This window comes from Phymastichus coffea, unplaced genomic scaffold (genome assembly GCF_024137745.1).
Source record: "Phymastichus coffea isolate CEN01 unplaced genomic scaffold, Cenicafe_Pcof_1.1 PCOF00125, whole genome shotgun sequence".
In the NCBI taxonomy this organism is placed as follows: Eukaryota; Metazoa; Arthropoda; class Insecta; order Hymenoptera; family Eulophidae; genus Phymastichus; species Phymastichus coffea.
In genome coordinates, this window is record NW_026706936.1 from 277,275 (window position 1) to 390,995 (window position 113,721).

The 113,721-nt window shown below is 41.4% G+C and overlaps 13 protein-coding genes and 1 long non-coding RNA gene across 16 annotated transcripts; 7 read left to right on the forward strand and 7 right to left on the reverse strand.

The window, feature by feature from the left end:
* Positions 1-34,083: 34,083 nt before the first annotated feature.
* Positions 34,084-48,616, reverse strand: LOC131671400 (SEC23-interacting protein-like). Of its 2 annotated transcripts, none has more exons than XM_058947787.1 (11): positions 48,308-48,616; positions 39,529-39,915; positions 37,931-39,174; positions 37,492-37,797; positions 37,219-37,424; positions 36,860-37,139; positions 36,320-36,470; positions 35,818-36,257; positions 35,222-35,585; positions 34,752-35,085; positions 34,084-34,675 (listed from the first exon to the last, which is right to left on the reverse strand). In XM_058947787.1, exons 1-11 carry the CDS (start codon positions 48,474-48,476, stop codon positions 34,435-34,437), a joined length of 4,122 nt encoding a protein of 1,373 aa, XP_058803770.1. In that variant the 5' UTR covers positions 48,477-48,616; the 3' UTR covers positions 34,084-34,434. The 2 variants fall into 2 exon arrangements, with proteins under 2 accessions (XP_058803770.1, XP_058803769.1); XM_058947786.1 differs by having other exon boundaries at positions 36,320-36,497.
* On the forward strand, positions 41,265-47,602 carry LOC131671401 (uncharacterized). The gene is made up of 13 exons (XM_058947788.1): positions 41,265-41,490; positions 41,569-41,651; positions 42,541-42,635; positions 42,721-42,870; positions 42,968-43,097; positions 44,263-44,508; positions 45,382-45,419; positions 45,585-45,716; positions 45,780-46,117; positions 46,186-46,345; positions 46,460-46,586; positions 47,069-47,242; positions 47,320-47,602. The coding sequence occupies exons 1-13, from the start codon at positions 41,288-41,290 to the stop codon at positions 47,496-47,498; spliced, it is 2,055 nt and encodes a 684-aa protein (XP_058803771.1). The 5' UTR covers positions 41,265-41,287; the 3' UTR covers positions 47,499-47,602.
* Positions 43,772-45,096, reverse strand: LOC131671402 (uncharacterized). The gene is made up of 3 exons (XR_009302536.1): positions 44,904-45,096; positions 44,269-44,466; positions 43,772-44,201 (listed from the first exon to the last, which is right to left on the reverse strand). It is a non-coding gene; the product is annotated as an uncharacterized LOC131671402 (long non-coding RNA).
* A 451-nt stretch (positions 48,617-49,067) lies between the features above and the next one.
* LOC131671436 (phosphoglycerate mutase 1) lies at positions 49,068-50,609 on the reverse strand. Its single transcript, XM_058947833.1, has 3 exons — positions 50,374-50,609; positions 49,482-49,979; positions 49,068-49,409 (listed from the first exon to the last, which is right to left on the reverse strand). Exons 1-3 carry the CDS (start codon positions 50,471-50,473, stop codon positions 49,243-49,245), a joined length of 765 nt encoding a protein of 254 aa, XP_058803816.1. The 5' UTR covers positions 50,474-50,609; the 3' UTR covers positions 49,068-49,242.
* A 318-nt stretch (positions 50,610-50,927) lies between these two features.
* On the forward strand, positions 50,928-66,767 carry LOC131671437 (RING-box protein 2). Its single transcript, XM_058947834.1, has 2 exons — positions 50,928-51,272; positions 66,457-66,767. Exons 1-2 carry the CDS (start codon positions 51,119-51,121, stop codon positions 66,636-66,638), a joined length of 336 nt encoding a protein of 111 aa, XP_058803817.1. The 5' UTR covers positions 50,928-51,118; the 3' UTR covers positions 66,639-66,767.
* Positions 52,905-61,466, reverse strand: LOC131671435 (facilitated trehalose transporter Tret1-like). Its single transcript, XM_058947832.1, has 7 exons — positions 60,999-61,466; positions 57,417-57,848; positions 55,184-55,309; positions 54,414-54,537; positions 54,169-54,342; positions 53,722-54,101; positions 52,905-53,639 (listed from the first exon to the last, which is right to left on the reverse strand). Exons 1-7 carry the CDS (start codon positions 61,113-61,115, stop codon positions 53,052-53,054), a joined length of 1,941 nt encoding a protein of 646 aa, XP_058803815.1. The 5' UTR covers positions 61,116-61,466; the 3' UTR covers positions 52,905-53,051.
* A 3,196-nt stretch (positions 66,768-69,963) lies between the features above and the next one.
* Positions 69,964-74,618, reverse strand: LOC131671387 (serine/threonine-protein kinase PAK mbt-like). The gene is given in 10 exon segments (XM_058947762.1): positions 69,964-71,325; positions 71,415-71,568; positions 71,787-71,860; positions 71,862-72,278; positions 72,280-72,321; positions 72,401-72,556; positions 72,558-72,748; positions 72,751-73,354; positions 73,356-73,632; positions 74,030-74,618. Coding segments are annotated over 9 exon segments (2,031 nt in total). The 5' UTR covers positions 73,587-73,632; positions 74,030-74,618; the 3' UTR covers positions 69,964-71,163.
* A 1,956-nt stretch (positions 74,619-76,574) lies between these two features.
* On the reverse strand, positions 76,575-78,875 carry LOC131671399 (gastrulation defective protein 1 homolog). Its single transcript, XM_058947785.1, has 2 exons — positions 78,786-78,875; positions 76,575-78,700 (listed from the first exon to the last, which is right to left on the reverse strand). Exon 2 carries the CDS (start codon positions 78,683-78,685, stop codon positions 76,610-76,612), a length of 2,076 nt encoding a protein of 691 aa, XP_058803768.1. The 5' UTR covers positions 78,686-78,700; positions 78,786-78,875; the 3' UTR covers positions 76,575-76,609.
* A 384-nt stretch (positions 78,876-79,259) lies between these two features.
* On the forward strand, positions 79,260-83,341 carry LOC131671385 (gamma-tubulin complex component 3). Its single transcript, XM_058947760.1, has 11 exons — positions 79,260-79,309; positions 79,383-79,478; positions 79,579-79,745; positions 79,801-79,933; positions 80,021-80,941; positions 81,008-81,200; positions 81,276-81,480; positions 81,550-81,771; positions 81,833-81,964; positions 82,031-82,291; positions 82,365-83,341. Exons 1-11 carry the CDS (start codon positions 79,300-79,302, stop codon positions 82,539-82,541), a joined length of 2,517 nt encoding a protein of 838 aa, XP_058803743.1. The 5' UTR covers positions 79,260-79,299; the 3' UTR covers positions 82,542-83,341.
* A 191-nt stretch (positions 83,342-83,532) lies between these two features.
* LOC131671386 (probable prefoldin subunit 4) lies at positions 83,533-84,520 on the reverse strand. Its single transcript, XM_058947761.1, has 4 exons — positions 84,345-84,520; positions 84,181-84,285; positions 83,932-84,048; positions 83,533-83,852 (listed from the first exon to the last, which is right to left on the reverse strand). The coding sequence occupies exons 1-4, from the start codon at positions 84,381-84,383 to the stop codon at positions 83,700-83,702; spliced, it is 414 nt and encodes a 137-aa protein (XP_058803744.1). The 5' UTR covers positions 84,384-84,520; the 3' UTR covers positions 83,533-83,699.
* Positions 84,521-85,425: 905 nt separating this feature from the next.
* LOC131671411 (mucin-4) lies at positions 85,426-95,891 on the forward strand. 2 transcript variants are annotated; one of them, XR_009302540.1, is made up of 19 exons: positions 85,426-86,181; positions 86,346-86,515; positions 86,617-86,820; positions 86,899-87,038; positions 87,113-87,300; positions 87,374-87,504; positions 87,582-87,755; positions 87,827-88,127; positions 88,202-88,277; positions 88,375-88,554; positions 88,795-88,959; positions 89,171-89,307; positions 89,383-89,817; positions 89,896-90,954; positions 91,041-91,644; positions 91,717-92,099; positions 92,182-92,587; positions 93,822-94,767; positions 94,841-95,891. XR_009302540.1 is itself a non-coding variant. In XM_058947797.1 (18 exons), exons 1-18 carry the CDS (start codon positions 85,924-85,926, stop codon positions 94,025-94,027), a joined length of 5,217 nt encoding a protein of 1,738 aa, XP_058803780.1. In that variant the 5' UTR covers positions 85,426-85,923; the 3' UTR covers positions 94,028-95,891. The 2 variants fall into 2 exon arrangements, 1 of the variants encoding a protein (XP_058803780.1); XM_058947797.1 differs by having other exon boundaries at positions 93,822-95,891.
* An 838-nt stretch (positions 95,892-96,729) lies between these two features.
* Positions 96,730-97,835, forward strand: LOC131671425 (E3 ubiquitin-protein ligase MARCHF3-like). The gene is made up of 3 exons (XM_058947815.1): positions 96,730-96,744; positions 96,827-97,414; positions 97,479-97,835. The coding sequence occupies exons 1-3, from the start codon at positions 96,730-96,732 to the stop codon at positions 97,833-97,835; spliced, it is 960 nt and encodes a 319-aa protein (XP_058803798.1).
* Positions 97,836-100,680: 2,845 nt separating this feature from the next.
* Positions 100,681-108,095, forward strand: LOC131671405 (fibroblast growth factor receptor homolog 1-like). The gene is made up of 9 exons (XM_058947791.1): positions 100,681-100,992; positions 102,324-102,424; positions 103,411-103,803; positions 103,867-104,268; positions 104,346-104,533; positions 104,589-105,748; positions 105,827-105,967; positions 106,038-106,143; positions 106,225-108,095. The coding sequence occupies exons 2-9, from the start codon at positions 102,352-102,354 to the stop codon at positions 106,339-106,341; spliced, it is 2,580 nt and encodes an 859-aa protein (XP_058803774.1). The 5' UTR covers positions 100,681-100,992; positions 102,324-102,351; the 3' UTR covers positions 106,342-108,095.
* A 3,125-nt stretch (positions 108,096-111,220) lies between these two features.
* LOC131671384 (polycomb group RING finger protein 3) lies at positions 111,221-112,828 on the forward strand. Its single transcript, XM_058947759.1, has 5 exons — positions 111,221-111,279; positions 111,583-112,077; positions 112,153-112,295; positions 112,475-112,618; positions 112,691-112,828. The coding sequence occupies exons 2-5, from the start codon at positions 111,819-111,821 to the stop codon at positions 112,814-112,816; spliced, it is 672 nt and encodes a 223-aa protein (XP_058803742.1). The 5' UTR covers positions 111,221-111,279; positions 111,583-111,818; the 3' UTR covers positions 112,817-112,828.
* Positions 112,829-113,721: the final 893 nt, after the last annotated feature.

Sequence of the window (113,721 nt, forward strand, 5' to 3'; positions counted from 1 at the left end):
CCGACGACACCATGCATTTTAGCGTATATACTCTTGACGCAACCTGAAGACCGCAAACAACATTGTCGTTTTCATTTGCATGCTATAAGCATCGTTGTTTTCCTTCGGATTAACGTAGTAGTTGTTAAATTTCTACGAATGATTATAAACATTTGCAGGTGCGGTGACAAGTTACGCAGCAGAAAACAGCGTCGGTCAGATTACAATGTCTCTTATCGTTGAAAGTTGATTATTTTGTTTACAAGAGGATTGCTTTTAATTAATTAACAAATTATCAAACGAATTATAAAATCGCTTATGTTTATAGAAGTTGAAATGAGTTATCGAACAGGCGGTTAAGTATTTGAATGAATGTTTGAATAAAAAATAAGTGAAAATATCAGCAGAAAATTAAAGCTTTGAAATTATGAAACATAATCTAGCTTTAAAATACAAATGTTATTAAAAGTGGTTAAAAGATATAGAAATTTGGAAAAATGGCGGATCGGAAAGACAATAAAAAGAAAAAGAAAAACGAGCTAGTAGTGAAAAACCGAAATATTCGATGAACTGATTAAAAAGTTTGACGATTGGAAACAACAGCTAGACTTAAAAACTCAGTTTTTCAAGATGATTAATTTATGAAATAAAAAAATTTCTACACACGAATGCTCCTGTTGGTAATTCAGTATGAATAGTATGAGCTCATATCGAATAAATGAAAACCTAATCATTTTAAATAACCAAGATATGAAAAAAGTCAAGATAAACGAAAATGTCCGTTCGCCTCAGAGGCGATCGTGAATACTTTTCCCGAACCTTCCGGAATTTCAAAGCTTTGAAGAACATTGAAATGTGCTAAATGACCTACTTTTTCAGCCTCGTCTCGAGTCGATTATAAAAGCAGCTACTTAAGGAAAAGCAGAAGCGCGCCGCCGCGAGAGAAAGAAAAGAGACGTTTGAATGTCATTTGATTCCAAAGCGAGTCGGAAGCATTCCGCACACGTGGACCACTTTCACGTGTAGGTTATAATACGCCCGAGGGGCTCACGACCCACATGACTATAACGACACGGCCCAAATATCTGCGATGATGTTTCTCTCTCGCTCTCTCCCTCTCTCACTTTTGAAATCTCATTCGGTGATGAATCAAGTGAGAGTTTCAGAGTTTCATAGCTAAAAGAAGAAAAAATATCTGATTCTATAGTCATGCGGACAAAAAGTAAACTGCTAGGGATGATTAATTTTACTAATGATATATGCCTATTAACTGCGATTCAATGTATATTAAACGTTAACAAGAACACTTGTCGAAAATTCCCTTTTTAAGAAGCTTTAATCTTTTTCTCCCCTCTTGACGTGTGACACATAAGCGACGTGGGCTAATTTTTATCTCGATTTGTCTTTATATCGCAACGTGCAATATCCGTAATATAGTACGTCGCATACAAAAGATCAGTAAGAAAAAATTGAAATAAAAAATTCTTTGTATTTATTCTATTTCAGTTTCAAATTCTCAAATACTCCACGTGTAAAGTTATTTTATATGCGATCCTGCGAATAAGAGTTTGATACTCTACCGAAAAACAAATAAAGATTATTTTAAGACAATTTGCCATACAATTATTCAGAAAACCCATAAACTTGTGAGCATGTCACATTTCTCTGAAATAAATGGCAACCGTGTAAACCGGAAGCTCATTGTCGCATGACGAACGTGAGAAGATCCGTGCAGTGTCGTACTGTAGATTAGTCAGATAATTGTGCAATGAGAGATGATCTGACAATGATTACGCAACGCGGTAATTGTTGACGGAGAAAAACAGAGGTGAGTTTTCGGAGAACGTGCATATTTTATCGAGTGGAGAACTTACAAAATTCTATTATCCTTAAGTATTCGGTGAATTTTCGGACTTGCTATGTTCATTCATTCACTTATTATTCGTTGACATTTATAAATACATATCAATTTTATCTTCGTTCTAGAAGAATTATCGTTGAGTAAAGTCAATTTGGGCTGAGCCTGAGAATGTTTTCGTATAATTGCTCAATATTCTCAAAATAAGTATTGAATTGATAATTGAAACGAAGCCGTTTGGCTAAGCATCTAAAACCGTTAATCCGTTATTAAAAAGAAATTCGCATTTCGCAGCTCATTAATTTGAATTATTTAGCTTTACTATCAAACAAGTAGCTGGGAAGAGAAGTGATGTAAAAACTTTCCAATTTATTCAAAACCGCTTTTCGGATTTCACTCGATCAAGTCGCTCGCTATATACGGAGTCACATCATCATCTCTTGCTAATTAAGCTTGCTTCGTGTAAGATCAATCCTCGAGTGCATATAAATCAAGGCATACAGAGAACGTCCTCGCGGGAGTACGCGAGATCACAAGAGAGAACGAATCGATGTAGATGGACGCACACGCGTCGCGAGCATTGATCTCCCTTGGTGTAGCGCGTAGAGGCCTTACTGTAGGCATTATACGACACACCGACGAATCCGATTTCACGCTCCGTATGACCTGCCGAGTGACCCACACGCACAGCTTCAGTCGGTTTAGAGAGTATACCTACTGCCATGTGGCATGAGAAATGTACAATGACTGTTATATCGAGATTGATAAGAATTTCGTCCACATCATTAAATTCATTATTCTACGATCCTCCAAACTAGAAATGACAAACCCATGCCTTGCAATAAGATTTCAGACGATTGATTCTAGTTTTATTCAGATACCTGCAAGAAGAACTGATAGAAGAAATTTGATAACCCGCCAGCTTGTAAGTAAACTGGATTGTTGAACGTTTCTGGCTATCAATCATTCTGACTGCACAACCATAAATAAATCCCTTGTTCACTTTCAGCATAAGTCCGTACGTAATGCTGGGTCATGTTAAAATATATTCATAAGACAAATAAATGTTTTAAATGAGTTCACGCCATTAGAAATTCCATTCCACTTTTCTCTTTGAAAATTCACTTCTCTCATATTAATCAAACATGTCTACCCTTTTTCAAAAATCAAGAGTCAAAAGATCAGAATTCTGAATAATCGATTTTTCTGAAATCTGTAGCAATTATTTGTGGAGGCTCCTAACTTATAAAAAAAGTGTTGGTTCCGTCTCACATAAGCATTTTACATCTTCGCCAATGTTACAATACGACAATTACAACCACTAATAAAGACGGAGCTTGCACAACTTTACAGTTTAAATTAGAATGATCTATTTGTAATAGTTTTTAAAAGTTTCAAGTTTCGAAAAGTCAATTTAAAATAGCAACCAAATTTTAGCTTATTCATAAAGTATGCTATGATATCCTACTTTTACAATGATTGTGTTGACGTCGTCGATATCGCATTGAAGCTCGTCATTTCTGTAACCAACGTTCATCGCTTTAAACCTACTGTAAAGAGGGTTAGTTTGAAATGTCAACTCAAAAAACATTTGAAATAAAATATCACTGGAAATATAAGTCGTCTATGAAAAATTGAATTAGGACTTTATATTGGGTGTCAAAGAAATTTCTCCGAATTTCGATGAAATCGGTAATCAGAAGCCTGAATCGCTCCTTTTTATAGTCTGCATATCATTTTCATATATACAGACGACTTACTAAAATGTACGAACTGAATATTTTTCTCTTACATATAAAATAAAAATATATTCTCTTGCAATTTTCTTCCCGTTCCGTTCATTCCATTTTCATTCTCATGGATCTTCATAAAATTGAACGAAGTATAAAGCAATTCAATCAGAATTTATATTTTTGGCTTCCGCAAAAATTCCACCAAAATATTTACCTTTTAAGAAAATTGCATTGGTTTTTTCCAAGTGAAACGTATATATATCGCAGTTCACTTGAACGTAAAATACTTGCAACTATGTATAAATCGCCATGCCCCCGTCAATGTTATGACTATCGCGGAGTGGAGGATGTATCGCTGAAATATCTCCGTCGCGAAAATCTTTGGAATTGTTTCTTTATTTTTCAGCTGTCTCCAAATTTTTGTTTTCGATTTTATACGTGACAATCACATAGGTGTACGAAGAGTGTTATATGAGGCCAGGAAAGTATTGGTAAGTCCATAATACGTGAGAATTGACGACCGAGGCGAAGCCAGACTTACCAATACTTTTTCGGCCTAGCTCCATCATCTACTATTCAAAGCGTATTACACAAACGACAGTTCACTTGCGCGCGCATGTGTTGCATCCTCAGCTGCATCACGTGATTCTGGAGCGCTAGCGCGTTGTAGGTAAATCAGCTGATGATTTCAAACAGTGTGGAAACCAAATGCGCTGAGTGTGTATGTGAGTCAGATCTTGTAACTATAATCTTTCGGTCGATCTAGATTCAATTTGCGCGCACTACAAATTCTATGTAGAAGGGTTGCCAATCAACCGAAATGGAAAGTATACATACGCGTTTTGTTTGCGATTTTGCACGATCCCTTATGAAATCGATTGGGATTTCTCAAGTTAGTCCTATATACCGTACTAGATTGTCTGTCAATCACAAGTATTTTTTCAGGTCTAAAAGTCTTCTCTTTATCTTAGAGGTCATCAATAATCATCGAAAATAATGCCAAATGTTCACGAAAAAAGATTTGGATCAAAGGATCGCGAAATTGTTATAACTATGCAATCATCTTACTTGCAATCGTTGGCTTCTTGATTACCAGATCAAGGTTGATATTACATTACTACTCAACTTTCCAACAAAAGATCACCTTCTCAAATATGACAAAGAAACCAGGAAAATTGGTAGGGCATTCATCTATCTCTCACAACTTACCCATCAAACCTTCAACGATATTGTCCAATTAACGATACGGACCATTACCGTGCGACTTCCTCATTGTACATAAAAAAAATAACACTCGCACAGACACACACAAGGAAAGATGTTTCGCGCTTGCATCAATCACGTTTCTCTTTCTTTGAATCGCGCGAGAAAAAAAAATCAACATCCTCCTTTCTATCGCGAGTTGTTGCAGAGATCCAGTTTATTACAGATAAAAGTGGCGTATAGATGAGATTGTGACCTTGTCGGTGTATGTGTGCAAGCTTTCGGTGTTAAAATTCCGCACCTATAAGCACGCGAGTGTAATTTGTCTGGCGCGCGCGAGTTTAAGCTTGTGCAACTATGTGGCTCGTTATGTGCTTGACGAGTTCAATAGAGGGATCTCTTACGAAGCTGCTGGTGTTGCACGTTCGATTTTTATTGATGAAAAATTCGTTGTTTTTTCCTCTTGCAACACTACAGTAGGAGAATGTAAAGCGCGACGCGGCGCGACGGTTTGTCTCTACACTACGGATTTTCAAGTTTATATAAAAATCGTTTTACTGCTGTAAGCAATTTTCTGCTATTCTTGCAGCCTACGATAATATTTTCATAAAATACCGGCGTGTTTATGTGATGACGATGTAATGGTAAGTTGAAAGAATTAAAGAGAGGCTCACAAATTTATTACTTCTGTAGCATTCTCAATTAACGATGTTCTTAATTTGAGAAATAAAATAATAAATATTCGTTGTTTTGAAGAGAATTATTTCTTGGAATAATTGTTTAAATTCCATATAGTAATTAAAATGAAGAAACTGTTTTTTCAATAACGCTGGATCTGCACCTTTATTATCAACGCATAGTTTTTATTCATGTTGCTGCCTATTTACATAACACATTCTTTCTCATTTGAAGCTTTATTTGCTGCATACTCAATATAAAAATTGCTAATTTTATCCTATAGTCTGCAATAATATTTATTGTTGCTGTTGTTGAACATGCATTATATAAAAATACAATCTAATTAAATCATTATTAGTATCGATATGTAAGCCTTTTTCATTGCACTAATCGGGAAAAATTATCCTCTCACAATTCTACATCACTACGTAAGTATTGACCCAAAAACAATTCCAACAAATCGCAGGATACATAGCGGATAAAATAACTTTTTCAATTTTTATTTTTCGTCTCTTCTAGTGGGTTCTTTCTTTGTGCCAAGAGTCGAATCAAGGCAAGCTTTAGATCTCGCAGCCGCTCACGTCCGCGAAGAATGAAACGAGCGGCTCTCTCTCTCTCTCTCTCTCTCTCTCTCTCTCTCTCTCTCTCTCTCTCTCTCTCTCTCTCTCTCTCTCTCTACTTTCGGCGTCGGAATTCCATTCACGGAGCTTCTTCTTCCCTGGAAATTGATTCGTCGCGTCGTGTTATTTATCGCCGGTAGCCGTTCTACCACTCTTTTTCGCACAGCACGCCATATATACTCTTATATGTACTCCAACTGATTCAAGAAAAGAAGGGCGGTTGACAAATTTATCAAAGTGTACATGACGCGATTTTCGATAAGCGCCGTTTCACTTACTACACGTTCCTTGCAGGAGATGAGAAAGTTATACCTCGGCTCTATCGAATATATCAAAATAAGAAACTTTTTCTTGAAATTTCCAAAAATAATCTACTGCTATGCTGATATCAATAACACGAAAATGTTCATTCATAGATTATATATTCTTACGTTCGAGATTTATCAATTAAACAGTAAATTCAGAAAATTCCTTTTCTCTTTTCGATCAATATAGTACTATATCAGGGTATGTGATTTTTCATCGTTAAATGCAGAAAATTTTAAATATTTTTTAATGTACACGAGAAGAAAGAGAATCTCTATTCTACATCCATCATCGCGTGGCGTAGGCCTCTTATAAATGGCATTTGATGACCACGACAATAAGACGCAAATATGATTTGTAGATCCTCATTTCTTTTCCACATTTCCAGAGTAAAATCTCAAGCCACCACTGCGGTAAGTATAACAGTTTTCACCTTTTATTCGATTATATAGTCTTCCTATTAGATTAAATTCTTTAGATACCGGACAGCACGTGATTAATCGTAGGCATAAAGGAACAAAAGTGTATTACTATCAACTTTGGAAAAAACAAAACACGTCTTACAAGACACTTTCGAGGTTCGAGGTGGTTTTGAAAGGACAAATTAGCTGTATCGAGAGGAATGATGACATACTGCATAATATTCATATCAAATATTGCCATACCTATTCAGTTAACGCTAACTTTTTCAATTATTTTAAATTATCGGTACATCACTATCAAAATTGTGTTGATAACACGACCAACCCTTGTTTGTCTATCGAGGACAAGCCATTGCTGCATAATCATGGAAAATGTTTACGTACTCTTAACATCATTTTTGTAATACACTACGAATTTTATGATTTTATACACTGAATTCGAAACCGTATAATACCTTCAGAATTGAAGATTTGATCAATCAAGTTGATGATGTACTAAAAAAATGTGAATTGTCCGAGCGTGGAAAAAAACCAACAACTCAGTCACTTTAAAAATATTACAGCAAGCTGCACTAACTATCCATTACAAAATACTTCTCCGAAGATGAAAAGTTAGCAGTTTAAAAAGTCCTCGTTAACTCAAGTTTGGTCTTAACTCGATGTCCATACGTGCAGTAGCTACGTAGATCAACACTTTAATGCTTTATGTACATAAGCAGCGATAAATGAAAAATATTTGTACATATCTATATCATCATAAATGTTTAATTTTTTTTTCTTTTCACATGCACGCGTCTTAAATGAGCATAAAACGCAGGCGTTAAATCTGTTCGCGCACGAGGCACGCGTCGTATTTGCACTAATGACCGCGTTTCGGTTGCGCAACGTATATACGCGATAGAGTTTCGGACCTGCGTGCGCGCACTGAAAGTAAATTACACGCTCGGATGGACGAACCGTGCATTCTCTCTATGTACTGTTTGCGCGAATCTCGACTGTATACGTATACATGCCGTTTGATGTTTGAGTTCTGTTAAACATCGTGCAGATTCAGTCGACTATTTGAGCGCGTCGATATTAAATATTTCGCAATGGCAAAACACGACGATTACGTGTTGCTTACTTAATACTTGGTCTTTTCGAAAATGAACTGCATATAAAAGCAAAAAGAATAAGTTGGCTGTGCCAAAATTGAAAAAAAAGTGATAGAAACCAATTTTAAAAAATTATTCAAAAATTGCAGTGAATGTCAAATTTCATCGCAACATCGAGTAAACACTACGACTGCTGTATTGTAGAATCACACAAGTGATAGAATCAGCTAAAAACCGACCTTGTAAATATAGGTAGCGCTCATTGAAATTCTACACTCAATTATCGAGCATCTTTACGAGATATCGCAATCTTTCGATACCCAAAAAAAAACGAGCTATTTGAAAGCCACTGACGTTCTCTACCACGCGTAAAAGAAATACTCGTGTAGCGTTCGTATAGCGTTTCACAAATCGCGCCGTGAATTCTTTTTGTCTTCTTTCGTACTACGAGTAGAGCATTAGCAGACGAGCCACTTGTTTACACTTTCTCTTTGCTGCTCATTTATTCTTCTTCATTTTACGCGAAAAAATAAATAGAAAGGGGAAAATTATGCTTTGGTAGCCAAACACATTTGGATGAAAGACAGACACTTTCTTTCGCGCAGTTGTCTTTTTAATGTGCAGGCCTATTACTTTTATATAAGTGTATATAATAGCCATATTTAGCACTGTACTAACTGCTGCTAAATATTTCTTTAGGTTTTGAGACATACTCATATAGATTATTCGAAAAATGTTAAGTTGTATAAAAACGTTTTGGTTATTTGTCATTCTACTGTTATTTTATTCGCGTTAGTGGCCGTTTGTTCCGATACAATAATGGACGAAAAGAGAAGTTGCATTACATTATAACGTTATTGATTTTGCCAAAATTAGATGCACCAGGCCAGGCTTTTCTTCAAGCAATTTCGAGCAGTCGTAACCGAAAGATGGTTCTTAATTGATATGTGCTCGTTGTCGTATCAAGTTACACCAAGAACAACGACAATGAACATTTCAATAACGTCGTTCTATCGAATCAAACCGTTTATTCTTCAAAGTTTTTTGATCGACTGAATCTTTGCCAATTACAAGAATGACTCGTTTATATCAATTCACAAGACTAAGTGGTGACTTTTACGAAATATTACACAAGAAGAACACAACGACTGCGAAGTTTCGATCGAGATAATGATAGACCGTAGATATAACTGTATAATAATTAAAGTATATAAAAAGTATATCTGTGTCATCTCGACTAGTAATCTATACCATGAAATCAAAAAAGAAAGAAAGAAACCCGTTGGTATATCTAAAAAGTGAAAGGAAAGGAAAGAGAAACGGTCAATTGCCGCAGAGCGACGATCGACCCTCCCATAGGGTATAACCCTCAATTATCGCAGATAAAAAAACGAAACGTAGGCTCAGTTGTAGTAGCAGCATCATTCGCTCCACTATATAAGGTGAAAGTGAACCTAAATCGTTTCTCTTGAAACTTGCGGTTCTCTTCAAACTTGCATTCAGTCTCAAGTCTAGAGGTTTTTCCGGATGTTCATCTTTGACGCATGCACTACCGTGGTTTTATGCTAATTAACTCGCATGATTAATATACCATTAGTTATATGATTGGTATTTTAATTCGATTATATAAAGCCTTTATAAATAAAAGCACGCGTTAGTGAATGTTGGGGTAGTTTATTTGTAGGACAAACTCGTACGTTTCATATCAATCATTCTCTCATTGTTTTTTAGTAAACAATTTTGTAGTTGATTGGAACAAGTAAATATAAAAAGATGAGCTAGTAACTATTTATTTATTTATTTTTTCAATTATTCACTTGTCTATGTTCTTGACAAATTATCACATCAAAATAATTTAAGATTAAAAATTACTTAATGTGGTTTGATATGAATCAAATAATTGTACATTCGAATATTTTCTAGATAAAATTATTAAAAATTATTATATCTTGTGAATGCAAAATAATAGCAAAATAATTTTTGAAGAATATTACTTTTTCTCTTATGAGAAAATATATATCAACAACATTTTTCTATGTATAAAAATATTATTATTTTTCACAATTTGATTGATTGTCAAATGAAACAAAATTTGACATTTTTTGCCATGTTAATAAAAGTCATAGAGCAGTCGCGTGAAAGATAATTATTTCCAAACTAATTCCATTGGTTCACGGCAGTCTTTGGGAAAATACCTATTTTCCGCCTGTGTTACAGTCTTTCAATTCAGCTGCTGGCCGTTTACACGTTTATCGCACTGGATTTTGCAGGGAGGAGGTACGTTCGGTGGTGCTGTCTTATCTCGCGTGCGCAAGCTATCCGTCGGATAAGATTACGTCAACGCCGAAAACTCGTCGGCAAGCCTCGTGCCTTTCCCTCTCTCGCTCTTTCGCTCTCTCGCGCTCTCTCGCGCTCTCTCGTATCGGGTTGAAATCTCTTTGCTGGACGATATTAGATTTTCGGACTTTAAACGTCTAGAGAGAAAGAGAGAGCAATAGGTATGTCGACGTGACGAGTTACGAGCGAGCTATGCTTGGAATTCTTTACTGCTGACTGCTTTGAGCCTTTTTCCTATTGGTTTTTGCGAGTTCTTTTCTTCTCTTTTTTTACGAAGCTGGTGAGAAATATGATACAACTGATATGACAAGAGAATTTTTTCCTAGTAATTAAACTTTACCAGTTGGTTAACAGTTTGGTTGGTACACGAATCACGCAACACATGACAAATTCTCGAGTTTTCTATAAAAAGACAGCTTATGACAACGCTTTTCGACTTTTCGTTTTTCAAGGATAAAAAAAGTAAAACTTAAATGATATATTGACGATACATCTTTAATGAGCCGTCAGGCTAAAAAGAGACAATTCTATTAAAAGCAAGGACACACGAGATCTGTGGTTTTTCGGAGAAAGAAGAAAGTGACATAGGCGATGTTGCTGTTGGAATACCTGTCGGCTGAATATTTGCATCCAAGCAATTGAATATCCAGATTTTTGCATGCATATGTATATCTTCACTTCGCACATTTCAAGCTGATTGCCAATAAACGACTCCTGTGTGAGAATGTAAAATGCATAGTGACATTAGCGCAGAAACTTTTCCTTCTGCACTGTCGACGTTAAAGGTTTTCTAATGGATGGGTGACGGAATTTTTCTACCTATTTCTATTCATTTTCATTTTTTTATCGTGATTTATTTTAGAAATATTAGATGGTTTCTTTTTTGGTTGATGCAATAACAAATACGTTTTATAATTCATTACCTCAATTTACCTAAACCATTGTATCATTATACTTAATAATCTATGCATAAGTATTTTAGAAACGTTTCTGCATTCAGTATTGCATAACTCAAAGTCAAATTTCGTTTTTACCAGGAAAAATTGAACCAATTTTCTTCAATGAAAAAATGAGCAATAACGTACCGCTACCAGCACGACACTCTAGTTAATTTAAAGACATTAAATTTGAAGAATAGACTAATAATATAATAGATGGATCATTATGAGAGAGATTGGCGTGAATTAGAAACGTGCACGTCGTATATTGGTATTTATGTAAGAAGCTGTCGCGGAACATCGGGTGGTTGCAGAAAATGTCATAATTACACCATTCAATCGTGTCAGTCTGAGATTTGATTCGCTTTTATACGAAGCACGTTGTCAAAACAAACAATAAAATAACTTTTCATTCATTGTTGCAATGAATTGCCATTTTCGATCACTTCAAACAAATTTGCTATCAATTCACTTGAATTTTCGGATTTTATTGCAATGGACAAAGGGATTAATTCATCAGAACTTTTTTCCATTCAAGATATGATCATCGTCTTTGACTAAAATATCAGCTCCTCAAGATAATATCAGCACCTTGGCTATAATGTAACTTCCAGCTTCCACAGCAAAATGCAATGGGTTCCAGTCCCTATATTTAGCTAAATAACTATGAAGATAATTATCTATGTCGCAACTCTTATCTTCAGCAATAGCCACATTGACATTCTCTTCAAGCCTAATCAAGTCCTTCACTGCATACCAGTTTTTGATCATACAAGCACCATCCAAATAACTAAAATTAACTGCTGGGAGCAAGCAGTTTTTCAAGTCTGATGAATTCAAAAGTTTAGTACTGATCTCTAAAAGTTTATAAAGAGTAGCAATAAGAATAGGAGTACAGTATCCCCAATGCAACTTGTTAACATCAGCTCCACTTTTCCGCAAAATTTTGGTAATTTCAATATTGTTATTAACTATAGCAATATGCAATGGAATGTTACCGAATTTCATGTATAAAAAATAGTCAAAGGTTGTTGTGCCACTGTAAGCAATGTTGACGTTCTCGCTGTTAACAAGCCGTCCTACTACTTCTATATCATTAGCTACACAGGTAATAAGCAAGTGGGATAAATCGTCACCACTAAGAGGATTCATAGCTGTGTAATAAGATTATAGCATCATTTTAACAATTTGCACCTTCTCTGGTTTGAAAGGAAGATGAAATGAAGTTGAGAGTTAAGAGAAATAAAGTTGAGCTATGAGAGTTATAAGTATTGTAACGTCTGCACCTCTGTTTAAATATTCTGCAATCAATGAGTACCACTATACGTTTTCTTCTTCTGTTTTTCATTTTTGATGGCAGTTTCTACTTTGTATTACTAAACTTTTTGGAAAAACAATCGGCTAAATGCAACAGTGTATAATATGGCTACAACATTTCCATCAGAAATTTGCTAAATTCGTTTGATTTTTGCATGACAGCATGTAAATTTATTAATTTTATACAGGTATACAAGAAATGAACGTTTTTCCACTGTGATTTGTATCATAATATATTATTATATAAAAAATAAAAAATACAAATAGAAGTGTTATTTACTTTGTAAAAGATTGAAAACTTCATAAATTATATTTTTTTCAAGAAGTTTTTTGTAACTCATACATAAATAAATAGAACATATTCTACTCCATAATATTAATCTCACAATTTTTTATTATTTCTGTACCTTGTAAGTACTCTGAGTTACAAACTTTTGTAGTCAACATAGTCGGTGAATCCTTCACGTTGAAAAGAGGCGTTTTTTATTGGCACAACAAAAATATCTTTCCGATTGATATATATTGATATATAATTGATATATAATATATAAAATATTGATTATATATATATATATATATATATATATATATATATATATATATATATATATATATATATATATATAATATTGATATAATATAGAATTGATATATAATTGATTGATATATATAATTCAAAGCCAATTTATATTTATTCTATTTGTTCACGTTTTGAACGTTGCTTAATCCAACGGTGCTTCACGCTCACAAGATGGTTTTTCAAGAGTTGAGTTCGAATTATTACCAAAAATTAATTGGAACGGAAAAAATTCAGAAATCACTATTTCCTATATTTTCGAGGGTGCTCTTTCCAATGATATTGGTTAAAAATCTCGGAAAAAAATTTTTGTCATCGAAAAATCAAAAATAAATAAAAAAACTTAATCTTTCTATTAAATTTTTCTTTCAAATAGACTTTTCGATTCCTTAACATTTTTTGATATGCCTAAAACCTCTGTATATCGCGGTCTCGATATCTAAAATAAATATTAGCAAATTTTCCCGAACATGAAAATTTATTATTTAAACATAATGGTGACCTATATGAAAATTTTTGTTTTAGAATTTTTACGAATTTTTTCCTTGAAAACTATAGATTTTGTAGAAATTTCCTAGAAAAAAAATTATCTTGAAATTGATCAAAGAATACCTTCAAATTTTTTAGAATCGTTCAAAAATCAAAAATTCACGGATTGGAAAATTCTAAAATAATGTTAGGATACTTTTTGACTATTTCTGAGACATTTTTATTCTTAGAAAATTAGTTGTAAAATATAGTTTTCATGCAAAAAATTCTTGAGGTTTACTTAACATGAATTTTTTGAATGAAAATGATATTATTTGACAAATTTTAAGTTCAGGTTAATTATGCTGCATTACAAGAAAAGGTTTTGAAAGATTTTTAAAGTTTCGCTTTGAACAAAATGTTTTTTAATAACAAATTTCAAAAGTTTTGGGGATTTACTGATATAATGTGCAATATTTCCTCAAATTTTTTAATATATTACAGCATCATTTGACAATTAATAATTATTATCGCCTTCTTTTGTAAAATAATTTTGTTATCCGATTCACGACTGTTCAAACATCGATATATTTGAGCCAATTTTAAAATGTTCACTCGATCTTGTACAGATTGCATATATGACAAAATTTCTGATTCCTAATAGGTACTAATAACAAACGATTCTTTCAATACATAAGATGAAATAAAAGACAATATTTCTTACATTGAACATTTTCATTTATAAAAAGATTTTCGGTATTTGAGTAGAAAGTAGAGATATGATATAGTCAATAATAAACGCATGTAACAAAGCATTGATTGATATATTATTTGATGAAACCTTGAGTTAACATATACAATTCTCTACTCATACGCAGCTTGCAAATATATTCCATATTTTTAGCGTATCAATCAATATATTTAGAGTATATTGATTCCTTGGATTGGAAACGCTGGATTATGTAAAATCATAAAGTCATACAGTCATTATTTTAAAAATCTTGGTAAATATTAAAATGAAATAAAGTAATATAAACTAAATGCCTATTTCAATTTTCAGTATTTGAAGATTTGTCAGATGTACAATCTTGACTATTATATGAATATTCAATCAATAACTATTGATTATAAATATCAATCTAATAGTGAACTCCCATACCTATAAGGAACTTATTTATAACTTCCGTGTGTTCGAGATGAAAACGCGAGCGTAACGGTAAAAATTTCGCAAACAAGAATGCGCGAAATTTTGCCGATAGCTGTAGTGGCAGCAGCTCAAAAAAGTAACTTTCATCCTCGCCTCCTCTCAAAAGTCGAACACGCCTCTCGCGCGCAGCTTGCGTTGTTTTAGGCCATCGTCGTCGTTCAAGGTCAGACGAGTACATTACACCTGGCGAAAATCCAAGTCGAGGCCAGTCAACGACGAAAGTTTTAAACTCTTGTCCAAAATGAGAACTGTGTCCTCTTTTTCATCTTTCGGCGCATCGGTCGCGTTTGGTAGATCGTCAAAATTTATCGTTATTGTTTGATAATGGCACCGAAGCCACATGATTTTATTTTTTTAGGTCGTCACAACCAGGCAAACAATTCTGCTTATATCTGCATATTTTACCGCACCTATCGTATATTGTGAGTTTATAGTGATTGATTTCATGCGGTATGTTACATCTGCGCTAAAATTGAAGTGATCGAATAATGTAGCTTCGCCATTTCATACTTTAAACAATAAATTATCGTGCTGTTTACAACTAACATAAGAAATATTAGTCGGCGAAATATTTACTTACATCCAAAGTAAAAATCAATTAAAACCGTTTTTACGGTCACTAATTATTTTTTCAAATATGGTATAGCCAATCAGTAATTATAACATCAAAAGAAAGAAAAACATGACAATGATCATAATTAATCATAATCGATAAACGTCTTGAAAGGCATGAGCCAAGAAAGCTGTGGCCGTTTATACTCGTGGGTATATCAATTAGTCTGCTTCTTCTCAAGTGAGGAGTCTCTCATAATGGTTCCTTTCCTTTTCACAAAAATCTTTTGCTTTCCTCTTTTTCTACATTCACCTGAATTTCTGCACATAAATGCGCGTATTCCTCGCACAGAAAGAACGATTAATGCAAATTTTTTTCCAACGGTCGTAACTCAAGTGACCGTTGGCGAAAAAAAATTTTTTTTACTAAAGGTGCGTACGCTGGCTCTGTTGTTGCAGATAAAAAAACAAATGAATATTTATGCACGCTCGCGTATGAAAGAAAGGTGTGTAATATACTTTTAGAAAATATTAAAGTTGCGGTGAAAACGAAAGATAAATAAATTCATTGCACGTACGTGTTGAAAAAAATTCGGGAGTAAGGTAACTTTTTTTTCAGTGCTCTTGGTTGATAAAAAGCCGTATGCAAATTGTGTGTCGACAGAAAGAAGTAAAAATAAACATATATATACACGTGTGTGCGAGCGTGTGTGCCGTGTTTGTTGGAGGATACTACATTTTTTAGATTAAATTTCTTCGCATGTAACAAATTCCGATGACCTAAATCAATTTATATGTCATAATTTGAAGGAACTTATTTGATACAAGTTGAAAATATTTAACGAGTTTTTAAGATATCAATGTAATTTATAGAATTTTCAAAGTCAAAAAAAGACCGCGACAGAAATGATTTTGAAAATTATATTATTATTTCGATCTACTACATGAATAGCATAAAAATTTTCCAAATCACATAAATTGGCAGTTAAACGTATATCCATTATGATTATTATTTTTGTAAGGACTCAAAACACATGTGTTGTAGCTTTGAATGTACAGATAAAGTTCATTGTCAAGTTCTCAAGTCCAACCTCTCGCTAATTCTAATGTCTTTCGTATGTACGAGTATGCATGCATATTATACACGTGGGCCGAAATACATCGACAAGTTTAAAATACTTGAATTTTACGATTTTGTATAGAAAAGCGATTTCTCTGTGCGTTGTTGCGTTTTCTCTCGAAGAGAGAAATAATAACAATGAAAGCTTCATCTCCGAGAGATGCCTATAATGGCTATAATTCATCCGCGACTCAAGTCTATACACTGTTAATAAATCACAAAAATTTAACCATTCAAATGGTCCTTTCTAATTAAGTATAGATATTGACCGATGTACATAAATCTATAAGCCTTTACTCATTCGCGCGCGCGTTGACAACGATCGGCAAGATAACGGGTGTCTATATTTTATCGTATCGTAAGCACTATTTTACAGGAAATAACGAGGTCTTGACTAATGCAAAGAATAGACAAAGATGAGTAGAATTTATTCAACGAAGGCTGAGGTTGCGTTGTTCATGTACGAGTTGTCATTGTTGCATTTGTTGAGAATTGAAATCTTTCAAATCACACAATACGCAAATAAAAATTAATGATCTTCTCAACGTTTTGACAATGAAATCGAAGCAAAAACTTGCATCGTTCTTTCATAATTGAAGCTTGCTCTTTTCCTCTTCCTCGACAGTCAGCTAAACTTTCATTCGGTCGCACTTGATGAAGAAACAATGACAACAATGTATCCCGTCAGTAATGACAAGTCAAAACAAAGAAGGAGTTTCTAACAGAAAAGAACGACAAAAACACGGTCTACATTGTCGCGCGCACTGCAAACTAAATCTTTTTGACGTATTCGCTCCAACGAATCGTAACTAATGTATCCTCGTGTGCGCAAAAATCATAAATATCACAATGAAGCTTTCTCAGGCGCGCGGCCTCGTGAAAAGAGAGAAAGAGTGCGCAGCGTACATCAAAAGACGCCCGACAAAGAAGCTGGTGTCTTCTGTGTGCTCGTTCGCCGCGAGATAAGGAACCAAAAAAAGGAAAATAAGAAGGAACTATGTGGCGTGAAAGGACCACGACGTTTATTTATGAAGTATTTGCGGTGGCACGATTTAAGAGGCGAATCGGAAAGCCATAAGTAGCCTGCCAAAGAGGGAGAGGGAAAGGGACGCCAAGAAAAAGTATACGGCAGCTTGCGCGACACACGCACACGCATTCACTTTTGCGCCGATAAGCTTTGGCTTTAATTTCAGATAATACAACGGCTTCTGACTTTCCTTTCTTCCATATTTGATAAGCATGAACATGCTTTTCTTTCTTTTGTTGGCCAATTATTTCATCTATTCAGTACAATTTACTTCAGTCTTACATTTGCTCATTTTCTAACTCCACATTTCACATGAAATTGTAAGCTCTTCATTTTATTGGAAAGATTGTGTTGAACGTATGCTAAACCTCATTGATTGATTGTTTTAATGTCGTAATGTGTTACCGGCAATAGAACCATAGTCTGCAGATTTTATGATTAGGATGACTTATTTTTATCTATTTAAAAGAATTCGTAGCTGCGTTCTTTTTATTTATTTATTAATTTTTTTACCGAACAACAAAAATCAGTTTTTAACACGTCACTTATTCAAAATTGTGCGCGAAATAATGCAAAGATTATCCCGCGTACATGAAAAAACTGAATAAATTAGTGATAGCATTAAAAGTTTTGACGATACGACAAAAGAAAACTTTCAATTGTAGTGCTCAGAACTTCTGAGTCACTTAAAATTAATCAAAATTATATACTAATTGATATTCTAAGTATAGAAAACAACGTGGCTCTTTCTCACTAACTAAGCTCCAAGAACTACCACTGTAAAGCAAGCTTTTTCTATATTTCACTGAGAAGCCTTCATTTTTCCATTCGCATGATTTACCGTTTTATCGTCCCGTAACGACGCGAGCGTAAACCGGCTGCCGCCAATAAAAGCCCTTGCAAGGCACATGAAAAGCTTTTAGGGCGGTGAATTTCATGAGAGAGAGAGAGAGAGAAAGTTTAACATAAAAATCCTATTAGCCGACGCGCTTCCGTGGAAATTAACGAAGCGTCACGACGCGAATATATGAGCAAAGAGAGGAGATCGTATGAGAGTGGATGCTGACGTTTTATAGGGATATTATGTGCGAGATGTAACCATTATTATTTTCTTGCTTTTCATGCGGTTAGTGATTAGTGTAGATTGAGGGCGAAGCAATCTTTAGAACGTTTTATACGTTTAAATGAATATTATTCGTACATAAGATGCACTTTTATCAACATAATTGACAAAATAAAATCCCTCGTATATTGATTTCAAGAATTGAAATAAACTTGAATGAACTGTAAACAGTAAGATTTTTCATGGTATAAAGTAATAAATTAAAAACCTCACTGTCACATTTGATACGAGCTAGACGATTTGAATGATGCGTATCACTAAAATAACTGAATGAGTAGCTTAATAGACTTCCATTCATAATCAGGAGCATAAATTCGCGAGCCCGTAAGCCTATCTTAAGTATTTAACGAACTTTCGTCCCGCTAGTTTCCTCTGTTATTACGTAATCTGTATACCGAAGTTTTGAGTCTCCCTAAAGAAGAATAATTAAGCTTCATAAATTCATAAACTTCTATACGAGTCGCTGTGTATACTCAACTGTCGGTGCTTATCTACACGGTATTAAGTATCTTCATAACATCAATTTTCAAGTTTCGTTTTTATTCGCTATCGTACTATGTTTTTAAACCCTATCTTACGGTAATGACTCAAATTTTCTTTAAATAACATTTTGCGGATACCACATTTTGACAACGCTGACATATGGTTTAACGAAGTTGTTTTTAAGCGGCGATTTGAAAAATAAAATTTTGTTCCTGATGCTCGACAATTGGAAAGTAGATTTTCTTACTTGTAGTGTTGTTGTAGATTTATCCAGAACAAGATGGATCTTACGTAGATGATGACCCGAAGAAGAAAAGATTGATGGAACGATATTTTGTTTATTTGTTACATCTTTTACATATTTCAAAAATTTTGATACAAATATGTCTATCTTATAAAATTAGTAAACATCATTGACATGAGTTTAGTACTGTAAGTCTGAAGATTAACAAAATCTAAGTTCTAGATGCATCGATCAAGATAAAGTAAAGCAAGAAAAATTCTTGAAATAAATATGTTGTTTTCTTGAAATGAAAAATTATGGCTATTAAAATAATAGATGTTGAAGAGTTTTCCGAAAAGTTGAAAAAAATGACAAATACATTTTATTTTGAAACAAGTCGTTGTCGTTTCAAGATCATTAGTTAAAGTAAGAACAATGGTTCGTTAATCCTCAAAACTGAAATGAAGACATTGGTTGTCACAGAATATGTGGTTATTATAGAAAGATCGTCAGATGAGATAGATAAGACACAGCGCTTATTTATTTGTCATTGGCGACTAAGATAAAGAAAACAGCACAAGTGGAAAAATGTGGCTACGAGGAAAAGTCAACTGGCTAATTAGAAACAAGCGTCCGCTGGCAAAGCGTCCAATGAAATCTGATCGGGGCAGCCGATGCTAGCGCGCACCGAGCTGTATCGCAATTTCGCATTGGGCCCAGTGTAATGCGACATGCATCATCCGGGGAAATAGCTGGAATAGCCCCGCCAGCCACGCTGTGTGTATGCCTGTGTATAGGTAGCTCGTATATCTTTGTAATAAACTCTCTGGCTCTTGCAGAGCCTTCAGGGCTTGGAGGATGGCGGCCGGCCGCGTGCCGACATTAATTTCAGAACAATTGTCCCGAGAGCGAAAATCCCTGGCATCGCCCTATCCCCTCTGCACGTATACGTATGTGTATGCGGCCTCATTATGCGGTCGAAGATAACGATGTGCAGCGGGGGATTCCCCGCATTGCTGCTGCTGCTGCTGCTGCTGCTGCTGCTGCTGCTGCTGCTGCTCTTTGCTGCCGCGAGATATATTGCCCTTTACTACTGCACCTGTCTCTACTTCGCTTTGCCTCTTTCGCGCTGCTTGCTACTCGCTATCTACTTTGTTAGAGTGTGTTCGTCTGAATGCATTTCGCGCTTTTGCCGCTGCTCTTTTCAGTGCAATTTGCCATTGCTTTTCCGGCTCCAGCTACTTTGTGTTTTCTATTAAGTTTTCCGTGTCGCTCGTGGATTTATATATTTGGCTCTTGGATTCACGAATCTCCTCTACGCATGCGCTTCATATCAACAATAATGTCGATTAATATACTTTTCACGATATATCGACCTACAAAGATGTTTTATGGATAAATGACTTGACGGCAACTATAAATAAACCAAATTTTTTATCTGAAAAGTATATATTTACTGGTAGATTCTTCAAATAATTGTATCAGTTATGAATACATACTATATTTACCAAGTGATCGCGGGTCTAACAACTATATTCACATAGAGCTTGAAATGAACTTGTCAACTGCGCTTGATATTCTTTTTAATAAACGAGGCCTTATTATATTATATTTTAGCACGTTAAGAGAACTTTGATTTTGGTATGTTACTTTTATGATTATGAAATAGAATAAAATAAAATATATGAACATCGGATTCCACGGCATTCTTGGCAAGCGTGTGCACCTTCTACACGAATGTTTTCCAGTATAGAAACTTGCATATATCGCACGTCAAATCCTACCATGACAATAAAAATCGCGCGCGCTTTCACGTGTAATCTTGATTTTGATTTAGCGACGCTTTCCGTTTTGTATCTTGTCCGACAAAAGCTGCCATATACGCGGAAAATCGAAAAAACGCTGTCTTCCAAGGCATCGGTAAAGGAGATCCACACAGCGACATAACGCGCTTGCGGTTTCTCTTTGTCTCACTTTCACTCGGGTGCACCTTACGCGTGATTCTGGCCACGATCCAAACTCGTCAAAACGTCGCCGCAGCCGTCGTTACGATTATCATCTTTTCTTGCTACTGTTTTGTCCATTGTCTTAAAGTTTGCAGCTTTCGAAGTTGACTTAATTTTCTACAGACGCAATGCGTGACGCTAACATTAACAGATGTTATTTTTCTTTCGTTGCACCTACTTTCCTTTTGTTTTTGCAAAAGCTTTGATTGGCTCACAACTTTTTCAGATTTATATAGCTTGCGGAATGAGATTTATTTCGTTTGTACTTTATTTTACGGTTGCACAGTCACTTGCGATCTTTTATGCTTCCAATTCAGTTGCGAATACTAAACTCCTACGTAAATCTGTAAGCTTTAGGCAATGCGAATTTACTTGTACACAAGATTTTTGGAATTTCTGTCAGTCATATTCGTTTTCGTATTTATAAATTTATTAGAAAAATGCGTTAACAAAACGACTAGCGCACGTTTTCGAAACTAAAAGTTCAAACTAATCATACAAAAATATTTAAAACATTAATTAATGAATGATTATTAAAAATAATATGAAATAAATCTTGAAAAAATTGAAGTAAAAACGTTCATGTTCCTATTTCTTTTCCTTTTTATGATAGAAAGCGCACTTTCCTACTAAAAAAATTATAAATCTTATAGATGGTTCAAACAATCGTTAAAATCTGCGCATTGCAGTCTTCGATAATCAAATCTGACGTGAGCCGACGTCTTCAAATGTTTCGAAATAATAGAGTGAATCATGAGTTGTCAACAAATGAAAGTTATAATACATAGTGGAAACCACCGTGATTTATAATATTCATTTGGCATTCCAATATGTATACTTGATTGCATGAGAATTACTCCAAGTTTCAACAAATTTATAATTGACAGTTTTCATTTAATTTTTTGTGTAATTTTTTTCTATAATGGAAGCTTACAGTTTGCTAACTTTTAATCAATTTTATAATCGCTCTATTAAAGCTTACAGCCAAGCTCCCGGCGTAACCAAATAAAACGCATAAAAAAAATCAATTATAAACATAAATTCACGTCAGCGTCATTCTGAAATATTCATACACTGCTTGTAGGTCACTTTACTTTACATCGTGATAAAGTCATCGAGCGTTTTAGTCAGTTTTTGGTTTAATTCGTCGTGCGGGCGTGTAATGTATAGAGGGGCACAACTGGTCGTTGCCGCATTGTCCGTCCAGTTTTCCACTTAAAATTCTATTTCATCAACGTAAAGATCAGAGTTGCCTGGGTGCGGGTATATCACAAGTAGAACTCAATTTAATTTACATGTTGCAGCTGAATATAGAAAATTTGAATTACTAATTGCTTTTGAAAATTGTTAATATAGTCTCTACACGTGAACTCCCGCAAAAATATTTTATAAAGTACACTAGTGGTAGGGTTTCCCGTAATATTTATAAATAACAAGTTTAAAAAAAATTACTTTAATATTTGTAAAAATCCACAGCATTCAATGTTTTTACAAGTTTTCATTAATATTCGCATAATATTTTCTCAACAGCAAACATTAAAATAATTATATAGCGAAATCAATGTAGGATCGAAATGCATTATACATACAATCATCAAGCCTTCAGAGAAATTTTCACACTATGCGGCAACATGTGCGTCCTCTTGGAAAGAAATCCTTGAAAATTAAGGATTTTACTTTTGCTAACTAAGTACGATCATCTCACTTTAAAGAGACAAAAACATAACTACTAGTGAATTACTTCCTCGTTGAAGCTATAAACTCTGACGAGTTTACGTGTATAAAATTAAAAAATAATCAATTTCTTTTAAAAAGGCAAGTGATGAATTTGCAATCCATTTTATGTTTCCAAATAGAACAGAAAATGGCGACAAAAAAAGTAAATATTTCGGTATTCGCTAAAGTATTCTTGTTTTACATCGTGTCGTAGGTTTCTCTAAGTATTTTTAAGTGGAAGCGTTTTTACCTACTTTCAATTGAGCCAGGAATGCAACCCGAAAGCTTACACTGCACTTTTGATAAGATTAAGAAGGTAGTGATCGAGTACTATAATTACTGTTATCGTATAATCATATATATAAAACTTTTTACTGATTTTCAAGTAAGATATACTTGTTATCGAGTAAATCTCACCAGAAATAATCGAAATAATACGCGCAACGTTTTCAGAATGTTGTGCCAAAAATTAGATTGCCAATAATAAAATTTGAAGAAGAAATGATCATTTGTTCTTTATTTTTAGCTTAATAAATTGAAACAAAACTCGTAATGCTTGAAAGCAAGAAACCATCATTCTCATGGTAGCCGTAAATCCGTCTTACTTTGCAGGCAAGAGCCGCGCGCGTCGGGTGTTTTATAGCTAATAAACGCAAGTGTCACGCACCCCGCGCAGTAGCTAGGTTACTTGCGTCACTTTCTGACTCGAAGAGGAAGGATGAGAAGCTTTTCTAAATGGACCCTCTTAAAATCTCAAAATATGGCGATTTATTGCGTTCTCGTGTAACTTATAAAAAGATATCAGAATACTGGTAGAATGTTGAGTAGGGCTTCATCTTTACGCTGAGTTATAATTGTTTTCGTAGGACACGAAAACATGATAATTTAATGTAAGACTAGCCGTGCATTTTTAAGAACGCACAATACGATATTCCTGAACGGACAGTCTAAAAATTTTGTCTTAGGATCAATCGAAAACTAAATTTTTTATCGGCAAACTATCTTACTTAAGACCTCAAAATGCAGATTCTCCAAGTCAAAAAATATCAAATTTGTCTATAAGTTAATGGAATTCGAAAAAATATAATGAGATAATATTTGACATTTAGTTTAATTTTTTTATTAGAACATTTGAATTATTCGTAAGCAATTTATGAAAGAAATCGTTTAATGTTAGTAGCCATTTTCTTTAAGTGATTTGTAGAAAAAAAATCAGAAATATTATTTTTTTGCGACATGACACTTTTATTTTGTTGCAATTGTCATGAAAGAAAGACATATTTCAAAATGAAAATCACAAGCGTTGCATTGTACATTACAATTCATTATTTCTCTTTGACTAAACACTTTACTAGATTAATCACCTGCGTATGTAAAAACTAAGAAGAACTAATAAGAAGAAAAGTAATCGTCTGCACACAATAAACAAATGGTGAATCATAGAAATCAATGATTTATAAGAATCGGGATTTTCTCGCTCTCGAGTTTCCCATCGATAGAAGTGTATGAGGTTCTATTACGACGATTGATTAATGTATTAATAACGATAATACGGAAAAATACATAAATCCCAAATGATTAAAAACAAATGATAATAAATACTCTGTTTGCTTAGAGTTGCGATTTTTATGAAAGATAGCTATAATTGATCAAATGAAATTAATTATTTTTATTATTTATTTAATTTTAATTAAGTAGATTATTTGTTTAATAAAAATTATAATAGAATTAATTACTTATTTTTGTTTTCGTTGAATGGATTTTTTAAATCATATATGAGCTAATTAAATATTATTATAATATAAACTTTAATTTGAATAAAAATGAAAAAAAATTGCATTTCAATTTTTAGTTTCAAATTCTAATAATAAATATAAATAATCTGTATTGATAAATGCGCTCACATTATAATTATAAAAGAAATTAATTAAATGACAATTTATTATAATTTTAATATTATAATTCATATAATTATTATTGTTATTACATTTGTTTATTTGTTTTAAATTTTCATATTATTAAATGTGAAAGTACACAGATTAGTTTTAATCAAATTATTTTAGTATTATTAATTAAATATAATAGTTTCAGTAAAGAAGAAATTTTAATTGTATCTAAATAAATAAAGCTTAAATTTATTAAAAATTGTACTTATTTATTTTTATCTTTATAGTCATAACACAGTTAACGAAATTCATTTTTTACTGATAATTGTTAAGTTTTGACAGCGGATTTTCGTATTATTTATTAATTAATATATGCTTTTAAATATTTTCAAATAAATGACTATTTCTTTGATTTTCGATCGTGACGTATAAATTTAAATAGTCATTGTAAAAGCAATTCCTTATTCAGTAGTAGAAAATCAATCATCCAAACGTTCCAAATCATTAACATTCATTAAAAAAATTCGTATTCCCGCATCTCTAAATTCAATCAGGTAACTTTGCAAATTGGCCACTGCAAGAGGCGGCAAAGTCACGAGTACTGCAACATCCCTAGCGGGAATGGTATATGTAAAGACGCCGATGTATATATGTATATATAGTCACGATTTCACTAACTCACCACCGAGTGAAAATATTTATCGAGAGATTGTGATCGGGTTTGGCATTTTTGCACCTGATTTTACGCGAATATGCCTGTGCGAGATCGCAACTGGATCATGCTTATCGAAATGCGAGAATTAATACTTTTACGCAAATGATATGATGCAATGATAGAGCTTATCTGTAAATATGACTTAAGATTACTGTAATGATTGAAGATATTTGAGTTTATGAATTTTTCAGCCAATGGTTAATTTTCAATGAATTTGTAAGCAATATGAATGATATAGCCGAACGTTTTTGCTTAACATTTTAAAAAAATAAACACTGGGAAGGAAGCTCAACACATGCATTCTACGGTAGGCCGTGCCATACAATTATTTTAATTTCATTTTACAAGGAATGCCAAGGCCGAAAAACTTGACTCATCTCGCAACGAAAGTAATTTCGAGAGAAGCCAAAGACAGTAAAGTCGCTCATCGACGCTCGTAAATTCCCGTGGCAAACACCTTCTCTTAATCGTGCGCAGGTCGGACCTCGCTCACCTGTACACTGTATACCGCTGCCACATATAACAACCTACTTTTTACTTTCATCCACAAGCGGCTCTCTCGCTCGGCTGCTGTTGCCGTTTAAAATAAGAGTTGCTTGCGTCGTTATTTATTACCTATAATAAAGCCCGCGCGCATCGCCACATTTACGACAAAAAATAAAGAGAGTGAAATTTATTTAGCGAGGGTGGAGAGATTGCATGTGCCGGTGGTGAACACGCGCAAGATAGAAGAAACGCTATACGTGTTTTCTTGCGAAAAGTAATCTGTGTGAAAATGTAATGTTGTTGCGATACTCTACCGAATTATTGAGTCGTTTTCACTTTCGCAGCAAATGCAAATGGCGTTTTAAAGCTTCATGATTTATGTAATTTTTTCGTTACTCAAGTAATGTGCGCCTAGAGCTAATTGGTACTGTAGCATTTTAGGAATAAATGACTTCTTAATCGTTTGCCACTACTGTTCTATTACGCTATAAAATTTACACGTACTCTGTACAACTATTATCGAATTTCTAAGCTTTTTGAAGTATCAATTAAATGCAACTAATCGCAATGGAATTTGGAATACTTTCATTATTTTATGTGCAGCCATTACGCTGGTAAGCAATGAAAATAATCCGCTGCTCGAGTTTCCTAATGACATATATGTTTCAGCGAGTTAGAGTAATTGATCACAAACACAATGTAGACCTTTGAAGTAAATGTTTATACGATTTTTATAACGAACAAATACAATTGGATAAGCATTTAATGGTCTTGATTGATCATCTTTTATAGGTAGTTATGCATGTTTAATTTTGCCATCCTTCAATTTCATTATTTCATATCAAATCAGTATTATTGTGGTGAAAAAAAGATAGTATTGAAAACTATAGTATTGGCGATTGGCTGTAATACGCTACAGGATTTGTGTGCGTGCATAAATGTAACGTTTATTCTAATATTAGAATTGTTGGAATATCTGGCTTCTAGAAATCAGATCATCAATACCAATAAATGAAAAAATTGCATATTCAAACATTTTACGTGTTTTCACGCTCAGTGTTGAAAAAATAGCGATTTTACAAGAAAATATTATTTTGAAGATAAATTATTGTTTTGTCAATCCTAAATATTGTACAATCTAGGCGTTTATTTAATTATCAATAATTAAATTTAAGAATACAACTTCTGAAGCATCTGGATTCACTTGGCTCAGTGCCATTAATTATGCGAAATCTTCAATAATAAGCTACAATTACTTACTAACTGCAGCGTTACTAACCAAGCATACAATCACAGCTATAAAGAGCGAAAGATATAAACGTAGTAGACGTATTTTTATTGAGATTTCAAGGCGAGAGATACGATACGTTTCTTCTTGCGTAATTAACAGATAAGAACTGGGATCTACCGGTGTTTATCGATACTCATTTTAAAACACAGATTTGTATGAGCTTTGTATGAGATCGGTTACTCGTGATGAACGTATCGCGAACGTACGTGAAAAATCGAAAATGTAGGAATCGAAAATGATTCTTAATGAATTTCTCTGCAGCACTATATGTTACTGATAAAGTACGGACTCTGCTTTCTCTAGCCAGCAATTTGGGGTAACATCAATCCACACAGCCAAGACAAGACCTAGAGCTAGTATTATCTAAGAATAACGCAAATGACAAATCAGTAAAATTAATTGTTTTAAATTACAGAACTATTTTTACAGTATCAATCTTATATTTGTTTATTACTTCAGATAGGATTTGCATAAGAGAACATTGAGATAAGTCAATAAATCAAATTAGATTTAATAAATTCATTGTGAGTTCAATCCAAAGCCATTTCTTTCCACATTTAACTTCTTTCATCATCTTTCACGGGAACAATAAGCTTCTGAACTTCTCCGATTAAACAACCAACAGATGTGCAAAACTATTAAACTATTTAACACTGGACAACTTTTGCAGGACTTCCTTGAAATTGGGTTTCGTTCGAGCAACTTCTAGCATCTCAACGGTTTAGAGCCTATTAATAGATAAGGAGTGTGCGACAACTACTCGTACTATTAATGAGTAGGTAATGATTATAAGCAGATAATGGTAGCTGCAGGAGCTTGGCTATAGCTAGCCCTAATCGGCTAAAGCCAAGCAATAGCGATTTGGGCCAGTTTGATCTAAGCGTTTTGGTTAGCTAGCCCAAGCCAAAATACTCATTTTCTGTTTAAGAAAAATCAAATCTAGACGATTACGATTCTGTGATCGAATTCGATATCATAAACAAATGCATATTGGATGGAATGACAGTTTGAGTAAAAGCTGCACGTTATCAATCAATGTAAATTTCATTCACTTGATCAATTGCAGTTTTGTCCCTGTCACCAGCGATTGACTTGATAACGGAAGATAAAAAAAGCATCACCGAGTTGTTCTCAATCGTCGCTCATAGTTTATTATGTGTGTTCTATGAACAAGTATTTGTAATAATGTTATTATAGCTCAACATGAATTTGAATCAATTGATCGATTCACTTAATCGCCGTCCCCACATTACGTTAACATCAGCAGAAGTAAAATACACACTTGATTAGGTGATAAGTGCCAGTAGCAAAGGGTTAATTATCCGCGCCAATATCGTGCGTAATTCTCGTAGCAGAACCCACGCGATTTACGAGACAAGCATTTTCAGCTCTTAATTTGAATTTAGCTTGGAAGGAAACGATAAAAGCGCGCGCCGCACTTAAAACCGAAATACCTTCGCGCACCTTATTTGACACGCGGCGCTATTGAAAAAATGGGTTAACACCGCCTGATTAACATCTACCGTGCGCGCGAATAATATATAGCATTCAAAACGTATCTCTTTTGTCGGAGAAATAGCGCCTGCATTCGATTGAGAGACCTCGATGAACTATAAATCCTGGCTGAACGCTCGTTATAACCATAATTGATGTTTATGGATAGTTTTTAATCAGCTCGCTTTGCTTGCGCGCTTTGCCGGCTTCCATTAATTCATTAGCGTTATATATGCACGCGTCTCATAATTTATATGGCGCTGAAAACGCTAACGATGTCACAGATTTTCATATGTAAAAGCAATTGCATACTAATACATTTCCTTCTGGCGTGACTCGCTGTTGTAAACGAATTTATTCTTTTCCGGAAATACCTTCGCTATTTTTCACGCCAATGAGAACATTTTTTCATTTGTCAATATTATTTTCAATTCAGTTTGTACGTGATTTTATGGGTCGTTTTACACTTCAAAGTCTTAAAGCTACTTTTTTATCCTTTCATTTCGCTCGTCTAATTATATATTTGTTTATCTTAACAAACTATGATTTTCAACATCTGTAAATCGTATAAGTTGTATAAAATAACGTATCAAAAAATCAGATGTATTAACTATAAATATAATTATTTACATGATTGCACAATTATTTTTAATCATTATCGTACTTTTCGTATAATTATATGTATTTTGTTTAAAACATTTGTTAATGTTTTGCAAAAACTTCTTGACTTATTGTAAATATATTAAACTTGTTACTATTATGCGATAAATCGCTATATGTATTTGTTTACAATGAATAATTTAATTGTTAATTTTTGTTTGCTAAATTACGGTATAAAAATAGTTGACTAATTGCTTACAATGATAAATTCATATTCTAGAATAACACAATTCTTATATTAACGTGTTCGCATATCTTAGAAACTGGTGAATTTATTAATTTACACGTAGGCATAATTGGCATATATATCTATGTGTGAAGCTGATTATGAGGTCACGCTCGTTGTTTAATAATGAATTGTATGACCAGCAATGACAAACATAGGTATACTATTGCAATTAATGCTATCCACACTAAATCAATTGTAATCGTTGATTGCTCTGAAGAATCTTACGCATGACAGATTGCGCTACGTGACGCAGGCACTTTAAAGATACGCAACCGATACAATAGATGGGAAAAAGAAAGAACGATGAGTGCAAAATGTTTAAAAGAAAAGTTTTCGAGAGAAAGAGAGAGAGAGAGAGAGAGAGAGAGAGAGAGAGAGAGAGAGAGAGAGAGAGAGAGAGAGAGAGCGTCAGTCCGTGCGAGAATTAGAGGGTGGCAAGCGAGAACAACGAAACGAGGCGTGAAGCGCGGCAATGGACGCCAGCCAAACTCGGGCACTTCCGTCCCTGCGAATCAGAGCGGAAAGCGGCAGAAATCCAAATTTCCGACATGGCTATGTAGCTATATATTGTCCTCTCTCTCACTCTAACGTTCGAGCCTGTCTGCAGACAGGCTCTAACTTTGAACTCTCATTGAAATATCGCTGTAGATAATCGATTAGCCAAATTCTAATTTGGCTAATAGATTTCTATTTCAGCCACGTCGATTGTTTCGGAGCTTATTAAAGGCTGTATTATCCTTTGGTTATTTATTGTTTACTGCAAATAGCAATAAACAGTCTACCAGCGCGCGATATTCTCGGAAAATCAAACTCGAACTAAAGTACAATTCTTAGTTATTATCCACCTATCGCATCAGATGTGCTTCTTAGTACTGAAACTATAACAATCATTCACGCCGCGTCTGAAATGATGCTTACATTTATCACTAATATACAAAGATTTCAGCCTACCAAAACAAAATTTATTTGAAACAATTGAAAATTAAATTATTGCTGTAGTACATTTTGTTGGTCAACATCTAAGAAAATCTGATTTTTTCGAATTAGTCGTCAATAGCAACGATTTGCCAACAACACATTTATTATTGCGTTCGATTCACTTCTTCGGACAAGTGGTTCCCCTATCGTTATCAAAATCACCTTATACCACTTGACGCATTTATCGATTCGTTAAAAATGATAAAAATAATTGTTCGTTATAATTTCCTCATAGCTATGAGTATAAAAGACGTTGTTCCATTTAGATTAATCAAATTGACAAAGACCAGCTTCTTGTTTAGTACTTCAAGTGTTGAAATAAACCACATCTCTTTCAATATGAGCCAATTATTGAACTTCCTTTTGCTTTTGGTTGTGCTTATTATCTGCATGACCAGCAGTGCCATTTTTGCAGGCAAGTTATTTGAAATCCCAATTTGTTCTCCATAACTTTGTAAAAAATACAACACATTGCATATTATCCTTAGTTAGTCAGTAGTATCTTTCTATCATTCATTCTAATTGATAACCATTATATAACAAATAATTCTTATTGAAGCTATTATTGCTTATACAATAAATTTCTTGATTTAATCAATATTTCTTAAAAAGAGAAAACATTGTTTCATTGCCGAAAATAGTACATTATGATACAAGTGCGGAAAAGTAGATTTTCGTTTTGTGCGGTGTTTACGCCCGAGCGAAGCGAGGGTGGAAAGATACCTAGACGAGAATCTCTTTCCAGAACATATATCGCATAGTATTTTTTACATGTTATTTAACATTAAATAAATAAACGTTAATTTATTCTCCGTCGCAAAGCAAGATTACATATATGCGTACCCTCATAATAAAATGAAAAATACAAGTTAAAAAATAATTGTATACTTAACATTTACAGAGGCCAGATGTAGGAGCAACGCTGACTGCGGTACCTGCACATGTATGGCCGGCAGTTGCGTTTGCCCCGATGGCAAATAGATTCGTCTAACTTGGTTACCATGTTAATTAATTACCTTTCATTTATTTCGGAAGATGTATTTTTATTGTATATACGGAATCGTATTTCAAAATAAATTATTTTTATGACTATATATATTCGTTTTAATAAATTAATGCGCTGAAAAAAACTGTTCGTGTGTTATTTTCATATTTCTATAAGTTAGTTTTTAGAACTTGTCGTTTATCATAATCACTTATCTTATCAATTCAGCGAACATGGATAACATAATCAGCAAACATGTATGATTAATCATTCAAAGTTTGATAGAATTAAATGTAAATGGAACGTTAACAAGCTATAAATTGATTGATAAGCCGACCACAAAAACAAGAAAAGTGTGTAACATCGGGCAAAGAGGAAATTTTCCGACAATAAAGTTCACATTACAATGAACGACCAACAACAAAAAGAGCCAGCTGATAAGCAGCCATTCATAAAAAATAATGTGTACAAAAGGTGCGCGTTATACAGCACTGGAAAAGCTATAATATATGCGCGCGCGTACTCTCTCTCATCGAAAATGGAATTGTATAAAAATAGCAAGATTTACGAGCAATTTATAGAGTGGGGTGTAGCTTCGTTGCTGTAAATAATTCGCGCACCTGGGCAAGCATACTAGTGCCGTAAAGTCGGCTATTTTCCTTAGCACGTACTCTCACTTCAGCTTTTTCTTGTGGCTTTTCAGCTTCTCCTTCATCGTCGTTCTCGCGAGAGTTCACCTTTAACAAGCCTCAATGAGGCATCATTTGAACAAATATCATCTGCATATATCTCAAATTGTGTAAACCTTTAAAGTCTATATAAGCATGAAAAATTCGTAGTACGAAGATGATGGCAACGTGGACAAATGATTGATCGCTGTAACGTTACTGTCTAATGCAATGATATAACAAAGCTAACCAATATACTTTTCGCTAGCACAAATGTAACTGGATCTGTGTTGCAAAGTGGAAACACAGTTTTCGTGAATCAGGATGGAGTCATATAACTTTTCATTCTGCTATGCTATTGACGAGATTTCAAAATGTGACAATATTGATACAACGATTAGGGCTGTGCCTGACAGATACCGTGCTATTGTATATAAATTAATTAATTAATTATTTACACAATCTATATCTTTCATACGCTATGTCTGTTTTAATGTACAAATCTTTTTCAATCAATATTTTCATATCTGTTTCGTGAGCTAATTAGTTACGCTATAAATATGATTATTTTTTTGTATTAAGCGAATTATCAATCTCGTGGATACGATTATCATACTATGTTTAGCAGCAAGCATTATATATATATGTAAATTTTATTATAGTTTCATGATTGTTGAAAATGAATAAATATTTATGTATTCAATACTCTGTGTGTAAAAACGTATGCTCTATTGCTTATTACGCGGTTATACAATAAATAAGTCAAAAGTTCAATAAAATCCTTATTTTGTCTTAACTTTCGACATTGCAGAATCTCTTTTATATTAAATTGTATATGATTACAAAAGCATAAAAATAATAAAAATTCATGCACTTTTCTCTTTCCTATCCTCTCACATATAATCTTTTATAAGTTTTACCCTTTGAGATGAGTTTTTACTAAAATACACATAATAAAACTATTAAAAGTATAAAAAGAACACAACAGATAAAAACTTTTACCGAGTTGTAAGTAACAAATCGTCTCAGGATAATTTTACAAGAAACCCCTCGTAGATCTTTAATTAACAGTGGTACCGAAAATTCATTCCTCATCTCACAAAGTTATGTAGAATAATGAATAATTTGGTGATTATGTCAGTTTTTGTTAAATGAAAACTTTCTTTAGAAGAATACACTATTTTATTAAATTTTCATTCGTCTAGCAAAGTTTTATAGACATTGAGTTGCCAATCAAGGACATATACAACATTTGATAAATACAATCCTGATCAGCTATTTATCTCGCAGTCTTTATACACATACATACACACTAACACGCATACACATATATGTATGTATGAATGTATATATATGTATATATATATGTGTGTGTGGTTGTTCTTATTCTTTATTCACAATAATCACAGTGATTTATTTATTTTTTAAAATCAATCTACTGAAATAAAAATAAAAAACACATTCAAAGTAAGTTTAACTAAAGATGTAATACGAAAAATTGGAATATAATGAAATCAATTATTAATTTACAAAACCATTAAATATACATCATACATCAACATTAAACACTCTTCAAATTTAAAATAAACTAGTGCTAACACGAAGAAAAATATACTTTTTCTCGCAGTTAAAAATTCTAACAAATCTCTATCCAATCTTCGGCAATTTATACAAACTTGTGGAATTACTTTTTGATTTTCAATAGATTTTAGTATTTCTTAGGGCCTGAACGAGCATTAGCAAATGGTCTATCATTTCAAACTTAACAATTTTAAATACAATTTAATGTAAATCTGCAATCGATTTCATACTCATACTTATTTGCTTTGATTAGTTTGGCAATTTGATATAAAAATGAATAATGTAAGTGGAGCAAATATGTTTAACATTAGCATTCGAGTTATAGTCCTTATTAAACTTAGTTTTATGTTTGCCATTGTTTTTAATAATTTGGATACTGACTCATGCGTCATAACTAATAACTCAAACTTTTGATTTTAATGTCAACTACAAATAGTTGTTTATAGGTCATTGATAATGCGATTTCATGTTAGATCAAGATTTTCTAACGAAACCTGTCATCGGAGGTGGACCAACATTTTTTAATGATATAGGCACTGTTGGATCCATACCATAAGGCGCTGTAGGTGAAGTAACATTGCTGGGACTAGTTGAAACCGACGGTATCGAAACACGTTCGATGGATAAACTTTGCTGCGGTAATTGTGCATCAGTCTGAATACCCATAGAGCCATAGATTTCTTTAAGAATTAAAAGCATCGTATCTTCTGATTCCCTATACAAATTTATGCAATGAATTCCTCTATTCATTAATTTAATTCATATTCACAATAAAAACATTGATTACTTACCAATAGCAAACGTGACTGGTTAATGCGAATAAGTACTCATTAATATACTCAAAAGGAGCCTCTTGGAGTACATAATCGATTCTTCGGCCACCGTTCAGTTTGCCAACTTTCAAATCGGTACCAGCATCGTCGGCAGTCGTCGATTGCATCGCTTCCGTTGGAGGTTTGTTCATCTGTTCTTCAACTACTTTTTCAATCTCTTGCTCTAAAGTCTGCTGGTTATCTTGTTTATGAAACATAGCTAACTGATACACAGAATTCCATGTACTTCTCACAGATTCTAGTAGTCGTTGTTTTAAATCAGCACCAACTCGTGCCATTGTTTCTTTCAGTTCTGAAAAATATTAAATGTAATAAAATTTTTACTCGATACTATATTTAAGTATACACTGAATTTACAACATTTTAATTTACTTTAAATATTACGTTAATTAGGTATGTGAATTAATTAAGTATAAGAATAATATTACCTAAATGCATTCGTTTCCTGCCTTTGTGATGAGGAATAAGCATAGGCCTGTACTTATGTGCTTCAGAATTAATAAGTGACTCGACCCTGTAGGCAACAGGATCGAAGGGATGGAATATATTGAAGAAAGCTGGGCATGTTGGTAACTGGAAGTCTTCGCCAAGAGTGTCGATACCACGTACTGTCACGAACATACCAATGGGACTGCCGAGTGCGAAGAAAGCTCGTGGCTCGAACGCTAGTTGTGGGTAGTTGATGAACGGCTGTCCAGTGCCAGCTGTGCCCATTACATAGCTCACTTTTTTGCTGAGCTTGCGTTTTAGTACTGGGGCTGCTAGAGCTTTGCTGAATGATACGTCTTCCGTCTGAAATGACAAATGTTTTCATCATCGATTTCAGTATAATGCTCAAAGTATAATATAAGTGTAATACTAAAATATGGTGCTTCTGTTAGAATATTTTTCTTCTCCAAATTCAATTCTTATACTTTAAGAAGATTAAGACGAAGATTTTTTCTAACGTAAGAAATCATAATAATGAGTTATAATTTAAAAACTACTCCATAATCACAACTAATCACAACGTTGTTAAACTTACAGTCGTATCTTTAGTAATCTCTGCTTCATCATTAGTTTCCTTTTCCTCCTTAGTAGAAGGTTTTTGATGGCACAGCAAATCGAACATAATCAAACTTCCCAACGAGTGTCCACCCAAATATACACTACCTTCGAACTCAGGGTTTCGTTGTCTGAATAAAGAGTATAATCGATTTAGTTCGTTTCCAACGGTTTGCATGATTGTTTCACAGTAAATAGGACTCGTGTAGAAAAGTATGTCGAGGAGTGTATCGTTGGTAAAGTGGCGCAATTTTGGAATGCTCTCTAAAGTGATAACTTGAAGTTTCTTGTCAATGCCTGAATGCAATGTTGCGTGCCATGAAATTGGTAGAACCTCAATACGATTTACGATGCCTTGTTCACTAGAGTTTTTATAGTGAGATTGTACCAGCTGTAGTGATATACTACGAAACTCATCAACTAAAAAAATTGTTTTTAATTATTCTAAATTCTGAAAAAGTTTGTAGAAAATTCAAACTTACCAACTTCTTCAACAGTGCGAAATTTTAGATCGCAAACACTTCCAATTCCATGAACCAAAAACAACAAATGGTCTACTCTTTCAGGCTCGCCATCATCAATGTTGAACTCATCAAGGCCTCGTTTAACGACCTTAGGTCGACTAGTGTTTCCCTGCAAATACGCATTGTCTTCTGAACCCTGTGTTTCATCAGGATTCCAAAAGAACCATGCGTTTCGATCATGAGAGTGCAAGTGAAAAAAAAATCAAAAACAAAATTTAGTTAGCGCTATGTTTGCAATGAATGAAAATGATGAGATTATCGTGTGCCCTGTTAATTGTTATGTGTCAAAATTGTAACATGACATGCTTTCTATTTCAAATATATAAATTTCAACATAACAAAAATATTAAATATATTTTCTTGAAATATAAATGAAAAAAGTACGTTACAAATAAACATTGAAACTTTATTATCCACACTATGAATGACAACTTCATGTGATGTCAAAAAGCCTTCAAGCCAGCATAAAAAAACTTGGATTCTTATCCGTATTATTACCGTATTATTTCCCCACGACGCAGCTAATTCTGGAGTGGTTGCTTGTAGATAATGCGCCTGGACTGTTGAACTATGGAAAATAATGTACTCGCCATTGTTAAGATCTACTCGCCTGTTCCAAACATTAGTGGTACAAGCTTGCTTAAATTCTTCTTCTAATCTAGCAGCAACGCTTTCTTCATATGGTATATAACGCGACTCAGTTGAGCCTTTGTAGAACCACGAACAACGACGTACTTCGGCTACAGGGCCTGTCCAGTATACTGGAGAACGCTGGCGTCTGTGGTAATTGATAGAATAGTTAAACAAGATTATGGACTGTATGCAATGTCAAGACTAAGTTTGTTTTATTGATATACCTCAAAATTTCGACATCGTATCTGCCTCCATCGGTTGCAACTTTAGTTTCCGGACTAATTTCGTTGGAGTTGTGAATATCTTCGAGGTTCAAACTGTCGTGCATAGAAAATGGAATCCATAGTGTTTTGGCTTCTACCTCACGGCGGTAAAACCAGTGATGATATACCGGCCGGTACTGCATTTGTCTTTCTGGAAGACCTGATGCCTAAAATAATCTCACACTCTTTAATAGTTCACTAAACAAAATTGAACAGAAGTATATATAAACTTACTAAATTTTGTAAACTTGGAGGAACAGTGTCTTGTGGCGAGCGACTCGTCAGAGGACTAACGGACATCTGTACAGGGCTGAGCGTTGCTGATCCCGTAGGCTCTGGTACTGCATGAAAGTTATTTGATGAAATTGACGACAGTTGCACACTTGAACTGCTATTGATTCTCGTAGGTGATGGTGCATATGTGTTCGCGGATGTTGGTGAGAATGAATGCGAAGTATTTTCAAATTGCGAGGAATTGAAGAAAGCTGGTGCTTGCTGTTGCGACGCACCGTAAATTGGATTTAATACCGACGGATAATTCTGAAAAAATGATTGAATTACTATTAATGATGCTCATTTTTTCTATGAATATGATAAAATTATTCTTCAAAGTTTTATAAAAATTCTTTTTCAATTCTAACATGCCATATAAACGAATAAGAAAATAACCAACCAAAGTCTCATTAGAACCCCATATATATTGTGGCATCAAGTCTACTAGATCGCCATCGTTTTTTTGTTGTTCGATTTGCGAACTACTCGAATCGATGTTTGGCGGTCCCGATAAATTCGGTATATTATTAGTAAATCTTGACGTAGACGATGTCTGAACGAGCGCAAAGGGATCGGAAACTGATTGCGATTGCTGCGGCTGTTGTTGTTGCGGCAGCGGCGGCGGCGGTGGCGGTGGCTGCTGCTGCTGCTGTTGCTGTTGCTGAAATGAGAAAGGATCCGTAGCAGACTGCTGCTGCTGTCGTTTTTGGAACGAGGAAAGATCGGTATTAGCTTGCTGTTGCTGCTCCGAAAAAGGATTAGTAAGTGATTGTTGTTGTTGCTGCGACTGTTGAAATGAAAAATTTGGTACACTAGTATCTGCCTCGAAAAGTCCAATCGCCGAAGGTACAGCTAGTGATTCCAAGCTCTGCTCTTGTTCTACAATCAACGACTGTTGCGTCTCATTCTCGCTAAGCAATACTTCTGAACTACTAGTCGCATTCAAATCAATCTCCGTCAACTCCTCTATAATTTGTTTCTGTTTCTCCTGTGCGACAATACCAGCTGTAATCGTAGCTACTTCTGCCGATAATTCCGACTTGACTGATAAAGTATCATCATTCTGCTCAGCAATGAAATTTTCGAGTTTTTCAGTAACTTTTGCCGCGGAAATTGGTGTGAATGTTTTATCCTCCGAGCTTGTAATACCCTCTTTAATCGAAGATAAAGTAGCAGTTTGCGCTACTATACTCTTAGATGGTTCAGCAAATGGGTTTAACACTTCTACCTGCTGCTGTCTGTAAGCACTAAATCCTGAGAATGCAAAATCGGCAGGTGTATTCTGTGGAGTCGCCGGTTCAGGTAATCTCAAAGGTATGGACTGCGGAGCTGTCGATGATTGAAAACTAGGTACACTACTGTGAGACGTACCGACTGGGCTATTTCTGAATGAATTGTGCAAAGAACTGCCTTGGCTCGATTGTGCACTCAGTGGTGGTGCTGAAGGACTGTAAGTATCTAAAAGTGGAGTCTGACCAGAAGCTGGATTGAAGAACGTCGGTGGTGCTGTGTTTGGCGCTGATGGAAACGATATGATTGGTGATGATAGTGGCTGACAGTGATGTTGCTGAGGCGAGGTTGTTAGATCTGGCGGTGGTGCATACTTCAAACGACGTTGGTTGCCCAAACGGTATGATCCGGCACCTATGAATGATTTTCTTAAGTAACGAGGTGCAATCAGAATGTGAATGCACGGCAAAGATATCGATATCTTTGATTTTTCTTTTAATATCGTTGTTCGATATAATAAAAAATATATTTTATAATTTGTGAGTTTTGAGGTTTATATATTTACGAACGGGTCGTTCTTAAAAAGATTCCTGAATTTGCATATGAAACATTTGACGCACTAAAAGTTAGAGGAACAATATGACGCATGAAGCGTTCCATAAAGCAGATAATATTGAACAGGAAGTATGACTCTTACGACGAGTGTGACAAACAAAAAATCTCAAAGCTCAAAGTAATGTAGTCGATGTTTAAAATTGAAAAATTCACCTCCGCTAGGTGGAAAGCCAGAAGGAGGAGGTTTTGGTGTTGATTGCTGTTGCTGCTGTTGTTGCGATAATGTAGGCGGACCAGCGTTAAAATCACCCTGACTCGGTGGATGATTAGCTCCTGTTGGATATAAATATTGACTCGTACGTGAATTATGATGCTGCGGTTGTTGCTGTAGTGGTTGAAGTCTTGAATCTTCACTGGTGATCGTAGACAATGAGAGGTTTGGCAATGAAGAAAGTATCGACGAAAAGTAACCTTGCTTTTGAGGTTCTTGTTGTTGATGTGGTTGCTGTTGAGGCGGTGAAGGATCTTGTAAAACTGGTGTTGGTGGTTTTGGCGGCCCTTGGCTAATAAAATTATCGAGCTCGACAGGTGGATCAAGTTCTGAAACAATTTAATATGATTAGGTTAAAAAATACATTAATTACATACGTTTATTGATATAAATATAAATAGTAATAATAATAATAATAATAATAATAATAATAATAATAATAAAGAAAATTCGAAATAATTAAAATGCGAAACCGCGAAGGTCTTATGTTCTTATTATTATATAAATATTATTATTGTCATTGTTAATTCTAAAACTATGGTCACAATAAACGCTGCAGAAGTACATTAAGTATCTATATGTATTAATAGCACTTCCGTATAGTCACGAAAAGCATGCAATCAACCTTCCCATCACCTTTTTACAAATAACATTTTTTCGGCTTATTACGCAAAAGGAAATCATGCTCCACTTTCGTTTTCCAATGAGGTTCAATACACCAGTTCCTTGACTTTATGTCTGGTGTTTCCAACTTGCGCGCATGGATGACGAGTTTTCCGCAGAAATGTAATAACTTATTGGTAATTCCTCGCAAGACTAATATTTGACAGGATATACCGTGTAATCATCCACAAGATAATTTTACCCTGATAAAAGCTTCTTAAGGTGTGGATTCTTCTACAACCTTATTGATGCCTATTAACAAGTATTTCAAGAAAAATTGCTATCTTGACAATGAAAATTGCTTACACGGCTATTTTTCAATAGCTTTCCAAATATTTTTTAACCGTCATCAATTTTCTTTCATAGTAATTTTATTCCGTTCAACAATATCATTCAACTCTAAATGTATTGTAAATATTTGATTAATAAAACTATTATAGTTTTTATATATAAAAACTTGCTTTGCAAATATGAATATCAGAAATGAATTCCACATGAATTCTTAATCTTTCAAGTAAAATTCTTGTTACAAATTTTAATTTAACTGAAGAAAATTAATTTTGTAAATACTAATATAATATTAAAAGTTTTTGTAAATGAAAGTATACCTTTAAAATATGGATATCAAATAATAAATTTTAATATGAGCTTTTACATCTTCTATTTTTCAAAACTGTAAATGTTTGATTATAGATATAATAGAACAATAGCCAGAATATCTTATAAAAAAATATACATCCGAAAGAAAGCAAGTGTACAATCATAACAAGACACAATCATATCGATGTTAGCCCACAAAGTACGTGCTTTTAAATGGGACCTCGAGAGTCAAAAAAAAATCCTTCATTGTGCAATGTGGCACCTGCCTTAGAGCGTCTCTGCGCCCAAGTTTACTCTTACGCGGCTCGCAGTGTAAATGACGTCTCTTCCTTTTTTTTGTTGGAGGCTCGCGACAAGCTTATAAGTAAACGACTTGAGTGGTGATTGCCGACAGTCGAGATTTTTTTTTGAGCCGAGGATAAGAGCACTATTATCACGATGGCGACAATGAGGTTTTTTCCTATGGTTTTCGGAATTGTTATTTTATTTGTGAATGCCAATTGTGTTAAAAGCTTGAGTGATGATGTTATAGTCGAGCCCACAAAACTGTGGAGATTTTTAGGGAATAATGAGGAAGCTGTGCAACAAAGGTTTCGCGAGAATATTGAAGAGTTTAGTGTTGGAGATATTGAGTGCCTGAGGTGGGTTTTAATTATCCGGGTTTGTCGTGTTTTATCATGAAAAATGAAAAATGTGAAAAATGCAATTTTTATGTGCAGATATTGCATTGAGAGTAAAACGTCCGACGATGCTTCGCATATTTTACACTTGACTTGGAAATTAAGAAGCAAACAGGAAGCAGGTAATTTCTATTATTAATTTTTATACTCCTGATGATTGATTTCACATTGAGGAATGAACTAATTTCAATTGATATGTATCGTTTAACAACAATAAACAAATTCGTACTCTTGTGGTTTGGAACAGTTTTAGTTTTCGCGATATTTATCATTTCCAGTTCAGCAAAATATATGCTAAAAGTAAATATTGACTTTTGCTTTTTCGGGGATTCATTAACATTTATAAGTATTTCTAAAAGAGGAAGTTAAATGATTAGTCATACGCAAATTCGCGAAATGACTGAGGGCAAGCGGAAAATTGTGCACGGTTTTATTATACACACAAGCTATTGTGCACAGTAACATAGCTAATAATTGATTCACAGCATATTACTGGGCATAATAAAACCATGTACGATTGTCCGCGTGCTTGATTAAGGACGCGCAAAGTCTGGCATAGTGCAAATACGTAAATAAAATGACATTTCGATTTCGAATTGTAGCAAGGTTAGATTCATGCAGATATCGATTTTACAACAATTCGATTAGACGCGAATTTTTTAGTGCCTTTTACTTTATGTAATAATATTTTTCTTTTAATTAAACAAAAAATAAAATATTGTTAAGCACGACTTCCTGCAGAAGAAACAACTGAAAATTTATTTTAATACTAGAAAGAATTATATGTTTAAGGCTCTTAAAAACTAATTAAATTAATAATATTCAGAGTTTGTTGACCAGAAATCAACTTTGAGAAAGTCCAAGATAAAAAAAAAATGTATTACTGAGTTAGTTATTGCTAAACGCGAGCAAACAAATTATATCATTGTATCTACGATAGAATTAAAAAGAATTTATTGAGCGATGTAAAACATCGAACGCGCGCGCCAATCGAATATTTATTATTTATAGAGATGGGGTCAACAGCAATTGTAGATAAAGACATCACGTCTCAAATAATGCACGAAAAGTCAATGATGCCGAGCCATTCTCGGAATCAATGCACGGTAATTAATGCGATAATGATAAATGCTGATCGTAACATAATTCTATGAATTCTGGTAATAGCAATCGAATTTCAAAATATTTCAGTTTTCCATCGTCATCGCATGTGAGATTCCGCAAAAAATCGGAGACAATTTCACTTACATAGAAAAGAAATTCATAAAAAGTTTAAAGCCTAATCTCGAGGTTCTCGAATACTCCATTGATAATACTTCTCCAACGCTAAACTTTGTTAACGTAAGTGCTGGCTTTTTGTATGCTCGAGTGATAAGAGTGAAGATCAAACACTTGTAAGATATTTGAAAGAGAAAAAAGTGTAACTTTTATGCCACAGGAAAGGATCGTTGATAAAAGCAATCTCATGAACAAAACTGAAGTGGACTTTTATGTAGAACCTAACCAGGCGGAAGTGAGCGCTATTGTTTTGGGAAACATCTCACAAATAGATCTAAAAATACCGATTCGTAAGTTCAAACTTAAAATTTCAAACTATTACTTTAATTTTGATTTGTACAAATTATTCGTTTATTGGCATTCGTTTATTGGAGAAATCCGAAAACGAAAATTTTCTGACAGCAAAACGAAGGCTACCACCATGACACAGAGTTTATCTATATAATAATGCAAAGCTCGATTATTTGACGTTTCACAGTATATAGTTATCGACCTGCACTTGTAATCCGGTGTCAATAAGACACACGTTTAAACGCAATATTAGGCTATTTAGTCCACTGTTACTTATAACATTTGCACCTTACTAAATGATTTTGAAAATAATTATCTGTTAAAAGGTTTCACATAGCCTAATATAATATTTTAGCGAGCTATTTAAAATGACAACGTAATTAGTTAAAGCGGGATTGTTCCAAAAATCAAAGTTGCATTCGGTGTTACAACTCATAAATTCATACGAAAGCTTTTAATAAGTACACCCTGTATGTATATATGAAGGATGCTACACCACGTGGACATGACGTCACTCCAAGAACGTTTTATTCCTAGGTTATTAAATAATTCACTTTACTTTTGAGAATTGCTAGGTGGCAAAGTAAATTTTATGAATTAGAAGAAAAACAATTAGCTGAGCGATATTATTTTATTAGGTGAAATGAAATATTACAATTAACTGTAGCTTAAAAACAACTTGACAATTGATGTATTGATTTTTATCCCCAATCGCAAAATAAAGAAAAATAAAAAAAAACATTGAGTACGGTATTAGAAAAAAATGAAAAAGTATGCTGAGTCGCGCAAGCGTCTGACTAGACAAGTTTGTTCGATGAGAATAGTTTAATGCCTTTGTTCGTATAAATAAAAACGTCAAGGACATTTGAAAATATCGTGGTAAACATCGGGGAAGTTTATTCGATGACATTCGCTGGTTTCTATATATGCAAATTCAATCGAATATATCTTTACTGACAATGATGTATTCAAATAAATTATACTTTAAAGAATTAATCTTTATAATTGAACAAATATCACTTGGCGAGAAGCAAATCCCCGTACTGTTGCATTAGCGCACAAAGTGGTATAATAAAGTCGTTGAACGTGAAAAGTCGCTCGATCTGTGAATAAAGGCTGTACGTATGAATCTTACCAAAATTAAAAATTTGTAAATTTTGCAAGACGGACCACCAGTCGGCGTCAGCACGACGGAAAAGTCAGCAGTAGCAGCACCACGACTGACAGTTGCATTGTCACGCATGCGCGACAATAGGACGGCGCTTAGATTGAACGTTCTCAACCCTCCGCCAGGTGGCTGGAGAATCGGACTCGAAGGGATGGATATGAAACGCTTTGTTGTGACGTCGTCCGTTATACCAGAATTCACTAGTAGCGAGGTTAAATATTTGAATGTTTTGCCGGCAAACGGTGAGTAAAAAATAAAATAATGACGAAAATTTAAAGAAACGAGCAGTTTCATTGGAAATAAATAAAGGAAAAGACTAAATACAGCCGGATGAAAATACATTTTGCAAAATAGATCAGAGTCGGTCGAAGCTATACAGCGCATTGAAATAGTTATAAAGACGAATATAGACAGGCATCGCTTACTGTCGATAGTCAATACATTTGGAAATTATGAAACTTGAAATGAGCATAATTCCCCAGAACAAGTATCGATAAGAGTGAATGTTTGCAATGTTAAGTAAAGCTCGAATTAAATAAAAGAAATAAATAAAGAATGAAGAGTATTATAGTCACAATAAAATGTTGTGCAGTACAGGATTTATCAAGCACGTGCTTATCTGTATGTAGGCACTCACTCAAACGAAATGCTTGCTACTTGAACTATTAAACCGTGCCTCACAAAGAGCGAGCAGCGACTGCCATGTATCCAAAGACTGAGTGGCTCTGGCCTGCGTCCAGAGAGCGCGAGTTGTGCAAGCGTTTTGCCCTTTAACCGAGCTTCTGAGTTTTTAGCGCACTGTCTAGTGACGTTAACGCCAACGCGCATTCGAAAATAATTTTTGCCGATTGATGATAAGCACTGTTTTCTTGGTGCAATTCTTTGATCGAATAAAGAACTGATGACTTCATAGAGAAGCACGTATCTGATGGAGTGCCTATATTTTTTCTTTGATAAGCAAAACTCATACATTTTCGGCTGTTTAGACGTTGACTCATATCATATTTATTGTGACATTGTTTTTTACAATTTTGTTTTTTGTGATAATCATTACGTGCGCGTGTGCGTGCGAGTGCAGCGAAAGCTTCCGATTAATTTTTATCGTCTATCAACAGGTGGTCAATTATCTGCTTTGGAGCATGACGATTCACAGGTGATATATTAAATTGAAATTGAAAACTTTCACTGTGTAACTAAATGTTTTCCAAAACCTTGATTTTCTCGAATAAGTTTTGGGACATTTCATCAAGAATACAACGCGGTTAAAGTAGTTTTTTTACTCTCACGTTGCTAGTTTCTAAATTAACCAAATTTTTAGCTGTCCAAGAAAATTGGAATATCTTCACGCCAGATTCAGGTTGAGGATAAATTAGAAGAAAGGAGCGCGCGATCGACTCGAGCCGATGACATTTCAGCCAGAATGATTTATAATCAAATGCCGGAAAATCAAGTAAATAGTCTGTATAATTTTCGAATTTGAGAACAATAAAAATTTGATTGTCAAAATACTTAGGAACGTCAACGTCCATTCAGATTCCCTAAAAACGACATGAGTGTATTAGATCCAAGAAACATAAGCATACGATTAAACACAGATCAAATAGAAGATCGAATGATCGATCGTGAAGCAATCGAATTAGACGATTTCACCAGATACCTAAACGACGAGTTACCTATAAAAAAATATCTGATTGTCGAACTAAGTCCATCAACGAGTCTTATAGCCAATCCAAATACGATTCATCGTGTTACCTTCGACATCACCAACAACCACGTAATAACCCTGCCACATTACATCGAAGCACGAAGTACTACTTTTAGGATACTTGGAATCCGACCAGTTTTTGGCTTGTAAGTGTATATATGTATAATGTCTGAAAGCGCTTGTTCTCAAAATAGTAAAAGAAAAATTTTAACAGTGTTGAGATAGCGCCGGGACAAACAGTTACAGTTGCAGTAGATGTTCAAATGCCACCGGTAATTAGTGCTCCGATCGTCGATACCATCACCCTGAGAGTTCAGGGTACCGAAAGTGTGGAAAAAACTGCTAATATCTACGTCAGAGCACTTGGTAGTAGGGTTAGTATACAAAATACATCGATAGATAAAAGTAATCTTGTGATTTTATTTTTGCAAGCGAATTTTCTAATAAAAATCGCTTCGGTGATGTAATGATATTTTTTTTGCTCTCAGGTTTACGATGACGCCAGGCCGGACATTTATTTCTATTTCAATAACAATTGTGCCGGAAGAACTAGCGCAGACAAGTGTTTGAAGAGCTATTGGAGTGTCGATATTACAGTTCAAGATTCAGGTTCAGGTAATGTAACTTTATTAATTTTTAGATGGCGCACCAGTTTACACCAAATACATATGAGAATAAATATTATTTGAATGGCATTAGATAATTGAGTACATTCGCTACAGATTTGGCGGTTGTATTATATAATATTTTAAATAAATAATTGTTTACAATTTTGGACTAATCGTTCAAAAGTTATAAAATTCTAATTTGTTTGAAAGCTGTGCGATTGTTTTCTCTTATTGTGGAGACAATTGTCTTCAAAATAAACATCTGATTTTGAAAGTCTGTGTCGACCTATTCAATGTTGGTTTATTCACAGTTTAACTTTTCATGTGATAGATAAAATGTTAGAACACTAAAATTAAAATATTAAAAAAACAAACAATCTATATAAGAAAAAGTCATAGTGTCCAAGTATAAATCAGCTAATATATACTCAGAGCTTTAGTACAAACAGATGGTAAAGTATAATATTTATCAATTTGAAAAATTTTCAGGTTTAAAAAGTGTAGCATCAACTCCAAAAGGCATTTACTCGCGTTCTCAGTATATCAGCGGTACAACTAGTCCCGTTTACTTGTATTATTCGAGTAATTGCTGTAATCGCGTTCTCGTCGTAACTGCTACAGATGTCTCTGGAAATGTTTATTCAAAGCGCATCGACGTTGGAGGTAATAACTAAAATATTTTCAACAATTTTCCTTTTACCCACTTCTACCAGAAATCAACATTTTTATTCACTGTTTAGTATGGTATAATCTCATGGAGGGTGAAGTAGCTGCAATAGTCATAGGCACGTTGTTTATTATACTTTTGATTACTCTAATTGTCTTATCCATTTTATATTGTGTAAATCAAAGAAAAAGCCACAATTTGCCATATTCTCAACGTTACGGTTCAAGATCAGCACCCTCTCGGACAGAATGAAAGATTAATTTGACATTCTCATGACCAAACCATCTAAATATAAAGTGTTCATTATCAAAAATATCTATTAGTTATAGATTATGGTAAGCTATTGGATAAATAAAATGTACAATTACTATTTTATTTTACTTATTAAGTATATTATATCAAATATTTTTCAATAAATATTTTAATATTTAACCTTGATAAGTCATAATTGACTATTTGACATATCATACTTTCAAAATTTTATCTCTGATATTAATTGTAAATTCATTTATTGCTCACTAGTGAATTTCTCAGTGTTCTAAATTTAAAACAGTTTAATTTTTGTAGATATTATGGTATAATTATTGAAAATCTTGCATAATTTACTAGGCAATATGCTCATCAGCAACTTTATAATAAATATGTTCGAATTACAACACTCTCATAGCAATTAGCAAGTATTTACCGATTCTAGGGGAATCATTTCTAAAAAGAAAAAAAAATTGATCTCAAGAAATGTCATCTTCCATCAAGAATTTTCATCTTTTATAAATCGCAATGACATTCATTCCCGATGAAATGAAAAAAGAACGAAAAAAATATCTTACAATAAGTGTGGCAGACGATGATTGGCAAGGCGACGGAAAAAAAATGTAATAAAAAAAGGCGCGAGCAATCATTATGCCAAGTGTCAAAATTGCTTACCATCCACGTCCACGTAAACAAAACACACACTTACACATTCACTCCATATTTTTCGAGGTTATACAACAGAGCATGTGACCTAAATTCAAAAACCTTGTTCCATATTAAACTCTACCTGGAATCAAAAAAGTATTTACCCTTCCGAAGTATAGCTGGACTAGCAGGTGTGACCGGCATAGGAATAATTCCTGGGAAAGGAAAGTCAGTGGTAGCCGCGGCCGAAAGCAACGGATTCGTCAACTTCACCTGCCTTGGTTTCGGCGGCGCTGGGATACCACTACTCGAAGAAGGCGTTTGTTGCTGCATTGTTATATGCTTTAATGCTTGTTGTTTATTCTATGCAATGCTCTTGTGGTTCATCACTCGCGTTTCGACAAATATAAAAATGACAACGATCTCCACGTAAGCACGTGTGGACAGCTGCAACGGCATGAACGGATGATGAACAGCAATACTTCTAAAGAGTGGCGACGAATGCTACTGATTATGAAATATCATGTATGTGGTCAACTTTCGGTTATGACGTATCAAGACTGTCATCATTTAGACAAGTCAACGCGATTCATTTTAATTAATTTTGCAACACGGCTCTTTTTAATATGTTTTGAGGTAAAGTGAGAAATATATAATGATACTTCTCACTCACTCTTGACTGTTTATTTTGCACGGTGCAAAAATCATTGGAACTATTGATTTGAGATGAAACAATGAAATGAAAATAGACAATCTTAGTTTTAATATTAGAAAGTTACATTTTAATATTAAAATTCTGCTGCAATAATAATAAATTTGCTAGAAATTAAGATTGTTTATTTTACTGTAACATTTTATTGAAATTAAAAATAAAAATAACAATAATTTTATCAGGATGAAGTACCGCAACATATTTATTCTGAGATTTTTAAAGTTTAATTTCGGTTTTAAATAAATAATTCTCCTTGAGAGACATTACTTTCTTTATTCCTTTAATTCTTAACCAATTAATGGTAACACTAGAAATTATTTAATATGTATTTTTAAATACAGAACAGGACATTTTTAGGCATATTATACACCTTCTTATTAAGTCTGTTCACTTGGCTTTGCCTTGAGCAGCCACAGCTTCCATTGCTGCCTTTACAGTTGCTTCGTCTCCAAGAAATTTCATGGAAACTACTGGTTTAAAATTTTCATCCAATTCATAGACAAATGGAATACCAGTGGGTAGGTTGAGCCCCATGATTTGATCATTGCTCATATCTTTAAAAAAATATGTAGATAAAGATTTAGATTTCATGATTGAACTTCTGCCCATAAGTCATGAATACTTACTGTCTAAGTGCTTGACAATTCCTCTCAAGCTGTTTCCATGTGCAGCAATGATAATTTTTTTTCCCTCTTTCAATTGTGGAATAATAGTCCCATTCCAGTATGGCAGAGTCCTCTCAATGGTAAGTTTCAGAGACTCAAATTTAGGGAACTCCTCAGGTTTAGGCTCATTAGCATACCTTGGATCTTTGACAATAGCATTATAATACTTGTGATCAGGTTCCATTGGTGGTGGTGGAGTATCAAAGGATCGTCTCCAGATCTGTACTTGTTCCTCTCCATACTTCTGAGCAGTTTCAGTCTTATTCATTCCAGTCAAACCACCATAGTGACGTTCATTTAATCGCCAAGTTTTGTGAATTGGGATATTTTCTTGTCCAATTTCTTTCAAAATTGTTTGAAGAGTATTCTGAGCTCGAGTTAACATAGAAGTGTGAGCGACATCGAATGTATAGCCAGCATCTTTCAATGCTTTGCCAGCTGCAAGAGCTTCAGCTTTGCCTGTGAAATAAAAAAAATTATCAATTAAATTCCTCTTTACTCTAAAAAACCATTAAGTTTTGCCTTGCAGTTTTTACACAATTACAAACAGAAATATACTTTTGAATAGATTCCATAAAAGTCATAAGACTGTTTTACAGTAAGTTAAATATACAGGGCCAAGTACAGTATACTCATTAGAAAAACAAATACAATTATCTGACGAACTTACACGGTTTTTCCATATTTTATAAATAACTCTAAATTAACAAAGTAACCATTACTCTAAGCAATAAAAATATATGTCAACGATTAGAAATCGAAGTTATCAACAATGTCAAGTCTCCAGATACAAAAAATGTGACCTTTTGCCCTTGACAGTGACGAAGAAAATGTTCGGAAAATTGTTAATCACCTTTTTCAGCCAAACCAGCATCGTACCATCCACAAAACAGATTCAAAGCATTCCATTCGCTCTCGCCGTGGCGAACCATCACAATCTTGTACTTGGACATGTTTTTTTTGCTTTTCGGTTAATTGTAACGTTACAGATACAGTCAGTCAGACCTCACCAGCGGTTGTGTAAAATTGTACTAGAAAATTGCCTCAGTCGACAGTTACCCTCGCGCCGCCGCAAAGCCGCGCGCAAGACATCTGTTAGTTCTGTTACCCTAAATACAGACAAGATGTCGCACATGTAGTATTTGAAGAGAGTCTAGGAAAAGTGCAGACAAACGCATCTCTCACGCTGATTGGTCGAGCCAGTTTCAGAACAATATGACGTCCATTCCCATGTATAAGTTTATAACTATATTGTGGATCGGCGTTCGCCGTAGACCATGTAGACCCTCTGTAATTTGAAAGTGGTTTGCGCATGCACTAATATATATAGTATAATGAACATAGGAACCTACCTTACCATCTGACAAATCAAAGGCAAAACGAAAACATTTGTATATATATCATATATATTGTCCTGGCTTATAGTTATAACAGAATAATAACAGAACATTTTTGTACATAAGGACGAGTCGAATTACTCCTTGTGTGATCTATACTCTTGAATTTATACTGTATAAAATAAAATAAAAACAAGTTTGTAAGTAGAACTACTTATATCAGTAGGTTTATCAGAAAAGGTTACAGAGACGTAGACGAAAATGGGTGATACAGAGCAAGACAATTTAGAGCGCGGTGACGGTGATAATAATAAGAATGATAAAATGTTTACATTGAAAAAGTGGAATGCCGTAGCCATGTGGAGCTGGGACGTCGAATGTGACACTTGTGCGATTTGCCGTGTTCAAGTTATGGGTAAGCCGCTTATTCATAACCTCCAATTCAATTCTTGTATGTTTACGTTGATCCACAGATCACGTTATCCGTTTTTACGTAATTTTATTTGATAAATTATTTTAGTTCTATTGCAATGTCAAGGACGACAATTTCACATTATCTATTTATTTTTTTCTTGCTTGCACTGATTTGCTAACACAGCTGTTTACATCACACTTTGTTGTATAAGAATTTTTTATTTGCTTTATCCTTCTTGAATCGAATTGTTCAAATTACTATAGTTTACCTTAAATTTTTAGTCGAATAATATTGACAGATATATTTTTTTTACTTTGAATTTCGACTTGTAATGAAAGTCATTCTAATAATCTTAACAATGAGTCTGATGTTTTGAGTTGAAGTAATATTAGTTTTAGATAATAAATCAATTGCTAATGAAGTATGTAAATAAGAAACATTGGTTAGGAGAGTGATATTTCAAGCTTGTTCATTTACTCTCTTCCTATGAGTGGTTTGGTCATTAAACAGCTGTATAACTAGATGATTTATTTGACTAAAATGTTTGTAAATTTATTAATTATTCAGAATTGAGAAAACAAAGCAATCGTAAAAGATAAAATATGATTAGAGAGAATTTGTTATCTCAACAATGTAGAATTTTATATTGACAATAATTTGATATTTATTTTTTAAAATTTGTGTATGATGAAAAAATGGGTATGATGGTAAAATGGGTTGTGTGGAAGCAATTGAATCGATAACAAATATTATGGAAAAGTTTGTTTTTTACTCATTGTAGTTTTTAACAAGTACATATCTCGAGGTGTACTTAGAAAAATCAATAAAATGTTCTAAGCTCTAGATTCTTTCTTCAATATATAATTATTATATAATAATAGCTATTTGAAACTGCACTTCAACATTGCATCAATGCTCGTTCGCTTAGATCTTTAACAATGATTTTGGGACAGGTACATTCTTGACAAGTATCATAACAATAAATATAGATTAGATATGATTGTCTTTGCTAGAAAAATAGTCATTGCTTCTGGCATACGTTTTAAAAAAAACATCACTATCTATATTACCATAGCGGTATGCATAATTGGAATCATTGGATATCACGTTTTGAGAAGAATTCGAGCTGCTGCTCGAACGCGAATAAAGGAACGTCATTTCAGATCCATCTGACACGTTTACAACGGCTGTCTCGCGGCTTAAAATTAAGTACGCTCTTGATTTGGTACTTGATTACACTCGGAGAAAGCCAGTGACCGGCGTGCTGTCCTTTCGCGCGGATATAGTCGTACGCTACTCGACTCGGCTCTCCGTTGGCGCTCCGATAAACTTACAAAACGTAAAAATGTATCATTCAGAAGTAGTCACACGCAACCCTCTCACGCTATTTACACGCAAATACACGGCTAAGAAAAGTACACTAAAAAGAAATGGTTCTACACAAGCCTTTGACTATAGGTATAGGCGACTTTGTCGCGTCGGCGACTGATCAGTGGCGCTGGACTCGAAAAGTACGCTAGAAGGAAAATATGAATAGCAGTCGCGGCGGCGGCGGCGGCAAGCTAGTGTCGCACCGCGCTTCTGCCAACCAATTGAAGCATTCGTCGCAAAGGTCATGATCAATCGGCGATCGTCGTGCAAAACAACGAAACGAAGATTTGTGCCGTCGGCAGGAGGAGGCCGCGCGGAGGCACTTATTGCTCTGCGTTGGCGCAGGTCCCGGCCGAGCTCGCAGCGGCTCTGCGCGCAGAGGGGCCGCCAAGGCGTGGCCCCGGCCGGCTAGCAGGCCATGGGCGTGGGCTTGATGTTGGCCACGGCGCTCATCCTGCGCAGCGCGGCGCCGGTCAGGCCGCGCTCGATCTCCTCGAGCGAGCGGCCACTGGTCTCGGGCACGAACAGCCGCACGAAGACGAAGCCCGCCAGGCAGATGGCGCCGAACAGCCAGAAGGTGCCGCTCCAGCCGATCAGGGTGGTCAGCGTGGTGAACATCTTGGTCACGACGAAGGTGCAGGACCAGTTGAAGCCGGTGACTATGCTGGCGGCGCTGCCGCGGATCTTGGCCGGCAGGATTTCGCCCATCATGAGCCAGGGCACGGGCCCGAAGCCCAGCGAGAAGCCCAGCACGTAGATGACGAAGGAGGCGAGCGGCAGCCAGCCCAGCTGGCCGGCGATGTCGAAGTGGTTGTCCTTGAGGTAGAAGTAGGTGCCGAGCACGCCCAGCGAGGCGATCATGCTCAGGCTGCTCATGTAGAGCAGCACCTTGCGGCCCAGGTGGTCGATCACCGCCGTCGCCAGGAAGGTCGAGCCGAAGTTGACCACGCCCACGATCACCGTGCTGAGGTTGCCGTCGATCTCGCTGCCGGACTCCTGCGATCGCACCAGAGCCCGTTAGAGCGGCACGGCGGCCTGGCGGCCTGGCGGCCCGGGCGGCTCGCCCCGGCCCACTTACCAGGAAGATGTGCACCGTGTAGAAGATGACGGCGTTGATGCCCGACATCTGCTGGAAGAACATGAGGCCCAGCGAGATGGCCAGCGGCTTGAGGTTGCGCCGCTTGAGCAGCTCGCTGCGGCCCGACTGGTTGGCCTCGCGCTCGCTCTCCACGTGCATCTTCTCCACGTTGGACAGCTCCTCGCTGACGTCGGCGCCGGGTCCGCGCAGCCACTGCAGCGACTTGCGCGCGCGCTTCGCCTGGCCGCGGGCGATGTACCAGCGCGGCGTCTCGGGAATGATCAGCATGAGCGCGGCGAAGGGCACGGGGACGAGCGCCGCGGCCAGCGCCAGCTGCCACCAGTTCAGGAACATGCCCACGGTGAAGCACAGCAGGATGCCTGCGGAGCGGACGGGTGCGTCAGCGTCGTTCGGTCAGTCGCGGCGGGGCCGCGTCGCCCAACTCACCGATGTTGCCGAAGGCCGTGGGCAGCAGGCCCAGGGTGCCGCGTACCTCGGGCTGGATGGTCTCGCCGAGGTAGACGGGCATCGCCAGCGTGATGACGCCCACGCAGAAGCCACCTAGCGAGCGGCCCGCCAGCACCATGCCTACGTTGCGGGCAAAGCCGATCAGCAGCCAGGCTGCAAGCAGACGCGTCGGTCAGCGGGGCCCGCGGGGTGTGCTCGCGCGCACTCTCTCGCGCGATACTCACACAAGAAGAACGGCGCTGACAGCGACAGGATGGTGTTCCGCCTGCCGACGTTCTCGATGAGGGGCCCACCCACGATGCCGCCGACCAGCGCGCTCAGCGGCATGATCGAACCGATCCACGAGCTCTGCAAGCAAGCGGCCAGGCCGTCGTCAGGTGCACTGCGCTCCGAGCGCCTTCCGGCGAGGACCTTCGCGCGACCTCCGCCTCGCGGCCGTCGCCCGAGCCGAGCCGCGCACTTGCCATTAGCGTTCGCGCACGGCGTCCACTACGCTTGATTGCTCCTCGCGTTTAGCGCGCCCGCAGTCAATCAGTCGCCCGAGCTCTAATCGATGATCGCTATTTTCGAATGCGCGTCCGTGCGCGAGGCGTGAGCCGAGAGCCGAGCGAGCGTGGAAAAATTCTCGTGCGCACACGGAGTGCGGGGCGCGCGAGCCGTCGCCAAACGACGCCAAACGCAAACGTACTAGCCGTACGATCGTTTAACGATCGCGCATCCGCGCTCAATTGAGGCAATGATGCTGCCTGCATCGGCTGCCTGCGGCTACTTTGGGCTCGCGCATCGAATGAAAAGGAATAATACGATTGTAAAATTGCGCTCGCGACGAGTTGCGCAACGCGCCAATTCGAGCCGTCCGTGCCGCCTCGCGATCGAACCTTTGGATTTTCGACTGTCGGGTGTCGCGATGAAAACCGTCCCGAGTCCGTTGGCAAGGCGCGGCCGACAACTTGGCCGATGATTCGGCCAGCCGTCGGCGACTGTCGGTACTTACCGTCGTCTCGTCGACTAGGAAGGACGTCGTGGTGTTGTCCTTCATGGTGACGAGGGCGGGCGAGGTGTAGGACGAGGCGAAGCCCACGACCATCGAACCGATCGACACCGAGAAGGCGGCCAGCACCTGCAACGATCCATCGCGACGATTAGGCCAGAGCACGAAAGACCGTGGCAGGCCTCGCAGCCGACGGCTCGGCCGGGCGCTACCTGGCTGAAGGTGCACTTGGCGACCGGCGCGTTGCCCGGAACCTCGATGTTCACGTGGGTGTCGGCTCGCATGAGGATCTTCATGTTGCCGAGTGTAGCGCTGCTGCTGTTGCTGCTGGCGAACGGACGAACGGACGAACGGACAAACGGACAAACGGACGAGCGGAACTGCCTATACGCGCGTGTTTACCGCGCAGGACTCGCGCTCTTCTGTTGTGGAGCCCTCGACGTCGCGGCCTCTCTTATACGCACGGACCCCCTCCTCTCTCGCGCTCTCTGCCTCCAAGTACTCGCGCATATCGTAGCCCCCCACGGCCGGCAGTCGTCGGATGTGCGCTATCTTGGCGCGATCACTGTCTCTGCTGCTCCGCGCGCTACGCCTTTCCGCATTGGCGGAGCTACCGTCTGGCCGGCACGTCTGCGCGCTACTGCCAGGCCGAGTCGGGCCTCGAGTCGCGAGGGCAGGCCCTCGAAGCTCGCGCCGGGCGTCGATCTGCCGGCCAGTCCCGGGTCATTCGCGCCGACCCCTCTCGTCTCTCACGGCCAAGCTCCGCCGAAGTAATCGAGCGGAAGCAAGCGAATTGCTGAATTGCTGCTTTCCGCGAACGAATCGAGGGTCAATGCCGATCATGGGCCGTTGGCAAGCAGAAAACGCGCAATCTCAAGTTCGCCTTGCGTCAAACGTCGTAGAGTATTCTTGGCGCGTCGCTGCGAGCAGCCTGCAATGTCGAATGCTCGCGCCGTCTCAACGTCCATTCGAATCCGGTTTTCGCTCGTACCCCTGAGCTCCAGTTGTCGGCGCTCTTCCGGCCAGCGCGACGCTCTACGCGAGTCGCCAAGTGCAGCCGTTCAAATTGGAAAGCTCCGCTCGCGCGCGCCGAGCTTGCGACGGTAATTTTCGCGCCAACTAGGCCGACACCCACGCAGCTCGCGGGGGCGGACCAGAGCACGATTTTTACGCTTTACACGCGCGCGGCAACGAGGCGCTCAAGGTCCGCGCGTTCTCCTCCAGTCCGCCTCGGCAAGCTTCCGGCAGTTGCGCCTTCGCCTTCGTTTTGTGATCGCCAGCTGCGCAGCTGCGCGGCCCGCCGCTTTTATCCCGTCGGCGAAACAACAAGCGCCGCCGTAGCACGGGCCCAGTGCACCGCTACAATGCCCAAGTTCGTCTGATCTGCCAGTACTTTTCCGTTCGCCGATCATTACGCGCGAGAGAGCGAAGTTACGCTCCGAAGATCCTTGCACTCGGCGCTCGCACGCGCGCATTCGCGTACTTGGTCAAATCGCTCTTTCGCTTTTTTCTTTTATGAGCATTGTCATAAACCATCGCATACTTTCGTACGAGCAGGAAAAGTCAACGCATAACTTAAATGTATTGCTTTGCGCGCTCGCAAGCTCGAGTAAACAAACGCGCTCGGCTAATTGTAAAAGCAAAGGCGTAAGTTTTTCTTTGGGCTTCCGAGGCGCTGGTTGCGCAAGGCGTTGTTTGCCCGGCGCTGGTTGCTCCGTAAAATTCGATCTCGATGCGACTCGCGCGAGCGAAGATGAAAAGTTTTCGCGGTCGCCTCCAGCGCTGCGTGATCCGTTTACATAATTGTCGAGCATTCCGCGAGCGTCTTCCGGCGCGGCGGCGCTTCTCGAGTGACTCTCAATCGCGCGCGCGTGATTGATTGCCGCAACGCTTCTCCCGCCGTGCCGGCACGATCCCGAGTGCTCGATCGCCTCGAAACCCACCGAAAGTTTTTCGAGACGGCCGCATGCGCGTTCGCGCGCGCGGCGACTCGTCGGGAGCGGTGATTGGCGAGCCCTCGTCCATCTCGATCCGGAGGCCTCGGCGCTGCCCGCCAGAGCAGGCCTCGGGTTGAAGGACCAGAGAGGCGGCGCGTGCGGCAGCCAAACACCGTCGAACGCCGTCGAACGCCGTCAAACGCCGAGACGCTCGCGCAGCGATAAGAGCGCCGTGGGCGACGTCGCTCGTCGGTGCCCGGCCTGCGCGGTCGGCGAGCTAGCGGGCACGCGCAACTCACCTGGGTGAGGTAGTAGGGCCTGTTGCGGCGCCGCTGGGCCTTCTGGAACTGGGGCACGCCGGGCGGCACGGCCTGGCCCGTAGGCTTCTCGAGGTCCTGCGACTCCATGAGGGTCTTGGTGTCGGAGGCCGGCTCGTCTTTGCTGAGCAGCGGTTCCAGCTGCCTGTATTCGTGGTAGATCCGCGAGCCGTTCAGGGTCTTGTGCTGGTTGTTGCGCAGGTTGTCCGCATAGTAGTGTTGCTGTTGCTGCTCGGGCTCGGATCGACAGGCCTGAGGCTGGTCGGCGAGCGCCTCGAAGCCCAGCTGGCTGGCGAACGGGCTGACCTGGCTCAGCAGGGTCGAGTTGGACGAGCAGTCCTGCACCAGCTGGCTCGAGCTGCTCCGGGCGATCGACGGCACCCTTGAGTACTGCTTCGGCAGGATCGCCCGCTCCTGTAACAGCGTGCCCTCGGGTCAGACGTTAAACCAGCTTCGTTCGCTGCTCGTTGTCGTTTGCTCGTCCATTCGCGCGTTCGTCCGCGGCGACGCGCCTCTGGCGTGCTAACGAGCTGCCCCCCGGCTCGGTCTCGCTCGCGGCTCATCCGATATCGAAAGTTTTCCGACGCCTAATCAATGAATCTCCGCATTCACGGCTTCTGCCGCACGATAACGAGGGTCGAGCTGCTGCCCAAAATCGCTCTCTTCGCACGTAGGCGCGCTCCTTTCCTTTCTAGGGTCACGTCATTTTTCTGCTTTTCCGCTCCACTCCGTCCTTTTTCGCGCCTTTTCGCCTCTGTTCGCCCCTGTTCATCCCTGTTCGCCCCTGTTCGCCCCTGTTCGCCCCTGTTCGCCCCTGTTTGCCCACCGCACTCCACGTGTTCGGGCATTTGCGCTGGCGTCTAATGCTGCAATTAAAGCAAACAATGCAGCCCAACTGTGAGCTAAACGCTTCTGTCACGACGAGACTGTTGCTTGCAGTAGGACGTCTGAATAAACGGAGAAACTGCCGGAGAGCGACAAAGGAAACTGAAAAACGATTAGGCTGAAGGAACAAAAGAGGAAACGTACCGCACAGAAGTGGAGCTCGACAAGGCTTAAAATTCGTTGGGCTCGTCAGCTAATGAGCCAATAAACAACTGAAGAACAATTAGAGACGACAGACGCTTAGACACTTCGGAGGATAAAGACGGAAAGTCCGACTATTTATACGAGATTTATCAGTTTTCACAGTGTCCGAATGTCCGAGCAGTCGAGCAAGTGCGATAGACCGAACCAAGTGCGATAGACGCCTCGTTTCTGCAGTCTTCTCCTTCTTCGCTTGAACTTTTCGATAACCTTTCGGCGCTGCCACTACTGGCAAAGACATAGAGAAAATGCTCTTCTATTCGCGTGTATTTATCATATGAAAAATAAATGCACATCAGCTTGTCGTCGGCCTCTGCGTGAACCCGCGATTGTCACGTAATAATCGCGACAGTAGCACGTAACGACCACGTCGTACGAGCTTTGCCGCTGCCCAGTCAGAAATAAAGAACTTTTTTGCCCTGGGCTTCCAGCATTTTTGATCAGCTGATCATAGCGATCTTCCTATTTGATCGTGCCTTTTGTCCATTTCCGAGCCTCCTTGGGCTGTGCATTCCATGTGGTTGTCAACCGTTTCTACGCGACCGTCGCCTTATCGAATTTCACTATCTCTGCAAATTGTTTTTCACGATAACAATATGCGCAATCTCGGATTATGTTGCGATGACTTTGATCAGCGTCTTTTAATAAAATCATCATCCAACGCGTAATAGCCGAGTGCGTTTTTACGATTTTACCATGCAGTTTAACTTCCGGGTTTTCTTTTATGCACATCAGTTTGAAAGCCCGCGTGGCTGCGTGGCTGTTACAACGGCGCGTTACATCCAACGTTATTTGCATATTATTCGCCGACAGATAATAGCCGCGGACGCAATCGAATTTTGTCGGAATTCGATGAAAAGTCACTTTTAGTTCTTATTTTATCGATAAATTATGCGTTTGGCTAAACGACCAGTCTCACGCGACTCGGACTTGTATCCGTTATTTAGTTCATTAAATAAAGATTAACTTCCGCACTAAATTGCTTTGTTAATCCCTACTAATTGTTATCAGACTACTCCCGGTCTGATATAGATTAATGAGCGATCGAGACTCATCGTACAGAGCCTGAATGCAATGGCCTAAAGAAAAGAAGAGCCGAATATAAGTGCTGAAACAAGTGCGATTGACGTATAGCCTAGGCTGTCATCATTATCGCGTTGTTGTGCCACTGAGAGAAATTGTGTCGGATCACGCGAGGACTGGCGTACGAACTTGTTGACCAGTCGGCGCGCGAGTGTGGCTCCGCAGTCTCGAGGCTTTTCGGGAAATCGGCCAAGCGTAATCGGAGCGTGATCATCTCTCGCGGTTGCGCAACGATTAATCCCACACCGAGCCGCGCGTTTCCGAGCTGGCGGACGAGGAAAGCCGAGCCGCCGTACCCCGACTGTCCCAGGGCAGCTCTCGCTCCCGCTGGCACCTTGCTTTTCCATCGCGATCGGCGCTTTCGTGGAAACCGCTCGAGTGCGTCATCGGGCCCTGACCCCCTTCCGCCTATCGCGAATTCCGACGGAGCGGCTGCCTGCCGCCGAGGAGCGAGAAAGTGCCCCGGCAAAGCGCTCCGCTGGCCAGCCGCCGCGGAGAAGAGAAGGAGAGTCCCGGTTGGCGCCCCTGCGACCAGGCAGCACTCCGCTCGCGCGCGCGCGCGCCTCGCCACGCGCGCAGGCGCCGCGCGAGCGTCGCGTCACGGCTCGCGAACTGGCGCGCGCATCCGGGGCTTCGAGATCCCGTCGACCATTCGCGACTCGCTCGGGCCGACCGGCGAGAACGCGGAGCAGTCGAGCCGCGCTCGCGTTGCCGTCCGTTCGCAAGCGGCGCGAGGAACAGGTTTGCCCGCCGTCGGCGACCGTCCGAGAGGACGTCGCGTCGACCGCTTGGCGTCGGCCGACGCGAGCGTCGCGTCGCCGATCCACGTGCAGTCCGGCCGGACGCGCGAGCACGTGGATCCGCCGGGCTTGCCGCCCCTCGCGGACGCTTCTTCCGCGAGCTTCCGCGCGCACTGATGCCGCGCCGGCGATCAATAAATTATCGGCTTGCCGCTGCTGCGACTCGCGCGCGCTTACCCGACGAGCGTGGCAGCGACGCGTCGAAGAGCCGCCGGCCGCGCGGCCGCTCACCCGGCGAAGAGGAGGCCGGCGGTGCTGCTCGGCGACCCGCGTGGCCCCGGGACCTCGAGGCCGAGGGGAGCGTGCGCCCGCGCGGGTCGCCACGCAGCAGGGTCGCGGGCTCGCGCGCCCGTGCAAATCGGCCATCCGGCTCGAGTCGATCGGGGCTCGATTTCCCACCGGCCGCAGCGCGTCCGCGGCTGCTCGCCGGCCAGTGCGGACGGCCGCTCGGGCCCGTCGTCTCCAGGACGCCTCGCGTGGGCGTCGCGGCCGCAGCGCGAGCACCGAGGCGGACTCGTCCTGCGGCCCCGCGGATCCTTCTAGAAGGCCGCGCTCGCGTGGCGCGCCTGGCCGGCCGGACTCTCCTCCGACTCACCTTGGGCTTGCCGAAGCTGGCGAGGCACAGCGGCCAGGGCTGCATGATCCGCCGCCTGGACTGGTGGTGGTGGTGGTGGTGGTGCTGCTGCTGCTGCTGCTGTTGCGTCGAAGACATGTTTGCTGTGGCGATTGACGGGCGCCGGCTGCTGTCTGCTCCGCACGTGGAATCGCGAGGCGAGCGACCTTATCGGCTCGTCGTCTCCCTCTACTGTGTACGCTCCGCCGCTACTGTTGCCAGCTACTCTCTCGGCCGCAGTCGTCCGCACTCCGTGGCTTTCCAGCGCCCACTGCCGGCGCTGCTCGCACTCTCCGGCGCTCTCTGCTCACCTGCGCTCGCTCCACTCGGCTACCAGGCTACACGCCAGCGCGTGGGCGGAACGTCTGGTCGCGTCCAGTCCAGTCCAGCCGAGACGATTCAGAGCCAGTGCGCGGACAACGTGTGCGTGCTCATGAACCGTCCGCTCGCTATTTCACTCGGCTAATCAGATCGCGCGCGGCCGGCTCTTGTCTTTTATACGCGTCGAGCGCGAGAGCGCGAGAGCGCGAGAGCGCGCGCGCCGCGCCAGAGTAGGGGTAGCGCGGCTCGACTCCTCTAGGCCTCTCCTCCGAATGCCCTGTGCTCACCCACTTTCGGCGCTCGGCACCGGTGAGAACGAGGCCGGCCAAAGGCGATCGGACCGATCGCCGATCGGGACCGGCCCAGCCCAGCCCGTCGTACCGTTCCGGTTCCGGTTCCAGGCGCGAGCGCGACATCTCGCCGAACGCGGAATATCCGCTCGCCCGGGACGACGGGAGACGAAGCGCCGCGCCACCCGCGTCCGGCTCTCCGTCCCAGGGCTGGCGCGCAGGCTCGCGCTCGTTCCCGACATTTTTACGAACTTTTTAGACATGGCTCGACAACCTCCTTTATGGGGTGCTCCTTTGCTTCTCTACTCCCAACTTTATTGTACTCCTTACAGCACTTTTGGTCCGTCTTGGCTCCAGTGGCTGTTTGGCTGACTCAATCTCAATGATGAAACATTTAACGAGATATACAACTGCCAACCAAAACTTCCAGAATAAGATTAAACCGATGTCAATTTGTCGACAGCTGCTTCAGCTCAATTGACGATTCAACTACGCCTTCTATTTTGTCATTCGTTGTTCGCTCCCACGCCAGAAAAAGTGCCTGCCGCAAGTATTCGAACTTGTACAGACGCATGGCCCAGCCGTCGAGCGTCAAGAAGAATTTTCAAAGCTTGGAAGAGACGCGTGAAAAGCAAACGAGAAATGTGACGAGAAGAGTTCATTAGAAAATTGCATTTGTTTGAGACGCCATACAAGATTGGCTCGGAGCTAAAAATCAATAATGGAACAGGTCATGAATAGATCACGACTGAGCGCACCGCTCGAAGCATCGAATGACCTGTGAACGCGCTCGGAATCAAGTTGGGCACGGTCATTTTCATATAAACAAAGATGCCAGCCGGGGGACAGTCGTCCGAAGGTACGTTGACACCGTCGATGCGATAATAGGTCTATCAAGGAACGAGATCTGTTGCTAAAAATAAGCCCGCCAACTGGATAACGAGCGTCGCCTTTATTTTTGCAAAGTTGCTGCGGTGCAGCTCGCATCGCAGCGCCCTTTAGCGGATTGGCCGGTGCGCAATCTGGGTCGGAAATTTCCGACCTCTATCCTCAATCTAGTCTAGCTTGATAAAGACCAATTTTTATCGCGTGTCACTAGCCTTTGCTATCGATTCGCTGACGATTGGCGCGCGGAAAGAGCCGAGCAGCCGTTTTGGGCCGAGCAGCAGCAGCAGCAGCAGCAGCAGCAGCAGCAGCAGCAGCAGCAGCAGGCTCTCACGCGCCCCCGCTGCTCGCGGCTTCGGCGACGGGCTGCGGCGCACGACGGAGCCGCCTGCTAGAAAACTTTGCAGATTTACAAGCTGATAGCGCGGGAGTCGCTGCCGCGTTGTTTGCACTGCCGACGGCGGCAGCGCGCGAGCTCGTGCCGCAGCCGTTTCAGCGGTCCGCGGAGCTCGATCGCCGAGCGTCGACGCACGGCGTGGCTTCGCAGATAGCTCGCGCCGTACATGAGCTTGCCGTGCATTTTTACGAGCGCGATTGGTGCGACAATTGACAGGCACCGCGCGTCCGCAGCGCTTCCCGACGCAGCCAGCGCGGACTCGACCGATACCAAGCCTGACGCACGCGGACCGAGCGCGCGCCGATTCCTCGTCGTCGGCCCTGACTTTGAGTCTCGCCGAGCACGTGCCGAAGCCGCGATAACGCTGCGCAATGTCGCCGACGGGCAGCTTTTCTCCAGCCACTGCCTTGCTTCTTCGCTGTTCCACCGAGCGCCGTAGAGACTCGCCCGTTATCCCAATCCCAGCCGGCAACCTTCGCTTCTCGAGTTTGACCAATGGAAGCGAAACGCACGGCTCGCACAACTGATAGCTGCTGCAACCTCATCGGATGACAACCAACAAAAGCAGAACCAATATTTACTTGCTATCGCTCAAGACAAGTTTCATAGCCTGATGTTTCCTATCCGGCCGAGAAAACCCAGACAACCATCGCCTCGATCTCTAATCTTTGCCAATGTAACGTTGAGTCAACATCCTCCACCACGTTGAAACTTGCTGGGATCGACTCGTCTTCATCAAGAGTACTCGTTACCTCTGCATTCGTATCCGTAATCTTTGTCAAGTGTCAGTGTATTAGTGGTTTACGAGTGACATAAGCCTTTCATCTCGAGTTAATGCTCAACAAGTAGCTTCCTTGTAAACAGTAGTTCCACTGTTTGGTAACATTCCAAATCCAGTTAATTGGGAAGCGCTCAGCGGCCAACATTTCATTATCAGCTTTTGCAATTTACCGCTGCTCAAATTCAATATTCAGCTTTATAAAAATTGGCAAACAAAGCATCTCATTGATCAGTCATCAGTAGCACAATACAGCCTTACATCGGATCCAATGATTCCATCGCACATTCGAGACGCTCCGTGCATTTTTTTTCTGCTTACATCGCTCGTAAATCAGGCATACACCTGGTCTATTCTTGCGCCGATGGCTATTTCTGCTCAGTGACTGTCGGCCATCAGCGCGCGGTATTTTTTTTTTTTTTTTCCAACAAGCATGGAAAAATTATTGGACAAAAGCCAAAATAAATTCGGAAAGGCTCGAGTACACATCATTTGACGAGCTTAGACTGTAAAAAGTTTGTCTGGAGCAAAAACTTTTGACTGGATAGGAAAAGTTTTTTCTTCTAATAAATTCAGTAGGTCAGGATCACATTGCTCATAAAACAATGTATATTATCCGTATTGAATAAAAAAATAAAGCTATACCGTTGAGGATATAAGTGAGCTGTGTGTTTATACACCGAATTGGAATTTTATTTCAACGTGGGTTACATAAAACCATGTTATTACGATTAGCAACTGCAATCATTCGTATGACAATCCATTTTCAGACCAGAGCTGAGTGAAAACGAGCCACCATGATACTTTTTTCTTCCTTTTTCTAAAAAAATGTAAATTAGAGAAAGCGAGAACAAAGGGGTTCTAGACAGTTCTGCAGAGTGTTATGTCTGCCGGACAATGCAAAGAAAGACGCGACAATAAGAGAGAGAGAGAGAGAGAGAGAGAGAGAGAGGGAGGATGGAAGGGTGGGAGGGAGGGAGAGAGGTGGATCGAACGTACGTCAAGCAATCGTCTCGGCGATGCGTTGCGAAGACGCGAAACGATCTAGAAAAATCTGATTAATCGGCAGTCGTTCGGGCATTTCCATAATTGTTGGTGTCGCTCGCTAATTGCAGGCAAATGCAGTCTAATCCGGTTGTCAATTGGCGATAGAAAGGCGTAGTACCGACAAGCCAGTTTGCCTATCGAATGACAGTCGGACATGGAAGGATCGAGAAGTATCTTCGCGAACGTTACAATGATCGAGGGGGGGTCGATCGTAGCTGTCCGCTCGCCTCGACGCGTCTCGACGATTGATCGCCGTGGAACTTTTTGGACGGGCTACCGCTATAACGGATGTGCCTGTGGAGCGCGAAGCGTTTCGAAAGTCGAAAAATGCCGGTATCTCGGCGCATCTCGGCGAATCTCGGCGGATCTCGGGGCCCGTCGCGCAGCGTTAGTTATTTTGGTGCCGAACGCTTCGCAATCGGCACGACACGCATTGCCAAGTGCGCGCTGTCTCGATAATACAGCGAGATAGATGCAGCGAGTTACGTCAGCTTTGTATCGGCAAAGCGATGAAAAATGGAATGGAAAGGCTCGACTGCGCAGAGCGTACATGCGACGCCGATACATTGATAAAAGTAGCACCATTAACAAGTGGCACATATCGCCGCAGAGAATACAGTAGTGGAATACTACCAGAAGAGCACTCTCGTATTCGCTCGAGCGCTTAAACGACGTCAAGTCGATCGAATTATTAACTACTGCTTTACGTGCGCTTTCAGCCGTGCATCGGTTTTTATTGCCTTCCACTCAACTGCCATTCCCCGTCCTCTTCGGCTCATCTTATTCGATTTGTTTGCTTAATTTGATCCGAGGCTGCATTGTTCGCCGCGTGCCTCCTTGCCGAACAGCAGTCCGTCGCGTCCGAAGCAACCGGCAACCTCAAGAAAAATTCATTCGACGACACCGGAGCTTATAACCATTGCATAACAGTGCAGCAAAGCTCGACTGCGAGCCGGTTCGTAAATTTTTGAGATCTTCTACAGTATAATGCGCTTTATCAAAATATCAATCTCAGCTGTAAAAAATTATTAATTGCGCGCGATTGCGCCAAGTGCGCTAAGACCGTTATCGCCTTTTATTATTTCTCCGCGTCTCAATTACAGGAACTAGACGCGCGTCGCTCGTTTTCCTACTTTGCAACGTTCGATCATTTCAGTCGCAGGTAAACTTGTCAGTCGAATCAACGTTCTTTTCGCCAATATCGTTCTCAGAATAGCTCGATTAATTAGAATCAATCCAATTGGTCAATACTAACTGTTGCATGTCGTAAGTTGTCGCTGAAAGTTGCATGAAACATTCAGTGCCTCTGCTGCGTAAATGACAGGCGGCTCTCAACACCGTTTTCCAAATCTTTCAATGAAACTGCGCTACCTAGTAACTGATCGCTTCCGATACTAATTTTCTCCATTGGAAAATCACGACGTTTGACGCAAACATCGCTGTTGCTCCGTACGTGCGAGTTTTGCTTTTGCACGTCATAAATTTGGCGCCATAAATAGCGTCTCTCGACGCGATCGATACAAAGACCGTTCGTCAGTAGCCAGGATCGGCGGCCGAGTGCGAGGCAGACGAAGCGGGTAACAGCTATAACAAGTATCGAGCGAAGATCGTTCGATGACTCGGTGGGCGCGGGAATGCCTACTCGCTCTCGTCGGATTGCCAAAATAAATGCCACGACGTACGTCGCAACACTAAGAAGCATCGCTTTCTGCATTGTTTCAGACGCGTGCCTACGCTGCCAGGCGGAGAGCAAGAAGGACTTCTACGGCAAGCAAGACTGCGTGGTGGTCTGGGGCGAGTGCAACCACTCCTTCCACTACTGCTGCATGTCGCTGTGGGTCAAGCAGAACAACCGGTGCCCGCTCTGCCAGCAGGAGTGGTCCATCCAGCGCATGGGCAAATGAGTCGCCGCTCGCGTTCTTCGCGTGCTTCGAGCTCTTCGTCGTCTACTTCGCTCCATCCCCGCGCCTTCGCGCCGCGAGCATGAATCATTGTGATAAAAACCTCATTAGCCTTAATAAATTTGCTTCGATTACAAAGCTTGCGCGCATTTGCACTGCCCGTAATAACCCAATAGCGGAGCCGAATCGATCGCGCTGGTGCGCTCAGGTGCACATCGGCCCTCCGGCGAGCGGAGCCAAGGTGCGCCGAGTCGTTCAACAAGTCGACGAGAAGATACGTGGCGCCAAGTGGACGAGCGCGGCGGCACGTGTCGTAAGCCGCGAAAGGGAAACACGCCCGAGGAATTGCGGAGGCTCGTCTCGACGCTCGGCCAATCGCGCTCGAGAAAGCCGGACTCTGCCCCCGACGAGCCTTCGCAAGCTGCTTGTTTTTTTCCTCTCTCTCTCTCTCTCTCTCTCTCTCTCTCTCTCTCTCTCCCTCCCTCCGCCGCGCATTCCGAAAACCATGACGCCATGACGCCATGACGTAGCCAGCTTAGAGGCTCCGGCGCGATTTGCAGCGCCGTTGCGTCAGCCGCTGCCTGGCCGCTGCACTGCGAGAGAACGCGCGCTAGGATGATCGATCGCTCGGTCGCGGCCGCGGCCACTTATCTCAGTGCCGATTAGCTCGTCGGTATTTCCAGAGCCCGGCCCAATCGAAAATATATCCTCTGTCGGCGCCGATTCGGCAAAGCTCTCGCTGCAAATCAATGAAATGTCGGTTTCTTCGTCGCTTGTTATTCCATGCAAGTGTGTCCATTTTTACTCGATATTTATAAAACAACAATGTCCCTCGCGACGAGCAAAAAAGTAGGTCTGATCGACTGGTTGCCGCCTGATCAAATCGTGGAAAATATCGGTTTCGCTCGAGCGCGATGGCCAGCTTATTTGTTCCTGTTGGCAAGCGCTCGCGCCGCGAGAGATCCTTTCTCGCCACGATTTCCGCGCGGCAGCCGATCGCCGCGAGTACAGAGCAGCGACACGGCGCGCACGGGGTCCTTGAAAGCGGCGGCAAAAGGAAGGAGCCGACGGCGCCAGCGGCATGTCGGAAAAAAGGACCGGAGCCACCGTCAAGGAGCACAGGCGCCCGCGTGGATCCGGTTCACTTGGTAACGGAAGCACCCGTTGGCGGAGCAGGCACAGGCACAGCCGACGCGACCGCCTGCACGTACACCCTCGCGCGACCTTGGAGTCGCGAAAGATGCGCAGTTCGAGACCGAGGACGAGCCTCCAGCCAAGATTGGCGCTATATTAATCGCTTGCGCAACTCGCGCGCGCGATACATCATGCGCCGGCGCGATTGGAAGAAGCCGACGTGTTTCGATTGCGCGCGTCCGCGGCGCGCCGTGACGCTCGCGTCCGAGCGGCGCTTTCTTCCCAGAGCTCTATGGCGGCTCATCGAGGCAATCGCGTCGACGGCCCGCACGACAGAGCCGGCCGACGTGCAGACACCGCGCGCCCGACCCGCGCGAGCCTGCGACGTCTAGCCGCGCTCGTTCAATTGGCTAAATGGCAAACTACGCCAACGACAATGGCAGCCTGTTAAAGCGGCTCCCCGGCTCGACGAGATTGTTCCTTCGCCGATCGCCAATGTCGCCGCCAATCGGCTGGGCCCGCGCGCTGCCGGCCAGCCGATAACCACACGCTGTCGGGCCGCCGGTCGCGCCAGACGCCAGATGCACGCTTCCGCGCGCCGCAGGCGAGCTGTCCAAGTCGGCCGAGGGGCTCGTCGCCCGAGCCGACCAATAGCCACGAGCCGAGAGCCGCGAGCCGTCTTCGGCCTCTTCTCTACACGCGTCTACTTATACGAACTCATCGGCGCGTCGCTCTTCCGCCTGACCGGCCTCGGCATTCACGCCCGAATGCCGCAGCTTGTGCAATAGCGTCGGCAAAAGTCGAACCGGCAGCTATACTTTCTGCGGGTCTCGAGCGTCGGCTCACCCAGTGATTGCATCGCGCCGTTACTTCGCAGTCTCGCTCGCTGCCCACGCGATGCAATGTACGACGTCCCGATTGGGAATTGTCCGCAAGCAGACTTGTCGTTGCTACGCCTCACCAGCACTTTCCCTTGTTCCTTGTCCGCCCCGAGCATTTGCAATTTTTTTTTCGTCAGTTTTGCCTCCGGCAAGGATCATGAAATAATCGCTTTCCCTGAACAAGCGTCGCTCCGAACGCTCCAAAATTACCATTATTAATCTCTAAATTAACCAATGAATATGCCTCGATAAATCAAAGGTAAACGTCCAGAAGAGGAACAACGGTGCAAAATATATAAAAGTAACGTCCGGAGCGCGTATACTGATTTCACATTTTACAGCTTGTTGCGCGATCATAACTATACCGTTTTTATGTTCAATCAGTGACGAGCCGTTTTCCTTGACTTTCCTGTCGTCAATTGTCAGTTGTGCGATCGGCAAAAGTTGCGCAAAAATCAAATGAAGAAAGATCACAATTTCAAGGTTCCCATGCAGCTCTTACATAAATAGCAACGAATTTCCGGTCTGGCCGATTCACCCAGGTGACGTTTTTTTTTATCATTCAGCAGGAACCAAGCATCCGTTTTCAGTGTTATCGAAATACATGCTCGATACACAATTTGCCAAACGAGAAAAAAAAAACGGTTATTATTGTTGGTCCCAAAGTCGTTGGCACGAGTCGCTTTTGCAAATTAAGTGAAATTGCCGTAACAAAGCGATCCGATTACGTTGCAGGAGCGTCCAGAGGTGAACTTTCTTGAAATTGACTTACAAGCAAACAATTGCAGTCAATCTGGCGTAAAAGCATGCGATTGCGCAACGATCGCACGAGCGGACTTTTGAAGCGGCGTCCGCTCGTCATCCGCCACGAAATTGACCTTCGAACGTAATAAAATTTCGCGATCAACAGATACCTCGGGCAATTCGTGGGGCGCCACCGAGCCTCTCGGGCCGTTGCGTGCAGAGTCTGTCGCCTCTGAGTCCTCTGACGCCAGCAGCAGCAGAAACAGCACGAGCGCCTCGAACCGAGGCCTTCGAACTACCATGGAAAGTTTCGGCCGACAAAAGAAATTTCTTACTTAGCGCGCTAATCGGTTTGTTTTGCCTTGTCGAGTAAAAGGCAGTTTATAAAGGATAATTCGCACATGTGCCTGCTGTGTCAGCCACCGCGTTTTTATTTCAATTTCTAGAAGCGCCCGCTTACCAGACCACATGATTTTTTCGCCACTCCAATTTTTTCCTCTTCTATCATTTTTACATTACTCACTCTATTTTCCACGGGATCTAAGTAAAATACAATCTTTGATGCTGGAAAAAGGATATACTTTTTATTTTGAACCTATAATCTTGATATATTTACACGACAACGCCTTGTAATTTTCGTGATTGATAGCACAAAAAACTCATAAAAATTAATAGCCTAGTGTATAAACTTATTCATCAAACATCCAAAAAACAAGTGATGCGATTTGTATGATCGATAATACAATAGATCTGGTCTTTTTTAATATAAAAATAATATTGCTAAACTCTACAGGCGTATGATCATGGCAAGATCAAGCGCTACGCATGATAAAAAGTTCCTTAACATGGAATTATAATCCTTTAAGATTATTCAACAATGCATTTACATAAAAATTGTTTACAAAGTTTACATCAGTTAATTTTCTCAACGCGCAACTGTATATGAAAAAAATCATTTTTTTCATCATCTCTTTCTCTCTTTCTTATTTTTTTCCTCAATTCTGCCGATAAAAAATATCACATATACCTTTTCTACGTGGAATGTAAAAGTTATGAGTTTTCAATTGAACAACTGTAGATTATCTGGTTAGTTTTGTTTGTAATATATAACATTAGTTTTTTTTCTATTAATTCAATGTTTAAGTACTAAGTACGGATTCAACTCAATTAAATTGTCGAATTGATAATATATGAGAGCTGTCGACCTATTGTCTATGACTATTAGTGGAAATTAAAACAACGACGAAAAAGTGTTCATAAGTGTGAAAAGATTTGAAGAAATGCCTTTGGTGAATGATGAACTTTAAAATAATTTAAGTCGAAGTTAGTTAAATTAGCGTGATGAAAACGTACATGACTGTAGTCTGGATCTTATTGAACCGATATACATTAGACGTGTGAAATATGTGATATGTATACGAAAAATACAAAAAAAGCAAGTATGTACGATAACAATATCTCTAAACGATGTGTTAATACATATGTGTATAGTATATATACATCTCATCAAGGAATCCTACTCCGTAAAGGCACTTGGAAATAGGTTTTCGTGTAGTTGTTACAACATTCATTAGAACCTAGTTAACTTGATGCACAATATGATAACTAAATGCGTGCTCTCAGTGAATGAGCGTCGAAAGTACGTCAATATGTCGAACGTGCTCGTCACAAATGTATGCAAGCCTAAAACTTAATTTTCGCTTTATCGACCTTATCAATTCCAATACTGCAGTATAATTTTTTTTCTAATTAAGCGAGTCTCGTTCATCTTAACAATTCGTATGCCTTGATCGTCGCATTAGCGGAATCAAGATGCTCGGATGATCAGCTTGCTTTAAGAACGGATCCTCCAGGAGTTGAGCGGCAGTTGCTCGGTGAGCTGGATCGCGAACCAACATCTTCTCCAAAAATTTCTGCAGGCCCGGACTTACCTAAAATTTGTTAACAACTTGCTTGAATTCTCTTCGTAATTTCATATCTATTGTTTGAAAATAAATAGAGATATGAATAACTAGCTTACCTTTGTAGAATTTTTTAGTTTTGGTGGCGGCATGTCTCGAATACGTCTCATTGCTTGTAATGGCGGTTCATTGAAAAATGGTGGTTCTCCATCAACCATTTCAATTATCATAATGCCTAATGACCAAATATCAACTTCCGGGCCGTACGGTAACCTTTATAAAAATAAAGTTATTAAAAATCGATCAGTGAATTTATATTAACAAAAAGTCCCAATTTCACATGTAAGACTATTGCACGAAATAGTGAGTGCAACAAGTAATCTGTAAAAGTTTTCTAGCGTTACTCTAGGAAATGGAGTTAAATTTCAAATTCATCTGTTCAACTAAGTATAGTTCCATGATATAAAAAAATGTACTTGATGCAAAATTACCTGGATATAACTTCTGGGCTCATCCAATAAGGTGTACCCACGAGCGATTTCCGCTTGGGTAACTCCTGAGAAACCCTGAGCACAGAAACCAAAATCCGAAAGCTTGACGTTGCCGTCTGCGGTCAACAAAATCGAATCTGATTTGATATCTCTGTGTATAACGCCTTGCGAGTGCAGATATTGCAAAGGTTTAAGGCACTGGAGGCAAACGGTAGCAATTTGCTTCTCACTCATTTTCGAGTGCGTTACAATATCAGTGAGTGCTCCACCTTCTAAATACTCCATAACCACCCACAGCTCGTCATTCACTAAGAAACTGTCGTACATTTCCACAATATTTGGATGGTGATAATCCCTCATAATGACCACTTCATTAAATAATAATTCTCGGCGCTGTTGTTTTCGCAAATCCATCTTTTTTACAGCCACTTGTTTATTTGTCTTTTTGTCTAACGCAATGCATACGATTCCTGTACTTCCTTCACCAATTTTTCAAAAAGTTTTCCAAGTTTTCCCGTGGATCTCCGGTGCTTACCTGCAAACAAAATTAATAATAAAAAAATGTACTGGTAATTTGAGAAAAGGGCTCAAAAAATCAAGGAAGATATACATACCACCATTTGTAATGCAGCTCTGAATTGTTCATGAGTCAGTCTCTGTTCAGCATTCTGCTTTCCAGAGCTATTCGAAGCTGCAGTTGAAGCAACAGCAAGATTACCAGAGGACATGGCACTCTTCATATTTTGATTCTGGTCTGTAGTGGCACTTAAAACCAGGCATGGAGGTCATAGCACCAGCTTTTGAAAGATTGTGCATGGATTGCGAACTTTCAATGGGTTTCTGGTACTGAGTCTGAAAATTTGGATTTTCTGTCTGACCGTAATTCTGCATATGTTTTGGTACATTATGAGAGCTGAGCTGGCTTAGTGGGCGCTGAGAAGCAATAGATCCAACAGGTGACACTTAGAATGAGCATTATGTATCATCATGCTTTGAGGCACTGGTTGATTTCTGGATGGATCAAACTTAGTTTGCTGCATGTTGCCATTGTACTGGGCTACTTGGGGCATTGACATTGATGGGTTCATTCTTTGAAAATCATAATCTTGCATCTGTGGAATGTTTGAATTGGAAGGTGGACTCTGCATGTTTGAAATGGGACTTAAATTTTGGAAATTCATGGACAAATTCTGTGCATTGACACCCATATTTGGTGTGTTTGGTGATGATTGCATATTGGGATTCATATTCTGCAGATTAGGAATAATATTGTGACCTGTATTGGCTCCTGGTCCAACACTGGGAGAATTTTGTCTGATTTTGTCCATGTAGCCATGAGGCTTATTGTAATTAGGATACATTTGTGTTGGAGTTGGATTGCTAGATATTTCTTGACCCTCTGGAACAGAGGCTGGCAGATTTGAATTATTTCTGTAGTCTCTCCTCAGTCTTGGTGGGCTGGAGGACCTCAGAGAATTCGATCTTGCAACACTAATGATTTTTGGCAAGTTGTTCTCTGCACTTTTGTTGCCAATAAATGATTGTCCTAACCTTGGATCATTGTGGCCGGCGAACAATAGTCTTTAAGTCAAGAATTTCAGTTGGCGTTATTTCGCTTGGATCAACCATAGGCAAAGGCCTATTAGTAGACTTGAGAATTTGATTATTCCCAACAATAGATGCCCATTGCAATGGCAAGCCAACAAATTTTTTCTCCTGCCTATCATAGCCTGTATGGACCCTGTGTTCAAAATTTGTTGGAGTTGAAATCTGGGGTTTCTTCTTCTTCTTGGCAAACATTGCAATAGCTCTAAAATTCTATCTTAGAAAGCAGTCACTAAATTCTCTGTAAATAAGAATAACAAAATATTTAAGTAAATTTTATGTAAAAAGCAGTTTTACAAAGCAAAGCACTAAGGTGACAGAACTTGGGAATAATCAATATTTAAATTTAACAACAGATGCAATGCAAACAAGTGAGACCATTATTGATCAGTGAGAAAATAGCAACCAACAGGGATATACAAAAGAGGGTAGAAGCAGATCTGAAAGAAGTGCAGTAGTACCTAGAACATTGAGCAAGGGAAAGTGGTGGATATAGAACAACAAATGCTTTATTGACGGATGCGTCGCAAAAGCAAAGGCAAAAGCAAGTGGCGCATTCCAGAACGTAGAGCGCTACTGGTTAATGGTCTAATAGCTGCAGAAAAGTAGGCGGAAGCGAGCGATAAGTGGATACTCACGTATTTGTGGGAAATGCGCGCTGCTATGCACGGAGAGTAGAGCAGAGATACAAGCTGCACGCGGAAGACAGGACGGGAGCTAGGAAGCAAGGCTGCACTTAGCTGTCTCGGCTTGTTAAATTGTCAATCGGTCGTGGTCGAATTCGTCATAAACCGGCGGCTAAACTGAGACGCTGGCTATTGCTGCTGCTGCAATAACAGTCGCGGCGACGACAGCGACTTTCCAATCCGAACCAGCAGCAGCGGTTAGCCGACATTTTCACGACGCAGGCACAGACTGGCAAACAGTCACACGCACAGTGCAGTCTTCGATAGAACGCTATAGGTAGCCAAAGGGACAGGCAAAACTAAGCGTAGTAGAGGCATGTAGGCACGTCACGAGCGCACCGACGAGACGAAAAGGAAAACGGCAGGTAGTTCTGGCTGTAGTTAGCACTGGCAGACACTGTCGACAGAGCTTCCGGATGATGCACGCACTTGGACGGAATGAGGTGCAGTTTACGCTGCTTGCTTGCTTGCAGGCGGGGCGCGGTTTCTCACATTCTGCTGCTCCGCGTACCAAACGTACGATGATGGATATATACCTATACGTGCGCTCTCTCTCACTCTCTCTCTCTCTCTTTCTGTAGTCCGTCCTCGTCTTTCTCGCGCCACCGCCACAAACGCGTACGCTACCTGCAGGCACTTTTCGGAGCTCGCGTTGGCATTCGCCCCTCGTCCGGCCAGCCTAGTGCCTGTGCGCGGCCTGACTGTACCGACACCGAGTTGGTGCACGCTACTCTACCTATTCCACCTTCAATGAAATTATCAAAAGCGACTGCATTATTGTGGGGCGGTTAATCGCGCGTACTGAACTGAATATGACTGCACACAATGCAGAACCGTTGTCCGTGTATACGCCCACCTTCGAAATGAAAATTGGAGCAGTACTCGACTTTTTTGATACTCTTACCTTTTGTGAATAGATTGCAATATATGGATAAACTGAGATATTTATATGTGTGAAAGGCTTTGGCTATTGCAAGTGTTCACGTGCCTATCTGAACAGGTGTTTTTATAATTAATATGCAGATTGAGTTCACTTAAGTAATTATTAGATGGGAAACCCCTATGCGCGCGGGTAATGCTATTTGCGGCCGCTTTACCTTTGACACCTTTATCTGTGGAAATCCAATTAGTCATTGAGAATGCAAAGCTCTGTGTATATAATTATTGATGTTGTTTTTTTGAATAACTATTGCTTCTTATTTCGATTATGTATCTGTAAAATAAAGATTTTATCAATTTTGAAATTATATTTTTACTTTTAAAATACTATCGACGTTGTCCAACGACGCCGAAAATATCTTGAATGATGTACCTATGTTTTTCATGGTGACATTAGAGAGGTGAATTTTTCATCGCTTTGCATTTACTTTGCGCGAGAGCTTCTCAGGCTGGGCCCAGCAGTTAGGCAGCCCTCCTGCCACTCCAACAGTGGAAAAATGTTGAGTCGCCTAATATGCCTATTATGTCGACGCTCGCGTCAAGATAACCGATTGTCCACGGCAAAATCATAGGGAAATAATTATTACTGCGGCACTGGAATGGAAACGAAGTCCGCAGAATTTGTTGCTGGCATTTACAATTAGCCAATTGGCGCTCTGTTGCCAATGCCGAGAGAAGCTGCAGCCAACGCCAGTAGTAAGAGAGCGGCGGCATTGTTTGACTTCCGAAAGATTAGAACAAGATTTCGACTGCGTGAGGATCCCGTTGGTAGTGCTCTGGCTGACCGTTGGACTCCTCGCCAGCTGCGTCGCAACACGTTGTTTCAGAACGTAATGCACAATTACAGGCAGTGCCCAGTCCAAAGAGGCACAATATCGATAAAATTTCGTAGTCGGGGATACGTCAAAGTATGATCAGTAACGATAGCGACACCAGAAAGTCAACGAAAAACAAAGCCATGCACGGCTGAAAAAGAAGTCAAAAGCAGATTTGAGATGGGCACTGATCGAGTACCAACAGCTGCTGGGCGCATGTCGAGCGACTGGCCACATCGCGGACAGTCACGCGACGTCGGCTAAATCGTCCAATCTGCACTCTAAGTCGGCACGTAGAGCCACAGTGCAGCATGACATGCGGCCTGCGTCGCGGTGGAGTCGACGAGGGCCGACTGGCTGCGTGCGAAAAGCGTATCCCGGTACGACTCAATGTCGTCTGACGCTGGTCGACTGCATGCACCTTCACCGCGCTTGGCGTCCTCGGCTTCGGCTTCTTGCCCCTGCTCCACGTCGGCATCGAGAGCAATCTCCCCGACTACGCCGAGCTTCACCTGCTCTTGCAAGCCTTCAGCTAATTCTTCGACTACTCCAGGAGCCCGTACTTGGAGCTACGTAAGCGCGCTGACGAAAAAATTGCTTGCGAATAGTTATTGATAAGACGTTATAATTAAGAAGTTGTTATAATGAAAGTGTGATGCTGGAACTAGTAATGAAGTTGAGATTGAAGGAGAAGGAAAGTAGAGAATTGTTGAAAGATTTCAAAATGAGATAAAACAATTTTATTGGCTTACAACAAATGACAATGGCTAAATTAATTTTAAGTCTTTTGCCTTTTACCGGAGGGCTCGTCATCGACGTCGTCGTCGTCGTCGTCGTTATCGGTACGAAATATCGGCTTCGGCTGAGTCTTTTTGTAAGCCGGAGTAACGTAGATAGGATCTTTTTCGGCGATCTCGGCGTACTTCAAAATAGCTTCGCGAGGATCCTGATTGTCCTCGACCCTTTTGCTCAGTCCCAGGTTGCGAATGACATAGGAGCTAAGCGTACCGCCGGAGGAGGCGACTCTGCCGCCCTGCCCCGAGGTGATGGGCAGGTCTGGTCGTCGAGACTTGACGGGATCCAACCTGTCCTTTTCCATCTGCTTCCTCACGGACTTGGGTCGGTCCTGGCGGAACAGCGGTAACGCGTGGGGCGTGATGATCTGCTGCGTCGACACCATCTCTACCTGCTTTTGCTTGTACCTTTGCTTGACCACACAGAGCTTGGCGCCTCGCAAGCTTTTCTTGATGTCGTAGTAGCACTTGACGATGCCGTTGCCGCAGCCAACAAATATCTGATTGAGCTTCGGGTGCCACAGGGTCTTGATCACGTGCGAGTTGGTGACTTCGATCTCGTGCACCAGCTCGAACGTCTTGGTGTTGTAGAACAGACACTTGCCCGCGGATTTGCCCTTGGCCAGAGATTCGCCCGTGATGATCATCGAGTCGTCGGGACTAAACATGCAGTCCGTCGAGTCATAGCGAGAAAAGAGATCGGTCACCGTGAGCAGAGGCGACTTGAACGACCTTAGATCCCAGAGCTTCAGGCTGTCGTCGCAGCTGCGCGAGGCCAGCATGTTATTAAGGTAGGAGAAGCTCAGGCTGGAAATTTCGTTGCCCTGGCCGTGGGCCGTCCTGTTGATCAGAGACGGATTTACGAAGTTCTTCCTGTGATCCCACATCTGTATCGAGCCGTCGAAGCAGCCACAGGCCACGACTGAGCCTTCCCTGCTGTAGGCACAACTTGTCGGCACGGTTTTCACGCCGTTTGCGGCTCTGCACTTTATCAGAGCCTTATGCGCTTTTGGCTTGTACAGAATCCATATTCTGCAGGTGCTATCCTGGGAGCAAGTAAGGTACTCTTCTTTGGTGTATGGATGCCAGCAACCGCTGTTCAAGGATGCAGTGTGTCCCTTGGTTCGGGCCATGTCACTTATGTACTGATCTCCTTTCACAGTTTCACATTTTTCGAAACCATCTCTATCCAGAACCTTTGCCTGTGCTGATCCAGAAAGCACAAGAATCATGTCACCTGTCATGGAATACTGAAGACACTTGATGGGGTGATTCTCGCATGGCTGAAGGGTTCTAAAACTTTTCAAAGAAGCATCCATTCCACCAAAATCCCAAAATGACAGATCATAATCTACTGAACCCGATGCTAGGCGAGCTCCAGATGGATCTGCTGCTATAGCTGTTACTGCCTTTGTGCCATGAGTCATCGATACTTGGTGAGTACAAGGAATTCTATTCACTAAACTTGTTTCTTCCTCTCTATCATCATTACTATCCTCGCTACTATCTTCTTCATCATCCACGTTTTCCTCTTTCTTGCTTTTCACTTTTGCACTTGTACTTTCCTTTTCTGTTTCTTTAATATCTACAGGTATAGGTGGACCAATCAAATCATCATCACTGTCATCATTTGAACTATTACTTTCTGGCTGACTGATCTCACAATTAGTTTTACCGTCAGGTTTATTAATTTTAACAGTTTTTTTAATGTTTTCCATCATCTCTTGCACATCAAAAGACCTTGCTTTCTTGCCAAACGATGACATACCCATGAGAGTTTTTATTTTATTATTTTCTTCTTCTTCCTCAGGATTTAATTCAATGATAGCTTCAGAATTTTGTTCAATTGGTGTTTTACCAAAACTGCCAAAACCTCTAGATGTACTCTGTACATTTTCTTGAAGCATTGATTTGTTAATTGTTCCAAACCCAGTGCTTGTATCAGTTGTGTCATCAATATTCTTTTTTTTAGGAATACAATTGACTGGTTTTGTATTTAACTTAAAATTTATTTTACCAAAACCAATATTACCTGGTGGTTTGTTATTCATATTACTCATGTTTATATTGAGTAGCTTAGTGAATATAAATAAAACAAATATTTTAAAATTAATGACTAATCAATTTAACACTATATCAAGCAATATTATTTATGCGTACCTCAAGTCTATTTATAAAATAATATACTAAGTTATTTAATAAAATTTTTCATTATTTTATATTATTTGCATCCCGAACACTTGTTTGTTTTGGTTAATGGGTTATGTTTACCGATTCACTAATACGGGTATGAAGTTATCCGCAATACATATTTTTAAGTTCGATTAATCTTTTTCGATATATTACGCAAAAATAAATGAATAAACAACTATTACTCTTAATTTTAATATGATTTTAATTTAATATGAAACTAAAATTAACCAATATTATTTTTGAATAATTAATTGGGATAATCCTTTAAAAATTACTTAAAAAATCATCGTTATGTAGTATTTTTATCTAAATAGTAAGAAGTTAATATTTGAATAACGAGAAACTTTTCTAGCAAACTTCGAGATACTCACGTAATTTTTAAAATTTTAATAACTATGTTCCCATATGTACGAAGTCGCAAGTACGCGTATCGAACCGGACCGTACCGAATGGTATATACTTACTACCGACCTGTGGACCTATGGTGGACTGTTGGTTATTGTTATGTTTTGATAATACTGATCATAAAGTTATCATTTGTCAAAAAACATATGTAAAAAATAGGGATAAAAGGAGAAAACATGAGTGCTCCTGAACCTGAAAATGTTAGCGATTTACTACAAAAGCTTGTGGTATCAGTGTGTGGGGAACAAAAGCCAGGTGAGGTTAATTCAACTTGTCTATATTGTCTTCAAATTGCAAAATAGCATTGTTCAGCATTTTAATCAACATTTGTCTGTTTATTTCGATTTAATGACAGAAATTTTACAAAAATACACGCAATTCTCTTTAAGTTTACTATCGTCTACGCAAGGTGTCGATGCTTTAAGGGAAGATGAAGCAATGGTTGCTAGTCATATCAAAAGTAAATTATCTGTGCAAGATGCAATACTTTTCGATGAATTGCATAATAATTTAAAGGATGGGGTATGTAAACAAACTTTAAAGTCTAGATTGAAATAATTAATGTGAACGTTTTTAGGACCTCAAAAATCGTCTTAGTACATTGAGTTTTCTACTTCACATGAGTCATTCCAGTGATCGCACACAAGACAATAATTTTGTATTTCCTGAACTGAGATTAGGTTTGAATATTCCTGTTGCATCAACTAGTGGTAATTGCCATTTTGATCAATAATCAATATTTGTCATAAGATAATTGTTAAACTAAAAGTTATTGCAAACGTTCAATTATTTTGCAGGATATTCATCACAAACACCTGTTTCACATGCACAAGTTGTTCCATTTTTATCATCAGAAACAAATGCTACGGGTCCTTTGCTTAATCCAAGTAGAATATTTGATGAAGATTGTATATCTGAAGATACTCTTGTCCAAGATCTTATATATTCATTTCAAGGTATTGAAGGGAAAGTATTGAAATTGGACACTAACTATGGCTTCCAAATAGATCCAATAGCCAAAATAAATCGTTCACAAAAACAAGCTGTGCTACGACTTAGTGAACTTGGATATCTGTATAATATTATTCAACGAGGACTGAGTAGAATGTCAAGTGGATCTCATGGTAGAGTAGCAGATAGCTTTGTTGCTGCTCTTCACAAAGAATTGTCAGAATATTATAGATTTATAGCCAATGCCCAAGAAGAAATAAACAGGGTAAAAGATCCTTTGGGACTAGACAGAGTGACTCTATCTCATTTACAATTATGGGCTTATAATCCTCTTGAGACACTCAAGTGGCTTGCAAGTATTGTTAGAGCCTGTGCTGGCCAGACTGGAGGAGCCCTAGCTTCCGCTGTCTATGAATTTAGTCATCATGGTGATCCCAGAGTAAAAAAGTTAGTTAAAAAAATATTAGAAAGTGTTTCAGATCCTCTGTACAATATGCTTCTGAGGTGGATAACAGATGGTGAATTGGATGATCCATACAAAGAATTCTTTATCGAATCATGTGCTGAAGTAGCTGGAGAAAGAATGTGGCATGAAAAGTACCAAGTAAGAGATTCTATGGTACCGTCATTTATTAGTAGATCACAAGCAAAAAAGATTCTTGGCACTGGGAAAAGCATAAATTTCTTACGAGAAGTTTGTAAAGATTTCTCTCCCCTTAATACTCGAGAAGCTGAAGTATTTCACGATCCTACTGCTAGGCCTGGAGGTGATTGCTTTTAATGATTACAAACAAGCACACTTTGAACATTTTTGCAATACTATTGATTTACAGTTGAAGCTTTTTTTGATATGGATCCTGATGGGCCTCTACAAACTATAATGGATGTGGCTTATAAAGAAACATCTACAAGAGTTGTAGACATCTTAACAAAACAATATCATTTGATGGATCACTTGCAAGGTCTTAAAGGGTACCTGCTTCTGGGACAAGGACACTTTGTTCAGCATCTTATGCATCTCCTTGAGTGAGATTTTGCAAATGCATTGTTTTTTTCTTTTGACAAAAAAGCATATATTTTTAAAATGTTTATGCTCCATAGGCCAGAACTTGCTAAACCTGCTAATTCTTTATATCCACATCATATTTCATCAATTTTGGAAACAGCCATACGGGCTACTAGTACTAAATTAGATGAGTTAGATGTTCAAAAAAGATTAGACGTTCGATTATTGGCTCCATCAGAAAATGAATTAGGCTGGGACGTTTTTGCTCTCGATTATAATGTAGACGGACCCATTGGAACGGTGTGCTATTTTCTTTTAAAGTTTCACTCCATATTGGTAATTTTAAACACTGTAATGTTTTAATTTAAGATTTTGGAGCCGAGTCGTCAAATTTATCAAGCAGTATTTTTTTCATTGTGGCGAGCAAAACGAATGGAAAGTATTCTCTCAGCTATTTGGAAACAACAAATCACATCTGCAAAATTATTTAGGAAGATGCCAGAAATCACACCTATACAGAAGCATATTCATTTAATAACTAGCAGTATGGTTCATCTTGTTCACCAAATGCAATATTACTTTTTATTTGAGGTAAAAAATTCGGATTTCTTTTATAAAGTTGCAAAATCGTTATACTTAATATTCCATACAGGTAATAGAATGCTCATGGGATGTTTTTGCCAAACAACTTGGACAAGCATCTTCTCTGGATGATATCATTACAGCCCATTTAAACTTCATCAGATCCGTAAGAAGAGGAACGCTTCTTGATGAGCAATCTCAAGTAGGCATAGACGTGACAAAGAATATCGATTCCTATTTCAATGAATTTCTTTGATTTTTAACTTAGGAATTGATGAATCATCTTCGTTCTGTATATGGACCAATACTGGAGCTCCAAGGTCTGGAAGAAACTTTTTTGGCACGCGCTACCGCAGAGTATGAAGCAAGAATCAAAACTGAAAAATTCATTGTAGAAGAAAGTGAAAATAAAAAGCAATGGGGAACTTCAAAAAGTAAAGACGATGAAGTTACTGAAAGAAAATCTTTGTTCTTGAAATATTTAAATACACTGTCAATGAAATTGAAGTTATTGTCAAGAACATATCAGGTAAATTGAAATTCTTACTTTCAATTTTAAATTACGAGTAATTATAAGCTTTAACAGTAAATATTTTGAACAGGATCGCGTAAAAAAATTTTTATTGATGTTAGCTTCTGCAGAAGATGTTTCTTTACAGTTGTTAAGTGTTCGACTAGATTTTAATGAGTATTATATAAGCAGAGATAGCCGTTTGGTAGCTCCACTCACATATCAGCATCGGCGGCAAAGTGATCAATTGTTCCTCACTGATAAGTGACAAACAAAATCAATAAGTCAAAGTAATATCAATAGAAGTCCCTTTCCATTATTCAGACCAACTTTAACGTTAGATGTTAGTAGTTGTACCATGCCCAAAGGAGAAAGATGTGATTTAAGCAACATTGAACTTACTAAGCAAGTTTTCAGGAGCTCTTTCGAAAACGAATATCTCGTGGAGGTAAAGAAAAACTTTCAAGAAAATAATTCCGAAGAAGAAATACCACAAACTCCAGATCATGGCGATTTAGATTTTCAAGTGCCATTAGTCAGGCTCCAAATAATGCCACTAGAAAATTTTGAAACGGTGATAGATGAGAAAATAAAACTTTACTCTGAAGAAAATGAAATTATAAGTTTGAAAGTTGAATCTCATTTAAATATGACAGAAAATCATTTTTCCCAAGAAAATTTCTTTCCAGGAAAAAGCAAAAAAACTTTAGTCAATTCTTACAGTCGTACTTCACTTATACAGTTGTCCGATTCAGTTGTTCAGACTTCTCAGACTGAATTAGTATCTCAAACCATGTCAAATGCAAGAATTAGCACCGTTTCGAAAGGTCCTCGCGACTTGGAATCGCAAAATTTGTTACCGTCTGAACGAGCTAAAAAGAGGAGAATAATTTTTTGCTGCGTTGGATAACATCCATTCAACAATAATTGAGCTTTAGCCTTATCATGCCATTACTATAAGCTGTGATTATTTAGTTATTAAATATTCGGACATCAATTTTAACAATGAGAATTTTGATATTGTTTGCACACATTAATAGCCACAATATTTTTATAATATACCATAATTAATGTGTCTTACCTACAATTAAAATTAGAAAAAGTATTTTGAAAATCTTACTCCATATTCACTCTAAAGCATGCATGTACATTCGTATAATCAACAATAATGTATATCAAGATAATGTACTTTTTATTAATTTTATTAATTTGATTGATCCATAGCTCTTGTTATTTTAACTATGGAAATTTATATACAATGGATTGTTCGGCTTTTCATAACTGAATAAAGATTAAAACAGTTTGAGTTGATAAAACTTTTAAACAGTTAATTAATTATTTAATATTATCATTAATGTAATGACAAGTTTTTGCATGAGTTATTTTATATTTTTGATTGGAGTATAAAATGTTGCCAATAATATTTTTATTCTTCATCTGCTTCTAGATTTATATTGTTACCAAACTTAGCATATAACTGTGCTTTCAAGTCAGACATAACACTTCTCAGTTCAGTGCACTTTTCTTCCAGAACAACAATGTCTTTTTCTGTTTTCTTTTTAGCTTCTTCCAAACAACTCTGTAAATAATTGTATGATTATGAGAAATACATAAGATTTATCAAAATAATTGTATTAGTGAAAAGTTGTTGAAATTACTAATGTTTTGGTCAAATCTTGACTGACAAAAATTTCTCCTATATGATATGGGATTTTAGCATCATCGTCGAACAATTCTAATTCACTTACAGCATCGTTTAAATTTTGTAGATCATTCTAAAACGTATTCATCAAATAATTGATTATCAGTTTTGATGTGTGAAAGACCTTATAAGGTAATGGTGGTAAAAAAGGAAATGATTCATAGTTTATTTTATATTTTATATAAAATAAAATGCATCAACTTACTTTTCTTTGTTTAAGCTCCTCTTTGAAGTCTTCCATTTTTGCATTTTGCCTGGCAAACTTGTTGATTTTTTGTTGATCTTCAAAAGAAATATGAACATCGGAGTCCTAAAAATAAGCAACATGTTTTCTAACCTCTTTAATAACTATTTAAGCCATTTTCTTACAGGTTGAAATCCTGATTGTGCTGCTTTTCCTCCAGCCATTATTTTGTTTATTCAGTTAAAATGAATCTACCGATGATGCAAGTAAAAGCCAATACTTTAAATATAATAAATATAACATCAAATAAATGTTCTGTTATGCTGGTTTAATATCTAACATAGTCGGCAGTCCGCAGATTTCATTCAAAATTTGACTCAACCTGAGTGAATGTAGTTGCGTTTGATTTTGCGCTAATCTTTGAATTAAACTTTTTATCTAGCAGATTTTTTGTATATAATTTAATTTTAGTCAATAGGTGTTTTAGTGGATCCTCTATCATATCAAATATATTATCTATATTCTAGAAGTAAACAGTAAAATTATTAATTTTTCTAACTATATACATATATCGCTTCATATTAATTAGTTATCAAAAAGAAAAGATTTATGCAGCTATCATTGTTATTACAGTTTATCTAATTTGCAAATATGAAGAAAAATCCATATAACTTGGACGTTTTTTAACGAGCGTGAACGGCTGCATAGAATCATTTTGATAATTTCATTTTACTATTTTATATAATCAGATTTAAAAATTTATTGAGGTTCTTTAAATAATTTCCTTTGAGCAGGTCAAAATATATCCATTAATTCTTGCACTTAATATTTTACTGGTAAATGATACATATAAAAAAGTATTTTAAGATAGTTGCTGAAAAGGACAAGTGGACTCGGAATCAGTCGTCTATTATTTAATAATCTGTCTATGTACATATATAATAATGCGACTACTATATGACAAAAATAAAAGAACGTCGTTGGATTGTAGGAAAACAATCAAGGCCACTTAAAGAACTGGTACATAAACGACTAGCCGTTCCCTTATCGCCTTGGGTAAATGAAATTTTTTAAAGTTATTCACAGAGGAACGCGGATCAGATCCTTTGCTCTCTCTTACTTGCTCTTCTCTCATATTACTAAAGACAAGTTATACCAACCCATGCGCGCGCACATCCCTTCTAATATAACCTGCTCGTAACCGTAAGTCGTAATCGTACGTTCATGTACGCACATGCATACACATGCACAAGGCCGCTAGAACAAACTGCGACTGCCAAGAGAAACGCGTAACCTGCTGTAGTGGTACAATACGGCGGATATACGACTATTTGGACAGCGTGTGAAAAGTCATTGACACCCTTCTAGGAGACAGCGACCCGGGCTGAAAAAAGTCTGCTGTTTTCGTTGCTCCGTTCGATCTTCGATCTGTCTGCGTGATCGCAGCGTCGCAGTCGGGGGTCTGGGCTCGAGGACAGCATTGTGAGAGAGAAAGAGAGAGACAGCACGTAGCGGCGGCGCCATATTTCGCCTGAGTCGCGCAGAGAAATCGTGTTGTGATAGCATGTGCCGCACGGATGGTGTTGCTGCCGACGTGCTGCTAGAGTTGGTGAACTAGGGCACGGGATAGCAGCCTTGAGCCCAAGAAGGCCTGAGCACAGCAGAGGACTTCCTCGTGAATTGTGACGTGACGAGCTATAGCAGCAAGTGCCTGCATCTCTGCTACTCTTCAGAGCAAGCTCTGCCCTGTGGTCGGCACGTAGAATGAGCAGCGAGCAAAATCCTGCAGCCTCCTCGGACAGCAGGCTACCGACATTTCCCGCTCAAGCCATGGGCGACGTTCTTGCTAAGGAGCACGCTGATTATTCGACCGATCACATTGTCCAGGTGCAAGCCGAGACAGCACCATCGCAGCCGGCTCAGCCACCTCTCATCACAACCGGTCCATCTCCCGTGAAATTGCTGGCCGGACTGACACCCCTTGACGATGATGATTCTCGACCCGAGTCACCTGCTACGCAGGTATGCCTTTTTACAAGATGATACACGGATGGTGCGATTGTTTCTAACTGTGTATGCCTTGGCATACAATTTTGTAAAAGTATAATTCTTGTCGAATGCACTAAGTTCATGATTCATTACTACCTAAGCTATCGGGCTCTGTTAATATTGTCATTGGTTTTCAGAGCTCGGAAACTAAAGAGGACAGGTTGTCAACCGAGGTGGTGCTAAATGAACAAAACTCTATAGAGAATGGTGAAGATTCTGCGACATCAGATAATGATGACCAGTGTCAAACTGCCAGTACCACTACTGACGATTTATGTAATTGCGAGGATTGTAATTGGAGGAAGAAGTAAGCTGTTTATTATTCTCACTTTGACTTATTATTCTTGTCTTGACAATTCTGTTTCAAGTGTATTACAAACATTCAATGTATTTTAACATTGATTGCAGAGATCTGTCATCTGAAGACTTACAGGAAATGATGAAGTTACGGCGGCTTGGGATGGATTTAAGACAGTACATACGTTATTCGTTCAATTGGTACTTGGAAAATCCTGGATTTGCAAACCATCTGCCTGTTCCCTTAATACCTCAGGAACTTGAAAGTAGCAATGCTATTAAGAGTTTCACTGAACTTCAAGAATCTGTAGCTTTGTATGTATTAATTGATTTATTTTCAACTCACTAGATTTACAAGAAATACATGATACATGAAAAGTGCTCTGTTTTCAGACTGTGCGATAGAATTCCTTGCCACCTGTTTATGTGGTTAGTGGGTCAAGCACAGGAGTTTGTGATAGGTGTTAAAGTTCAATTATTAACTCTTTTATATGACAGAAGTATTGATAATCTTGCAGAAGTTTTTTTAACAAGTAGGTATCATGTAAACTTACGTACTATATCTTTCACAGATTTTTCAAAATAACATCTCTTAAATGGTTTACAGAATTATTAGATGGCTATGATGCATTGTTATCCACTGCTGTACATATTACGGATTTATTAGAACCCCTTCAAAAAGAACTCCTGAATAAAGTCGATTTATCTTGGGAGCAAATCAACAAAAGACTTTACCAAAATTATGTTTACAGTGACCCTCTGATACAAAATAATTTGCCTCCATTTATAGGACAGGTAATATTATTTTTTCATGGAAGTTTCTACTCATGTTAAATGTTATTGAATAAAAATATTAATTTTATGACAGTTAAGGAAACATTTGTCAATAAAAAGTTCAGAGTACCATGACCTTGTTCATCGATACCTAGGATTTGATGATGAAATAACAAAAATAGGACCTTTATCTCCAGAAATCGAACGTTTAATTGACAAATACAAGTACGTGATTTTCATTCAAAACTTACTTACATATCTCGTGTTATTCATTTGATTTGACAAAAAAATGTTAATTGCAGTGCTGAGCAAGTAACAGGTTCAGTAATGAAAAAAGTGAGAGAAGACTTTGAAAGATTTAAAACAAGATTAAAACATGACGAATCAAGTTCAACTACAGATTTTACTAACAAGAGTTTTATTGCAAAAGAAGAAGAAGAAGAAGACGAGGAGGAAGAAGAGAAGGAGGAAGACAGGTATCTCTATAATTCATTTTATAAATTTAACATCTGGCAATCATATTTTGTATGTTTTATTATTTTTTTAGTGTTAAAACTGGCGTAATAGAAGAAGTATTAGATAATAATTCAGATTTTCAATCCTGTTCATTACCTAATGCTATTGAAATTCAAAGCATGTTTAATGATTGGAAAAAATCTCCACAGCAGAGGCTAGCGGATTTAGTTGAGGCATTGACTTTGTCTACAGCCGACGAGGACAAGTCCAATATTATGAAAGAAGGAAAATGTTATTCTGCTTCTGGAGAAAAAATAGCAAAAGATAACATAAACCAATCCGTTTCTTGTGAAAAAGAATCTTGTAATTGCAACTCGATTGTTGGTTCCATTGTAAATTGATTTTTTTTCCTCTTTTTATTTTAAAAGTTTAAGTTTAAATTAGAAATTTTTTATATTTTTAATAGGTAAAACATGAGGTTACTCCTAGTTTAGTCAATAATAGCGCTAAAGAGGATATTAATGAATCTAACAATGGAAAAGGTATTAAAACAACTTTCGGTTCTGTTGAAAATTTAAATTCTTTAAACAAATCTCATGCATTACTATAGGATTTATCACTTCATGATTATATTTATAGATCCTACTTCGATACCTCCAAATTTAGAAAAGCAAAATACTGACTGTTGTACAGAGCCTGTTAAAAAAATAACAATAACTGCTCAGTCAACGCAAATTCAAACTAGGCACAGTACAACACAAACGACCAGCATTAACCATAGTCAAAACAATTTGCATCGTCATCATCATCAAGGTAGATGTAAGTATTGGAACGTTACTCTTTCGTGCATTTTCATACTTCAGCATATATTATTAAACATTACTTTCAAATGATTTCATTTTAATTGAAAGACCAATGAGGTACTTCCGTAATTGTTAAAAGCTTGTTAATGCAACCGAATTTTCATATGTATGTGAATCGAAAACCATAGAACCAAATATTGAGACTCTAGAAAGAGGTACATATATATCGTGTTTCGAATTATTGATTGTTGTACAGGTTCTTCCCATACTCATTTGCATGGAAATTTGACCAATGGTGTAATTAAATCCTTTGGTCCACAACGAACGCATGTAGCTCATAACAATCATCCATCAGCAGCAGTAACTTGTCATAAACAACAGCATATTGTCGAACATATTAAACGATTATCAACCAATGATTGTAAATACTTTTGATCTATTAAAAAAAATTTTTTTGTTCTTGTCACCCCCACATAGTACAGAATTCCAAAGACATATAACGCTCAGTTTTATGTCTGCTATTTATAAGTATACAAAAGCTTGTGCTATATGGGCTGTTAATTTTTTATTATTCATTAAAATTGAAATGGTATCGAAATGTCAGTTTCAAGAAATATATTTATCATTTTTAGTGAGTCCTAGAGAAAATGGTGACTATTCAGATTCAGCAAGTAGTCATGATGATTGCTCAGCAACAAACAGTCCAACTCCGAGGGATTCGAACCGCCACTGTGATTGTTGTTATTGTGAAGTATTCGGACATGGAGTGGTAAATGTTTGAGATAGAATTGTGATGTCTGCAACTGAACACATAAATCTAACATGAAAATTGTGAATTTTTCAGCCTTCTGTAGCTCCTGTTAGTCGTAATTACAACGAAATGCGAGAGAGGCTCCGGCAACTTCTGTCAAAGAAAAAGGCTAAAGTTTGCGTGTCATCTTGTAATACACGGCCAAAAAATTCTGCAGAAGTGTCGTCATCTTCTCCCTCGTTGTCATCATCTTCGTCAACGTCGTCGACGACAACAAACATTGATGCAACAACATTGCCTAATCCTGCTTCAAAATCGTTACCACCGATCGCGAAAAATTCAAACGCCTTTGCAATAACCGCGGCCAAAGTAAGCAATGCCACTGCTACTGCTGTTCCTACTGTTGTACTCAAACCAAAAGAAGAGAAATGGGATTTGGAGGCTGCTGTTGAGTTTATTGAAGGTAATCAGAGTGGTAAAAAAAACACTAAAAAGGCTGAAAAGAAGGCTCGTCAGAAGCAGAAAAAGGTGGTTAATTTTGTATTCAGTATCTGTTCTATCATACTCACTTTTATTTGATATAATATATTGTTCAACGCATTATAGCTGGAGGAAAAATTGAAAAAGGATAAAGAAGAGGAAGAAAGGTTGAAATTGATAGAGTTACAAAAAAAAACACCTGAGGTAACAATAACTGTAGTCAATCCTCAAAAGCAAGGCTCTCAAAAAGCTATGTCACAACAAAAATTACCCGAAGTGTCGATTTTGCCTGCCAAGTCGACGCCACAGTTCGCACTTTCCTCGAAGCTAGCTAATTCAGCTAAGAAGAAAAATAACGAAGTGGTTAGCAACACTAATAATAAAAATGCTAGTAAAACTAAAACTACTCCGGTTGTAGCAGCTTCGGAAGGTGCGAAAAAGAAGACTGCTAGTGTAGACAAAAATAATGAAGTATCTAACACGATTAATACCAAATCGAAGACGACCGGAAAAATTCAAACAAATGAGGTTATCACCCCGCCGCTCGTAGACTTTAGTAACTTGACGAAGAAAGAGAGAAAGAAATTGAGACGAGAAATGGAAAAACAGGAAGCGCTGAAAAAGGAGCTTGATGGCAAACAGTCTGGAAACTCTTCAGAACAATTGCAGATCGTTACAATTAAACGAATAATGGAGTCTATCAATTCTGAGCCAACTGTCACTATCACGTTGAAGGGTCAAACGCCAGCTGAAGATCGAGTTCTGTTTACCCTGGTTAATGGTCAGACGAAAGACTCGTCCGGAGATAAGCAGCAACAGTCGACTGGCAAAAAGAAGAAAAACAAGGCAAACAGTTCGGCCAGTCAACAACAGGTTCAAACTGCCAATAAATCTCAGCAGCCTACCAGCAGTACCAACAATGTAAAATCTGAAATTGTTCAAAAGACGAATTCAAAGGTTGCCAACTGTCAACAAACGAATAAATCTAAGACTGGAAAGCAGCAAGAAGAACCAAAACCTCGTCAACAGCCAACACTTACTGCTGCTGAAGTGAAAGCCACCAATGCAAAGTCCAAGAAAGATAAAAAGAAAAATAATAATGAGAATAAAGAAAATATTAAGCAACTCGTCAATGAAAGTTCTCAAAAACAAGAAACTAATTCAGTCAATAAAAAATCGAACAAGGTAAAAATCTAATTTTCTATGAATTTCTCTTTTTAGAATATTTGCGTCCATTTCAAAAATACAACGAAATCGAATTTTATTTTTAGGCTGGTACGGCTCAAACAGTAGCCAAACAGCAACAACAGATACAGCAAAACTCGAATTCAAATAACAAGAATGCTAAAGTTACTAAAAGTCAAAGTCAAAGTCAAAATCAGACTCAAGCTCAAAGCCAAAACCAGAAAAAAAACGTAAATACCAATCAAATAAATTCTAGTAAAACTAGCAATAATCAACAGAGTGGTACGTCATCTAAATCAGACAATCAAAAGACACAAAAAGTGAGCCAAAACACGGTAAACAAACAAAAACAGATCGCTGAAGTTGCTCAGATACAAAGAAAAGAGCCCATCGATCCTTCCATAAACAGGAAGTTAAATAACGCACCAGCTACGATCAGCATTGAAAATTTGAAACTTCCTCCTGGCATAACTATAACAAAAGTTGACGCACCAGCCAAACCTATTTCCATCAAAACGAACAGCGCTCCGAAACCTGCCAGCAGTGTGCCTAAACAGACGACAATCATCGCTGCACCGATGAGCGGTATCCAAGCAACGGGTTACGGCAATCCTCAGGGTACTGGCAATGTTATCGTCGTTGATACAGGCAGACTTAAGCAAGATTTAATGCCGAAGAACGCAGATAAGGGTGAGTGGCATTACGTTATTGGTTAAAAGCTGTCATTACACTTTCAGTTGGTAATATTGACTCTTATTACAGATGCAAATAATCAATCGATGACTTCGAAGAAGAAGAAGAAAAAAAAGAAGAGCGCAATCACAAGCAACGGCACTGATAAAGTCAGCAGTCCCGCTCCCGGTATGAGAAATGTCTACGCCAATGATTATCCGAGTATCGAGCCAGCGCGAATTCTACACAATCCGTCTACAAACATGGTGACTATAAGAAATCCAGCATTCGGACCACCGCCTTCGAAAATGGAATCATGCCCGAACCAAGCGGCTATCATTAAAGTTGGCGATAATGGCATGGTGACCATCCGTAGTCCGGCACTTCAGCAGGCTATAAACATGGGATTAACACCGTCGCCGAAGCCCGATTTCGTAGTCAAAGGAAGCGCCAACTCCCATGAATCTTCAAAAGTAAAAAGAGAACGACAAGCAAAACGAATCTTTTTCATTTATTTTAGAACGAATAATTGAATTAATATCTTTATTTTTCTAGCCCATTCACAATAATTATATGAGCAGCAGCGAGTTGTCTGGCACTATGAGAGGCTCCAATGGGATACCTGTGTCGACGGACCTGGCAGAGTTGCGCAGAAGACTGGCCCAGCCACCGGAGAATGATCGAAATTCTTCAACGCTTTGTAACAATGGCCTCTCCAGCATTCAGATCAGCAAAGTCACCAATGGCCAATCACCAAATATCCCTGAGAACGGTATCAACTTGAAGGGCACAAGTGTGACGTTAACGAAGATTCGAAACTCTGAAATACCGCTTAATCAACAACAACTTTTTGACGAGACTAAGGGGAATGCCATGAATGGTAGTGTAACTACTAAAAGTCGCAAGAAGAAAAAACGCGGGAATGGAGTCCGACAAGGCGGTGATGACTGGAATCTCGTTGGTGAGAAAGAACACTAATACTAATGATAGAAGCTTTCTAAATTTTGTCAAAGGTTCACTTTTTGACAAATTTTTATATTGTTTACCAAAGAAACACGACTAAAAAAATGATCAAAAAGTGACCTTCGTTCTCTTAGCTCTAGTTTCTTTTTCTTTTGCTTAGTATAAGTCTTTCACAGATAATTTACTATTTCTACGTTTGAAAGACAAACTTGTGTGATATTAGAATCTAAAATATTTATTACTCCATAGACGACTGTCTATAAAATAATAACTCTGATGATAAGATCTTCTAACTAAAGTACAAAGACGTGCATATTTAACGCTCGTGTTTTAGAAAGTGTTTTTATGAAATTAATTTTTGTACATAGTAATTGTATTTTTTTAGTATTTTCAAAATATTAATAGAACTTGATATGCGATTGAAGACGTGTTATGATACAGAATATTTGATATCATTATTTAGTTTTTTACATTTCTGTATTTGCGTTTATTCAAAATTTTGTAACTGTTATATGACGATTTGAATATGGTTTCGTAATCGAATGAAAATAAAAGTGATGAATATTAGCCTCTAAAAAAATTTTTTTTATCAATTCTAAACTCCATTACTCACGTCAGTGCTTCTAGAGTTTTTTACTATTTCAAAATTAAAAACAAAGTAATGTTTTCGAAAAGCTGCAACAGGCCGAAAGTGTGGCATTAATTATACGCGAAGGTGGAGTCAACAAAAGAACGAAATTAAAAAACGAAATGAAAGAAAGTAAAAAGGGGGAGGAGGGCGAGAAACGGTTCCTGCAGATTTGACGATGTTTCTGCGGGTGTTTTTACGGTTGGGCTTAAAATAGAAAAAGGGCTTTTGCGCGCAGACGAGGGCGACAAATGTGCAACAGATGCCTCCCCCCCCCCCCTCTTAGTCTAGCTTCGCTTTCTTTCGCTTTTTCCGCGGCACTTTTATCCTGATTGGCCTAAGATGCTTCATGGGCACAAAAGCCATCTCAGTGATGCAAGTGCTGTGGAGCCATTGAAATGCAAGCCCGAGATGCGAGTATACTCAATCTGAAATTCGCTCACAAAAAGTACGAAGCAAGTAAGAGCGATAGGGGAAAAAGTGCTCCACACGAAAAGTTGGCGCTACTTTGAAACTGTGTTCGTTTGGGCAGTATGTCGTGAGATTGCGCGCGATAAATGGTTTTGTGAGAGAATGTCAATATGAGCCTGGCTGTCTTTTGCAGAGAGCGTATTCACGCCGAAAGACATAGACCTCGAGGACGGCGAGATGGACGACGCGGAGCGTGAACTCGAGGCGTTCAAGCGCTTCTGTCTGCAGTCTGTGCCACCACCACGCAAGGAGAAGGTCAACCTCAATCTCAAGGACATCGTCCTCAAGAAAAAATCCTCGGCGGGCCAAGCCAACGCCCCCGTGCTCGCGGCTATCTAAGCTTCGGACCGTTACTGGCAGCCACCTCCTATTCGTCGACGGCCTTTTTTTCCTCTTCTAAGTTGTATTATCATCGAGCTCACTTGAATTTGCAATTGTGCGCCGAGTTGCCTCCGTATGCTCTCTATTCCAGACGACAGACGACGAGGCTGCAACCCCCCTCATCAACGATCTTTTACTTTCCTAATCTCCCTCCCTTCTCCTCTCTCTCTCTCTCTCTCTCCCTCTCCCTCTCCCTCTTTCTCTCTATTCCTTCTCTCTTCCTTCCTCCCCTCTCTTCGACTCGTAGTTGTTTAATGTAAACGTGTAACTGCCACAAATGCGACAAAAGTTGCGTCTCTGTTAGGAAAAAATCTATCGAACCATTTTGTAGATTATGGTTCTTCGACTATTGTTTCAATTGTAGATACGCCACTGCACGTGCTATTTAACGTCGCGAGAACACGAGTGTTTTTATTATCAGACGACAAAAGCGACTTTTGCTATCTCTAATACTGTTATCACCGTGTACTACTGTGCGTAAAAGACGACAGATATACTTACTTTCAACAACTGTGTCTTAGACTGTGAGATAGGCATTTGTAATTGTCATACCTCAGCTGGAGGAGGACGGACCACTCTCAGATCTGTATTATGATCTACAGCGCAAGGAAAATAATGTTTTTGAGTGCTCAAAAGCCTCGAAACGTTGAATTGTTGAGCACTAACTTGTACATATAATTTGCAGATTTTTATGAGACGTAAGTTTTCTGAGCTTGAAAATTTATAAAATTAGGCTACTTTTTATGAACATGCTTCAAATTTTTTAAACAGTGTCCAACAGTTCATACAATAATAACTTCATTTGCGAATACATATACGTGTAAATCGGTGCACGTAGACGTATACATACTATGCTACGTAACTCTGTGACGATACGAGAATTACTGTAACAGTGTAAAAAATTTGCAAGTATTTTTCAAGATTAAATAAACATTTTGTCTACTTGAAATAGTTTGCAAAATGATCGTGTGGCCTCTACGGAGCGACGATGATGATAGCAGTCATCATCATGATTCACATAGGCGACCTGCAAGTATTTGAAAAATATACATATATATATTTTTTTTCGAGAATAACGGCGACGTTGATTATCGTTGCGACCGTCTCTTACGTGAAAGTAAAAAATATCGAAAAAACCTGTTTTTTGTATTAATCTTTTTTACTTTAGTTTCGAAACAACATTGTATGATATTTTGTTTATTGTGAAATAAATGAAAGAAATTGTTTAGGTGGTAAGATGTGCGTGGTGATGATGACGAAACTGATGAGACTTTATAACCAGTCATGTTCGCTTTCTACTTGTCGAAGAAAGTCATGCGATGTTAAGTTTGTATTAAACGAAAAGTTGTCATGAAGGCAATTTAGGAGAGAATAAAGTAAATCCTGTAAAATTCTTGACCAATGATCAGCTATGTACGCGTACGTTGTTTGCACACATACACGTATACGCGTACATATACACATATACATACACACACTTACACGTGACAAATGAATCAATGATACGCAGGGACAAAAGAGAAAAGCTCTAAGGAAAAAGAAAGACACGTACAGTAGTTGTAGCAGCAGCAGCAACAGCAGCAGCAGCGAGACTCGATAAGATGAGCGAAAATGTGTAAATTTTGTTCTTCTGGAAAAGAAAGGAAACTGTACTAATAAAATATTTGTGGAGTTTTAAGGAAAGCTGACGAATCCGCGGATACGTATTCGAGGAGAAACGTGGAATACAACATTGATAATTGTTGGCATTTCATAATAGATCTTAGTAAAATAAAACTGTATTATAGCATAGCTTTTCATACAGAAAGATACATTTCGTGAAAAAGGAAGAGCAAAGCTTGTATTTATTTTGATTTGTATGCCCCTCCGATCCGATCCTCGTCCGAATCTGGCACGCTATTCGATTGGACAGACAACGACTGGAGATGGAGCGATAGAGAAGGTTCGAGTCGAATTGGAGTGACGAAGAAACGAATGGACTGCAGTGCAGTTATTCCGTAGAACGAGGAGGTAGACGCAAAGTGGCAAGCAGGGTTGAGACGAGCGGACTGGTGAGCGGAGTGGAGGCAGGTCGCGATTTTAATTGGGACGAGGAGGAGTAGCGCGCGGAGAAAGATGAGCTAATCGGGGGAGAGGAGGCTGCGGCGAGCAGCAGGACGGATGTCAGCAGCGGGAAGCAAGCGCACGCGGGCTAAAATTACTCGGCGTGCAGCAGCCGCGCAGCTACTGCACGGGACGCGTTTCCGACCGGTTGTTTACTTCGCGGCGAGGTTCGAGCATCTCTGAAAAATTGACGCGCTCCGAGCTAAATTTGTCGGATTATAGCTGGGGGCTCTCGTTCCAAATGACGTTTGATTGGGGCTGAGTAGCGCGATAGGTGCGGAGAGCGAGGCGCGCAGACAGGAAGGACTGCTGGCTACGTGGCTATACATCGCGCGCGAGCGGCGATCTTGACAAATCAAAGAGCGCTTATACAATCGACGATAAACTTCCGCGCGCACGTCGCTCGTTGTCGTCTTCCATGCGGCCTCGCTTCCGATAGGACGCTCCCGCCGGCGGCCAGTGCCCACAGCCTCCGGCGCGCTGGCTTCCGGAGGAGCGGCGCGCGCCCACCTAAAATTAGACTTGGGGACAGCGGCGGCATCGCCCCCTCGGGATCAATGCATCCCGAGCAGGTGCGAGCGCGGCGCGCTATTTCGAGCTCGGGTCGCGAGTCGCGAGCGGCACTGACTTCACGCGGAACAGCCGGCCTGACAGCTCGGCTCGCTCGGCTCGCTCGGCTCGCTCGGCTCGCTTGGCCAGCCGCGCGTCGCACGCCGGATCGCCGCCGACCGACAGCGTCTTTCGCCGGGAGCTCGATGTCGCAGCCACCGCAGCCACCGCAGCCGGCGGGGGGGGCCGTCGCCGAGGAGCCGCGCGGCACAGGTGGGCCAGCGCCGGCGGCCGCGTCGCTTGGTTAAGGCCGCGCGCTTTGCAGACGGCGAGCGCGCCAAGGCGCCCGGCGACGGTCCCGCGGACGGGCCGGTCCCCAAGGCCGGCGCCGCGGCCAGCCCGCGCGCCAGCAGCGCCAGCCAGCAGGACATCTGCCGCATCTGCCACATGGGCTCGGCCTCGCGGCAGAGCTGCGCCGGCGCGCCGGCCGCGCCCGGGCCGCTGGTGTCGGCGTGCCGCTGCCGCGGCAGCGTGGGCCTGGTGCACGCGCGCTGCCTGGAGCGCTGGCTGACGGAGAGCGGGCACACGCGCTGCGAGCTGTGCGGCCACCGGTACGCGGCGGTGCGCGTGCCGCGGCACGGGCCGCTGCGCTCGCTGCTCGCCTGGACGCGCGGCTTCGTGGCCACGCGGCAGGTAGGCCGGCGGCCGCCGCCGGGTCGCGCGCCCGCGCGCCTAACGTCGCCGCGGCCGCCGCCAGATGCTGCTGGACGCGCTCTACCTGCTGGTCAGCACGCCGCTGGCCGCCTTCTCCGCCTACGTGTGCGCGGCCACGCTGAGCATGGCGCTGGACAGCCGCCTGGACGAGGTGCCCTGGACGGTGGTGGCCCTGCTGCCCACCTGCTCGCTCACGCTCGTCGCCTACTGGGGCTGGCTGCTGACGCTGCGCAGGCTGCACGGCCGACGCTGGCGCCAGCACTGGCAGAGCAACTTCGTGGTGCGGCTGCTGCCCGATGCGCTGCCCGACGAGGAGCCGCGCGCCGCCGAGCCGCGCGAGGACGACGACTTCTACGACGAGCTCTACGACGACCTGCCGGAGCTGCTGGAGCTCATCTGACGCCAATAAACCGGCCGAGCGCCTCGACGAAAAGCAGCCCTGTGCTTTCACTCGCGCCGCCGCCGCCGCCCATCCTCGGCGGGCTCGCTTTCGCCGTGGTCGCGCGTCGGCGCTGCGATGCGCCGGGCCGTGGGCGCCTCGCGGTCTGCTGTTATTTCGGGAGCGCCGCAGCGGCGAGCCCTTCGGCCAGCGGAGCGCCCGCATGCGACAGCAGCGCGGACTCCACTCGTCTTCCACCGCGGCTCTCGTCGATGCTGGCTGTCCGATTCATCTCGAGCGCTCGCAATGGACGAAACTCGGCGGCGGGCCTCGCGCGTCGGTCGCTCGCTTCGCGCGCAGCACGGCCAAGGGGGGCTCTTGGGCTGTGAGATCCCCGGCCGCCCAGTGCGGCCAGGCGGAAACGATGCCTCGCCAGTATGCGCGTTTCGCGGAGCCGAGTCCGATCGCGGATGCGGGAGGCGACCGGGCCGCGCGATCGATCTCGACGGGAAATGCCAAGCGCGTTTCGCCGCCACTCGAGAGCCTACCTCCAAACTTACTCGCCGAATATTTGGACTCTTCTAAACTTGGCAGGCGCTCTGAACAAATAATTGGAAAAGCATTGAGCTAAACATCCTGCGTCGATTAGCCTGCTTGGTTATAACTGTTGGCGATGCCGCCAATGCGAGCGGCAAGCGAGAGGCAAGCGAGAAGCGCGGTATTTTGACGATTTGACGAAAAGCACGGAAGGGGCCGTTTGGGAGCCGGCCGAGGAGAACCGAGGCAGTGTAATAATAGCGATGGCGCACTTGCCATGCGCCGACGGGCGCGATCGGAGCTCGCTGATTTTCGGCCTCGCGCGCTACCATCGAGAGGCGAGCGCAGCGCTTTCCCCATTCGACAAGATCAAGGTTGCGCGCGTGTGTCGGCGGCGCCGGCCATTCGCAGGCTAATTAATTGCCTCGTTGAATCGGCCGTTCAATTGCAGCTCGCTCGATAAAATCTGTCGCGGACAATCGCCGGAAGTGCTTGATATACGTACGCGCGCCTTGCCCGCCGAGAGGAAGACTGGCCGAGCATTCTCAAGCAGTAGCGCGCCTCGTCGAACGCCGTTGCGTCCAAGGCCGCGCCGCCAAGTCGCCAATAGCCGAACGCGCTTTCCTCGTCCGCTGATCGCGGACCTCTGCTGCACGGAACGTCGAGTGAGCTAGCGGCCGAGGGCCGTGCTTCCTTCCTAAAAATCGTTGACTCCACTTGGCGACCAGCTGGAGCCGCTGGAGCGCAATTGGGGGGGGGGGGGGGTGTAAGCGATCGCACTTACCATATTGCCCGACACTGAACTTGTGGCCGGACTAATCAGCCAGGCGCTCACTGTCTAGTCGAGCGCGCGGCCTGCATTTCAATGGGATGTTTGGTATCTATACGAGTGAGCCTGGTCTGCGCTCTTCTCCAACTCTCCAACTCGCACTAAAGATCAGAGGAACGAGCAGATAGATCGGTTATCGCGCTATCCCGACAGCGAGTAACCGCAGGCGCGACTGCCGTCGCAGCTCCCGCGGCGTGTGCACCGTGGTTCCTCCGGATGTACTTGGCTAACGAGTCGACTGCTGGGCCGGATGTCTTCCGGAAAACCCGGCTGAAACGCCGAAGGCAGGACCTGCTCGGCGCGCCGGCGCGGAAGAGGCGCGGAAGAGGCGCGCACAGGAAACGGGAAATCACGCGCGCCAAGGCGGGACTGGTGCCGTGCGCGGACGCCCGCCGAGCGGCGCGGAGCCAGGGATGGCACGCGACCGTTGGCTGCGACGGCCAATTTCCGCTCAGGAAATTTCATTGCGCCCGTCGATCGCCTTGGACGTATCGGAGCGAGGGGCCCGCGACAGGTCTCTCCCGGGAAGACGAGCGAGAGGGAGCCCGCTGCGGACACGTGTTGCCAAGATGCCGGGCTTTGGGCTGCGCTCTCTCTCTCTCTCTCTCTCTCTCTCTCTCTCTCTCTCTCTCTCTCTCTCTCTCTCTCGAGTGTCTCGAGAGCAGCCTCTCGCCAGGCCTCGGGCAGGGGCCGCGGCAGATGGGTCGAGCGGCGGGGAGCCGCGCGCGATCCGCAGTTTTTCAGCCGACGAGCTGCCCATTGTCCCCGCCGCCCGGCTCGCCTTTTGTCTCGCTCGCGCGCTCCCGACTCGGTCGGCAGCTTTTCCGCGCTCGGCCGGACCTCTGGGAACGCGGGCCGGCGCCCGCATGGCCCGTTCCACGAGCGGATCGACGCCCTATCACGGGCAAGCGCAGTGTTTTCGTCCGCGGCCTGCCCGCGCTCGCCGAAGCGGAGCTGCGGCTCGCGCATAAATAGGCGCGATCAGCGACAGTCGACTCGAGCGCGCCTCGCTCGGCAGTGTATTTTTAAGCGCTGTCATCGGCCCGTCCCGAAGAAACGCTCGTCGGCTCGTCGGCTCGTCGGCTCGTCGGATCATCGGAAAAGATCTTCTTTACAGCCGTCGCGGGCGCGTGGATCGTCTTTCAGCCGGCCGAGCGGAAGCCCCGCTCGGCGCGTATAAATAGTCATCCGCGAGCCGGACTTTTTTCACGGCGGCTCGCGCCTCGGAAAAAAGTGGCCAAGTGGCCGTATCCCCGAGCGCTGGGCGCTACTTCCGCTGGAAAAGCCGCGACCTGGCCGGGTGCCCGCGGCTCGACGTCGAGCGCCCGGACAGCGCCCGGACAGCGCCGCGGCCGCGGACGCCGAGTAACGGCACTCGGCGCGGCGACCGCTAATAGCGAGCTCTTTGTGCGCGCGCGGATAATGCGAAAAAGAGCCGCCTATAAATACAGAGCCGATGCAGGCCAGCTCGCGAGCGCCTCGGGCGCGTTGCGCACGTGGCCCCGGGGCGGGGATGGGCAGCGGCGGCGGGCGCGGTGGTGGGGCTGGCCGCGCGAGGGTTGGCCCGCCCGAGCCTGCGTTATTTCGAGCTCGCGCCGACGGCCTGGCTCGGTGGGGCTCAGTTGCCCCGCCGCGCTCCGACTGCTCGCTCGCGCCCTCGCGCCGCGCCCAGTGACGACGACGCTCTGCTACAGTGCTTCGCGCCCGCCAGCGACTTGCGAGACGAGGCCCGCGCCGCAGCCGACGAGCGGCGATGTGCAGCGAGCGGCGCGCCGCTGCTTAGCGTGCCCGCAGCGCCCGACTTTCCGCTGGGTGAGTAGCGCCGCCGACGAAAGCTCGCGTCGCCCGCCGATCGGTGCCGAGACGAGCGCCAAATTGGCGCGAAATTGCCGGCGGCTCGCGAGAAACAATCGGTCGATTGTGCGCAGGCCGCAATTCAGAGTCAACTCTCGCCGATACCGAGCACAATGAGCCGCCTTTGTCCGCGCGAACTCGCGCGAGCTGCAGTTGGCCGGCCGGGCGCGGAAAGCCCCGCTGCTGCAGCTTGGCACGGGGACCGCTGGCGAGGCCCTTGCCACTGGTTTTCGCGCCGAGTAGAGCAGCCCGCTCGAGGGTGCTCGTCGAGTGCCCTCGAGCGCGCCGACAAGCCCGGAAGCAGACGCGCCTCGGAGGTGCAATTAGTGCACTGCGCCGACCAAATCGGCGCGCTCATCGAGATTTCGGTTTATGTAATCGCGGTCTGCCGGCAAACGCGGCGATCCGCCCGCTCGCTCTCTCTCTCTCTCGCGCGCGCGCGCGCGCGCTAATCGGCCAGTGTTCCGCGTAGCTCGTTAAGGCAATTGAGCCAATCTCGCGCACCGCCGCCGCCACCGAGCGCAGCCGAGCGGCGAGTACGTTGGCTCGGCCGCCGCGCGTCCATGCGATCGGCACCGAGCGCCGCCACCTACGCCGCGCACCTACGCATCTCGGCACCAAGGTCGGCCGCCGCGACCGGGTTCGCTCGAGACCATGCGCTCGATCCGGCGGAGGGGCTCGCGTTCGCTGCGCGCGTCAATCCGCGAAAGCGCGCCACGCTCGCGCTCGTATGAAGGCTGCCGTTTGTACGCGCCAAAAGAAATCGAGCAAAAGGAGCAGAGGAGCCAGCGATCGCCGAGCAGCCGAGCGCGCGGGCAAAAAGCGAGTGCGGACTGGCCGCCGCTGCCGCAGCGCGACTGCGAGCGAGTGGCCGAGCTCTTCAGGAAGCTGCTCATTAGGCCGATCAGACACGAAAAGCAAGCAGCCTCTCCCGCCGCAGTGCGTCGTCCGTTGTTTGCACACCCGGCGATCCGTGTCCGCGCGCGGCCAATCGGCCGGCCAATCGCACGGCCAATCGAGAGATTTTCGGCGAGCTGCGCCAGGCTGGCTTTGTGCGCCGCGCGGCGCCGCGAGCGCGCATCGCCGAGGCAGACGCCAGGGAATGCAGCGCTCCGAAATTCGGCGGCAGGCGCGCCGACGACCGAGAAGCCAGAAATGCGCGCGCGCGCGCGCGTCTAAAAGCGTCGCGAGTCTGGCGAGGCGCCAGCCCGAGCGGCTCCGCGCGCTGTTTGTTGACTCTGCTCGGACGATGTTTCCCGTGGCTGAGCGTGCTCTGCTTGCTGTTGCAGGAGGCGTCGATGCGGCCGCGCTGAGGCGATGGACCGAGTAGGCTGCTGCCTCGTGCTGGCGCTGCTGGCCGCCGGCTCGGCCGCCCGCCAGATACGCCTCGGTGAGTTGCCGCCGGCCGCTGCGGACGAGGCCGGCCGGAGCTATTTCGAGCCCGAGCCGCGCAGCGCTGTCGCCAGCGCCGACCCGGGCGCTCCCGCACTGGCCGCTCGCTCGCGGCTCGAGCCGCTACGGGGGACGGGACCGGCGGATCACATCTGCCGCGCAGATATCCGAGATTGCTGGTGGCGCATGCGGCGGCGGCGCGCGCTCCACGGAAATCCCGGCGCACGTGCTGCCCGCCGCCGCGCGCTGCAGCCGACCGAGACTCTATTGGCTGCCGAGGGCAGCGGAACACGCGAGCTCGCTCGAGAGCGCTCTCGACCCTCTTTCTCGCGCTCGTTTCGGCTCGACGGACCTTCGACCGGCCGGTCGCTAGTCGCCGCGACTGGGCCCGCGTGGCCTGCCTGCTCCCCTGTTCCAGAGCGTCGTCCCGTCGGAACGCGGAGGCTCCGTTTCCGACGCCGGCTGCATTCGAGCGTTCGCGGCGGGCTCGGAAACGAGGATACGGAGCAGCGGCGTCGCGCCGACAGCCGGCAACGAGCCCGCGTACGGTGCCCGGCCCCGTCGCGGGCCCGGCCGCGCGTTGCGCTCGCGTCAATCGTTGCGCGCATGCGTTGCGTCGGTTTATTTATCGAGGCCCCGTCGCTAACGAGCCTAGACTGCATCAATGGAATCGACCTACAAGTCAAGGATTATTATCGAGAGTCGCTGAGAAAAAGCCGCTGCTGCCGGCAGCGACGGACCGCTCTCGCCTGCACACAGTCGCACACGTGTGCGTACTTACTCATCGCCGAATACTCTCTCGGCACGCCGGCTAATGCACAAGTATTATTATGATTGGGCTCAATTGTCCAATTGCCGGCTGATTGAGCGAGCCCGGCGAGAGCGCGCTGGTCCGGCCGCTTTATTATTTAACGGACAGGTCGAGAGTCGCTCGCCCCCCCCCCCCCCCGCGCGACCTCACGAGCCGACGCATCCCTGTTGCAGAGGACGGCGCGACCGCGAACGACACGGTGGCCAGCGGCGAGAGGCTGACGATCCTCTGCCCGGCGGAGGGTCGCGTGGCCTGGTACAAGGACGAGCGGCCGTTCCGGTCGTCGAGCGGCCGCGTGCGCGTGCTGCGCCAGCGCCTGCGCTTCAGGGCGGCCGGGCCCGAGGACGAGGGCCTCTACGGCTGCCTGGTGGACGGGGCGCGCTGGCGCCGCGTGGCGCTCCGCTTCGAGCCGCAGCTGGCCGACGCGGCGCCGCCCGCCGACTACGAGGAGGCCGCGGACGAGGCCGAGGGCGGCGACGCCGAGGGCCGGGGCCTGGGCCTCGGCCGCGTCGCCTCGGCGCTGCGGCCCGACGAGCAGACCAACGAGCTCGAGCCCGAGGCGAGAGGTAGGTGCCCGCCGCCCCGCTCCCCGGAGCCGGCCCGCGACTGACGCCGTTGCGACGCTGCAGACAGGCCGCCGGAGACGCGCTCGCTGCAGCTGGAGGCGGCGCCGGCGGAGACCGAGTCGCCGGCCCAGCAGGACGGCTGCTGCGCGCCCCGGCCGGCGCCCGGTGAGCTGAACCACACGCAGCCCGAGTCGGCGCCCGGCTTCAAGGAGCCGCTGCCGGCCATCGAGCTCAAGCCCGCGGGCAACCTGGTGCGGCTGCGCTGCCCGGCCAGCGGCAACCCCGCGCCCAACATCACCTGGCTCAAGGACGGCGAGGAGCCGCGCCGCCCGGCCGGCGCCGTGCACATCAAGAACTGGCAGCTGCGCATCGAGGAGGCGCTCACGAGCGACGGCGGCAACTACACCTGCGTCGTCTGCAACTACCTCGGCTGCGTGCGCCACACCTTCTCCGTGGAGATCCAAGGTGAGTTGCCGGCGGCGCTCGCTCGGTTCGATCGACGGTCTGACGATCTCCTGTTGCCGCGCCGCCGCGACCCGCAGAGAGCGTGAAGGCGAGGCCGATCCTGACCCAGCCGCCGAAGAACGCGACCGTGGCACTGGGCGCCAGCGCCAACTTCAGCTGCGTCGTGTTCTCCGACACGCACAGGCACATCGAGTGGTACCGCGGCTTCCACAGCGCGCTCGACAGCCTCAACCGGACCAACCAGAGCGCGATGATCGAGCCCAAGGTGAGCGCCCCCCCAGCCCGGCCGCCCGTTCGCCCCACTAAGTCTCGCTGCGCAGGCTAGCGGCCCGGAGGCCAACCCCGAGCTGCTGGAGATCCGCAACGCCACCGAGAAGGACGAGGGCTGGTACACGTGCGTGACGGCCAACGCCGTGGGCGTGACCTTCGCCAGCGCCTATCTGCGCGTGGTCGACGGCCTCGAGGAACTGGGGGTCGCGGTCACGGCGCCGCCGCAGTCGCGCACGCTCACGGTCTCGGCCTCGGTGGCATGCGGCGGCTTCGCCTGCTTCACGCTGCTCACGATCTACGTCTACCGGCGGCGCTACCAGCGCGAGCGCCAGAAGAAGCTGCGCGCCATCGAGACGGCGCGCGCCGCCGTGGTCACCCAGTGGACCAAGAAGGTCATCGTGGAGAAGCAGAGCCTGGCAGAGGCGCCGAGCGCGCAGGAGGCGCTGCTGCTGCCCGTCGTGAAGATCGAGAAGCAGAAGTCGGCGGGGCTGGAGCGCGCCGCCGACGGGCGCGAGGCCGGCGGCGCCGGCGGCATCTCCGAGTACGAGCTGCCGCTGGACAGCGCCTGGGAGCTGCCGCGCGAGCAGCTGCGCCTGGGCGAGACTCTGGGCGAAGGCGCCTTCGGCAAGGTGGTGCGCGCGAGCTGCGCGACCGGCCGGCTGGCCGGCTGCGGCGTCGTGGCCGTCAAGATGCTCAAGGAGGGCCACACCGACGCCGAGATGATGGACCTCGTCTCCGAGATGGAGATGATGAAGATCATCGGCAAACACGTCAACATCATCAACCTGCTGGGCGCTTGCACGCAGAACGGGCCGCTCTACGTGGTTGTGGAGTTCGCGCCGCACGGCAACCTGCGTGACTTCCTGCGCGAGCACCGCGGCGCCGCAGGGGCCGGCTGCGAGACGGCCGACGGCCAGCTGGCCGCTGACGCCGGCCGCGGGCTGCTCGCGCGCAAGCAGCTCGTGTCGTTCGCCTACCAGGTGGCCCGGGGCATGGAGTACCTGGCGAGCCGGCACTGCATCCATCGCGACCTCGCCGCCCGGAACGTGCTGGTCAGCGATGAGTTCGTCGTCAAGATCGCCGACTTCGGGCTGGCGCGCGACGTCCACTGCCACGACTACTACCGCAAGACCACCGACGGCCGGCTGCCCGTCAAGTGGATGGCGCCCGAGGCGCTCTTCAGCCGCGTCTACACCTCGCAGTCGGACGTGTGAGTAGCCGCGGCAGCCCTCGCTCGCGTCCTCGCTCGCGCTCCCCACCCGCGCTCACGCACCCTTCTTGCTTTCAGCTGGTCCTTCGGCATCCTGCTCTGGGAGATCATGACGCTCGGCGGCACGCCCTACCCCTCGGTGCCCTCGGTCGAGAAGCTCTTCCAACTGCTCAACGCCGGCATCCGGATGGAGAAGCCGCCCGGATGCCCCTTCCAAGTGTAAACACCGCGCGCCCGCCGCCGGCCGCTGCCGGCGAAGCCGTCTCTGACCAGCCGTTTTCCTTTGCAGGTACATGCTGATGAGGAGCTGCTGGAGCTACCAGCCAGCCGAGCGACCGAGCTTCTCCAAAGTCGTCGACGAGCTAGACAAGATTCTCACGCAGACCTCCAACGAGGTAGGTTGCCTAGCGCCCCCCCCCCCTCCTCCCACCTTCGCTCCTCGCTAACTCGCTCCTGGCGGTCTTTCCACTCCCCAGGAGTACCTGGACCTCGGCCTGCCGCAGCTCGACACGCCGCCCTCCAGTCAGGAGTCGTTCGACGCCGAGCACGCCGCGGCTGTCGACCAGTTCCTCTTCCAGCGGAACCTGCTCTAGCGCTGTCGGTCGCTGGCCGCTGGCCGCTGGCTCGTGCCGATGCCGGCCCGCGTTTGCGGATTGGCGCGCGATCGACTGATCGGACAGTGAGCACGCCGTGTCGAGAGGACAGGTCGCGCCGCAAGGCGGCAGCTCAATGCCCAAGTTGTACATTTTTCACGGTGCGCAGGAGCCATTTGTCACGACGGCGTGCCAATTAACACTACGGAAAGCAGCGCGTGGAAACAGCTCGTCGAACGCGCGGATAAATTGTGAGTTGATGCTGCCGCTGTGCAACTATCGTCAAGTATTATTTGTTTTATGATTCTCAGCAAATTCCTCGCAAGTTTACTACTTATTGCAATTGTTGTCGAACTTTGCACTTCGATCGACACTCTTCTATCTACTCGCGGCAATAATCATCGTGTTTTTAACTAGTCAATTGAAGAACACTCCAACATGGCAATATGACACAAACATCCAAGTGCCTGCTCATTAAACCGTAGAACTAGCTCGTAAACTCACTTCGTTTAAAAGTATCATAGCAAGCTATATTTTTTATCGTGCATTATATGCGTATTCGCCTGCTAATCAAGAGTACAATTGCAATTGTTGCGTCACATACAAATCTCATCGTATTCAATAATAGCGCTACACCAATACAGCTATAAATAAATAGATAAATTGATATTTATTTATTTATATTGACGAGGCGAGGAACGATGCTGCCAGATTTTTAAAGATATCTTTCGTCAACTGACGTTCATTACTGGTGCCCCGGTCCGTACTATATTCCTTTTGCCGTCGACTATTACTCCTAGCGATCTTTACTTGTACAATTGAAAGTCGTCGTCTATTGGTCAAGTTCGCGCTGTTAATTCAAATTTTTTATTGTATCAAAGAATTGTCAATGATGCCAAAAATTTAGTATGTATACAATGCGCGTTGTTTCATACCATTTCCCCATTTCCCGTCATATTAAACTCGTGCTACTGCAAGTTTATATAAACAGTATATATCTTACCATTGTACATATATGCATAAATCAAATATTAATTAGGTCATTATTTAAGATTATGAATAAGCATTTACACTATTGCGACAATCAAATTTGTAAAGTACAATTAATGTGTATGCGACTCGAATTAGCAGATTTAAACATCACATTACACAATATATATGTAGTCATCTTCGTTACGTTATCAATTTATTGTAATGTTGATTGAAGAATCTCAAATTATCAATAAAATTTATATAAACTCATCTTAATTTTCATTTCAATGTTGAATGTATGACGCTTATCACGTGCAATCTGCTGCGCGAGCGACTCGAGGCAAATATGCCGAGAAGTATACCGAAAGTTCGCTATCCTCATATTTTTATTCAGATTTTCATAATGACAATTCACTGGGATTTTGTAAGTAACTTACAATTCTTAAACAACTACTTTTAGTGAATAATTATCATTGTGAACATATAAATGACAAAAAAATAATCATATCGAATACATGACCCCTAGCTCCTTTTCTGAAGCGGCAAAATTTACGTTAGCTGACGTTCCGATTTCTTCAAAGCTCATTTTCATTCATCATTCTATTTTTCAATTTGGTTGATGATTACTTGCAGTAATGCTGTATAAAAAATTATTACTTATTGTTATAGATTGATTAATATTCGTTTGTTGCAAGCTGCAGCAAACTCAACTCTTTTGCGTAGCTTTTGTCTTTTAATTTCTTCTGGATTGTCTCCGATCGTGTATCAAGACTTTTCTGTATTTCTTTAAATAAATCGTTCTTTGTAATAAAGTAGTATTCTTACTTCCATCTCTCAAGTTATTACGTTGGCGACAAGGCGAAAATTCAATCCAAGTCTAATTATTTCATATTCGAACTAAGAAATAAGAATGGATTATAGCCAAATTATTTTCGTTATGTTATGGATAACGAAGATGAACTCATGAATTATGAAGACACTGATGATAGCGTTGAAAATAATCCTATAATCTTGAGCAGTTCGTCAAATAATTTGAAGAGCAGAGAATATTTGAAAGTTCTGGCTGTGTGCGATTCAGAGCTTGCGGGCGAGCACCGGCACGACTGGGTTCACGACGGTATCAACAGTAGCTGCAAGTTCTTTAGTGAATTTGAGTACTATTATGTCTGATAATAATCAAGAAGCTCAGTCTGTTTAACTACCTCATAACTCAATATTTGTTGGAACTAGTTTAGGCACCATCAATGAATTCAAACCTGGAGATGACTGGAATATTTATCAAGAGAAAGTTGAACAATTTTTTATTGCAAATTTTGTTCAAAAGTATCCGTTTTGATTACTAGTTTGGATGAGGAGATATACTCGTATGTAATTTTTAGAAATTGTATGATCCAGATTTACCTAAAAACAAAACATACAATGACTTAGGTACTTGCTTAAAAGCACAATTTTTTCCCCGAATTTCTGGTTTCAAAGAAAAGAGAGAATTTTATGAATTAAAGCAGAATAATTCTGAAACTATGGATCAATGGTATTCTCCAGTTTGGTTTGAAAATGCATCTTAAAAGATGTAAATTTTTGCAAAATAGTGTTGAATATTTAGGGAATATTATAGATAAGAATGGTTTACATAAAAATGTAAAAAAGGTGGATGCCATTGTGAATGTTAAAAGGCCTGAAAATGTATCTAAAGTGAAAACATTTGTAGGTATGGTTACTTATTATAGTAAGTTCATACCAAATTTAGCTAAGAAATTGAACATGTTATACAATCTTTTACAAAAGAATGCTATTTTTCAATGGAATATTATGCGTGAAAAAAGTTTTAATAAAGTTAAGTTTAATTATTGTTTAATTCATTTTGATCCTAAGTTACTATTGAAATTAGCGCGCGATGCGTATATTGGCACTGTCTTATTGCATAAACTTCCTAACGGTACCGAACGCCTGATTTCTTTTGCAGCTAGAACACTTTCAAAAGCAAAACGAAATTATGCAATGATTCATATTAAAGCTTTGGCAATTTATTGGAGTGTTCGTAAATTTTATGAATATTTAATTGAAAATCATTTTACTTACTGATTCGGTACCTGATCATAAACCCCATCTGGCTTTATTTGGAGAAAAAAGGCTTACCCCTCTTATGGCTACAAGGCGTTTACAAAGATAGGCATTATATTTGAGTAGATTTAATTACACTTTTGAAAATCTCAAAGGTACATCAAATGGCGCTGCTGATGGTTTTTTAAGACTTCCACTGCAAAATAAAGTTGCTGAAGAGGAAATTGAAAATTTAGTTTATTTTAACTTTTTTATTGAAGAGAAAGTGCCAATGGACGCTGGGTTAATGAAAAAAGCTACAAGAACTGATGTAATATTGAGCAAGGTTTTGCTTTATACAATGACTGAAAGGCCAAATCAAGTCGATGATTGTCTTAAACCTTATTTTATTAGACGAGAGGAAATAAGTTATGATAGTGGATTATTAATGTGGGGTTATAGAGTTATTATTTCGAATAAATTTAAGAAAGAAATCTTAAATGAAATACATGTAACTCATTTCGGAGCCAGTAAAATGTAGATGTTAGCTAGGCACTATTTTTGGTATCCGAAATTAGCTGACAGTGAAATTGAAGATTTAGCTAAAAATTGCAATATATGTAAAACTCATGCTGATAACCCTAACAAGGCAGTGTTGTTGAAATTCGATGAAGTTAATCAGCCATTAGAGTGTAATCATATTGATTCTTTAGGTCAATTCTATGAAAGTACTAACCTGATTATTTCTGATGAATTTTCGGAATGGCTAGAAATTTATGAAATTTTTATGGAATACCGAAAAAGATTTTTTCAGATAATGATCCTCGATTTACATCTGACGAATTTTAACACTGGTTGAAGACGAATAACATTAGGTACATAAGAACAGCGCACCTGGTCATCCATCTACCAATGGAGCAGCTGAAAATGCAGTTCGCTCGTTCAAAAAAGGGTTCAAGAAAATTATATTACGAAGCACGCCTCACTGTACTATTGATGTATCACCTGTAAAAAAATGTTAGGTAGGGAATTTAGAACGAAGTTGGATTTGTTAAGAGATTGTAAAGTAAATAATAATCATGAAAAGCAGATTTTACTTAGTTAATAGAAATATTTGTTTTGCCCTTAATGAAGTTATTTTCGTACATGACTATCGTATATTGAATAAACCAACTTGGAAAAAAATGATTGTTATAAAAATGTTTGGACCTAGAAATTATTTATGTACGTTAGTCGATGAGGATATTATTTGGAAAAGGTATTTAGATCGAATAATTAAAGGTAGTTCATTTTTCAACAATACTTTTCGTAAATTGTATCATGATTATTTTGAAAGCAACGATAACGAAAATGTACACACGCAGTGATCTGAAATTGCAATTAATTGAAATTATGGGGGTGATGATGGTGGTAATGGTTGTAATAATTGTCATATACCTGGACAATTTGCCAATGACAACCCAGTTTTGCATCCAAATGTAGAAAATGAATCGGTGATTGAAAATAATATCGAAAATAATCAGGTAATTAAAAATAACGTCATTCCTAAATCTGGCGAGTTTGTCAGATATTTTAATTGAAAATCCAATTACTTTAAATATTAATGAAAGACCTAAGCGTTCAATAAAATAAACCTAAAAAATGTGTCTTTTAACTTTCTTCTAGGATTGTCTCCGATCATGTATCAAGACTTTTCTGTATTTCTTTGAATAAATCGTTCTTTGTAATAAACTAATATTCTCACTTCCATCTTTCAAGTTATTACACTTATAGTGAATTATATACGATGTGCGATGGCAGCACGACACTTTACTTTTAGTAAGCAGCTCAATCGCCAGAGCCACAGTCAGTGTTGTGATTATAGCCAGTGCATGTCGACGCGCACCTTTCAACTTCACAGTTTTACACGTTCCATTCGGCTTATTCGTGTGTATATAGTATATATTTCATTGACTTTTCATTTATACGTCAAACTGTTGATATTGTAACCTTCTGTGAATGAGCATATTTAACTCATTGTTGATAATACAAAGTGATACTTGAACGAGAGTTTAATTTACTTGTATAACATACCAAATATTTTGAAAGATTTGAGGTTAAATTAGCGGTGTCTCCCGATTATATTTTCGTGCACATGATTGATAGATTAATGCTAATTTATTAATACTTTTCATCAATTTAAAGAGATCGTAAATAGATCAATTACATACATGATGTCCAACTTTCTAGAAAGGAGATTTCCAATTGAAGCTTTGGAATTTGGAAAAAATGCATTAAAGAACAGCTGTCAAATGTGTTAATACAAATAAGATTATTGTGTGCAGTGGATGTATTGTGTTCGAGAAAGAAAACGACAGTGTTACACGGGACGTATTTTTATAAAAATGAAAGTCGTTTATCAATAAGGAATTTCACAAGAACTTATTAATGTTCTGACAATTAGTTAGGTTATACAAGATATCACTATGGAAAGGAAAATTAAATTAAAAACGCTCAATAGCCATATAACTTGTAAAATATGTCGAGGATATCTTATAGATGCAACCACTGTTACTGAGTGTCTACATACTTTTTGTAAAAGTTGTTTAGTTAAACATTTAGATGAAAAAAATACTTGTCCACAATGTCAAATTGTCATCCACCAGTCACATCCACTGCAGTACATCAGTTTTGATAGGACGATGCAAGACATTGTATATAAATTGGTTCCTGATTTACAAGAAAGTTAGTCAAGTTCAAATATTTTGTACAATATTGTCTACTCTGTAATGTAAAGCCTCTAAATTAAAATTTTTTTAGACGAAATGAAGAGAGAAAGAGAATTCTACAGGTCTAGGGGATTGCCCTGTCCAAAAGATATATTGCCTAATCCAGAAGCTGAAGATGAAAAAGCTGCTGCTGATGCACATGCTGAATCGGATTACCATAGAACTGATGAACAGGTGTATATATATTATTATAAAAATATTTGTTGTATCCTATAATTATTTTCATAAGAGTCTGTTATGTGATAAACCTATGACAATCATAAGAACTATCTAAATCTCATTTTAAATGTATTATTCAAATAAATATAACATATTTTGTTGTACTAATTAATTTATAGAAAAATTTGTTTCAGGTTAATGTATGTTTGGAGTGTGTCAATTCTAGTTTACAAACACTAAAACGAGGATACATAAGATGTTCTGCACAAGCAACCATTACACATCTAAAAAAATTTATTGCCAAAAAAGTACTAAATGGAATAGAGAAATATCGTGATGTATGTATCGCAAAGCATTTGAAAGTATTGCAAATCAGCATTTTGTCTATAACACTTGATTTGTAATTTCAGATTGATATTCTTTGCAACAATGAATTATTAGGGAAAGATCACACACTCAAATTTGTATATGTGACGAGATGGAGGTTTCATCAACCACCTTTGAGGTTGCAATATCGACCAAGAATAGAAATATAGTATCGTTGAAAATTTCTATACATATAAGTAAATTAAATTTGTTTTCATGGCACTTGTGTACTAGCCACACAGGATGAATAAGTACACAAGAGCATTTGGTGTAAAATAATGTTTAAAAACTGTAGATAACTAAAAATTTTTAAAATATATTGTTGCATGCGCATAGTAAAGAAACTTATTGATATTTTATGACAACTCAAATTAATACAAAAAAAGTCTTAATTTGAAAATTTACAAGCAAAATTATTTATTTTCATTATTGTACAATAATTCTTTAAAGGCACAAATTGTAATGGAAGTACACAAATATTTTATTTCAACACTCAGTGTCTTCCTTATATGAGTTATGGCAGTTTTCACTATACAATGCTGACAATGTTTTTGGTATGATTTGTAAATACAGCTTATGTCTATAAAACATATAAGAAAAATAATTTCTACTTATTTGTAATGACCTTTAACATAATTGTTAATTTATCAGTAACATTCACTCAATGATACATAATATGGTTTTTAAACAATGTCAAAAGAAAAAAATCGCAAGCTCAAGGTTCCCTTCTTACCTCTATACAGCATAAAAAAAACATACCTATACTCATGGATTTGTGATTTTTTACTACAAGATTATTCATTGTTGGAGCAAAATTATTATTTGAAATATTGTTACAAATTTATTGTAATATATTTATAATGCATTTTATCCTAAAGCACTTGTGAATGACTTCGAGTAGGCGTTTAATAAGAAAACAATATAAAAAAATTAATGAAATTCAGGTTATAAAGTTAATTGCAAACAAAATGGGCGACCACATTTTTTATATTTCAGACAGATGAATTTATTAATGAATTCCTTAATTTTTTCCTTGAATGGAACAGCAGCATGGAATTATTTTGGATAGCTCTTG

What these genes read in the sequence shown, in the direction of transcription:
- LOC131671385 (XM_058947760.1), top strand. An exon ending in TCCTACTGCTAGGCCTGGAG is followed by an intron (nt 80,942 to 81,007) that starts GTGATTGCTTTT and finishes ATTGATTTACAG; the next exon opens with TTGAAGCTTTTTTTGATATG. An exon ending in TTCTTGATGAGCAATCTCAA is followed by an intron (nt 81,965 to 82,030) that starts GTAGGCATAGAC and finishes TTTTTAACTTAG; the next exon opens with GAATTGATGAATCATCTTCG.
- LOC131671400 (XM_058947786.1), bottom strand. Translation starts at nt 48,476, where the DNA reads ATGCAGCAACAAACGCCTTCTTCGAGTAGTGGTATCCCAGCGCCGCCG. An exon ending in CAGGAAACGAATGCATTTAG is followed by an intron (nt 35,086 to 35,221) that starts GTAATATTATTC and finishes AATATTTTTCAG; the next exon opens with AACTGAAAGAAACAATGGCA. An exon ending in ACCAGTCACGTTTGCTATTG is followed by an intron (nt 34,676 to 34,751) that starts GTAAGTAATCAA and finishes AAATTTGTATAG; the next exon opens with GGAATCAGAAGATACGATGC.
- LOC131671435 (XM_058947832.1), bottom strand. Translation starts at nt 61,115, where the DNA reads ATGTCTTCGACGCAACAGCAGCAGCAGCAGCAGCACCACCACCACCAC. An exon ending in CCAGCTTCGGCAAGCCCAAG is followed by an intron (nt 57,849 to 60,998) that starts GTGAGTCGGAGG and finishes ACGCTGTTACAG; the next exon opens with GAGCGGGCGATCCTGCCGAA. An exon ending in ACACGGTGCACATCTTCCTG is followed by an intron (nt 53,640 to 53,721) that starts GTAAGTGGGCCG and finishes GTGCGATCGCAG; the next exon opens with GAGTCCGGCAGCGAGATCGA.
- LOC131671401 (XM_058947788.1), top strand. Translation starts at nt 41,288, where the DNA reads ATGGCGACAATGAGGTTTTTTCCTATGGTTTTCGGAATTGTTATTTTA. An exon ending in TGGAGCATGACGATTCACAG is followed by an intron (nt 45,420 to 45,584) that starts GTGATATATTAA and finishes CCAAATTTTTAG; the next exon opens with CTGTCCAAGAAAATTGGAAT. An exon ending in ATCCGACCAGTTTTTGGCTT is followed by an intron (nt 46,118 to 46,185) that starts GTAAGTGTATAT and finishes AAATTTTAACAG; the next exon opens with TGTTGAGATAGCGCCGGGAC.
- LOC131671411 (XM_058947797.1), top strand. Translation starts at nt 85,924, where the DNA reads ATGAGCAGCGAGCAAAATCCTGCAGCCTCCTCGGACAGCAGGCTACCG. An exon ending in ACGATTATCAACCAATGATT is followed by an intron (nt 88,960 to 89,170) that starts GTAAATACTTTT and finishes TATCATTTTTAG; the next exon opens with TGAGTCCTAGAGAAAATGGT. An exon ending in CTCGTCAGAAGCAGAAAAAG is followed by an intron (nt 89,818 to 89,895) that starts GTGGTTAATTTT and finishes AACGCATTATAG; the next exon opens with CTGGAGGAAAAATTGAAAAA.
- LOC131671437 (XM_058947834.1), top strand. Translation starts at nt 51,119, where the DNA reads ATGGGTGATACAGAGCAAGACAATTTAGAGCGCGGTGACGGTGATAAT. An exon ending in TTGCCGTGTTCAAGTTATGG is followed by an intron (nt 51,273 to 66,456) that starts GTAAGCCGCTTA and finishes GCATTGTTTCAG; the next exon opens with ACGCGTGCCTACGCTGCCAG.
- LOC131671436 (XM_058947833.1), bottom strand. Translation starts at nt 50,473, where the DNA reads ATGTCCAAGTACAAGATTGTGATGGTTCGCCACGGCGAGAGCGAATGG. An exon ending in TGCTGGTTTGGCTGAAAAAG is followed by an intron (nt 49,980 to 50,373) that starts GTGATTAACAAT and finishes TTTATTTCACAG; the next exon opens with GCAAAGCTGAAGCTCTTGCA. An exon ending in AATTGTCAAGCACTTAGACA is followed by an intron (nt 49,410 to 49,481) that starts GTAAGTATTCAT and finishes ATTTTTTTAAAG; the next exon opens with ATATGAGCAATGATCAAATC.
- LOC131671425 (XM_058947815.1), top strand. An exon ending in GCTTCGTGGCCACGCGGCAG is followed by an intron (nt 97,415 to 97,478) that starts GTAGGCCGGCGG and finishes GGCCGCCGCCAG; the next exon opens with ATGCTGCTGGACGCGCTCTA.
- LOC131671399 (XM_058947785.1), bottom strand. Translation starts at nt 78,685, where the DNA reads ATGAGTAATATGAATAACAAACCACCAGGTAATATTGGTTTTGGTAAA.
- LOC131671386 (XM_058947761.1), bottom strand. Translation starts at nt 84,383, where the DNA reads ATGGCTGGAGGAAAAGCAGCACAATCAGGATTTCAACCT. An exon ending in CACAATCAGGATTTCAACCT is followed by an intron (nt 84,286 to 84,344) that starts GTAAGAAAATGG and finishes GCTTATTTTTAG; the next exon opens with GACTCCGATGTTCATATTTC. An exon ending in AAGATTTGACCAAAACATTA is followed by an intron (nt 83,853 to 83,931) that starts GTAATTTCAACA and finishes AATTATTTACAG; the next exon opens with AGTTGTTTGGAAGAAGCTAA.
- LOC131671384 (XM_058947759.1), top strand. Translation starts at nt 111,819, where the DNA reads ATGGAAAGGAAAATTAAATTAAAAACGCTCAATAGCCATATAACTTGT. An exon ending in GGTTCCTGATTTACAAGAAA is followed by an intron (nt 112,078 to 112,152) that starts GTTAGTCAAGTT and finishes AAATTTTTTTAG; the next exon opens with ACGAAATGAAGAGAGAAAGA. An exon ending in GAATAGAGAAATATCGTGAT is followed by an intron (nt 112,619 to 112,690) that starts GTATGTATCGCA and finishes TTGTAATTTCAG; the next exon opens with ATTGATATTCTTTGCAACAA.
- LOC131671405 (XM_058947791.1), top strand. Translation starts at nt 102,352, where the DNA reads ATGGACCGAGTAGGCTGCTGCCTCGTGCTGGCGCTGCTGGCCGCCGGC. An exon ending in TACACCTCGCAGTCGGACGT is followed by an intron (nt 105,749 to 105,826) that starts GTGAGTAGCCGC and finishes TCTTGCTTTCAG; the next exon opens with CTGGTCCTTCGGCATCCTGC. An exon ending in TCACGCAGACCTCCAACGAG is followed by an intron (nt 106,144 to 106,224) that starts GTAGGTTGCCTA and finishes TCCACTCCCCAG; the next exon opens with GAGTACCTGGACCTCGGCCT.